Genomic DNA, 144,179 nt, shown 5'->3' with positions numbered 1-144,179 from the left:
GCTCACAGCCCAACACCGTGCAGGACGCTTGGCATTTGCCAGAGAACACCAGCCCTGTGCTCTTCACAGATGAAAGCAGGTTCACACTGAGCACATGTGACAGACGTGACAGAGTCTGGAGACGCCGTGGAGAGCGATCTGCTGCCTGCAACATCCTTCAGCATGCCCGGTTTGGCAGTGGGTCAGTAATGGTGTGGGGTGGCATTTCTTTGGAGGGCCGCACAGCCCTCCATGTGCTCGCCAGAGGTAGCCTGACTGCCATTAGGTACCGAGATGAGATCCTCAGACCCCTTGTGAGACCATATGCTGGTGCGGTTGGCCCTGGGTTCCTCCTAATGCAGGACAATGCTAGACCTCATGTGGCTGGAGTGTGTCAGCAGTTCCTGCAAGATGAAGGCATTGAAGCTATGGATTGGCCTGTCCGTTCCCCAGACCTGAATCCGATTGAGCACATCTGGGACATCATGTCTCGCTCCATCCACCAACGTCACGTTGCACCACAGACTGTCCAGGAGTTGGTGGATGCTTTAGTCCAGGTCTGGGAGGAGATCCCTCAGGAGACCATCCGCCACCTCACCAGGAGCATGCCCAGGTGTTGTAGGGAGGTCATACAGGCACGTGGAGGCCACACACAATACTGAGCCTCATTTTGATTTGTTTTAAGGACATTACATCAAAGTTGGATCAGCCTGTAGTGTGTTTTTCCACTTTAATTTTGTGTGTGACTCCAAATCCAGGCCTCCATTGGTTAATAAATTTGATTTCCATTGATGATTTTTGTGTGATTTTGTTGTCAGCACATTCAACTTTGTATAGAACAAAGTATTCAATGAGAATATTTCATTCATCCAGATCTAGGATGTGTTATTTGAGTGTTCCCTTTATTTTTTTGAGCAGTGTGTATATATATATATATGTATATGTATATATATATATATCACTGCTGTCGGGACAAAACCTCATATCTACATTTTTGTTGTTTGTCAGTTTTGACATAATTTGAAAATGCCTGTTGGCCTTTACATTGTGTGTAAATTTTATGAAGAATGTATGAATATCAAATATCAATATTAAAACTGTATTTTCATGTATGAAAATTGCTATAGAAATGCACTTATTAATAATAATAATAATAATAATAATAATAATAATATGGCCAGTAGTATTTGTAGACCTCCGCACTGTAGGTGGCAGTAATAGAACAACTGTTGTTAGGTCTTTCACAGAAACCCCTAAAGAAGCAGCAGTAGAAGTCGTGGCAGGAAACGCCCCCTGGCAGCGTTTTATCTTTTGCGCACAGACGCTGAGCGCTGTGCTCTGTGCACTCTGCACTCAGACGCAGTGATTGTGTGAACATTTGCAACGTTAACAGCTATAAACACCTCAGTGCATCACCCGCCTGTTCCCTCTCACTGTGTATATTGCATTATAGTGTAAGTATAGGCTGTTTTATTCTGCACGCTCTTATGCTGGGTCGTGTGTTGCGGTTAAGTTGATGGTTTAGTTGCAGTGTTTGGTAACTGGGCCAGTAGACCCCCCCACATTTAGCACATGAAGTCCGTGAGCCCGCAGTTATTTGTATATGTAGCACATTTGAGTATCTTTTCTGTAACTTTTGGTGGGGTCTCCGACTCGCAGGACAGGCATCGCTCAAATGAACATGTGTTTTGAACGTGTTTGTTTGGAGGAATCTATCCCGTGTGTTCTCATGAGGGGGAAAAATCCAACAAACGAGACGATCTCTTTTGCTTGTTTTGGGGTTAAACGGGTGGTCGCTAGTGGCTTTGTATGGGTTGCACAGGAAGGATGCGCTGTAGGCTGACTATCCAGTCTTGTGCAGAGGCTCAGTGTAGCTACCGGTTACTCCAGTCCAGCAGGAAACTCTGTTTGAGGAATTGAGTAAAGGGGCACTATGGTCAAAATGGATAATGTAAACATTGCTACATCTCTCATAAACATGCATACTCACCTTCTACAGTGTAACATTATGATTTCTTTCCAGTTAAAAGACTTAGGAAAGCCCTTTCTGATGATGTATCTTGAAGGTGGGAGGAGCTTTTGAAAAACTACAGTGCATGAAATGTGCACTGGGCTGTATTTTCCCCTGTCTAGCTGGTGAATGCAGTAGAAAGCGAGAAAGTGTTAAGTGTTAAGAAGCCAAACATTCCGTCTTTATTTAGTAGCCCCTGTGCTGTGGGGGATTACCAGAGGCTGTATGCCGTGTTTGTGTAATACATGCTGGACATTGTAGTGAGAGAAAACTGATAGATAAAACACAAAAAGCCTATAGAATCATGAATTCTGTCAGACCATTGAGGCTGAAGGATACCATGCTGCACTACAAAAAACGTTATTTGTCATGTTCATGTTACAGAACATGACAAATAACCCAGTAAATGCTGGTTTTAAGCAGGAACAGGCCTGTTAACTAATTGAATTAAGGTTTCTAATACTTGGTTGGAATGTAACCTCCCAGCTACACTTGCCCTTGATTGGATAACCATTGCCGTAACATGATAGTGGGCATGCTCAGTGAGTGCACGTGAAGGAGCAGTGGTCCATAAAGTCCAAAATGTGGGAAAGTACATCTGTTAGGCGTTAGTGAATGTTTACTGTTTAGGTATGAAATTGGTTCATGATGCTGAGATGGAACAGAAGGGAAAGTAAAAAAAAAAAAACGAATTCAGAGTCTAGAATGAGTAGATCAGTGAAGGATGAGAAGATTCCTGGGAGAAAGACCACTACGAGAGAGAGAGCTTTTTGGTCAGAAAAAGCAAGTCTGATCGTGACGAAGAAAAACACTACCAATGGACAACATGGACCTTTAGATCAGACAAAACATTATGAAGGCAATGTGAGGTGGGCATCAGTGCTACAAGGGAGACCTGTAAAACACTGAAGCATTCTTATTAGTGCATGTTCTGTGTTAGCATTAGTGTTACGTTAGCTTCCACTCTTAACATTAAGGCTCATAGGGGTTCCCTGCAATTATACTTTACAGGTGTATCGCCCGATACGACAACACAAGAAATTTCTCCACGTTATCCGCAAATATGACCATGCTAACTCATAACTAGAGCTTGGGTGGCCTTAGTTATAGAAGTCTTATTAACGCGTGGGAAAGAGATCCTAATGCATGGCCACGAATTAGTAAGGCGTGGGAATGAGATAATTAAGTCGTGGCCACGACTTAGTAAGGCATGGGTATGGGATTATGCCTTACAAAGTCGTGGCCACGCATTAGGGTCTCGTTCCCATGTTTTAGTAAATCATTTCCACACCTTACTAAGTCGTGGCCACTACTTACTTATCTAATTCCCACGCCTTACTAAGTTGTGGCCACGCATTATTTTTATTTATACAGGATGTCACCAGCAGGGCTCTGTAGTTTTGAACAGGTAGTAGCTCAAAATGTTTGGAGGATTTATCTACAATTCCCTGCAAAAAAAAAAATGGGCCAAGCCCAAAATATGTTTTTTTACTGATCTTTTTAGATATGGTCAGAGACACAGAAAATATTTGGTCTCACATTAAACACAAACTGGCTTCGCAATGTTTTGCAACGGTGTGAAACCATCAATGCTAAGTGGAAAAATATTGACTCATCTCTCTCTAAAAGCAAGTTTACCTACAAGACTTAAACATTTAAAGAGATCAAAGGGAAAATAAATGCTATACTAAGTTACTTTATCTAATTGTATCGTGATTTGTTGTTCAGACTATTAAAAGCTTAATGTTTTGAAATTTTGGGCTGGGCTCATTTTTTTGCACAGGAGTGTATTATTAAATTGTATTTTTCTATTAATATTTCTTATATTTAATACCGGTAAACACTTTTTCCAGAGCATATCTTTACTATTAAAACAATATTTTAAACACTAAAAACCATGTTGACAGGGGCTTTTCATCCTTCTACAGTACTCAGTAGTGAGTTTGGATGAGGGAGTGTTGGGGTTGAACAGTTGAGTGATTTTTGTGATGATGCATTTATTGTACACTTGAGGAACAGAACATTTAGGCAATGCTGAGCTACTGTTTTAAAATGTCAGCATTGATCTTTTTATTATTTTACTACGATCTTACTATTTATTATTTTATTATTTTGTAACACTTTAAATTAACATTAGAAGTTACTCTTCTCTGTAATCCAGCAGAAATTCATCCAAATTTCTGCATTTTATAAATGTTTACTAGGGGTGCAACAATACCTAATAATTAATAAAATGTTAATTGTCCATGATGCATTGTCAGATCATCAACAAATCAACTTTTTATGGCTTAATTTTGTCATTTAGTTGTCAGAACTTGATGAGGAGCTTTCTCATTTGTGTTCTTTCCCCTCAGGTCCTTCCGTCATCTCTGCTGTGATGGCGTCAGCATATCATTTGACATCTTTCTAGAAGATACAGTACCGGTCAAAAGTTTCAATACCCCCGATTTTATGATGAACTATGCTTCAACTATAAACCTGCGTAGAATGACTTAATTTTGGTGTTTACATAGGCGGATAAACAAAAGAGAATTGAACTGAAAATGTTAAATGTAAAAATGTAGAACAACAAAAGCAAGAGGATCTCTCTCTGAAGCCCTGATTAGTTATGCTTGAAGTGTACTGTGTGTAACAGTATTGGAAGACTTGCCCAAGTGTCTTTATTATATGTCCTACCAGTGAATGATCATGTTACCCTTTAACCGTTAATCTTTCCTCAGCAGTTACTAAAACTGACGAGGGTTAATTTCTATAAATACATGTAAATAATATAATAGAAACATAAGCAGCAAAACTCCATTGTTGACATTCTGAATGTAAAGGGAATAAAAAATGGCAAAACGCACTCAGTTAAGCAGAGAAAAAAGAGAGTCTGTAATTACTTTAAGAAAAGAAGGCCAAACATTAAGACAAATAGCAAAAGCCCTGCAAGTCTCTGTAAGCGCTGTGGCTAAGACTATTAAACGAGTTGAAGAAACCGGTACTCATGAGGACCGAGCGAGGTCAGGAAGGCCAAAGGTGACCTCTGAATCGGAGAACAAGTTTATTCGAGTCATTAGCCTACGAGATGGGCAATTAAGTGCCCCTAAAATACAAGCTCAGCTCAATGCCACTAGAACATCAGTTGTTTCAATATCAACAATTCAAAGAAGACTACGTGAAGCTGGCTTAGCTAGAGGGCAGAAACCCAGAAAGAGAACTGCTCAGGCCAAAACAGCCGAGAAAGTAGAGAACTGTAACATGGAAGTCGAGTCCACTGTATAGATTAGCTATCAAAAGTTTGGACACACCTGACTGAATGCATGCCTTTGATAATTCAAGACATTTTGATCCAAAGGCTTATGCTAAAATTCTCAATTATCATAAAATTATGATAAAATATGTTTCTAAATGATGATTTTGATCTTGGGTGGCTCTTCATGAAGGTAGAATATGCCAAGAGTGTGCAAAGCTGAAACAAGGCAAAAGGGGCCTGCTCTGAAGAATGTTTCAGATGATAGTTTTGATTTCTTCAACTTTTGGTCTATCCATGTGTGTAATTTATAGTTTTGACAGCGTCACTATAAGTTATATATGGAACATAATCATATTAAGGAAAACTTATCTATAAAGAGGTGTGCCCAAACTTTTGACTAGCATCTACAGACACAGAATGAGTGTGTGTGAGCATGTTCTACAGTTGCTGTTCCCACATGTAGCCCTTTTTCACTGACAAGGTGCCATTGCTGTTTTTTTCTCAATTTAGTTTAGCACTTCTTATATTTCTGTGTACACATTGGCTTTCCTTCGAAAACTTTATTTATTTTGTACTCTTTTTTTTTTGTGATGTTTTTTCCACAAACCGCTGGTGATTATGCTGTTTTCGCTCATTTGGTAAATCATATAGCTTGGTAACATTACTTAAGTGAACTGTTCACAAAGTCAGTAATCAACACAACGTCAACACGCCATGTGGGTGCACTTAGCGATCTAGGCTTGATAACTTTATCCTCACCTGAAATAGTAAAAAATTAGGTAAACTATGTTGCTCTAACTCTCAAAGTTACTTTTAACAGTAAAGGTTTCCAAGAATAGGAGAGAGCTTGCAACTAAAGACATAATTTGACCTCCGATAAAAACAAAAATATTATTTTACTATAAAACAAAATTTTAAAATACTTTTTTTTTTCGTTTGAAAATGGTATATCAACTCTTATGAACAGATTTACTTTGTGACATCATCATCCACCAAGATCCTTTGCGACCTTTCCCTGGTTCCAGGCCAGCAAGTTTTATGGGGCCAGAATTTTGCCAGATTTTTTTTTTTAATTTGCATGAAATGGTTCGAGCTCAGGCCCTGGCACCTTTGTTGGTGAAAATGAGGTAGCAGTGCAATGACTTTGGTGGTTAAAGGCATTTTTCAGTGAACATGGTTATTATATCATACTTCAGACAGGGTCACCTATTTCATCAGGCTCGGTGCTTACTGGGTGGTCCTTTCATCTTTTCATGCTGAAAACACAAAATACACCTCAAAATTAAATAATAGCTTACTAGTATGGCAAAGAAAGAACATGGAGAATAACTTCAAGTAATGACCTGGCCTGCCTAGTTTCCGGACTGCAATATCCAGTATCATTTTTCAACTGAATGCAAAAGGTGCCTTTTCCAAGATTTAGGCACAGTTTTCAATACTGTTTTCACCACTTTGAATACCTCTGATGATTTCTATACTGTACAATGTTTGAAATAAACTTAAAACTTACACTGTACAATATCTAGCAAGTGTACTTTTGACTGGTACTGTACTGTCATGCTTCTTGAAGTAGACAGCCACGTCTTTGAGTTCATGCTTTGGCCAGGCTGATGGAAGCCTTTCTTAGGGGCCCGCTGTAGCTGTCTCTTAGAAAACTGCACATGACATCAAAGGTGAGATTATTCAGTTCATTTACTCTCTTAATGCTTTAATTTGTACTCTCATATACGAGATCTGTCAGCTAGCATTCTTGTTTAACACATTCATTACATGACTTTCTCATCTCCTTCAAAGGATGTTGTGTATGTGCCACTTTGTTTTTTTTTCTTCTTCTTCTTCAGAGAATGCCTTCAGAGCTTTGGACTCATTGGCTCCTGTGACCTTTCCCTTGAGGAAGTCTCTCTGGGGTCCCGTATTCCATCCTGAAAATGCCCTCTCAGTCCGTCTGTGTCCCTTTCCAACTATTCCATGTACTCTCACAAGCCTTTCACAGTCTGCACTGTTGCTAAGCAGCAGTCGACTTCTGCATCCACTACCTTTGCTAACTACCCTGGTAGATCATCTGTGGCTGAACTAGTCTATTGTGTCTTGAGATGGAGATTAAGTCTGAAACATCTTCTCCAGTTCCTTCTCCTTGCTCTGTCTCAAGTTGGAAGAACAACTTTAGGAAGACAGAATCAGACAGCTGCTATGTGACACAGGCGGAAGAAGAAGCAGAGCAGAGTGATCTGTTGTCGGAATGCGTGGAGGTGAAGCAAAGCAACAGGGAGCTAGTGGCGAAAACCTGACCTGCTGGACAAGGTTTATGGAGCAAGAGAACCCAAAGTGGTCTGGCCTGTAGCATGGAGAGTAGGAGCTCAGCCCAAACCCCTCATAGACTTCTCACCCTTTGTGGTTCACCCCGGGGCACACCAAAAAAGGAGATTATTTCCCTTTTGTCTAAAAGTTAACTTTGATATTCCAGCAATGGACAACATGAAGAGGCCAGTTCACTGAATTAAGGACACATCTAAAATAAGTACACCAGGCAAGTAGCATGCAATGACACAGACTGAGTTCACCACAAAGCCACAGAATAATGTCTAAAAAGACATTTTCCCTCACACGTTTAGTACTGGGACGTTCACAAGACAGCTAAAGCATACTGAGACATCAAATATGATTGTATGATATTTGTATGCTTCATGAATGTGTATTTCATCTGATTTGTTGGACTACTTATGACATCGTTTAGCTGTGTCCTGGTTGGTGTCATGCATGGTAGTCATGTAAGAAATTTTCGAAAAGGTTTCATGAATGTAAAACACCACAGTTACATGATCTGGATGTTTCCTTATGTTGCCTACTCTGGTAGGTGTGAACAAGAATTTCAACACAGTACAACTCTCTGGACAGCTGACCAATTTGCAGCCTCTGAATCAGGACACCTCCCATTTCTTAACTGTATAAATCTGAAAAACTCAAATTCGTCTTTGAGTTGTGCATTAGATTTCCAGCCACGGTTCCTTCCAGCTTCAAATGTCTGACTTCAGTTATCTGGACTGTCTCCTTGATCTCCACTGATAGCTTGTGGACAGTTGGGTCATAAGACTTTCTCCACAATCTCTAGACATGCAGACTTGACTGAAGACATGACCTTTTCCACACGCCATCTCAAACGTAACTGTGTAGTTTCTCTGCTTACCTTCTGCCTTCCCCAATGTTAGCATGTCTGGCTATGTAAGTGTCTTGTTAAATGTGTCTACTACAGCTTAGCTGATCTTCTATCTCAGAATCTGCTGCTGTTGTTTGCCCGCTTAAACCTTTAGATCAGGGATGTCCAATCCTGTCCACAAAGGACCGGTGTGGCTGCAGGTTTTCACTCCAACAAAGCAGGAGGTCACCAGTTACTAAGACCACTTGATTTTGCAGACCCTTTGCAGATAAGATTGGACACCCCTGTTTTATCACATAGGCCTATACTGTCTCTTAGTTCATAATCAAGTGTCAGTTTATCTTTTGCCATCCAGTTTCACACTGTTGCTGTTAGTTCACTGTTTCATCTTCTCAGTCTCCCTGTTTTTGTATTTATCCTTATATACTGTATTCAGTTTTACTGCGTACTCTTATTATTAAAGTTCGTGTGTGTTTTCATCACGTGTTTCTCTCCTGAAATGAGTTCTGTCAGACCTACAGAAAAATTCATCACTTTTTTTTAGCTACTATTCCAAGTTTTACTGTTTCTTTTTGAGATTATGTTGTGCTTATTTTAGTCGACGTATTCTTGTTAAAGGGCCCATATCCTACATTTATTATTATTTTTATTCAAAAATTCCTATTGTATTCACTTGCTACTGGCTTGCGCTGTTGTTTGGTTGTTGTATTCAAAACAGTCATCATTATTGATCATTTTAACACAATCATTTTCTCCCCTTGCTTTATCTCTTATACAGGAAACAGGCTGTTCTTGTTATGTTACCTTTAAGAGTGATATGTACATTTTTAATTATAATTTTTCTAATATTCAATTAATACGAATAATTTACCACATCATTCCTTGTGGTGTGCTAATTATGTGTGTGATGACTTTCATACACCTATATTATAAAATCTGTGGACAGGCTCTGGTTAATCAACATTTTTAAAATGTTATGGAGAGAATGTATGAATATAATTCATATATATATATATATATATATATATATATATATATATATATATATGTTTTTAAATGTTAGATCTTTAAAATACCACAGATATACTGTCTCTGAAAGACCAAGATGCACAGCTCTAATAAGAAAAAATAGAAATATTTTTTCCAGTTACCCACTAGAAGGCATGACAGCTGTTGTTTTGAATATGTGTGAGAACCCTTGATTAAATAAATAACTAGTAAACATGTGTCTATAATATATGTAGGCTATGTAGCCTAATACATACATAATTATGAGCGAATAAATATCAATATGGTCAACAAAGCGAAGGTTCTGTCTGGGTCCCCTCTTTGCTGCAGTAACAGCCTCTATTCTTTTGAGAAGACTTTATACTATATGTTGGAACACATCTGTGAGGATTTGATTGCATTCAGCAGTTTAGTGCTTTTATGCCACCACTTTAACTCAATAATGTCAGGGAGCTGACAGCCCTTGGGTCAGGTGTGTTGGAAGCAAGGAAAAAGAGTTTAGCTCCAGTCCAAACACCCAATACCGGTAATGTAGGCTTTCAAAGGCATCTGAATTTTAGAGACTGGTGTGGATCTGAACTCTCCATGACCAGGACCCCTGCCTTACAGGCTCATGAATTGCTTCTCAATTCTATTCTGTTGGCAGTGTGGAATCTTCCTGGTGACATCCTGTACAAATAAAAATAATGCGTGGCCACGGCTTAGTAAGGCATGGGAACAAGATAATTAAGTCATGGCCATGACTTAGTAAGGCATAGGAACGAGATCCTAATGTGTGGCCATGACTTAGTAAGGCATGGGAATGAGAACCTAATGCATGGCCACAACTTAGTAAGGCATGGGAACAAGATCCTAATGCGTGGCCCTGACTTAGTAAGGCATGGGAATGAGATCCTAATGCGTGGCCACGACTTAATAAGGCATGGGAATGAGATCCTAATGTGCGGCCACGACTTAATAAGGCCTGATCTCGTTCCCACGCCTTACTAAGTCCTGGTCATGCATGAGGATCTCGTTCCCACGCGTTAATACAGCGTGATAACGCATTATTTTTATGTATACAGGATGCCGCCAGTAGGGCTCCGTAGTACTATGTGTGTAAACATGCTTTATAATGAGCGAATACGGAAAATAATGTGTGGCCATGACTTAGAATGGTGTGGACATAATTATAATAATTATAAATAAAATAATTAAGCCCTGACCACAGCTTAACAAGGCATGATCTCGTTCCCATCCCGTACTAAGTCGTGGCCACCACTTAATTATCTCATTCTCATACCTTACTAAGTTGTGGCCACGCATTGATTTTGTTTATACGGGATGTCACAAGCAGGGCTCCATATTCACTCTTTAGAAAGGTTTTTTGGACACCTAGTGCATCACATTCGAGGCTATTCTAAACCTCCGCACTGTAGGTGGCAGTAATACGCCGACTGGTGTTCAGTCCGCCTCTGAACCTAAAAGAAGCCGCAGTCGTGGCAGGAATCGTCCTCGCGCAGCGGTGTTATTTATTCACGCGCTTTGTTCTCCGCGCGCAGGAGCGATGCTCCTTTGAACATTTGCAGCATTAACAGCTGCCGGCGGCTCCGTATACGCGCTGGCTCACTATGTACACTGCGTAAAAGTGTAAGTATGTTTTATTATGTGCCTTTTATGCTGTGATTTCAAGAAATAGTTCAGTCAAAAATGTAACGAATGTACAGAGTTTTCTTCTTACCCCATATACAGTCGATAAAACCCGGTGTTTGCTACCTGAGGTGTTGGCATATCTAGCTAGTTTTCCTCTGGAGCTACGAGGCTAATGTGGCTAATAAGTAAAGGGAGCAGCAGGTGTTAAGTAAATAAATAAACCGGGCCGTGCCTCGCCGGACTGCACCTCTGGTTTATGGGAAAGGTCCCACAGTTTTGTGGAAATGTAAGTAATAATACAGTCTTGGTGAAATCAGTTCAGCTATTTGATGTTGTAAACCCTGCTGAGAGACCAATATCTACACAGCTCCACCCCAGCACCGCCTCCTTTATGTTTTTATTAATTCATTGTTTTTATTAATAGACATGTGGCCTGTCCCAAATCGCACCCTAAGCCCTGCTGTCCTCCTCCAAGTCTGCACTTTTATGTTGTCATAATACTTGCAAAGGTTGCAGAGGTATAGGACACCTGATTGAATCACTTGGTCTCAGTCTTCAACAACAGATAATGTGAGCTCCACCTTTATTGGAATGAAACCTGCAGCCATACCAGACATGTGCTGATAAGAATGGACTGTCCTGGTTTACCGCAAGAGACCTTGAGAATTAAAGGCATGCATTTGGGACAAACTTATGCGATGCACAGGTTATGTTTGTACCATACTCAGCGAAAGTTGTGAATTTGAAAGTTGTGTACTTTGTCCACGTGTTCATGTGCTTTCCATTAAGTATTCATGTGTGACCCATTTTTCTAACGTGCAAGGGGTGCAGAGGCACAGTGTGCATCACACTAAACATACCCTTTGCTGAATACTGTGTCAGAGCAGTGTTGGGCTGAAGGCATGTGCATTATGTGAAATAGTTTTGTCAATCGGTTGCTAAATACAATCAGAAGGTGTACTTGTACATGGTTTGTTTAATATAGATAAAAATTACATGGAATTACCATTTCCATGAAATCAGTGCTCAGAACTGTGAATAACTCATAATTTGAGCTATATTATTCCCACACTGTTGGCACCTATGAAAGAAGTAGGGCTGTCTGACCTCCTGTACCCGTGCTTATACCCCACCTATTAGCAAGGTGCAATGTCATGGAGTCTGTTTTGTTTTAAAACACTGCACGTTAAAAAAAATGCATTTAGGCCAAAAACTGCTCTCAAAACTACTGTAAAAATGTCTTGGGCATCAGGCAGAATATTCATAACAGATTTATGTAAAAACGTCCTGTGATGTACATTCTAGAGACATTAAACTGTTCAGAGATCTGGTTCCTGTCACCACTGCTTCAAAATATTTTGACTGAGTTTTATAGAACAGAGCATTTCACATCAAACCACTGTCTTAAACATCTTAAACATTTAATCAAGCAGAAAAATTGAAACATATAGGTGAAGTTCCCCTTTAACAATTCACCACAGTTTGAGGCAAGTGTGTGATGTAGGCATGCAGTTTGGACGGTACTTTGGTCGGTGGTCATACGCTTCCATGACTTGTTAGCTAGTTTAGTCTCGTAGCTCCACTGCAAAATGAATGAAGCAAACTTCAGGCTCCGAACATGTTTTGGCTGATTAATTACATTTGTGTTAAGAGGAATATTTGTGTGAAACACTAGCCCTAACCCAATGATTAGTAACTAGCTGGACCAGGAGAACCACATTTAAGCAGTTATTTTGTGTGTAGTTTTTAAATGAGTACAAAGTGTTACAGATCATTTCACAAATACTTATGAGGTGCACTCAAAGAACAAAAGGGTGCCAGAAGAAATGGAAATTTAAGAGTTAAGAAATGTCACCACTTGTGTTCTTTTCCCCTCAGGTTCTTTGTTGCAACCCTCATTTCTGCTGTGATGACATCAGATTATCATTCCACGGCTTTATTCTGGAAGATACAGTCCCAGTCAAAAGTTTCAGCACCCAATCAAAACAGTTATTATTGCTTGAACTAGAAACCTGTGTATAATCACTTAATTTCATTGTGTGTTTAAATGAGCCGATAATCAATAAGTGAGTTAAAAATTTAACTTAAAAATGGTGAATTTCTCTGAAATGGACACAGAAAGCAAGGGGATTTCCCCTTGAAGCTCCAAAAAGAAACAGCAGCAGTTGCCTTTCTTAAATCTTTTCCAAGTTATCTGGCAGTTACTATACAGGGTGAAGGTTCACTGCTAAAAATATCTGCCGCATAAACACACCATTGACTATCCTGAATGTGAAGGAAGAGAAAATGGCGAAACATGCTCAGTTAAGCCGTGAGAAAAGAGAGTCTATAATTAAGCTAAGAAAGGAAGGTCAGTCTTTAAGGAAAATAGCAAAAACTCTGCAAGTTTCTGTGAATGCTGTATCTAAGACCATCAAACGAGTTGAAGAAACCGGTACTCATGAGGACCGAGCGAGGTCAGGGAGGCCAAAAGTGACCTCAGAATCGGAGAACAAGTTTATTCGAGTCACATATGAGCAAAATGGTGACTTAACTGCCCCTCAAATACAAGCACAGCTAAACGCGACTAGAAAAACAGAAGTTTCAATATCAACAATCCAAAGAAGATTGCGTGAAGCTGGCTTATCTAGAGGGCAGAAGCCGAGAAAGACTTCTTCAGGTCAAAACGGTACAGAAGCTAGAAAGCGCAGGAGTGAAAATTCCAAGTCTTAGGAAATAATTGGGTTTGACATATGTAGTACCTGTCAAATGTTTGGACACACCTGGTGGATTATTTTAAATAATATTACAAAAATAATATTACAGACATTCAAAAATGTATGCTTATATTCTTGAAATGTGTCTGTCAAATATTAGAGGTGCCAATAGTGTAAAGGGATGTTAGAAGAATCTAGCATCTTTTTTGGTTACTGCATAGTTTTGATGCTTTCTACTAAGAATACTAGAAAGTATTTCTAAGAGGAGGTGTGTCCAAACTTTTGACTTCTATATACTGTGTTTAGAAGACCTACAGTGGGTGTGGGTGAGCAGGCGTTTTCCAGGTGCAGTTCCCAGGCAGTGCCGTGGTCTACAGTGTGCTGTTTAGAGTTGTTTCTTAGTCTGTGGAGTTTTAGTCTACAGAAGGGTAATCATATACCTCTCATTTCTGCCATTTCATCAGGACTGTGGTTTGCAGAACTGTGGGTAATCCTTTATTCTTCAGCATAATAACAGCCTGAAACACACCTCAAAACTAAGCAATAACTATCCCGCAAAGAAAGAAGGTTAAGAATAACTCAAAGTAATGACCCGACCTGCCTGGCCTCGTGATCTCAATACCATAGCACTTGTTAATCGAGTGCCTCATGTTTCTGAAACTGTTAAGGCAAAGGAATCTTCAATTTAGTGACAGCTTTCAGTGTTTTGAACACTATTTTTGATAATGTGGATATTGTAACCTGTCTTCACATATTTGTCAAAAATTACAACATTTTTGAAAAACCTACCTAGTTTTCAGCAAGTGTACTTTTGACTGGTACTGTAGTTTGAAGCCCTGTGAGTTCATGCTTTGGCCAGGCTAATGGAAGCCTTTCTTTGGGGTCTGCTGTCTCATAGAAACTGCATTGGTGATTTCAAAGGTAAGATCAAGCAATGTGTCATGCAGTGGTTTAATTTATAGTCTCCTATGTTGGATCTGTCAACTAGCATTATTGTAACAGATTTATTGCATGACAATCTCCTACAAAGAGAGCTATATATGTGCTACAGTATTGTTTTTTCTTTTTCTTCTTCACAGGCTGCTTTCGGAGGTTTGGACCCAATGGAAGAATGAAGTGACCAGAGTGAATATAACTGATTGGCTCCTATGATTCTCCTAGTTTTCTTAAGGAACTCATTGCCTCTCTGGACTCTCATATAAAGCCTCAAACCTGGCACCACCTCAAGCTGTGTACATCTCCAGCCATTCCAGTTTCCTCCTCTTCCTTGAAGAACAAGCTAAGGAAGATCAGAAATCTGCCACACGGTACAGGCAGAAGAAGCAAAGCATGAGACTCCGTTCTCAGAATGCACAAAGGTGAATCCCAGGACTTTGAGGTATATGACCCTGACAGCCTTACAGAATGGACCAGAGATATGTTTCATGGGCTTTGAATGATGAGCATTGTTTGAAGCGTACATTATGGATTGATTTATAATATCCTGTATTTTGTCTGTTGGCCTTTATGAACACTTTTGTGAAATGCCAAATACACGCTTTCCAAAAATGAACAATTTCTGGACAGTTTTGTTATGTCTTTACATTCATATTTTGTCATGCTGGCCATGGAGTGTGTTAACATTTTTCAAAACTACATGGAACAAAAATATAAACAAAATTGTAGCGGGGAACCAGTTCTGGTTTATTGACAGCCAGATTGGCCAGTGGCTAAGATTTTATTTATTTATTTATTTTTATTTTTAGGGGGGGAATTATTACCCTTTTTACCCTTATTAATTTGTGAACTAAGTGAGCACATGAAATACACTTGCATGCTTACTATTTATGCAACATCACAAAATAAATATTATTTGCTCTTCAATGGGCCAAACTGGGATTTTACATTCTTAAACAAACACAAAAAAGTCATCTATTGAAAGAACGTGAATCAAAAAAAGTTAAATTAAAAGTAAGAGGCAACTGACTATTTAACACAGTCATACATATTTAAGCAATATGACATTTTGTTACAGGTGTAGCAGAAGCACTGAAATACAGCACGAGAGCACATCCCTAGCTCACATTAATTAAATCTTAAATTGCAACACTGATCAACCAAAATAAAAATGATATTGCTGCTCCCTGTGAAGCTGCTTGAAAATGCCAAAGGTCTTCAAAGCTGCATTAAAGCAAAGGGGACTGCTTAAAGAATTCAAATGTGAGTTTTAATTTGCCATGTTTTTTGGTCACTGTATTATTCTGTGCTATCATTTCCTAATTTCATAGTATTTTCTTCACTCTTAATAGCCAGCTTGTATTCCATCTCACCCTTTTTCCTGTGGGTTGTATCTTTTACTTGGACAGTGTGGAACAGTATATTTACAGCTTTTTTTAGACATTTCTACAATTGTGTTCCTCTGGACTGAACTTGGTTTCTCCTAGAATCTGTTGGAGCCACTTTTCCAGCTTGGGTTTATGAGTCATATTCTTAGCAGATGTTCCTGTATACAATCCATGCCACTTGGCTGTGCTTTTCAGTGTTAGACTGTTACTGCCTGCATGTTGCAGTCTGTAACTAGGTTCTAGATTGCCTCAGGGGCTTCTTTGCAGAATCTGGATTATTATTATTATTATTATTATTATTATTATTATTATTATTATTATTATTATCATCATCATCATCTGGTGTAGCACACCCCTGTTTTGATCAGTCTAGTGCTGAGTGTTTGTTCCTGTACCGCCATGATTACTGCCTGTGTGCCGCCCTGCAGTCTTTACTTTTCCAACCACTAGTATGATTTTCCCATGTTTACCATCAAGTTATATAGGTCAAGAAAAAAAGCCGTATGATTTTAGAGAATCTCCTGGCAAGTTCTGGTAATTATTTTCAAAAACAGTTTTTTGAGGAAATGTCATCCTAATATAATTGAGGCCTGTGGAGATTTCGTCATGGTACTCAAAGCAGTCGTTTACTGTGTGTGTTTACATTTCAGTAATAGTGCAAACATTTGATCTTTGCCGTACTTCACATTAAATAGAAACTAACACAAAAGCAAATCTAACTCTGAAACAGGGCTGCAAATGCGGAATGTTCAAGTTTATTAAAGCTTCACAGGGGACCCAGATCTCCTCCTATCCATCTCTTCCTAACTGCTTCCTTATTCCATTGGGCAGGGCTACAGAACAAAACACTGTGCAGAGGAAAGTTTTGCATGTTGGCATCTTCTTGCCTTGCTTTAGTAAATTGTTGGGTTTGTGGAACTTTTTCTGGAATCACGTGTAGGAATCGGTTTCAAAGCAGCAGAGGTTGGAGTCAGCTTAGTAATCCAATTCAGTTTTTCCCAGAACACAATTACTCACATAATGGAAGATCTGCAGTGGTGCATTTCCTCTAGATCCCAATGACATACAAGTCTCTCAGCTGTATGGCTTCTATGCATACGTACAGATATTATTACAGATATTATTAGTAAAAATTGCATGATATTAATATGATTAATTTCTGTTTTTTTTAACTTCCTTATTTGTGTGTGTGTATTTATATATTAAGTGGACCTCCCCATATTCAGTAGAATTCTATTGACACGTTACAATGTTCCATTTCTCTGTGGTTTTGTTGTTCATATCATGTACTTTGAATCAAAGGTATTCATTTTACATGGTCAAATTGAGTATGTAGTGATGCGGCATTTTTTCCAGCCAGGAAGAGAGACTACATCAGCGCTAGTAAGTTACAACATGGCCTAAATTTATGCGTTGTCCAAATTTTAGATAGATTTGGACAACGCATGCGCGGCAAAGGTATGTCATTTCCGATATCGTTTTACAACGTTCCTGCACATGTGTAGTCCATATCGGGTTGGAAGACATACATTTTCGCACGTGTGTGGTACAAATCGGGTAATGACAGGCCCAGAGACCGTTTATAAGGAGCCTGGCCGCTTCCTATTTCCCATGTTATTTCAAAAACAGGACTGCAAAACAGCAGAGGGCACCCGCGAGTGAGTCCTCAATGAATGGGGGTGAGTAGAGTTAAACGGCAAAAAACAAAAAGTTAAAATAGTTTCTAATCACTCGCCCAGACCTTTCCTTTAATTTTAGAAAGTGGAAAGATGTATTTCACTAAAAAAGCAAAGAAAACCTACCTGTATGTTTCCTTTTTCTACAGCAAATGGGTTTTGTGCAGTACAGTGCATTTACTGCTGCTGAGTGCTGATTGTTTGGCAACCAGAGCAGCTCATTGAGCTCAGCTCACTGACGTCATGCATGTAGACGAGGCACCATTTTAAACTCCTACAACTCGAGTTCAAAAGCGCTCAAAAAATGTAAATGTTTTATGCTGTTCTGTGTTCAGGATATGAATGCATTCTTTTATCTTAAAAAGGTTTAGGTATTTACAAACTATGATTTTGCTCAAATGCTCCATATTATCCCATTCATTTCAGACTTGCTCAGGAGTGCCCTCTAGTGTTTGAGAAACCCGGAAAACATTACAGAGTGGTAATTCTACTCTCTCTAAGTTCTCTCACTGGTCCATTTCACATTTCTGTGTTTTTTTTCTGTCAGAAGTACTGAAAAACAACAATAACAACGACTGGAAAGAGCATGTACAACTAACCCAAATGTTCGAGCTCAAAGCAAAACATCTTCAACATCTTCAGCTAACATGGCTAGTCTAGTTTTTTGTTATAGTTATTTTCACCTATTCATTGTTTTATCACTCTGTAGACATTCACTGAGGTTATTGTACTCTATTCAGTCTAGCTGTGAAGGATTTTTTCCACAAAACATATCTTTTACTCAGCTTGGTCTCCCACATTGTTGTGTTTTTGGTGTTCTACAATTCTGGACACATCCTCAAATTTCAGTCTTGGCAACTATGACAAAGATAACGTGACACATCCTTCCATAATGAGATGAAGTGATATAAACGCCAGTATGTCTGAGGGTAATAATCGTCAGGCAGTAATTTGTTTCATTCAGTGTTTATGCACTGCTGTTTCTTGTGAAAAGGACCTATCACTTTCTCCTTGTATTCTTTCACTTCTAAATGTAACCTCAAGACAATTTTTGTATGACATTTGTGTAGCTTTATGTACAAAATACAATGAGAATTAATTTTTATTGACTAATATCTCTTTATCCCTTAGACTTGAACAGGCTGTCTGTTTGTCTTTAAGACAAAGTCATATGTACAAGTTGGAACACCGCATTAATGTGCTATAACGTTCTGCACATAACTTTTTCAGTATATTAAATCAATCAAATTAACAGTAATTGTGCTTTAAAATGTGCAGGTTTGTTCTCCGTAGAGGATGAGTTAACTTATTTTCACTTAGAAAATCAACAAAACATGTAATTACACCAGGGTGGCCCACCTTTGGCATTTGACTGCAAATGACCTCTGTTCTGATTGGCTGCCCTGCATTGTGCCTGAAATACAAGCTGAAACACTTTAAAGTGAATCGGTGGGGCTGAACTGCTGAGGGCCTGAATAGGTGGATATACCTAAATGCATTCATTTTTGTGACATCACAAAACTTCATGTGATCTTTAAATGATTTATATGATTACTACCAAAGCGTAAACATGCAGAGCTAAAGTTAACTCACACTTGGCCTTGCTATCATACAGGAGTCAGACCTTCAGACTAAGCATAGCGATTAAGTTAGTTAGACATGCAGACTAAGCTTAAGGAAGTTGAGCTTCATTGTAAGCAAGGTCTTAAACACTATTACACACCAGCCTTTAAAATTCCAACTTTATTCCATTGAAAATATCAGGTGCAAAATATGCAGCAGCCAATATGACACTTTAAGTGCTCTAAATACCTGTGTTTCCTTTTGAGCTGGCTAAGCTGTGTATCTGTAGGACAGTAGCATGTTAGGACCAAAAGTGCTACTCACTGATCATTAAATCTAAATACAGATCAAAAATGTTGAAAACAGCAAAAGTGTTCTGAAGTACATTTAGATGTTGAGCTCAGTTAACACAGTGGGGCAGTCCTTACTGACATGCCCCTTTACATGACTTTAGTGATTACAGTTACATTTCAGACAGAACATACAAAGTGTGCAAAATTGTTATAAAGCCTTCACAAAAAAAGCACTTTCAAACTCTTCTATCAATACTGTACGACACAGTGGCAATGATGTAAGATGTTAATCATAAACTGCCATAACCATGCATCTTAAGAAGATTCTACGTATCTGTATGCAATACAGAAAAATAAAGTATTTTAAATGGATTATAATTAACAGCGTACAAAACACTATTATTACCTTTTTTATAAAGTTCATGTGAGCAGTGCCCAAATTCATTCGTCTCAATTCAAGTGTCTTCATAAACACTTAAAAGTGTGGTTTGGGTAACTTCTCTGCACAGTTTTTAAGTTCTTATTTTTACATTTTCCCTCTTCAGCTTATTTGCAGTAAATGTATGGCTGCAACAGTATTATATAGCCATGCAAAACCATGTTGTTAAATGTAAAATTATTCTACAAATAAAACTGCAGCTCAGTTCATCACCTTCACTGATCATGTATAAATGTGTTCTGAGGAGAAAATTCATTTGTTTGCTCACTGGAGAGTGCATTTCCCACATGTTGCCTCATCCTCCTGTTCTTCATTCACTGTAAAATATAGAAAAAAAGTCAAAGTCCATATTGCATATACAGCTGTGACTACAGGGTATAGTTATGCAGTATAGAGTTCTGTCAGATCTAATAAAATCAGACAATAAAGTGAATTTTGCCATAGTTCTAAAAATGTAAAGGCATAGCTCTTACCTACTTTAAAAATTATTTAAAAATTAACTTTTTCAAAGCTGTTCACTTTTGCAGGTGACACAATTACTTTTTTAATTTTTTTTAAGTCAATTAAATATTAAGTAACTGCATTAACATTTGTAAAGAAAAGTTTAAAGTTTGCTGCAGTGGTTAAGATTACTTGTTTTTACCTAAAAAATCAACAAAATGTGTAATTTGGCCAGGAGTGAACAAATTTTGGCATATAACTATAGTAGTAAAGAAGAAAGGCAAGAATGATACTCACACTTCACAGGTAGAAATGGCCTCCTTTCATTTTGTGCCACCATTTCCTCCACTTTTAGCAGAAGATCAGAGACTTGGTCTTGGCCTCTGGCAGCACTGGTGCTGTCTAGTACATGATAGTAGTTGAAGCAGTATGCCATTAGACTTAGCAGCTGCCCACCATTCCTTTGGATCTGCTCCTCGATTGGTGTTGCACCAAGCCAGTCACCGCAGGAGAACAGCACCAACGTGTGAAAAGACACCTCCTTGCCAAACATCTCCAGATGGTTCTCCAGAGCCCGTCTCTTTCTGGAGGTGAGGGTGGAGATGACAGGAATAACCAATAGGAGGGCATGTGGGCCTGGATGAAGTAGCCCTGCCCCTCTTTTGATTTCCTTTCTAATATGAGCCGGTGTCCGGGCGATGGAAAACCAGTCCCAGCCTGGTGTGTCCACAATCGTGATGCGGCGGCCACTGACATGAGCCTGACGACGCAGGGAGACTTCTGTTCTTCTGCCTGACTCAAACTTGCGTCCACCCAAGATCACATTTCCTGCTGAACTCTTACCAGCACCTTGCCAACCCACTAACAACATCCGCAACTCTGAGAGCAAAAGAGGGAGGGGCCAGATAACAGAGATCAAGAAAGGATCAGAAAGAAAGGATGGAAACAGATAAAGAAGAGAGATGTAAGAGATAGAAGGGAGAGTGAGAGACAGGATGTTTATCATACAGCTAAGAAATAGAAAACAGAGAAATGTAAATGGTCTTTAACAGGTATTTAAGTACAACCCCATTTCCAAATATTTTGGGACACTGTGCAGAATGTGAATAAAAATAGAATGCAATGACGTGCAAATCATGTAAACCATATTTTTTAAAGAAAAATACTACAAAGACAACATATCAAATGTTGAAACTGAGAAATTGTATTGTTTTTTGAAAAATATACGCCCATTATGAATTTGATGCCAACAGCACGTTTCAAAAAAGTTTGGATGGGGGCATGTTTGCCACTGTGTTTCATCACCTCTTCTTTTAACGACACTCTGTAAGTGTTTGGGAACTGAGGAGACCAACTTGCTGAAATAAGCAAGGCCTTTCCTGAAAAAGACATTGTCTGGATGGCAGCATATGTTGCCAAAACATGTACATATCGTTCAGCATTAATGTTGCCTTCACAGATGTGCTGGCCACCCATGCCATGTGTGCTAATGCTATAAAATCATGAATACTGGCTTTTTAACTTTACACTGATAACAAGCTGAGTGGTCTTTAGCCCGGAGGACACGGTGTCAATGATTTCCAAAAAGAATTTAAAAAACGACCATAAGACACTTTTCCACTTCTCCTCAGTCCATTTTATATGAGCTCAGGCCCAGAAAAGGTGGCAGCATTCCTGGATTCTGTTTATGTATGGTTTCCTCTTTGCATTTTAGAGTTTAACTTGTGGATGCAGCGACAAACTGTTTTCACAGACAGTGTTTTTCAGAAGTGTTTCTGAGCCTATGCAGTGATTTCCACTGCAGAATCATGTGTTTTTAATGCAGTGCTGCCTCAGGGCCCAAAGATCATGGCCAGCAAATACTGGTTTATGGCCTTATTTCTTGCATACAGAGATTTCTCCAGATTCTCTGAATCTTTTATTAGATGATGTAGATGATGAAAAGCTGAAGTTCTTTGCTATTTTATGTTAAGAAACATTATTCTTGAATTGTTGCACTATATGCTCATGCAGTCTTTCACAGAATGGTGAACTCCTCCTCATCTTAACTTCTGAAAGACTCAGCCTCTCTGGGATGCTCTTTTTATACCCAAATAGGATGCCTGCAACACATTCCAAGAAAGATGCGTACCTGTTTTGGAACTTTCCACAGGTAAGCACATAAATAGGTAACAGATGATGCTGTCATGATTGGGTATAAAAAGAGCATTTACGCAGTCACCACTTTGCAAAAACTGTTGGAGCAAATAGTCCAACAGTTCAAGAACAATGTTTCTCAACACACAATTGCAAGGAATTTAGAGATTTCACCAACTAAAGTCCATAACATTACTGAAACTAAAATCCCTGTGCATAAAGGACAAGGTCCAAAAAACAATATTGAATGCCCATGATCTTCAGATGGCACTGCATTAAAAACCGACACGCATCGGCCCTTCAAATGCTGCCATCTAGACTACATCTTTTTCAGGGTTGGTCATCCATGGTTGTTTCAGCAAGACAAGCCAAGTCACATTCTGCTCATGTTACACCAGTGTGGCCTCACAGTAAGAAACTGCAGGTGCTAGACGTGCCTGCCTGCAGTCCAGACCTGTCTCCCTTCTGATGAAGCGCAATATATACAGCAATGGAGATCCTGGACTGGTGAGCAGCTTATGTGTTATATCAAGCAAGAATAGGAAAAGTTCCCAAAGGCCCTTTTGTCCTATCTCACTGTCCCATGCCCCTGTTCAATACCTTTTTCTAATTGTTCATCTGTTTTTGAAGTTCTTCAGTTGAACTGAAGTGCAGTCTGCAACAACCTGCAATATGCAACTGTTTGGGTGCCCCTGGTGAAATTACATGTTAATTTTCTAAGTTCTGAGTTTTTAAAAAAATAAGTTAACACATTTAACACACAATTACAGTTTATTTTCTGATTTTAACATACTAGAGAAAAAAAATGTGGCCTATTTTTCCCCCATTATTTTAAACTTGGCAAATAAACAGAAATAGTGTACAAAATTTTGCAGAAAAATGCCATATTTAAATGTGTTCTCCGTATAGGTTCAGTTAGAAAATCAACAAAACATGTAATTTGATCAGGGGTGTTCAAACTTTTGCATAAGATGATATGTAATTTTTTCTTCAATAATAGAATATATATTTTTGGAAATATGATTCAGAAAACCAGAAGCAAGCAGGATTTTTATCTTCATATATGAGCAAGCAGGTCAACATTTATAAAACTGTTTTTTAAAGGTGTTGACATTTTGCAATATCAAGAAAGCTGCAGTTGTATTTTATCTCATTGTTTATCCCAGTGAGAGCAGTGAATTATTCAAAGAAGGAGGTTCTCATCCCTGTGCTTTCACCCCGCATTGCTTGCTAGCAGCTTAAAAGAGTCACAATTCACACACAGACAGTCAATTAGGGGTGGGGGGAAAAAATCTATTCTTAGATGCATCGCGAAGCGGACGTGGATGATTCTGAATCGATTCACAAATGTCAAAAATCGATTTTCTAAATATTTAATTTATGACGTAATGTTGATGGAACGCAAAAGGTGGAACTTGGAAGTGCGAAAGTGCAGCGCCCGGACAGTCTGTGGCGGCACATAACAAAAACACAACTGGATGAGCGAGAAATCCGACCAGCACCCTGTGCACTAAAAGCTAGGTTGGGTCAGGAGTCACAACCCAACTGTTAAGAAGAGCCATTTTGTCCTTTCAACAAAAATCAAACCACCTTGGGTGCCACAACATTTAATGTCCAGTATGTTAACTGTCCTAGTAAAGGCTAAAAATATAAACGAAACGCAGATTTACTTTGCTCTGCTTTAAGCTTTAGCCGCTTTCCTCCCATCTCCGCCAGAAAACTTTTCCTCAAAAGTTGAATAGTTTCTTGTAAAATGTCTCTAAACGTTCGACTGTTTTACGAGGCTGAAGTCAGCTTTTTATTCTCCAGCTTCTCGTTCAAATTTTCCCATTTCACCTTAAATTCTGCCTAAGGCGCCAGAATATAAATTCAGCATCATTTAAGGTGGACCGGGAAAATTCGAAAGAGAAGCTGACTTCATCTTCGCAACTTTTTAGTGTTTGACAGTCTCTCGTTGCAGATTTAACATACTAGGAAACCAACTGCGGTTCTTATAAATGCAAAAAAGTCTCCAAATTTTTGTCTTAAATCTCTCTTTGCCTTTTTGTTAGCTACTAGCTAGGCGAGACTCTCTGCGTTGGTATGTGACCTGCAGTCTGCACGCCAACTTTCAGGGTTATAGGGTGGTGAATTAGCAGCGTTTAAGACCATCTACCATTAAAACAGCGTTAGAACCTGGACAAGGGCCATACTATATGCAAGTTGTGTCACACTAAACTATTTTGGAAACGACAAACATTAGAAACAATATTATGTTTCCGCCCGTTTTTCATCCGGTTGTAGTTGCTGCCAACCAGAGGACCATCGAGCAAGCGATGTCAAAGCTTCCACCCAACTCTTAAAGGACGAAGCGAATTTCAAACTCTATCGCAACTTTTATTGCCCAGGATTTGCGTCCGTACTGAGTCGTTGAGAACCAGGGCTTTAGCGCTATGTTGCACACTTTGGAGCCGAGATACAGCGTCCCGTCTCGAAGATATTTTACTGACACAGCGACGCCCCCCCCACTCTCTACAACGACACCAAACCGAAGTTATGGAATCACTGAATAAAACGGGTAGGATAGCTGTAATGTGATTCGTGGACACCCAATGCCACAGAATTTATGTCACAGTAACAGCGCATTTTATCACAGATGAGTGGCAGCAGCGTCTCATGTGCTCCAAACAAGAGCAGTGAATGGGAGCCTTCCAGTTCACATGCCACATCACTTCCATTTGTTTTATTAATAAAAGATATTGGTAGTAAATTCATTATAGATCATTACAAATACTTTGCTTTAAAAGTACCAAGTCCTCACACAGTGAGAAAATAGAAATCCGGTATAGAAAAAAAAGATGCATCAAGATGCATCTATAATCGTTTTATAATCGCATCGCAGCCCTCTGAATCGGAATCGAATCGTGAGGTGCCTAGAGATTCCCACCCCTACAGTCAACCATGTTCTAGTTAGTCGTATGACAGAATTAATGGGAAAATATTTTGTTTGATTATATTTAGTAAAAATATAAGAGTCAATTTCCATTCCACCAGTGGAATGACCACTAGGAGGCCTGCAGAAAGGGGTTAAATTACAAACAGAATGTATGTGTGGCCACTGGAAGTGGGTAAAGTATATTTACTGACAGTAGCAAACTGCAGATTAATGAAGAGGTGTTGAGGTTCATAACAACACTTACTTAATGTAATTTAGATAGCCAATCAACCAACCTTATTTTTAGAATTAAGCAAGTCTATTGGCTCATAGATGCTAAGAGTCAATGGATGTAAAGACTCCTACTTAAGCACAGAAATTCAGTACTGAATGATAAGAATTGTTTGATAGTCACACATTTTGAAGGCTTTTGTTTGGTGCCATAAAGATATTGAATTTTGATACCCAGCCTGAGGAATAAAAGATGTCTTTAAATCTTTTGTACCCTATCTTCGACAAAGAAATCTACAGCGAGAGCTCCATAGAAAAAGGTTAAATTTCTCATTTGTGATCTCCTAATGAATTGAGACTTATTTAATTAGTGTATGTCTTAGATTATTCCAGTAACTTGTTATACTTGTTTTCAGCTAGCCACTAGTTTTAACAATGCTAAATCCTGATATGCACTCTAAAACCAACACAGCTCTCAGAACCTCACCTCTGAGACCATTTAAACCGGCTCTGACAAGAAGCACGTTCACAAACTGGTTTTATCAGTCTGAAACAATTATCCTGCTAAATGCTAGTAGTACGCTATTACATCTCTATAGACCAACTTTTCAGAGTGAAATAAAGTATAAAGTTCTGTTTGAAACTGCAGGTAGTAAATCGACAGTCAAATGACACTTTCTGTCTCAGACACAGCAGTTCTCAAAATCTACCCAATCTGGCGTGTGAGCCTGTATTTCAGAACAGTTTTACACAACTTTCAAAGGAATTAGTTTCATTTTGTGTTGTATTTCTGTAATAGTAGGATACTTTGGCTTTTGTTTAGCACAAAATTGATTTCTGTTTTCTCCTCCAGCTTGTTCACTACAGTTTTAACCATCAATGTATTTCAGGCACTGTCTCCAACTAGTTGACTGTTGCCCACAGTGCCAACTAGTGGATTTATGCAACCTTAACTCAAACACACCCACTTAAAACAGGGCAACTATCAGGGGTGTCTGAGCAGGGAAGTCACCTAGCAGTGCTGGACATTGGCCAGCTGCACGCCCCTGGCCTGGACAGAACTGTGAGAAGAACTCACCTCGTGGTGGTGATCTAAATATTGGTGACACCTCTGCGTCCCCCAACATCCCATCTAGCTCCTCTCCTCGTCGGATGTGTGCAGGCCAGGGAGCTTGAATACTGTCATTTATCACAAAGAATGAGCCATCGTTCTCCTGTATCAACTCTTCCAGCTTTTGCAGAAGTTCACTAACCTGAGTAGGCAATATGAACTGACATTTAAATCACAATACTTTCCACTATCTGGACAATTACAATATATAATAACATAATGAAAAAAAAAAATTATAATAATACACTTTTTAATACATTACATTTAATTAAACATATATCTATTGTAAGATACAATAAAAATAATGAAAACCTCACAATAAAGTATGTCTGATCGAGACATTTTGGCTGGCGATTAAATGTCATAGAAATAATTGAGTTTAACATTTTTCCATTGTATGCAACGAAAAAAGTACAAGCCTAAAGTAATTAGCTGATAAACTATCTTGCTTCCTAGCTGTTCATACTTATTAACTCCCAACTGACAATAGACACAACTCCAGCTCAAAAAAACAAACATTCATCGTCACTGCCCACTAAATTTGTTATTAACAAACCTCAAATAAACAAACATTATCTCGGTCCTCTAAAGGTATAACTAAGAAACATTAAATAAACAAACATTACCCACCACCATCCTCTAATGTATTATTAACAAACACATATAAAAAAAAGTTACTTGCCGTGGCCCTCTAAAAGTATTATTAACAAACATCAAACAAGCAAACATTATTTGCCGACCTCTAAAGGTGTCAGTAACAATGCTTGCTTGCTTGATTAACAAACATAACATCATTTGTTTATATGATGTTTGTTAAAGCCGCCTTTAGAGGTTGGCAAGTAATGTTACTCACCGCTGGCCTCTAAAGGTATTACTAACAAACATCAAAAAACAAACGTTACTCACCACCGGTGTTTTTAAAGGTGTTAAGGGACCAAGTCAAGTTTTGTTGTTTTTTAAGACTTATGACATGTCTCAATAAATGTATTCTCTGCTCTTTTTTTATTTACATGCATTTGCCTCAACCCAATGGATGAAACACACCAATTCACATTCGTTGTTGGAAGTAAATAATAACAGCTACAATAATTGTAATCATTATTTTATATAGACAATAAAAAATATATATATTTAAAATCTACATCATTAAACATCATCATAACAGCCCTGACTTTTATACAGGTTCACTTCCCACCTCAACTAACCTGCATGTTGTTCTCAGAGCAGGTGTTATCCAGAGCGTGGTACCTGTTTCCACACCTTTCCACCAGCCTCTGAAGCGCTGCTCCTCCTTCTGCAATAAACTCTTCCACGCCATTGCCCCACAGCCGATCTGCCCCGGTAAACAGTACAATGGAATACCTCCATACGTGCATCCCAGCACTTTCGAGTCGCTCCAGCATGCCTCGTCTGTGCTGTTCAGTGAAGGGCTCTCCGATGGGCACCACCAGCAGCAAAGCATGGACACCTGGATAGCACAGGTGTCTGATGTGAGCAGATGTGGGGCTCTGTCCGTCTAGCCTCTCTGCTACTAAGTCCCCACTCTCCAAGCTCCATCCTGGAGTGTCCACCAGCAGAAGCTGCATGCCGTCAAGTGTCTTTGTGCAAAGAGAGGCTTCTTTTGTGGGCTGCCTGGCAGGAACCTCCTCTTGGCCACTGATAGTGATGCATGATGAGGTCTTGCCAGAGTCTCGGTAACCCAGCAGTAGGACATGCCTTTTCAGCAAACAGGGTGACTCTCCTGAGTGTGAGAAAGAAAGGAGAGGGTGACAGGAACAGAGGTTTAATAGCTTGATAGACTTCTAGGGGTCTTGATTAATAGACATGTGAAAGGCAGAGTCCAGAAGAATCCAAGACAGCATGTATTCAAGTCGGGTAATACTGAAAAGACCCTGTTAAACCCATACAAGCAGCTCATTTAAACAAAGGGAGAAAGTCAAAAGTGTGGATTTTAAACTTTCTAACAAAAGCACAAGAGTAGATCTTTTACTATCTTCTGTTTTATATATATATATATATATATATGTATATATATATATGTTTTTTTTTCAGAACTGCTTTACTATTATCAACAGTACATATTAAACTCAGAGGATACAAGTTGGTTCACTGGTTGTTTTGGACAGTAGATAAAATGGCTGTATTTGTGTTGCAGACATAGTGAGCCCTGGTTCCTATCACCACCACTGTAAAGAATTCTGAAATGGTACATTTGTCTGCAATGAACCATTTCACATCAAACCACTCTGGATGATTTTGTTTGCATCTCAATGACTTTGGAAAATAACAGAGTAAGAAGCCTGCAGTTTAAAGAGTTAAACACAAGACCATAATAAACAGAACGGGTCTGGTTAGCCACTCTCAAAGTTCCCGTTACTCTACACAACAACTAGATTATCAGCCGTTATCATCATTAGCTTTAGGTTGAATGCAGAACCAGAGACTTGCAGCCCTGCAGTTGACAGTGAAGGAATATCGGAGTTTTGTGCTGATTTAGGACAATTCAAAACCATTTATATTGATCTTACTCACCATAAGGTAGAAGAGCCCTATGATCCCAACAAAGCATGCCTGCTCCGAGATATGACAAAGCTTAGACAGAGAAAGTGAACGTAGCGGGTGCCTGCTCTGTGTGCGTGTCAGTCAGACATGCACACACTCCCCCAGGATATAGCGAAGCAAAGGTAATATTTATGTAGCCACTTACCAGTATTCGAGCTGGAGGAAACCGTAGCCATCTTGTGTCGGGCTGCAGTTTCTCTCTGTCTCCCCGCTCCTGCTCTTCTCTTTCTGTTGTTTCTGTTTCTCACTCTCCCTCTGACTCTCCCCCTCCTCTCCTTCTTCTTTTCTCTTCTGCTCTTCCTGTCTGCACGACTGGTAGAAGCAGCACCCCCCCCCTCCTGCCCACCCTAGTTCTGTAGAATCCAGAATGCACAGGAAATCACATGGTGCAGCCAAAAAATAAAGGAGTCACAAAATGAATCAACATGAGAGTGTAACTGACCTGAGGGAGCAGGGCAGGGCTCCCATTCATGCCACAAATATGCAGAGTATCCTCCGTTTAACAAATCTAAGCTATGAGTTGGATTTGGAATTTGGATTTCCACTAGAAAGAAATCTATTTGGTACATGTGATGATTATAATTTTAAAATTCTAGATGCTAAAATAAAACTCCTAGGAACATTTGGACATTAGAATGAGATTTTTTCCATGTCAGATTTCACTTTTTTCATGTTATTAGCATGTTTACTTATTCAAATTGAATTTTCGATTTAAATGAAACTAAAACTGCTTACCATAGGCTATGAGTGCAAGCGAAACTACCTAAGTTAATGTACTAGCTTTGCAATAAATGGAGTGAAAAACTGCAAAAAACATTTTTCATTTAGGTTTTTGATGTTTATGCATTTTTCAAGAACAAATCTTTTTTGAGTCGGCTCGATTCACAAGCACTAACAAATCCTTTTAACCTAGCTACAAACAAAAACAATTGCAATCTTTATAAGCGAACCTGTTAGTTGCTAAGCTGACAATAGCAGTATTTCCATCAGCTAGAGTCTGTAAAAGAGGCATCCTGTCAATCAACCGGTGTGGGAGGGGCGTCGGGAGGGTTTTTTTTAGTGCGGGGGCATGCTAAAGAGGAAGTGATGAAAAAGTCTAAATGTTGGCGGTATAGACCACTGTAGTCATGTCGTCATTTTGTGGTGTCGCCATGCTCTTGTGCCCATATTAGGAACTCCGGGTCTAAGCTCCATTTCTCTATGGCCAGAATTAATAGGGTTTTCGAAAAATTGCCTCTATCGCCCCCTGTGTTAAATAAAAATGTTCAGAACCCGATACGTTTTGTCCTGTGAACATTCTTCTCTCGAATATCACTGGATCCTCTGAATTACGAGGTCGTTAAAGAGTTGAAATATGAATATTGCTACGTGAGCTAAAGCTACTGCACACGGAATTGACGTCATTAGACTGGCAGCCTCCTTAAGCAGGTTATATCAGTGTACATTTCCATATACAGACTGAGGGCAGATGAAAAGAAGTCAGAACAAAATCAGCAGGTTTCCCTGCAGTTCTCTGTTCTTCATCTGATGCTCACTGAAACACGATAGGTCTTTCCTTTTAGCTTGATTTGAAAATATCTACAAACGTACCTGCACTCAGGCTAATCCAGTACAGACTCAGCTTAATATCACTGCTGACCCCTGATAAACTGATTTAGGCTCTCAGAATATCCTAATTACTACTGGTAACATGCTGGTAACATTTTTCTGAGGACATTTTCTCAGGACATTAGCTAGGTTTTTGTTTGATTTTTCCCGTTCCACCTTAAATGGTGCAGCAGTCACGTTCTGAACTGCTGCGCCATTTAAGGTGGAATGGGAAAATTTGAACAAGCAGCTGGAGGTTTCTCTATTTCCGCTTAACAGCTGAGTAACATTAACTTATTTTAGTTTCACAGAAGCGACAGGTCAGTATTTTGTCTTGTTTGCTAATGTGTGTGATGGCTAGTCACAGCTGCTGCACCATTTAAAGTGGAACAGTAGCATTCAAACAAGAAGCTGGCGAAAAAAGAAGCTAAATTCAGCATCATAGTTTTAACACGGGTAGTATTTTTGATAAGGAGTTTTAGGTCATCACAATATCCTACCTAGAGGTTTTATTTACGGGTATACCTGTAACTATGCGCTACAGTAGAACATTTTGATAGAGAGCACAACTAGTCAGGGCACCGCCACAGCCCACTTTAATTTCGTGTAGCTTAGTGACATCAAACTGATGCGCAGTAGCTTTAGCTCACATGTAGCAGTATTAGTATTATAGCTCTTTAACAACCTTGTAATTCTGAGGATGCAGTGGTATTTGGGAGAAAAATGTACACAGGATAAAACATACTGAACATTTTTATTTAACACAGGGGGTGATAGAGGCGATTTTTCAAAAACCCTATTCATTCTGACCATAGAGAAATGGAGCTTAGACCCGGAGTTCCTAATATGGGCATAACGAGGACTACAGAATGACGCATGACTACAGTGGTCTATTTGAGCATTAACGGCGGCGTCACTAGAGATTAATGGATGGAGGGAGAAAGTCTTTACTTGGGGAGTGGTCTTTTGTGGCCAAAAAAATCTTGAACTTTTAGAATAGCAATAGGCAAAAAAAAAGTTGTATTAGTCACGGATCTAATATGACTTAAACACCATCCATCCACTTACAACAGGCACAGATCAAGCAACGGTACTAAAGCCAAGCAATACTAGCCTCTCTCTCAAAACAGCAGGTCTTAAACATGTTGTTCAAATACTCTGGCTATGACTAGATTAGTACCTGATCAGACCTCCTCCTACAGCCCCTATCAGTCTCCTTCAGGTTTGTTCTCCCCCCCTGCTTGCCTGTTTAATATCACATTATTTTTATGAAAAACCTTTTTCTAAGTGGTCAAAGCTTAATGAGAGATCAATTCTTTAAAATGTTTTATTTTAACTAGCAAAAATCTTCTCACCTGACGCCTTTGGCAGAGCTTTCGCTAGTCTTAAAGAAATTCAGCATGTCCTCCTGCAGGTTGAGGAACTGAGGCATATAAAATGGTGTTATGGCCTTTTCACTGACATTATCTTACTCTAAATAAATCTTTGGCTACTACTGATGTTTCAAATACTTAAGAGATGTATGAAAAAAAGGAATATGAAGAGCTGCCAATTACGTTTCATCTATTTCGTTCATAGACACTCTCTCTACCTCTTACACTACAATAGTTAACGTTAATGTTAAATAGCCTATCCTGTTTCTTTACCTCACGTAACTTAGAGTTAGCTAACGCTAGTTAGCTAGCTAGCTAGCTATGAAGCAACCGGTAAAACACTAAAGCTATATTAAATGCAAACCATAATTTGTCATAAATGTGTACTGTAGGTGGGTATTTTACTCCGTAAACACTTAACTTACTGTTTCACTCTGAATATGATGTATTTTGAATAAAGCCTGAAGTTTGCTTTAGCTAGTTTTTAGCCATAAATCCTGGCAAAATTTTCAGCGGTTGCCGACCTACGTTAGTTTTCCGAGGATTTAACCACCAGAGTCCCTCCCCCAGCTCTGATATGATTGGCTTACACTTTACAACTTCTGATATGATTGGTCGAGAGGGCGGTTACACTTTTCCCAAAAACACAAAACAACAGCGGACTTCCATCATGTATCCCTCAAAACTGATTAGAGCAGCAGCAACAGAGCCTCCCCCGGTCCACACCCGGCTATCACAGTGCATTGTGAATTCGGACACACAGTGCCGCAGCAGTGGCGGTTCAGGAGAATTTTACCAGGGGTGGCAGAGAGTTTCGGCAGGGTGGCACTCATACACACTCTCTCGCGACGGGGACGCGGGGGTGGTGTTTGGGGTGGTTTCAAAGCGACCGGGGTGGGGCGTGTTTGTAAGTGCCCGCGGTTGGGGGCGGTGTCAGTTCCGGTGTTCGCCGATACTACTGAATTTTAAGCTATTTAACATGGTGACGCGTTCATTTGAGCCAAAGTTATTAAAGAATTGTGACAATATAGTCACAATTGTTTGGCAGCTCTAGAAACTAATAGCATTTGATCTATGTGTACATTAAATTTGATTTTCTTCAGGATTTTACACCCATCTGCATCACAGAAATTGAAGAATCAATGTCAGAAACTTAGAGAAGACATAAAAAATAAAAGTAAGAATAATAGTAATAGTAATAAATAAAAATGTTTTTGAGCTTACCTTCATAAGTCATTTTGTCCTGAAGAAACAGAAGAAAATTGTAGATGTGGACTAAAACTGTTTGTAACGCTTTCCAGAAACAATCCTCTATCTTATTCTCTCATCAAACCACAAATGTAAGCACCTGAACTTTTATAAACATCAGTGGACCTTTGATTGGAGCCAGAGCCTATAGACAGCTGAGAGCAAAATAGATATATTTATTCATTTTTAATTTTGGTCAGAGGTGGGTTTGGCATGTAAAATAGTTGTAGTTTCATAGTTTTACAGAAAAGCGTATTTTCACTATGAAGGAAAGTGAAGGATTATATTGCAGAGCTGTTTTTTTCTAAAGGCCCCAGTAACTTTGTTAATATGCGTAGCATCATAGACTCTCTGTAAGGTTCCAGGACATTTTAAGCAAATGCTGGCTTTGCTTTCAGTGAGCTAAAATTGGACTATCGTTAGACCTTCCAGCAGTGTAATGTCCCAAAACATTTTTCCAGATTACCATGGAAGTGGTGAACTGACTACAGCCTTTCTAGTGCCTTGACCTAAACCTCACTGCACTGAAAATCTGTGAACTGAGGCCGAGAGGTCACCAGCAAGGTAAATTATTGGCACATGCAGACTTCTACTGTCTTCAGTAATCAGACATACCAACTGTTTGTAAATAACATTAAATAAATATATAAATACATTAATACAAAGATACATATTTTTACATGCACATTTATTTATTCATTGTGTATTTATTCTGCTTGTTTACTTGTTTATGTACTGACTATGTTATATACAGTACTGGGCAAAAGTCAGAGACCCCCTTGCATTTGTGCAATCTACTACCAAAATGACCACACAAGCTCAAGCTATTTATTTTTTCAGTGAAATAAACACAGAAAACATGTATTTAACAGAAAATTACAGAGAAGACCCAACAACTGAATATTATTTAAAAATGTTCAGTAATTTGGTTTTTGTGTCATTTGCTATTCTTATAGCTTTCTTACAGCTTTTTTCTTGTAAATACATCTGAAGTTCAGTCTTAGAAGTTGGTTGCATAAGTGCTTCCAGTTAAAAATTTAGACTTCAACCTCGGCCCAAAAATTAGACTTTGCTGTTTCCTTTTCTCAGTAATGGCTTCTTCACATCTTTTCAGATCCATAAGTACTGCTTAAGTTTTTACTGCTTGACCCATAAGTAAGCTTTAAGTACTGTTTATCTGATGGTGACAGGTTGCATGGTTGTTAGGTTTCCCATTTTCTCTTTATCTTTTAAATTTCAGTATTGAAAACTTTTAAACAAGTAGATTATCATAGATCTAAGCTTATCAGTAAAACCTTTTTTAGCCATTTCAGACATACATGAGAAAGAAATTTATAAGGCAGCTAAGGTGTGTTTGGGTAGTTGCCTGTGTGAATAGTAGTGTAACGATGACAATGATGTTACTGCTTTTTAGCAACTATATGAGCTTTAACTCATGGTTTTAGGAATGGAAGGATGGAAGAGTTAAACTGATAGTAATGAGTGAATTTAGCTACTTTGATTTGCAGTTGAGCTGCATTCATCTCCAGCCAAATTTAACAAAATGTTTATTTAAATTGAGATGCTGGTGTGTTGAACACTTGTCTTTTACAACGTTGCAACAATGGCAGGTGAGAAGGCAATTTTTGGTATCCTTTTCGAAGACTTTTTGGAGCCTGATAGTTGTTGCATACACCAAGCTGCAGTGGCCACATTTGTAGAGGACTTTATTACAATGCATTGTGTGCACTGTCTTTTTAATATGTTTGGGTTTATATACACATCACTGCTGACTGGGTAACACCTCTGACACACCCATCAATGAGAGAAAACATACCTCAAAGCTTATTGCACACGCACATTGTCTCACACTGTTTCAATGAAACATGTTGATAAACCCAGAAACTGTAGCAAAACACAATGTCTTGAGAGTAAACGTGCCCCTGATGTTCACACACCCATCTTTGAATTGTTAATAGAAACACATGAGTAGGTCATGATGCCCAATGCCAGCCGTGGACTAGAGATATAAGAGTTTTTCTGAAGTGATGGAGCACCATCAAAAACCTTTGGGATGATTTGTAATGGTGTGCTTGTGATTTCAGAACTAATCCTTCTCCTGTAAAGTTGCTGTTTGTATTTACTATTTAAAGTTACAATATACAAGTATATAGTTTGTAGCATCCCACTATTGGCTGGCATTGGCACTGAGAGACTCCGGAGGTGTGGCAAGGCAGATGGTCACATGCAAAGGCTTATGGTAGCACACACCCTCCAAAAAATGAGCTACATGTGGTTATTTAATGTTGGTTGTTGTTACTTTAAGTTATGTACATGTTATTTGTCTTGTTTAGTATCGGGGCTGTGGGTTTTGTGTGTCGGGGGGTCACCGTCGAGGTGAAGTGTGTGGCTAGAGTTGACCTCTCCTGTGAGTCTAGGATTCTGAACGTGCCCCTTTCTACTAGTATGTTCAATAAAGAGCACTTTTTTGCAGCAGATCATAACTACTCTGTGTTTCTTTTTCTGTCAACGCTACACTGGTGTCAGAGGTGGTACAGTCCCCACAGCAGTCTAGAAGAAAATGGTGCTATTCCAAGAGTGACAGTGACAAGAGCAGAGCCCAGCAGGCCGTAACGATGTAGACGATGCTGTGAGGTTCAATGGGGAAGATGGTCTGATGGAGTGTGCATGAGCGGTGTTCAAGACAACGTTGCTGGCACAGTGGGTGGTGGTGAGAGCGGAAGGGCCAAGATGAGTGCCGCCGTTGCTGCCCCAACCCCCAACTGTGCGGAAATTGATGCACCGCACTGTGAGAAGCTCTACAGTACAGTACAGTACGGAGGTCTCATGGCAGCGAGGGTGCGGCCCTGATGAGGGACTGCCGAGGAGCAAGCGCCCCTCGGAGTTTGTTCTGGCCGGACTGTGCGAGCGCCCAAGGACTTGGCTTAAGCTGGTAGGTCGCTGGGGACCTGCTAATTTTTGAAGAGGGAGCTATGTAGCAGGATGCTACTGGCTGGCACTGGCACAGAGAGACCCTGAAGGTGTGGCTAGGTAGATGACCACACGTAAAGGCTCGTGGGACCAAATGTTGTGTTTAACGTTGGTTGTTCATTTATGTATGCATGTTATTTGTGTTGTTTAGTGTCGGGATGGATTTTGTGTGTGAGGGGGGGTCACTGTCGGTGTGAAGTGTGTGGCTAGTTTTGACCTCCCCTTCGAGTCTTGTAAGTACTTTTTGCAGCAGAACACGGATAACCCCTCTGTTTCTTCTTCTGCGGACATCACAATGGATCAGGCTGTTCGGCTGTAGGTGGCAGTGATGCGTCTTGCCGTCTGCCAAAATACGAAAGAAAAACTGAAGAGGAAGCCGGTGTGAACTCAGAAACGTGTTGTATTCTCGTTTTCTCAGGCTTCTCTTATAGTTAACCTACATCTGTCGAACCACTGCAGGAATGGAGGGGTCCGGGGAAGAGTTTTTGAAATATCGTTCACCGCTGGTATCCCGGTACGCAAGCAAAGAGATGGCTTTTAACTTCAGCGACAAAAAGAAGTTCACGATTTGGCGCACGCTTTGGATCTTCCTCGCCAAGGCAGAGAAGGTTAGAAACATTTCATCTGGTTGAATTGCTGCATACACTTTATAGATTTATAGCTTTATAGATTGTTATGGTTCGGGATTCTCTGGGTTCTAAATACTTTGACGTACTCGACCTTCAGGGAGTCAAGTTACCAGTTACTAGCTATAAATAGTTTTTAAGGGGGTCCAGCACTGTGAGTGATAAGAGACTTTCGAAATATTGAGCTAGGCTATAAGCTATCTTGATCTGATAAATATTTGCCTTAAGTATTTACTTGCACACATCTTACTTGCACTATTTGGGCTGACACTAGTAATATGGGCCAGCCAGAGTTCAGCATGCAGATCCCTCTGATTTACACCCAAACCTAATCGCTACTGACTATACCAGAGCTCAGACTCCTAACCTTAAACCCCACTGATAAGAGATTAGTTTACAGAAATCTGTGTCATCAGTGAACTTTCATTACCACCAAAGAAATCTACTTGGAGGGAAACTACCCCCAAAGGGCCCCTAAATCAACTGCATTAATGGATTGTGGTATCATTTTTATCATTATTTTACTTTCCAGAGATAAAATGATAGCTTACTCTGACTAAGAGCTTGATAACTTTTAGCAGAACACATTTAAAGGGGAAAAGGGGAAATTGAGGTCAAGCTAACAGGGCTTTCAGTTCAAAGTCCATTTGGGACAGAGGTGTGCAGAGTCACGTAAACCCATACTCCATCCATCCATCATCTAAACCGCTTATCCTTCTGGGTCGCGGTGGGGTGCTGGAGCCTATCCCAGCTGTCATTGGGCGGAAGGCAGGATACACCCTGGACAGGTCGCCAGTCCATCGCAGGGCAGACAAACAGACATACACATTCACACACTCACTCACACCTAAAGGCAATTTAGCACGTCCAATCAGCCTGACTGCATGTTTTTGGACTGTGGGAGGAAACCGGAGTACCCGGAGGAAACCCACGCAGACACAGGGAGAACAGGCAAACTCCACACAGAAATGACCCTGGTCACCCAGCCGGGAATCAAACCCACCCTAAACCCATACTCAAGTAAAAGTATTTATTTTTGGTTAAGATAATAACTCAAGTAAAAGTACCTTCCTAAAAAACAACTTGAGTTGAAGTGCAAAAGTATTGGGCCCAAAAAACTACTAAAGTACTGAGTAACCTATAGAACCGCAGAGGAACGTCTTTGTACATTTCAGCATCTATCACAATATAAGAAATTTAGTTGGAGCTGCTCTATATTTTTCTCGTTTTGAGCTTATTTTGGTCTAAAGGTGTTATTTGGGTTGGAGGTAACAAGCGAGAAATTAGATCTTCTGGAAGAGTGCTGGTGACCACTGTTCTAACATAACAGTTTGCCCTCCTACATATGTAACCACAGATCTTTCATGGATTGGTTTGTAAAGTTATTTCAAAGTGAGAAAAGCACACTGTTCAGTATCGTTTTCAATTTTATGGTGGAGCTATTGGCTGAGTTGCTGCTGCTCTGCTGTCTCCTATCTAGGTCATTGCTGGTTTCAGTAAGCTCCAAAATAAAGACCACACTGCACTTCATTAAGACCGCACAATATTAACTTACCTCAGAACCTCTGGTCACATGCCTGACCCCCCTTATCTGTTAGAAAAACTGCTGAACAGAGGCAGGGTTCTGTTAGCCAATCAGTTGTACAAAGGTGTTCAGTGTGAGACTCAACTGTGCATGCTGCTGGTGGTAAAGGCCAAAGTTATTTTTAGTCTAGTTCTCAAGACACACAGAGGAACATAAAATGTATATTGCATAGATAGAAATGTATATGTATATAGATGTTGTGTGTGGGCCTTGGTTTAAAATAACTTGTAGCAGCTATGTGTAAATGTGAGGGTAAGAAGAGTGTCCACAGAGATTCGCTCTTTACTGCCAGCGCCACAAATAATCTAGTACATGCTGTGAAAGTGTATACCACTAGTGTGTGGCAGCTGAGTGTTTCAGTACCAGATGCTCTGTAGTGTAAATGCTAGGCCTTTACTTTAGAACGAGTAGTGTCATCAGTTGGGAGCTACTAACTAGCAAACATCTCACCTCTCACATGCACTATCAAACCTCTCACATGCACACTGAGAGTGTTTGATAGTGCGTGTGAGAGAGTGTGATAACGAGGGTGAGAGGGGTTGATAACGAGTGTGAGAGGGTTCGATAATGAGTGTGAGAGAGTTTGATAGCTAAAGTGAGAGCGTTTGATAGCTAAAGTGAGAGGGTTTGATAGCTAAAGTGAGAGGGTTTGATAGCGAGTGTGAGAGAGTTTGATAGTGCGTGTGAGAGGTTTATAGTGTGAGAGTTTAATAGAGTGTTTGATAATGTGTGTGAGAGGTTTGATTGTGTGAGAGAGTTCAATAGCGAGTGTGAGAGGGTTCGATAGTGAGAGTGAGAGGTTTGATAGTGCGTGTGAGAGGTTTATAGTGTGAGAGTTTAATAGAGTGTTTGATAATGTGTGTGAGAGGTTTGATAATGTGTGTGAGAGGTTTGATAGTGTGAGAGAGTTCAATAGCGAGTGTGAGAGGGTTCGATAGCGAGTGTGAGAGGGTTTGATAGTGAGAGTGAGAGGTTTGATAGTGCATGTGAGAGGGTTCAGTAACGAGCGTGAGAGAGTGATCGTGAGAGTTTTGATAGTGCTCGTGAGAGTTTGATAGTGTGTGTGAGAGGTTTGATAGTGCGTTTGATAGCGAGTGTGAGAGGGTTTAATAGCGAGTGTGAGAGAGTTTGATAGTGAGAGAGTTTGATAGTGCGTGTGAGAGAGTTTGAACATCATAATTTCTAAGTTGCATCATGATTCAGTGCCATATACTGTATACACAACTTAGACATTATGATGTTTCGGACCTTTGCTTGAGGATATTTTCTCTGACTAGACCTTACTGAATTTTAATTAAAGACCACTGGCCTAGAGAGTTATCATTCAAATTAACAGTTTCTGATTCGCTCGTAGTCAAATGTGCCCGTCCCTCACGTGCGGTAGTTCACTCTTAAAAGCAGATAGTTGTTCAAAGGTCCTTTAGTAAAGACAGTGGTTCTATATAGAACTAGGAACACAAAGAACCATATGCATGATTAAAGAGCTCTTTGTATGGTGAAATGGTTCTTCTGATTGATAGACAATGTGCTGTAAATGTTTATACGTATGACTGAAGTCGTTTTGGTGCTATAGCGGTCCATATATTCTCGTCTTTTATTCTGTTGTTGTCAGTGGAAAAATCACGAAATAGCTTTGTTTCACAGCTTCACACACTAAGCATAAAATAAAGAAAAAACAGAAGTAGAATAAAGGGTCATGTTTTATTTATCCAAATGTAAAAAGTTCTGTCACTTTAACCGGAAATAAATGTGCACATATGGTCGCAGAACCTCGAAAATCAGGCGATCGCGGTTAAAAAATGATAAAGACAGAAAAGATCGGACATGAGTGTTGAGAGGATAGGCTGAGTTTGGCATTTGAGGAGGCAACATTATGTTTTATAGGTGTTTGTATATTTGATCCAGCTATTCTATCAGCAAAAAACTGAAGCGATGTGGGGAAGAGACTCTACAGGACTCCCCCCATTTAACAGCGAAATTAAAGAGGAATGAAAGTCACGCTGCCCAATAATGTTGAGAAAAATTCATTGTAATGTCACGTCGTCAGATGAGAACTTCGTTATAGTGATTTGTGTTACAGTCCAGACTTAACAGTTAAAGCTGTGAGCTCCTCGTTGTCCTATGTTCATATTGTTCATATAATACTGTGGTGGCTCTGGTTTGGGGAAGGAGCTTTAGAGGAGCTGCGCTGTGGATCCGCCTCTTAAGGGACGGTGTTATGGTTTAATGATGTTAGGGTTGTTGTTCTGTTAGTCTAAAATGTCTGTGTGGGTTATTTGTGTTATTCTGTAGCCTCTCCCGTGTCTCCTTCTTTACCAAGACACTCATCACTCATCTCAGAGTGAGGCACCAACCAGCGCCTTCGGTACATTAAACTAAACTCACTGCCAGACTCTGTGTTCGGCTTTAGGTCCTGATGTGCTGTTTGTTGTGAAGGAGAAACGAGGATTAACTGTTATTTACACACAGAAACAACCGAAACCACGAGTATAATCTGAAGAGTCCGTATGCCCGCGAGAGGCGTGTGCACGCGAAGGGGAGTCGGGATTCTGCACAACCCTGACAAACAGGCCTGATTTCAGTTATGCGTGCCCTCTGCACACTCTACGAAATGAAACACTGATATTGTTTGCATTACATAATTGTTTTAGGGTGAAATTACTATTACTATTTAATTTTCACAGTAAAAAATAAGCAAGTTTCATTGCATTAAAATAATAGTATGAGATTTCAAGGCTACAAAATACCACAGATTAAAACCAACGTAACTAACTCACTTTAAACGCACTAGCCTTTGAACTGAATAAGACTGTCCCAATGCGCTTTCCGTTATTCACGGCATTGCACATATTTATGAGGCTAACAAGCACGGCCACCATTTTCCCTCCTTCCTCACGCGAAATGGGCCCTCAGGAAGGTCTCGTTTTTTGTCAACCACCATCCATCACCTATTTGGTAAGTATGAAGTTTTTCTCAATAATACATTATAAAATGGTACATTTAAGAAAACAGACGTATTATTTCGTTTTTTTGTGCTCGGCCGTATGTTTTGATGGCGTTTAGGGCTCCAGACAAAAAAGGCCTAATTAGCCATTGGCTCCTAAATGAAAAAAATTTAGACCCCAATATATGTATATTTTTATGCACCAAATGATAACATGCCAACTGTAATGTGTTTTAAAACACAGCCTAACACACCAATGTTCTCAGAACTAGTTTAACTGCCCACATACCAATTTTCAGCCGTATCAATGCAACCGTTTGACAGAAGTCACATACCGAATAAACTGTCTTTTCTAGCTGTTTACACGAGGAGCACGCCTCCCCAAACACTCAGCCTTTAAAATATGCTTAGGATATAAGATCATTTCAGATTTCGTCACAGACAATTCACACATCAAAGCATATGAAATGTCAGTAAAGTTCTTTTTTTGCTTGCTTACGCTTTCTTACAAAACGTGCAGATGGAAACTAAATGATGGAAATAAAAGCCTGGAGGTGAATGAATGTCTTGGCCCAGGTGTCTACTTTAATTTAAGCCCTAATTGATCATGGTGCAAATTTAGATAACTAGTGTTACCGTATAGATTCAAGATTCAAGAGATTTGTCATATGTACAGCAGAAACAGGCAGTTACACTGTACACTGAAATTCTTACTTTGCTGTACAGTATTACAAGTTCTTTGAAAATAAGCTTAAACTTAGATCTGCATAAAAGGGTTAAACAGAAAGTGTCTGGTAAATGTGTGGCTGGAGCTTCACTGCAGGAGGTGTGTGTATAACGACCCAACAGGTGCCTGAATGCAGCTCCATTTAAGGTGGAAAGACACACCTGAATATAATTACCGCAACAGTTAATATGTAACAAACTACTGCCACGTTTAAGGTAGCACAGAGCGCAAAACTGTAACTTATACCATTTAAGGTGGAAAGTGATGTTGAAACTTTACCTCTGGCTAGAATGCACTTTCTTGAATGGGATGCCTAAATATTTAAATTCATATTTTAAAATGCTTAAGTTTTTATGCATACTTAACTTCAATGCATAATAAATCTAAAATCGTTTTAGAATACATTTTAAATAACACTTAAACTCTAAAGTTTTTATTTACTTGTCTTGCATTCCATGAAAGATACTTCATGATCAAAGCTAACAGTAAATTGTCTGGATTTCAGGTTTGATGGATGCAAAGCCAGTGGCTCAAATGCAGTTGTACGTATTCTTTACTTCCTAAGCAAAGTATTTGTAAATGCTACAGATTCATGAGTTACTCTGGAGTGATTGCCTCAGACAAGCACAAATGTGTTGTTATGCCAAGCATAAATGTGTGTGTTATTTAGAAAATTAATACATTTTGAGAGTTTAAATGATTGCTGATCAGTGACACTCCATCTCTCTTTTTTAGGCTCTGAATGTGGAGGTGCAAACAGTGTTCTGAAAGTGTATCTACGAGGTACCAGTTACTAAAACATTAAGCTGAAGCATGGCCATTATGGTCAGAGACACTCAAATCCATGCACATACTATGAATGCCCAAAAACATGGAATGCTCTGAAAACTCATCTAAGTCGATTTCATGTTGACGTTTTCCTGTGAAAAGTGCAGAACTAGTAATATTTACATGCCTATTGTGTCCTGGAAGTGAAATATCATCTAGTAGAGAGTACTTCTCATATAAACAACCATCTGAGGCATTATGAAACAGTAACTTGTACGTTGCAGAATTGTTCTTTTCAAACTAATATTTATGCTACTTTCAAAACCCATAAGAGTAGGAAGCATGCAAATTGCACAGTAAAAGACTTTAAACTTGAAGTGGTGAAAGGTGGTGGTTCTGATTTTCACAATTTGTTTGAAGCTGATGCAGTAAATGAGAACTTGCAAGACCCAATAATTCAAAAATTGGCATCTGTCCTTTTGAAATTAGAGATTTTGTCACTTGTGCCAAGTTCTGCAATTGATGAATTACTGGAGGAGTTACATTTCATTTTTTCCCTGGCTGCAGTGCCTGTATCACACAGTACAGCTTTTGATGTTTTTAAAAAGCATAACCTTCTGGTTAACCAGTTAGTAATTAATGAACTCAGCCTTGCCATTTCTGCTAATAATCCTTTGGTAAAAGCTGTAGGTAAGTGTGGTCCGCTAGCCTCAGCCTTCAAACGTAAACAATACTACAAGGAAAATTTTAAGGTTGTGGAACCTGTTGAGTACGTACTAGAGGCAAGGACCAACAAAACATTTCAGTATGTTCCCTTACTGAAGTCTCTGCAACAATTACTTGGATGTAAAGATATAATTAATAAGCTTATTGATAATTGCACAGCCTGTTCTGCAAGTCTACACCAGTATGTGTCTTTTCAGGACAGCAAGTATCACCAAAAAATCCTTTTTTTTCAAGTGGTGATTTAAGGATTTCCCTGTGTTTGTACATTGACGAATTTGAGGTTTGCAATCCATTGGGAACGTCACGCAAAAAACACAAAATTTGTGCAGTGTACTGGATTTTAGGTAACTTGCCTCCTGGTAGCAGCTCAGCCCTGTCTTCAGTCTACTTAGCATTGTTGTGCAAAAGTGATCATGTTAAGGCTTATGGCCATAAGAAAATATCTGAGCCTCTGTTGCATGATCTAGTGACTTTGGAGCAGCAAGGACTGTTTATTCCACAGCTTGGGTCATTTATCAAGGGCACAGTACAGTGTGTTGTTGCTGATAATGTGGGAGCTCATGGACTAGCTGGATTTGTAGAGAGTTTTTCAGGAAAGTATTGCTGTCGATTTTGTACAGCTCAGCTTTGTGAAATTCAGAGGCAAGAAGTGAAATCAGGAGTATTTGAATGCAGAACCAAGAAAGTTCACCAGCTTCACGTCAAAACAGCGCAGGAAAAAGGGGTAAGCTGCCTTGGTGTAAGATCAGCTTGTGTTTTAACTGAAGGTCTATCTCACTCTTTTTGAGGGCATAGTTCATGTAGAACGGACACGGTGCATTGAACTACTTGTACTTCTTTCTAAGAAGTTGTTCACTCTTGAACATCTTAATAATCTTATACATTCTTTTCCATACAAAGGGGTGGGTAAAACTGAACGCCCTCATTTGTTGCCTAAAACAAACAGTAGGTGGCAATGCCCACGAAAACTGGTGTCTTCTTCAGTTATTTCCTTTCATCATTGGAAAACTTGTTCCCAGTGATGAACCTGCTTGGCAGGTGATTTGGGATTTAAAGGATATTGCTGAATTGGTTGTTGCCTCTCATAGTCTAGAATCAATTGCATATTTGGAGTGCAAAATTTCAGAACATCAAACGTTATCAGAAACTCTTTCCTGATCAAAAGTTGTTGCCTAAACATCACTTTCTGGAACACGATCCATGTCATTATGGACTACGCGATTTGAGGCCAAACACAGCTTTTTCAAGCAGGTTGTCAGGCATACAAATAGCTTCAGGAACATAACTTTGTCATTCGCAACAAAGCACCAGTTAATGGTTGCCTATAATATTTTTTGTTCTGACAATGAAAAGTCTTCCTTGGAGGTTGCACAAGTCTCAAAAGTCCCCGTTGACATCCTTAATGAGGACGTTGTGGACGCAATTGCCCAGAAGTCCCCTGAAATCACTGCTGTAAACCTTGCGCAGAGTGTCACAGTTACACAAGTTACAGTTCATGGATCATGTGGGAGTCTGCCAGAATTCTCAGAAATAATTCAGCTGTGCATTATAAAAGATGATTTGAGTCTCATTTTAAAAAAAACTGAGCTCATGGTATAGAGAGCACTATCGAGCATTTGAGTTGCATCCAACAACAGAGCTTGCAGCAGTTGATTTGAAGGAGCTTGCTGACCAGTATCCTTTGGCTGACTACAAAGTTGGATCACTACGAATGGTGACTTCAAAAAGATTTGTACATGTGACAGGTAAGTTTTAAAACGTATATCTTTAAAGCTCAAATTTTCTACTTTGTCAGTTAATAATACTCTCTAATAGATGTTACAAAGGAACCCAAATCTGGAACGTTTGGCGCATTCAGAAAGACTTGTTTAAAATTTGTTGCTGATCTCCCACAGAATCCCACTGTTGAAGTACGACGGGAATGCATCCTAAAAGCATTGTGTATCTACTTAAATGCAAACCCTGACAGCCGTATGAGGGAGTACTTGGTAAGTTGTGGCATTCTTTTGCAGCTATAGCTAAACTGATACAGAAAATGTGTGACCTTATGTAATAATGTAAGGCTAATGTATAGGCTCAGCAACTTCACTTATAACTGAGTAAGAGCTGGTATTTGCATGTTATGCTGAACTGATTTGGCTAATGCTGTCCTTATTTTTTCCAAAAATAACAGACAAATGGTTAATGGAATTAATCATCAACCAAATGTAATGGGCAGCAGTTTCTATATTAGTGGTACATATCACTTTTCGCAAGTTATTTCCTCCCTGTTCTTTAATTTGTCTCTGGCTTGCTGAACTAGGAAATGCAGTGTGCCCTTTTAAAGGACAAGTATGCTTTTTCTAATTGTGAGCAAATGTCATGAAAAGATCAGACAGTTCATTAATTTTGACAAAATCCTAAAATTAAAGCTGATATACATCTAAAATACATGTAAATTGTTTCTGGTCAAATCCATTGTGGCATACAGAGCCAAAATGATAAATTGTCATTGTCCAAATAAATATGGAGCTAATTGTTTTTCATTACAAAATTGTGAGTACTGCAGTATATTTAGAGAAGAGTCTACAGGCTAATAATGGAGATCACTTTTACAGTCTCTGGAGAGTAGCTCCTTTAAGTTCCTAAAAGTGATCTCCATTATTAGTCTGTGGAACTGTTTCTATGTATGTTTAACCTTTCTTGGTTTTGCTGTTGACATCTATGCATGACTCAGGGTTGTTTTCCTCCAAAAATGGGCATGATAATGAGAGCCTACTGTGAATGACGTATTGCCGATCTGATCCATTGACTTCTATGGCACAAACGGATACATTGCTTTTGATGTGCACACAGTACTACTCAGTAGGATACTTTCATTGTTGGTTTTGGTCTTTTTATGGGATTTACTACAATAAGAAAAATAGACAATCACCTTATTCTTTAAACAAATAGGCAGATATGAATGAAAAATAATATGCATATAATACACTTCTTAGGAATGAAGAATTGCTATTCTATGTTCTTTGATTGTAAAGTGAAAATTTTATGGGTGTTTACAGTTTTATTACTATGTGTCATAGATGCATAATGAATTCTGTTTATTTCTGTTATTGAGGATATGAGTCTTGATGCAATAAGAGAAATGGAGAAAATGGTTTTGGGCATCTACATTCTCTGACATGAGGGAGCAGACTCTACAGATCCACCTGAGGATGTTGGCATTGTCATTGAAGGACGCACAGTGCTGCAAGATCTGGGAGATTTGGCAAATGGGTGTGCAGTCCTGCTTGGCTTGATCTACAGTTTAAACTTGAGCTATCCCAAGGACCTGCAATACACATTTGAATTTCTTCATAAAGTGTTGATGGAACTGGATGGGAACAAGCTCTCCAAAAAAGTGCACAACCTCAAAAACAAACTGCATGAGTAAAATAACCTACAGTGGACAAGACTTCTGTTGACTCTTACTTGGGCAAAGCTATAAACTGAGTGTCTTTGGATATTGGAGTAATGCTGGACAAAACAATAAGTGAGAGTTTAATAGTGTATGTGAGAGAATTTGATAGTGAGTGTGAGAAGGTTTGATGGCGTGTGTGTGAGAGGGTTTGATAGTGAGTGGGAGAAGGTTTGATGGCATGTGTGTGAGAGGGTTTGATAGTGAGTGTGAGAGGGTTTGATAGCGTGTGTGTGTGAGAGTTTGATAGCGTGTGTGAGAGTTTGATAGCATGTGTGAGAGGTTTGATAGTGTGTGTGTGAGAGTTTGATAGCGTGTGTGAGAGTTTGATAGCATGTGTGAGAGGTTTGATAGTGAGTGTGAGAGGTAAGTTAGAATTTTCTCATACATTACAGTGAAATATTTTGTAATCGCATTAGTTACTAACTTAATAAAAAGTTGTTAATTGCGTTACTGACATTTTTCTATAAACAAATATTTTTAATACATACAATATAAAGCATTTCCCAGGCTGTTTTCTGCTAATTAGTGCCTGCACTAATGGCAAGTGACTGCACAGATCTTCATGTCACTGCAAATATGAGGAGCGCAGCACAATCGCAGTTTGGCAACAATGGCAGAGGACGATTTTCAATTTGTTTCACACAGACAAAAACAGTACCGTGAAGTGTAAGCTATGTCCAAGCCAAAAGCACATTTCAACTGCTGCAGACTCAACAGCAATTCAGTGAAGCACTTAATCAGGGTGCAAGCTAAAACAAAACTCGAGAAATGAAGAGACTTGTAGCAAGATATATAATCGAGTAGACAAATACTGAACTAGATAACAGTCACAGGCAAAAGTGAACCGCCATCAGACCAAAAAATATTTGCAAGCTATTTGGACACGTTATGGTAACATGGAGTCTGAGCTATAAAAACATTTGAGGGCATAGAGTATGTCTGTACCACCACAGACATATGGACATGCCACAAAACAAGCTTCATCAGGATTACTGTTCATTGGATAAACCCCAGTAGTTTTTGCCGTGGAAAGGCTGCCTTAACCTATAAAAGAATTCAGGGGAGTCATGCATACAATGTCATTGGCAGTGAAATTGAACAGGTCCATTCAGCATACAAGCTGTCACATAAAGTTACTGCACCTGTACCCGATAACGTTTCTAATTTTATCAAAGCCTTTAGAATTCATGAATTAGTTCCACATGCAGTTTCAGATTCTGATGAGGAACCCAGGGATTAAGAAGTGACATTTACAGATGTTGGCCAGGCTCTCTCCTCTGATTCAGAAGGGCAGTTTACTCTTCTTCCTCACATGAAATGTGCTTCACATGCACTTAACTTGATCTCAAGTAGTGATGAGAAACCAACAGTGACGAAAACCAGCTGCTCATGTTTAGCCTCAGAGCTAGTTGAGGAAGTGACCAGAAGAAAGCTCATCGTCCCCACTGCAACAAGATGGAACTCATTCTATAATGCCCTGTCCCACATTACTGAGATCCCTGGACGGGACTACCCAATGCAATTGTACAGGTAAAGGCAGTCGTATGTGCGACTGCAGTGCTGTGTCTCAGACAAGGCTGTGTGCTGCGTTGGGGCACCTCAAGGGACTGTATTAGCCCCATTCCTGTTCAACTGTACACCTCTGACTTGAGGTACAACACGGAGTCATGCCATCTGCAAAAATTCTCGGATGACACGGCCATTGTGGGGTGCTTGAGGAACGGACAAGCACATTGAAGAACAGAGAAGCACATTCAGTGGCAGACTGTTACAGCTGAGCTGTGTTAAAGAGCGCCGTGTGAGATCAACCTTACCCACTGCTATACGGCTCTACAACCAGTCTCCTTATTAAAGAGATGGTACTGATCTCCTGGTGTCTGAATTGTGCTGAACCACATCATTGTATCTCCTCTCCTGTTAATTCACACTGCTGTGCAATATAATACCTGCTACTGTAATGACACTCACTGCGCACTTTACACTGTAATACTGCTGCAACTTCTAGTTATGTCTATACTCATTGTGCTTTTAGACTACCTCATACTCTTTAATGCCTGCTATCATGTAAATACAACAGATGTGTCTTATATGCTATGTAAATATACTTTTATTTCTCCTCTCATACTTATGTCTGTTTTTTGTTGTTTTTTTATTACTGCCTAACTTATGTCTATTTTTATTTCTATTTTTTATTTTCTGTATTGTATATGTAAATTTATGTGCAATTATATGTCTTGCTACTGAAAATTTCCCTTTGGGATCAATAAAGTTCTATCTATTTCAGTCTATGTATTATTTTTGTATTTTGTTTTTACAGGCTATCAAAGTGCATTTCTCCTCTGTACTCATCTGAAGAGGAACATGGTTCTTACAGTGCAGAGAATGACGTAATGGGGTACTTGAAATTAAATGGATCGAAGATTGATGTTCTTAACCACTTTGTCAGAGTAAAGAAAATCTCATTGAAATACAACACTGCAACACCATCAGGTGCACTTTTGGTAAGACTTTTCAGTATAGACAGTCTTGTGCTGACCCCAAAGACAAAACAGGCATTCCTCCAAACAATCTGAGAAACTTTTGTTATGGAGATATAACCATATTTCAGAGATGAGTGAGTAAGAGTGAGTTTCTCAGGAGTTTTTTTTTCTGAGCATAGATTTAGGCAATTCCATGTAATGAGCCCCTTGAAGATTTTGGATTTTAGAATACAACTTAAAAGTAAAGAGGTTTGAGATTACATTTTCCCGTTACAATTTTAGTTAAGTAATGAGTACTCCCTTTCTTTGAGTAACTTTCCCAACACCCCCACGACCCAGAAGGATAAGCGTTTTAGAGAGCGAGAGAGAGAGTGTGTGTATGTGTGTACCCCAACACTGTGAGCATATGATTTACCTCATAGCGGTTTTACAGTGACACTTTAAGTAGAGAAGCCTGGTATATATGGTTTTAACATTTCTGACAATCCACTGATTAGGCTGCTTCTCATGTTCACAGTCAGTGATGTATATAGAACTTCTAAAACATTTTTTTGCATGGCCTTGGTTTTCCCTTTATGGAAATTAAAATGTGATTTGTTTATTTCTGTCACTCTGTAAGTGTAGTGATGGTTGGTCCAATGTGTTAGAGCTTCTTTGCAGTGCTAGTCAGTCCTGACCACTTGGCACAATGCAGTCAGACAAGTACCGTTCTCCTGGCAACCACCAAACCCAGACTCGTCCATCGGATTGCCAGACGGAGAAGCGTGATTTGTCACTCCAGAAAACACGTCTCCACTGCTCTAGAGTCCAGTTGTGACGTGCTTTATACCACTGCATTCAACACTTTGCATTGCGCTTGGTGATGTAAGGCTTGGATGCAGCTGCTCAGCCATGGAAACCCATTCAATGAAGGTCTCACGCACTGTTCTTGAGCTAATCTGAAGGCCACATGAAGTTTGGAGGTCTGTAGTGATTGACTCTGTAGAAAGTTGGCAACCTCTGTGCACTATGCGCCTCAGCATCCGCTGACCCCGCTCTGTCATTTTACGTGGCCTACCACTACGTGGCTGAGTTGCTGTCGTTCCCAATCGCTTCCACTTTGTTATAATACCACTGACAGTTGACTGTGGAATATTTAGTAGCGAGGAAATTTCACGACTGGACTTGTTGCACAGGTGGCATCCTATCACGGTACCACACTGGAATTCACTGAGCTCCTGAGAGCGACTCATTCTTTCACAAATGTTTGTAGAAGCAGTCTGCATGCCTAGGTGCTCAGTTTTATATACCTTTGGCCATGGAAGTGATTGGAACACCTGAATTCAATGATTTGGATGGGTGAGTGAATACTTTTGGCAGTATAGTGTATGTATATGTAACTGGTCATTTGCTTACAGAGAGCCACTGCTACTTGTTTATAATCTTATCTCAATGTATTCTTTGTTTCAGTAAATCTGATATACCTGTTGTATGTTGACCTTAAGGGGCCTAAGTGATAGTTCAGTGAAAAATCAACTTCATGCTGTTTTTCTCTTTCCACCATGTGACTCATAATTCCATTGAAAAACAAACTAAAATTATTTGGAGGGGGGAAAATAAAAATAGCAAACTATTTATGGTTGCATAAATATGCACACCTTTTAAAGTAATACTTTGTTGAAGTACCCTTTGACTTCATGACAGCATTCAGTCTTTTTGGGCAGGAGGCTATCAGCATGGCACATCTTGACGTGGCAATCTTTGCCCACTCTTCCTTGCAGAAGCGCTCCAAATCTGTCAGATTGCAAGGGCATCTCCTAGGGTACAGTCCTTTTCAGGTCTACCCACAGATTTTTAATGGGATTCAGTTCAGGGCTCTGGCTGTGCCATTCCAAAACTTCGATCTTCTTCTGGCAAAGCCATTTTTTTTTGTTGACTTGGAGGTATGCTTTGGGTCATTGTCGTGCTGAAAGGTGAAATTCTTCTTCATCTTCAGCTTTTTAGCAGAGGCCTGAAGGTTTCGTGCCAAAATTGACTTGTATTTGTAACTGTTTATAATTCCTTCCACCTTGACTAAAGCCACAGTTCCAGCTGCAGAAAGACAGCCCCAAAGCATAATGCACTCTCCACCATGCTACATTGTGGGTACGGTGTTCCTTTGGTGATGCGCAGTGTTGGCTTTGTGCCAAACATACCTTTTGGAATTATGGCAACCTTGGTCTCATCAGACTTGATGTAGGTTTTGGCAAAACATAGCTGGGCTTGGATGTTTTTCTTTGTTAGAAAAAGCTTCTGTCTTGCCACCCTACCCCACAGCCCAGACATTTGAAGAATACAGGAGATTGTTGTCACATTCACTACACAACCAGTACTAGCCAGAAATCCCTGCAGCTCCTTTAATATTGCTGTGGGCCTCTTGGCAGCCTCCCAGACCAATTTTCTTCTTGTGTTTTCATCAATTTTTCAGGGACCTCCAGTTCTTGGTAATGTCACTGTTGTACCAAATTTAATCCACTTCTAGATGACTGTCTTCACTGTGTTCCATGGTATATCTAAAGCCTTGGCATTACAAAACCTGGCATTTTAATAGGGGTGTGTAGACTTTTTATATCTATTGTGTCTATTTGCAGGTCTTGGGGCTGCCCATCACAGATGCTCAGGTGAGTGAGATGGAGGCTCATGTGGAAGATATCGACTTTGCCATGGCGGCTGAAGAGGAGCGAAAGCTTCGGCATGACGTTATGGCCCATGTTCACACCTTTGCCAACTGCTGCCCCACTGCTGCTCCTATTATCCACCTCGGTGCTACTTCCTGTTACGTGGGAGACAATACGGTGAGGGGCAGCTTCAGCGAAATACTAATGTACATGTTGCATATCCATATTCTGACCGCAAGCTTTTTTTGTATGAGAAGTAATGATTTCCATGAGGAAGAATATTCACATTGATGAACAGAGATTAATGAAGCTGATCTCTCATTAGGACCTGATTATGCTACGGGATGGCTTTGACATCCTGTTGCCAAAGGTGAGTTCTGTTTTATTATTCATAATACATATGGATATCACCTTCAGTCATCACTATTCTTATGACATCTTTTTGAACAGCATGGCAGTTTGAGTTTGTATGGTGCAGTCCAGAATTCCTAATAACTGCATAGTTTGACCTTCCCCTAACCGCTTTTGGTCCCATAGTTGCCTGCATCCCTGCACAGAGTGGGCTTGTAGTGGTGCTCAGTGCAAAAAAATTTTTATTATAAAAATATTTTTAAATCTTTCTAGTTTTTTTTTGTTGAAATTGAAAGGAGTAGCATTTCTTAGTCAGGTGAAAAAAACATGCTAAAATAATAAACATTAAAAAAAATGATATTAATAAAATGCTAATAATAATTTTGAAATCACAGGTGTTAAGCCAGATTTTACAGTAGTTTTAAGCACCATGTCATAAGTGTCTAAAGATTGACATCACACGCACAGGCTCAAAAAGAAGGTCCAGCTCAAATACAAAACCATCATTATACTGATGGAGATATGATGGCAATAGTAGTTCATTCACTTATATCCTCAGAAGACACATTCTTTACCAAATTTTGACAAAGTTCTGTTTGAATACTCTTTTAGTGTACTCACACTCATCAGATTCATCCACTCCGCAAAACTGACATTACAAAATGTTATTCCGCATGTTGTGTGCAATTACACTTTTCCACCAGAGAGGTCCCCAAATAAGTGTACTGTTTGGTGGTAGTTTTGTCGATTAAAGTGTACTGCCATCTTTGCTATTCTAAGCAACGGTATCTCTCTCTTTCTCTGTTTCCCTTACTCTTCCTGTAGTTGGCCCGTGTTATTGACCGATTGGCTAACTTTGCGGATAAATATGCTGACCTGCCAACTCTGGGCTTCACCCACTATCAGTGAGTTTTCAGCTCTTCTTAACACTGTTGTGACGCTTCAGTTTCATCTGTCTCTCTCTTTTTCTCTCTCTCTCTCTCTGTCTCTCTCTCTCTCTCTGTCTCTCTCTCTCTCTCATGCTGGGAGTTGGGCAGTGAGAGTGCTGTGTGTGTGGGAGCTGTGGTGTGTTGGAGAGTTTTCACTTTTTTCCTCTTTGAATTGTATCTTCCTTTAACTAAATTTTCTGACTGTTGGTGTTCACTGTAGTAGTGAGTGTTGCCTACGTGTGCAGTGAGTGGGCCATGATGCCCTCTCTGTCCCTTTCTAATGGATTTAGATGTGTTGAAGACGTGCTTTTAGTGGTGGGCGAAAAAGTTGGTCATGAGCAAATATACTCCGCTTTGTGAAAAAAGCTGTTGTCATCTTTTTAAAAAACGAGTGCTTAGTCAATGAGCTGGTTGAAAGCAGTATTTGGGTTTTGGAGATCTTTTGTGCCATGTTGGTATAGTGTAGTGGGTAACACCTCTGCCTTCTACGCTGTAGATCCACGCTGTAGACCAGGGTTCAATCCCCCGCCTGGTCAAGCACCCTACACTATACCAATAAGAGTCCTTGGGCAAGACTCCTAACATTACCTTTGCCTGTCTGTGTGTAGCGACATTGTAAGTCGCTCTGGATAAGAGCGTCTGCCAAATGCCAGAAATGTAAATGTAAAATGTTGTCTCCACTTCAGACTCCGGCTACAAAGGTCACCATCTCCGATGTCCCTAATGACCTAATTGCAAAGGAACCTGAGTTGGCTTGGTAAATTTGCGATTACACTGATCCCACTGAGCAAAGTGAGACTGGAAGAATGCGGTGCTGAAACACGTCCTGTTCTTTTAGAAGGCAGGTGTTTGTTTTGCCCTGACGGTCTTGACAGTTTTCAATGCAGTGATATAGGACACAAGCGGTTTGTGTGCCCACGTAAGTCGGACAGCAGCTCAGGACAACCAGGCCTCCACTGCGGCTGACCAAAGTGAGACTGTGGAGGTGGTCAGTTCAGCAGTGAAATGTTGTACACTGTGGATCAGATTAACTCCTTTTTGGATGAAACTAAAGGTAGGCCTGTAGAAGTTAGATAAGTTTGTGTACTGGTGTGTTGGTTATGATATTCTTTCGGGGCAGAAGTGGTTTCGTTTAAAGAAGCATGTAACTGCAGTCCGAAAAGCCAAAGCTTTGAAGTACAAAACTCTTTTCTGCTGTACTGTTTTTCTCCTTTCTCCTATATGTATGGGAATATTAAGCGTGGGCTCTCTGAATGTGAATGGGTTGAGAGATAATGGAAAACAATTGGTGTTCTCTGATTTTTCTAACCCTGAGAAGCTTGATGTGTGTTTCTTGCAAGAAACACACAGTGGTCAAGATACATTGAGTGATTGGGGTTTATGGTGGAAAGGGGAATCTTTTGTCAGTCATTGCTCTAATGTTAGTGCAGGTGTGGCTATTCTCTTTTCCCAGTCTTGGACAGTTACTGTACTGTCCACAAGTGAAGTATTAACGTGACGCTTACTATTGGTAAGAGTAAGGATTCATGATCATAAATTTGTTTTTATTAATGTTTATACACCAAATAAAGGGACGGATAGAGTGGGGCTCTATATTAAATTGAATCGGTTATTGTGGTCCCTCTCTTCAGGGGAGATTATTGTCATGGGTGAAGACTGAAACTGTACATTGGATTTTGTTAAGGAGAGGAATGGGGAAGAGCCACATCCCAGTTTGCATCTGTTTTAGCTAATACTGTATCTGTTTTTATTTTTGACAGATGCATGGTGGGAAAAGCATCCTTTAGTAAAACAATACACTTAAAAAGTAAAAGTATTTGATGTTTTTTTTATTTTTTTTTTGCTGCATGATTGGACAGGTTTTATGTCTCACAATGTGCGAGAAATATGGTCATTCTGTCTAATATTTCACCAACCTCTTTTTCAGATCACCACTTATGCACAGTGGAATTTTCTTTTAGTTTTTATGTTCAAAGAAGTTGTATGTGGTATTTTAAAAGAAACCTGTTAAAAGACAAATGCTTTTGTGCTTTTGCACAAATAACCTTTTGAGGGTAATGGGGTGCAAGAAAAGGGGAGTTTGAGAGTCTTATGCAGTGGTGGGAGGTGGAGAAGACCAAGATTAGAATGTTTTATCAGGATTTTCCAGCATGTTCCACAGGTGAACTGAGAATATCTATCCAAGTTTTAGAGCATGATTTTGTGAGGATACACAAACAAATGCCTCTGGTTTGCAATTAGTTTTAAGCATGAAGTTGCAGGAACTGAGTTTAATTTTAGATGAAAAAAGCAAAGGGGGCATTAGTCCAGTCCAGATTAATGTCTGTGTAACACATGGATGCTCCCGCAGCTTTTTCTTTTGGTCTAGAAAAGTCCATTAGCATATGCCAGTCTTTGTTTTCTTTACATAAGAACGATGGCACAGTTACTACAGATCCTGTGGAGGTGCGGAGGCAGGCTGTACATTTTTGTTCACAGCTGGGGCTTTGGGCCAGACTTGTTCTGAGGCATTGCTTGCAGACCTTCCTCAATTAGATCAGCAGTACAAAGATGCACTGGATGCAAATTTGACTTGCGAGGAAGTCCTAGGCTTCCTAGGAGCTGTCAACACGCTGTCCTTTCTCTGCTGCCAAAGAAGGGAGACCTCTGCTTGCTCAAGAACTGGAGACCTTTTATGCACTGACTATAAAATCTTGTCACGTTGTATTGCCAACAGACTTAAAATGGTACTGAGCACACTTGTACATGAAGAGCAATCATACTGTGTACCCAAAAGGTCTATTTATGACATTTATTTATGGTCAGGGATATGTTGGCAAAGTTGTCGGGTTCAGAGTTTGGTTTCTTGTCACTTGATCAGGAAAAACCTTTTGATCGAGTAGATGATGAGTACTTGTTTAATAATTAAACAGCCTTTTGATTTGGGGATGTTTTTGTTTTATCTTGGGTCAAACTGTTGTACACATGTGTCTCTTGCTTGATTAAGGTGGGAGGGGGATAAAGTGTTCCAGTTTCGGTTAATCTGGGATCATGCACGTTTGCCTTTTGTCAGGGCAATTGTACTGTATTGCAGTGGACCCTTTTCTTTGTTGAGGAAGAAATTGTTAGGTCTACACATTAGGGGAAACCTTGTCAAGTTCTCTGCATATGCTGATGAATTCACTGTTGTTATAGAACATGAGCAAAATGTTACTTCTTTAGAAGATTTTCTTAGAATCTACGAACAGGCATCCTGCAAGTTAAACTGGGACAAAACAGAGGCTTTATGGTGTGAACCATAGGAACAGTTCTCTGCCAACACTGCCATGTGAAGTAGGGGTAGGACAAGGCTAAAGTTTTTAGGGGTCTATAGAGGTTAAGGCTAGAAATTGGGAGGGGATAGTGGAGAAAGTTCATGCCAGGTTGTCTAAATGGTCATGGTTGCTACCCCAGTTATCATGTAGGGGTCGAGTTCTGGTCACCAATAACCTAACTGCATCGACTTTATGGCATAAGTTAACGGTGTTTAACCCGTCTCAGGGGCTGATTGATGTTGTACAAAGGACACTGGTGGATTTCTTTTGGAATGGACAGCATTGGCTAAGGGCTGCAGTCCTGTGTCTCCCTGTGCAAGAGGGGGGACAGGGGCTAGACATCCGCTCTAGAGTTGCTGTTCTGCGGTTGCGAGTGGTACAGCGGCTTCTGTATCATCAACATCATGGCTGGATGGATGTGGCCTGTGCACTTTTGCCTGTTGCGGGCTGATTCAGATTGGACAGACACCTGTTCTGCCTCTCACTGGGTACTGTAGACTATAGGGCTGTAGCAAACGGCTAATTTCATAGTCGAATAATGTATTGATTACTGAAACAAATAATTGATTATTCGGATTATTAATTACTTTTCCAAATAACACTTCTGTAGCTATTAGCTTTTAAATTTCGCTTTTGTTTTATGTGTAACCCACCTAAAGCGAGGGTTTATCTTCATTTCATGTTTTGTACTACAGTCAAAATACAGTAGAGTAGTTGCTGTCCTCCCTTAAGATAGTCTGAGTCAGCTTGGAAAGCCGGTCCAAACCAGTTTAGGGAAAAAAAAGGAAAAAAAACGAACAAAACCAGAAACCGCTTGCAGTTTATCTTTGGGTTCACTACACTTAAGAGCACTGAATTTATTGACCTAGAGAGCGAATTTGGAGATATTTAGAAGAAGTGAGCCATATTTTACTTCTTTCACTCTGTAAAGGTGAAATTATCCATCAAGGTCTTTTGCTGTCGACATTTCAGCTTTGTGACAACGTAGAGAGCACCAAGCAGACAACGCTGTGGGCACCAAAACAGTACGTTGTCACAACATAACTGTGTTTGCAGGGCTGTATGAAATAAAACCTGATGGTTTTGCTTCCTAACGGGAATTGGCTTGATATATTGCCGTTGGAGACCTTTAGGAAACGATCAAATGTATGTGGAATCAGTCCCAGAACACCTGATTAAACAATCAGAATCCTTTACACTGTGATATCAACCCATCAGGAAAACACAGAATACCATTAGTGACTACTGAAAACCACCAGGAACCAACAGACACTTTTAATGGGTTCTATGATTTTTTTCAACAGGGAGGTACATTAAATGTAACTCTCTAGTTGTGTTATGGATGAAAAATTGGTTAATTAATGATATCGCTAAGCAGCAGCAGCCACAAGTTACCGTGCCATTGGGCTGCTTCTGGCATTGTGGCAGAGAGTGCATGTGCATGTGACGTCACTGGGGCTGAGCGTGCATGTCTGCAGCCAGACTCTATTGGGGAGTCATTCTCACTTGGCTCGCAGTCGCGGTCAGTAAGCGGCACTGGCCCAGAGCAGGGCCGGTGTTGGCGTTTATAATGTTCTGTTTCATGCTGTCTAACCACTGCGATCTCAGAGTCGTTGTGCCAGATCACAGTCGGCAAACAACCACGTTATGGAGGTACAGAGGTCTTTAAAAGTCTTTTATTCACCGTGAATACAGACATAATAGAACAGACTGAGCTATAATATCCAGAAAGGTATCTATTTTGCTAGCTTGGCCAGTAAAATTTGTTCTACCAGGACTCCTCTTTAAGCGTGGAATGTCCAGCTCCTCTACGAACTGGTTCACTGACTAAAGTCTGCTTTACAGGTTCACTTTTCACGCTCTTTCATTGCTTTCAGTTTTGATAAATCTTTGGTAATAAGCTTACGTGAGTGTGAACTTAGCAGCGCACAGAAAAAAAAACTGCATTTGTAGCATCAAAGAAAACTTGAATGCGTCATAAACTTTGATTTATCCTTAATCATCTTTGATTTATTGTCAGTGGAAATGTCATATCCATAAATGTGAATAGCTAAAAACTAAACCAAATGTTATACACTTTAAAATTGAAAAAGAGCATAATATACATGCGTTTCCAGGACTGAAATACGCTAAATCTAATAAACAAATACATAAACTTGGCGTACTGAAACACTTGAGTTTACTTCTCTGATTTTTTGGGCACTTTTTTCTTTGTGTACCTTGATGGCTTTATACAAATTATTGGAGAAAACAACGAAATCAAAACCATAAATACATCATCAAATAGAAAAACTTTGAAGTGTATATAAGACGTATGTATAAAAGACTCTTTATGAGAAGTAATGTCTGAATAGAATACATCCCTGTTTTGTACAGGTTAATATACAGTTTTGTGTTGAGATTCAAAAAGCAAGAAAGAAAATTCAAATGACTGGCAGAGTTTTTGACCAATTAAAACACGGCAGAGGAGGAGCTGAGCAGTCTGACTCCGCCCCCTGGAGGCTCAGTGCAGCAGCGCGCGCTTTCTCCAAGCGTTCGATTTGACTGTTTAAACAAGCGCGACTGTTAGGAGCTGTTTAACACTCAGTACTCACCACCTTATCTGACGGTCACGGATTAAACGTTTATTGATCGCGTTTATACGAAAATCTCTTCAAAAAGTCTGGCTTACTTTATTTTAGTTTAGAGTTTATGGTGTTACGTGCATCCAGACTTCGGAGATTTCAGCTCTGAAGACCGAAGACTCCGCAAGTGCATTGAGGACCGCTACCCGTTACACCGGTACCCTAAAGCCCTGCATTTAAAGGTGAGGAGTAATGAGTATCTTAACCAGTTAGTTTGAGCTGAGCTCTGTACACATATTCAGCTAATTCATCTCCAGGTCAGTCTGACAGTAAAATCACTAGCGTTAGTTAGCTAGGCTAAAGTTAGCTGGTTTGTCCTCTGAGGCCCTGCAGTTGTCGCTTAGCGAAAGGGAATGTTAGTAAAAACGAAAGAGTGGTTAGCCTGAATGTAAGATTGGGCTACATCCCTGTAAAGTTCGAACTAGGGTGTATCAGTATCACAGGGTAATGGTCACAGTCAATCTGAGAGTGTTTAAATACATCCACTATCCATTATTTTCCAAAACTTTGAAGAAGACATTACTTTGGAAATAGAGCCAGTCATTCTGTTTGATGCACCTTTTGTGCTCATTGTCACTGTGTATTTGAACAGCGACAAAATTGTTGCTTCCTGTTCAATGTTGATTTTTTACATCAGCAGATCACAGTATCTTTAGCTCTGTATGTCAAAAACAGCCCCCAGAAAGAACTGCATATAAAGTGTTCTCCTTGTCCTTGTTTCAGTTTTTTGTAGAATGTCCTGTGTTATTGCTATAATTAATATAGTCATTTTTTTTGTCTTGTACAGATGATCATTTCTGAAGAGGTGAACATTTCACAGGAGTAGTGCCACCACAAAAACCCAGGCTAAGACCCTCTTTACATCAGAAACATTTACAGCTTTGTATCTGTAGTAGGCAACACTTAACATATGTTATTCTGATGTTCTTTAATCTGTTTTTTTCTGTTGTTTTTCAAGTCAGTTTAAGGATTAACTTCAAAAGACTAAGTAGGAATGGCTGGACATGGAAATGTTCCAATTTCCAGGTAAAAACCTGCTGAATTGTCAACTGCTGTGCACAACTTTAAATTAATCTATATGGTGGGATAGAGAGAAAAAATAAAATAATTTAAAAGGAAGATAGGAGACCAGTTAACAGTATTACGGTTGTTTTAGGCATTATCTGCAACTAGCAGTGGTTTCAAATTAATACATCCGCATGCTCAGTGGATCATTTCCTAAAACAATTTCAGAACAGTGACCAAAGCAGTGACCGAGCATTTCCCAAAGTGCTTTGTAATTCAAAACTTAAAGTTGCACTATAGAATTTTTGTTATTGTTAAAAATGAAAAAAGTAGCTTTACTGAGTGAGGAGACAAAAAACATGCTAAAGTCTGTAAATCACCCTGTAAAGCTAGTCATTTAAAAGTTAGAGGCATTGGGTCAGATTACACGGGAGGTTGTCAGACCACGTTATACATCTTTACGTATTAGTACAGAATTTCCAGTCAGCATGACTAACTAGTAAATTTAATTGATTCAATTTATTGTTAGCCATGTTAGACTAGTTTGGCTGTGCGGTCCATTTAGACTCGCGCAAACTCTCCTTAAGTTTCCAAGCACTTTGTATGCAGCAGCGGTCTTTGCAGGTAGGCAGCCACCTAGGTCCCCCATGAGCCAAAAGCCCCGTGAAGATACACATTAGATATGCTTTGTGTGTTGATGTTAAATAACCTATTCTGAAATATATATTCATTCTGAAAACAGCAGTTATTTTGCGATTATTTTTAGTAATTTCAATTTGCTGGCAAAGTATCATTTAACATAATTCAAAATCAGCAGGTACATTTGGCTGTATTTTGTCTTTCTAATTGTATGGGTACCCTGTGCTTCATGTAAGCCGGAGTTTGGATGGACTTTTATAACGCATGTTTAATGTGTGTTTTTTCAGTAATCGATGAGGACCGAGGAGCAAGAGAGAGACAGAAAAGCAGAGAGAGAGAGAGAGATGAATGGTAAAATTAACTAAAATCGTTTTGAAACTATAACCTGATTCAGTATAGATGTCAGCATGTATTCAAAGCTGAAAATCTCGATGTAAACAAATAGTTAAATGATTAATTAAATAAATGTAAATAGGGTAACTGGAGGGTAAATTAGTATATGGAACAGTAATAGCAGTTTATGGAAGAATGGAGGTATGGGAAAGGAACAAATGAAAGGATAAAGTGCATAATAATTAAGGATGGGTAAACAAGGAGCAGTGATTTGACTTAAAAAATCCCTAAAGCAGAATTCAACAGTTGGTGTAGTTGGTATTATTCACTGTATGATGGTTACTTTTCAGCAAAACAGGCCTCATTAAATCTTTTATCCTAGTTATGGCTCTGCTGCACAGGCTCAGCAGCCTGTACATAATGCTGGTGTTAATTTTAGTATAGATAGCTGCAGTATTGGGGTAATTACTAAAAAAGGAATTTGTTAACAATTACTTTACTCAAATTGCAGTGCTTTCTTTAGTCAGTACTTTACTTTTGTATTATGCTACACCAAATTGTCTTACTATATTAGCAGACCATTTTGATTGTTTCTGGCATTATTTCTTAGAACAAGCAAATTTTCTGCCAATACAATGGAAAAAACCCTTAACAAAAATTAAGCAAAATGTCTAGAAATATGTTAAATAATCTTATAATATTCTTACAACAATCTAAAAATGAGAAATATTGGAAGTATTGACTTATGTTTTTGAAGTGTAGATGGTTTCATCTAATTTAAAAATGTCTATCCAGGGGCCCCATTCCTGTCTTTTGCCTGTGGCCCCAGAATTGCTAAACCTGCCCCTGACTGCATGGAACATGTTTCTGAAGCTCGGCTTAAGTGACAGTAGATCTGCCTCTGTCTTTCAGGCAGACAGTGTGTGCTGCTCTGGAACTAAAGGGAAATGATATCCTCTGCACTGCCCTGAACCCTGGCTGGGTATGCACGGATACAGAAGGACAACAGGTGAGCAAGGGGCTGTATTTATGAGAGAGAAAGCCAGAAAGAGGGCAAGTCTAAAGCAAATTCTAAGTGGAAACAGAACTGGGACTCTCTTTTTTTTGTGCCATCCTAAGTTTAATCGTACTGTATATCGCCAGCATATTACTAATTGCAGGGACAAAAAGGAAGATACAGATGGAAAGTATACGATAGATTTGTACATTTTTTTCCAGAAGTCATGTATTCAGGAGAGAATACACGCTGGGATCAGACTACACAATATTTTTGTCAGACTACACAATATTTTTTGTCACAATGGTCACTATGTCAGATTAGGCAAACATAGTGTCATAAATTTGTGCCGTGTCTTGGTCAGGAGACTGGCAACACTACAAGTTTGACACCAACTAATCATCATTCACGTTCTTGCGTGAGTTCATAGGTTGTTGGGGAGGCGGGTCAAGAAGCTGTCCATCAGATGCGCTATGTGTGATGCTGCCGATTTTGTGTTCTCAAAAGAAAAAAGAAAAGAAAAAAAACTCACTGTGGACTCATTCCTAGGTCTCATGAAGAGGACTCTGTTTCGTTGTTCTGCCTGACAACTGCAACAGCAGCTCCCATCTTTCTCTTCGCCGTGTTTACATCTGCGCGACAGACAGCACTCTGTCATCCTATTGGTTAACGTGAAGGAATGTGTTGTAGGCGATGTCAAATTAAGCAGAAAAGTACAAAACATTTCGATGTGCTTGACTTCATCATCAGGGTGTTGTGAGTCCCAGACGCCACATCGCTGTTCTTTGATTATGTCACACTGCAAGAGCTGTTCATCATTCCTGACGCTCATGTTCAGGCCCAACGCTGGAAATTTCTTGACTGCAACAAAATCATGCCATAATTGAGCTGAATTTTTGTAGTCTGATCCCGGCATAAGGTAATCTGTCCGTGAATTGATCTCCCAGAACATACAGCACATTCTGAGTATGCAGTTGATACAAAGCCTGCAGATACTTACTTTAATCATTTTGTATGCGTCATGCTTCTGTATCAACATACCTAGTTATTGAAACTCACTCTTCTGTTCATGGAATTGCTGGAAACTTGAACTATAGTGCTATGCAAAATACATTTTTAGGTTATCTAATTTTATTTACTTCAAATTTTTTATTATTCATTTAAATTTTATTTTATTAATTTATTGTTCTATATAATAATGAAAATAATAACAATAGTAATTATTTTGTCCTTCATGATTATTATAGATGTAAATAATGTTTCATGTAAGTAATGGACCATTCAAGCCTTTAAATAATAGACTTGGCAGTTTTTATCTATTCATAAAATAAAAATTTTGTTTTGTAGAAAAGCAGTGATCTTACCCTGTTAGGAAAATATTACAGTATTGCTGTCAGTGCTCTTACATCTCTTAAAGGGAATGAGAGGAGGTGATCTGTTTGGCTGTTCCTGCACCACGCCTAACCACACCTTTTGATCATTTATTCGCTCTTATTCTGCCCTGCTTATAGTTGTGCTGCTCTGCTTCAGGTTGGAGCTGCCATGCAAGTCAGGAAAATACAAAAAAATTGTCACATGCATCAGCACAGTGATGTTATGCTTTATTTTTCTGCTTGTACTATCTATTACCACGAAAATAGAGCCCCTGCAGTTTGGCACAGTTTAACCAGACACCTGGTATGGAGCTCTCTGCTCTACCCAAGTTGTGAGAGAGCTCTGATTAGACACCACCCCTAAATTTAACATATATTTCTACAGTAACAGAACTGTAAATATTTAGGATATATGTGGAAAAACTAGGGATGGGCAGAACGCTATGCATTCTGGTTTTCTGAAATTTAAGTTGACTTATATTTTGCCCCTGGTGATCTTTTAGCCTATGGTCATGTCCACAACCTAAAATAAACATAAACATTAAATAAAGCGTAGGATATTTCAGTAGGATTTTTTCGCCATGTGATCATGAACTTATGCAAGCTGTTTCATTATATAGGAGTGTTTAGCATATATACTTTGTTGGCCAGCTTCTTGGACAAGTATTATGCATAGATCTGGACAACACAGGATTTTAAATGAAAATTTTATATTAAAAGGAAAAAAAAAAACAGTACATGACTAGGCATAATTCATGTCCAGGTAACCGGCCTTACACGTAGGCTTTGTTTAACTGATTATCGCTACAATAAAGCTAATTTCCACTTGCATCTGTATGGGATTGTTAAAGAGTGTATATAATGGTATCCTTAACAGTATATTCACTTTCACTTACAAAGTTTGATACTACTTGGGACAGCTGTAGTTTATAAACTGACATTTAAAGCATGTAAGATATGCATGTGATATACTTTATTTTGTATTTTGCAGTTTTCAGTGAATCCTTTGGTATTTAAACTTAAAGGCTGTCTTGTAATATTGTAGAAACCTGTTAGCTGTCTGGGAAACTGGTTGTTTAACAAAGTTTTGCTTTTAAGCAGTGTATTAAAGGAGAATTCCGCTGTTAAATGGTTATAGTGTAAATAAAGTCATTCAGAGTGGTTTGGTGTGAAATGCTCTGTTCTGGAGAAGCTTAACGAGTCAGAATTGTTTACAGTGGCGATGATAGGAACCAGACGTCCACCTCTAAAAGCTCCCACACAGAAAGTCACTGCATGAAATGGTTATGAATACACTGCTGTCTGAGGCATTGTTTTACAATAGTTTTGAGAAGATTTGCATATTTTTAATGGTGGCAGGGCGTTGTGAAGCAGAATAGTCCCCAAAGAAAACTTTTTTTCCCAGATTTTTTTAGTTTACCATCATCAGCATTCCATATAAAACTCAGATGACATGTAGGTTCACTGGTGGCTTTGGGTAATAAATAAAATAGCCATATAATTGTAGTCATGTTAATACCGTCTTCCTATCACCATCTCTGTAAAGAAAATCCGAGTCTCTACAATCAACCATTTCACACCAAACCACTCTGAATGACTTTCTTTACATCTCAACAAATTATGTAAAAATTTAGATATCATTATGTTTGAATATATGTTTGAGGTGTTTCTCCTATTAATAATAAATACACAGTATTGCTAGTGTATTAAAATAGTAGTGCAGTATACAGCATTAATGCTGCTGTAATAGTGCAGTTTCAGTACGAATGCAGTAAAATGGACATGGTGCAAATACAGCACTGTAGTTTGTAATGCTGCAGGTCAAATGCAGTAAATAGAGACAGGATAGTATCACTACAGTATTAAAACCTTGTTACTATGCCAGTTGTACTGCTTCTATCTTCACAGCAGTATTTTATGGTGAGAAATTAGTTGTTTTGAATTTTATTTATTGCACTAGATTTTGTTTATTTATTTTGAACTGTGTTTATGTATAAGTAGCCCTTTTAACAAACCTTCTTCCATTCTGTGGTTTTTGTATTGCTTTGTGTAGAATTGCCACAGAACTTTAGTCAGTAGGACCACCAGCATGACAGTTCCACATACTGCGGACGTCTGCCTCTTACCACAGTAGGTTTTTTAAACAAAGCCTGCAAAAATTCACAATGGTTAATATTGATCACTAAACACATACATACACATATTTCTCCCATTATTTGTTTACTTTCGCTAAGTTGAAAGTTTATTAGGACCACCTTCCATGGTGCACTTTGCAGGTTTATAATTACAGGCTGTGGTGTTACTGCACAATTTGCCTCTAACCCTCCCTTTAGTGGAAAGAGACCATCATAGGATATCTACGTTGTGACCAACCCTGGTCTGATACAGATATACCACGTGCCCAAAAGTATGTGGAACCAAAACCATCAATATATATATATACATCTGCTGCGTTTTATATGTAGTGTTGATGATGGTAAAATAGTGATAAATCTTACAAAAAGGTATTTTTGGTACTTTTAGAATAACTGTTTTGAATGATATAAAACCAGTCTTAAACTTCTGTGGGTTTACAAAAAAATGTAGGAAGCTGTAAAAATGAACAGAGCTGCAGATGAACAGAGCTGCAGACGATTATATTAAAATAGAAAAAGCTGTATAGCATAGAGAATAAACTCTCAGGATGTTCAGAATGCCTCACGTTTGAAAGACAATGTTATTCATAGTAATTTATATTAAGAATTTAATATAAATAATTGTGTTTATTATTTAATAACATGAAGTATTTTTGCCATGTCATAATGTCTTCTTGTTCCCAAAGTACTTTCGCTTCTGAATAAACCTTTGTTTTATGTTTTGGTGTCTAGTTTATAATATTTCAGTCAACACTGTTATTATATGACAAGTGATTCCAACGTTTTAAACGGTAGTTCAACAGCAATCTTTTTATAACTGTTTTTTGTAATACCTTTCTGTAAAGGGCTTTTAGAGGCATTATGCTCTTCAGAGGTCTGGTTCTTGTCACCACTGCTCTGAACAATTTTGACTGATTATGTTTCTCTTGAACCACTCTGAATTACTGTTTACATATTTACATTTAATTATATAAAAATGTGAAAAAAAAGAATCCCCCTAAAAGATCCAAATACTATTCTTTGGCCTTCAAAGCAGCCCTGTCAAGTACAGTCACATATGCAGTTCTGTGCAAATGTCTTACACATCAAAGAAAATTGTTAGCAACTATTTATCTCAGCAGTGAGTTTATTTACTGTTAAAATTTAGTAATTCTAATAATATACTATTAGAGTACATGAAAATAAGTAACAAGACTGTCTTGTTTTTTTTTTTTAAATGTGAGATGTAGTGAGATAATGACACAGCCATTGTATGGATATGTCCTCCATGACAGTACACCTGATTTAGCTTTTAAATATGGATTAATCAAAACTCAATTTTACATAAATTCTTAATCTGTAGATCTGAAATCTGTGTTTTGTGTACAAAGTAAAAATCTCTCCAAAATAATGAATCTTATTTAATATGAAAAAATTATGAAACTTTCTGTATAGTATGTTTCCAGTTTTATCAGCTTATTACAAAACTGAACTGAATTTAATCTGTTCTTATATTAGACCATTTTATTATTTACAGGTGCTGTAAAGAAGATTTGCCAACATGCAAACATGCTACCAGTGTGGAAACAGAATGCAGAAACAGTTGGTTTGTAGCTTGTGTTGGGCATTTCATAAGTATTATATATTCTTAATTATCTGCAACTGTACTTAATTGCATTATGATTCAGATTCATTTTAAGAATTCATGTGGGTTTTATAAAATGAGGTTTAATTAACAGCGTCTTCTGTCTCCTTTGTTTTTGGGTCCAAAACCAGAGCTGAAGTCTTGCTTGTAATAACAGTGAAATGTATTTTGTAAACATAATAATGCAAAAAAAATTGACCACTAATAATTATTTTGTCCTCTGTGTGTGTGTGTGTGTGTGTGTGTGTGTGTGTTCGCGCGCGCCTGTGTAATTTATATAGTTTTATCTCTGTACGTGTGTGGTTTAGATAATAATACAATAATCATTTTCATTTATATACTTATATTACTTATAACAGTGAACATCTATTCATACCATAAAATTGGAATATTCAAGTTATGTTAATTAAGCACTAAAACTGACCATTAGTAAAGGCAGAAACACACTCGGTAACAAGTCATTACCCAAAGGCAGGAACAGTATGGATTGCCATTATTCGTGGTATGTGGTGTGGGATTAACTTTTTCTGGCATTACATATATTGCTTCAATCAATATAACCAATATTTGGTATGAGAAAAACCTAATGCATTAATCTCATCCCAAATGCATGAAGGTTGGCAACCGTATAACATTAAGCCTTTCAAAAGTGTTTTAAGTCATGCTGGAGTGAATGTCAATTTCGTATGCAAAATTGATATGGGTTTAGTAACTTTTTATACTTAGTTAAGCTAAGGATGTGGCGATCACTGATTTTTATTTGGAAATGACTTAAAATATCTTCATATTTCTATACTTGCCAAGTATTTTTGCCAGTGCTAACAGTCATGTTTGGTATCAGGTTGAAAATGCAGTGTCTAAAGGACTCACAGGAGTTGCCTGCACTGATGAACAGCACCTTTTGGAATATTGGGACCCAAAGGAACCTTGCTCCAAAGCTGTTGGCTGACATTGCTTTTTTCCCCACCACAAAGCCACTGATGCCTTCCAGACAACCGAGGTAAGGCCCAACCATTTACCTCTGCCTCCCACCCCTATTTTTCAAACCCAGGATGAACTGAGAGGTCTGAAACATCTGAACCTGCCTGTGTCAAGCCTTCTGTACAAATGTGTGAATGCTGCAAAAGAACCCTCACAAGAGCCCGCTGCTGTACCCCATACTGACCATGATGGCACCGACATCTGCAGGAGATGCACGTCATTTTATGAGACCTTTGTGGCCATTGCTCCAGACAAATGCCAGACTTTGGAGCAGGTAACACTGGAGCAGAGTGCTTCCCACCTGTGGCATGACTCTCGCAATGGGAGAATTAAAGCCAGCTCTGCAAAAAAGGTTCCTATCAGAGGCAACCCTCAACACGCACATCTACCCTAGGTTCCATGGGAATGCAGCAACTCAGCATGGTGGAGAGAGTGAAGAATTAGCTTTGCAGTGGCTAGAAGGCTGTGGATACAAGGTCACCTGCAGAGGCATGGTTTTATGCACACATGAGCTCTGGTTGTCTGCCAGCCCTGATGGTGTGTTACATACAGGAGAGCTTTTAGAAATTAAGTGCCCTCTGCTAAAGAGCAACAAGTCTCTGGAAGACCTGATAGGAAGCCAGAGGTATGATGTGAAGACAGTAGATGGGACGCCACAGCTCCAGCAAAATGGTCCACGTGGCTTCTATGTGCAGGTTCAGCTTTGCATGTTCTGCACAGGGCTGAGGGCATGTAAGCTGCTCATATGGAGTCCATTGCAACAGGTTTTGCTCCATGTCCCATACAACGGGGCATTCTGTGCCAAGACTGTGGCTAGACCTAACCTTTTATTTTAAGTCTATGCTCCCTCACGTGTCAGATGAGTATCACACAGGCTGCCTGTTGCTTTGTAATAGATACACTCAGCTGTGTAAGTGAATATTTGTGATCACCTGTTCTTTCTCTCGACAGTAGGTAGTAGCATCTGTTTATTGGTAAGTAATTAGAATTTATAAAATGTTCGTAGAATGTTACTGTTTCTTTGAATTTTTTCTGTATAGAAACAAGCATGTCCTCAGTCATTAGCCTAATGACACGTTACTTGTAATAAGACAGAACAAAACTTACAACAGACAGATAAATGAATTATATGTTTTAATGGATTTGCATGTTTTGATGTATGGCAGTTACAATTAACAATTATTTAGCAATCATTTGTTATTGTTATATCAAATAAACCAAAGAATACTTTATCTGTGAACAGGTCTAAATGATGTATTTTTTTAAGGCTTGTGAACTTTACACCTTGTGATCAGGTTGCTGTGTTAGTAAAAAATCTTTGAGACGGGACGTGTGCAACATAGCGTGAAAGCCCAGGTTCTCAACGACTGATGTGCAGACTGCAGGTCACCTAGCAACGAGGTTCCACCTGGCTAGAAGCAAACGAAAAAGGAAAAGAGAAAGACAGACGAACGTTTGGAGACGGACTTATTCGTATTTATAAGCAGCGCAGTTGGTTTCCTGATACGTTAAATCTGCAACGACAGACTGTCAAACACTAAAAAGTTGCGAAGATGAAGTCAGCTTCTCTTTCTAATTTTCCCGTTCCACCTTAAATGGTGCTGCATTTACATTCGGCGCCTCAGTCAGAAGTTAAGGTGGAACGGGGAAGTTCAGCAAGAAGCTGGCGAATGAGAAGCGACTTCAGCCTCGTAAAACAGCCGAAAGCTGAGAGCTGTTACAAGAAACTATTCAACTTTTGAGGAAGAGTTTCCTGTCGGAAATGTAGCTCAGGAAAGCGGCTATAGCTAAAGCTTAAAGCAGAGCAAAGTAAATCTGTGTCGTCATTTTTATTTTTTAGTCTATACTGGGACATTATCACATACTGGACGTAAAATGTTGCAGCTCCCAAGGTGGTTTGATTTTTGTTGAAAGTACAAAATGTCTCTTATCATTTGGGTTGTGACTCCTGACCTAACCAGGCTTTTAATGCAGACGGTCAGATTTCTCGCTCATCCACTTGTGTTTTTGTTATGTGCCGCCACAGACTGTCCAGGCGCTGCACTTCCGCACTTCCAAGTTCTGCCCTTTGCGTTCCGTCAACATACCGTTATAAATTAAATATTTAGAAAATCAATTTTTGACATTTGTGAATCGATTCAGAATCGTCCACGTCTGCATCGCGATGCATCTAAGAGTCAATTTTTTCCCCCACCCCTAATTGGGACTGTTTGAGAAATTATTCTGAAGTTTTTCAATCTACGTATGACTCGTTCAACATGGACACGTATGTTGGCAATGCGCCTAGTGTTGGTGGTGTCTTCTTCTGAAAGTTGCATGTCTCTCTTGGTAAACGCTGTCAGGATGAGCTTAACTTTCCTTTCATAGAGATCTTGGATGACAAACCCTCTGTCAGCCATGAGCTCATCACCTGGACGTAGGTATTCCAGAAACCCAGAATTTGCTGCAATGAACTCATCACTGCATCTTCCTCCGTACGCCGGTGAAGTGAACATTATTAGCCCACAGGGTGCAATTGCCACAGTACTTGATGGTATTTTGGTCGTAGTAGTCACTGTAAGACTCGCCTCTTGAGTCAAGGCTGTGTGACTTCTGAAGCGGTGTCTCTGAACAGTCTATTACACATGTAGTGTTTGGGTAATGTTCTCTAAAGCACTGAGGCATTGTTGCTTGGATTGTCTCCCTGGGCAGCCATGGGATGTAACTCCTTATCTTTTCCTCCATGAGGTCCAACCAACATGAAGTGACCTTACTGACTATAGGTTGTGATACACGAAACCTCTCAGCAATGTCATCCTGCAATAAATTTAGCCAAAGCTTCATTAGGGTCATTAAGAGCTGATCTTTGGGGTGTAGCTGGAAGCAATTAAATGCATCCAAAGCAATTAAATGCATCTAAAGGCAATCCTGTGTAAAGTACACACAGGTAGTCACTTCTTAGTAGATCAGCATGCATTTGTGCTGGTTCAGTAAACTGTGTTGCCTGCTCACACAGAAGGGGCAGGTGAGGTGGTGCACAGGCAGCATAGCTGTGGTCTGACACAGTTGGATCTTCCCATTGTGTTGCTGCATCACAGTGTGTCACAGGCATCTGATCATTAGCATCAGTGTCCCCCTCTACATTGCTGGTTGATTTATCTGTGAAAAATAATGCCCACAAGTAAGTTTTACTGTTTTGGCAAGTGTGAAAATAATACACGTAAATAAATGTTGGACTTATGGACAATTGATATTTATTGCCTATTACTGCACTATTGGTATTTGCACAGACAGTTACTGTACTTATTTTACTCTGCATACTTATCCTTCACATATGCTGCTCTCAGAGCACATACAACCAACATTTTCATTTTCTTTGTATATATGTATATTATATTTATACTTGCACATCTTTCTTTGCCTCTCTACCATGCTCAACTGTACATATTGTGACTACAGCTTCACTTACCATAGTTACCTCCTGCACTTTGTATGTAAATAATACTGTTTTTGCACTTCTGCTTAGTTGCTAACTGCATTTCATTGGCTCTGTACTTGTACTCTGCACAATGACAAAGTTTAATCTATTCTAATCCAATATTACAATGTATGTCTGCATCTGTAGAACTATACACATAACTGAACTTTAATGTCTATTTATTAATTTTCACTCTTTGAAAATCTAAAGTGAATAACGTGAATAAAGTCTGAAGTAGCTTGGTTACCGCAGTGGACACTGATCATTATGTAGCTGTGCTAACGCAACAAGCTATTTGACATTAGCTAGCATAGTTAATTAGCTAACGTTTGCTCTTAGGTTAATGTCTTACCTGACAATCTCACAAGTACTCGACGTGTCCGCTTCACTGGAGCTTCATAACCGAGGCATTTCTCTGGGAAAGGATGTTCTGGTGTTGGTTTCCCCTCCACAAAATGGTAAGAGCAGACGTTTGGGTGTATGTTTTAAATTTAACCCCTTCAACCACAGACGCGGGTAGGAGGTGGATGTAAGTTATATGGTGCCCCACAACACTGACCGTTTTTTGTTGTGTTCGCAACACTGCTGTTCAAGCGAAATACGCCTCTTCTTCCAGTTGTTGTGACACCCTCTAACTGAGCATATACTACTCATAATTATGTCTTATCTCTGTGGTCTGTGGTCTAATCAACGGATCAGCGGTCGCACCGGAATTCTTACACAACTTTGGGGGGGCATTTTCTTTTATTTCATTTTTTTCTGTGTGTAACTATTGGTTTCCTTGTTTTGTATATGACTGAGCTAACAATATATTAATTTTTGTAATTTTCTTCCAAGCCTTTGTCGTGTCTCATTCTTTCCATCCTCCTTGTTTCAAACCTAGCAAACATGACCAAAGTGGATTTCTTCATACCAGTGAGTGTTAGTTACATATGCATTTGCTAACAATGAAGACAATAAAGATGAATACCTTTATTTAATGAACTTTCCTGCTAATAAAAAGATAAATAAAACTCCAATATCTTAATCAAAATTTAAAACCAAGGATGTGTAAAGTAGCAGCAATAAAATATAGCAAAACTAAATGTTTTCCTTTAATCAAGTAATTAAAAATCACTCTAAATTTAAATGTTAAATTTAAATTGTGTTTTGTGTCTGCGTTCTGTTGCATCTGAATTTTACAATCACAGGTCTTTATTGAAACAAAGGAAAGTCAGCACCTCTACGCAACGTGTTTCCTCTTCAGATATGCTCCGGCTTTACAAACAGCACAACTACAACCTTTTTTTCTGAATTTAGCATGAAATGCTCCCACACTTTTGAGGATTTTGTTCTTGAGGCTGCCATTGCACTTTTGTCAACTCTCAGTTAAGCGGTAATGTCAAAATATTCTTAATGAGCACGAGGAAGATGTGTAATGATGTCACCAACTCATCAACTATTAAATTAGTTGCCAACTAAGTCAAATAATCGTTACACCCCTACTGTCGACTTGCGTCGCGTAACTCCTTTTTACATGGCGGCTATGCAGGCATGGCAGCTTTTCTCCTTCTCAAGGGCGAGCTGCTCCACTACATCGAAATGGATTTTTGAAGAGCCATCGTTTTATTAATCCTACCGTTCCCAGTGTGCTAAGGACAAGCCTGGTGTAACTGGGATCAGCAAGATACGGCACTGTGGTGTGGTGTGGCTTGGTTAACAGCAGATCAGTTGGCAGGCTCGGCGAGATCTAGGTCCATGCGCTTAGTATTACAAGTGCTGGACCGGTTGAGGGCTGATTTTGTCTGCTGCTGTTTTGGAGTATTTGAGTGTAACATTTGTTGGAAACTGCCAGAGTGGAGTGGAAGACTTTTCAGAGCTGGCGGTCACTGTGGAAAGGGAAGACTGGCAGGAGAGTCAGGGTAAGCTCCTTTCACTGGAGACCCCAACTCAAGGGAGTTTCAGTGGTCACTGTATCTTGCCTGTATAAAACTTTTCAATTTCAGCTATTTGAAGGATGTGTGGGAAACAAAATGGACTGAGGTTTTGAGCAGGCTCATCCCTGAAAGGTAGCTGGCAGTCCCTGTACAAAAGGCCCATTGAGAAAAACATAGGGGACCTCCAGTGGAGGGTTGTACATGGGATTTTAGCAAAAAAAACATGGCATAGCCTGATCCTTAAGTTGGGGAAGGGTGTGCATTTTGTGGAAATATTGAGACGCTGTTTCATGTTTTCATTCAGTGTCCATGTCTGTGCAAGATATTACATTTGGTTGAAGAAAGGGGAAGAGGATTTTAGGCATTTTTGATCAGAGTATGTTCGTTTACAGACCAAAGTACTCCGTTTCTAAGAAAGATAAAATAGTTCTTTTAAATTTGTTGTATGGAGCATCGAAGTTAGCAATGTGGTGTACCAGGAAGAACACAATTAATGGATGTGGGGGTACTCACCCTGCTTTGATGGTAAGGGGTCTGGTTTTGAAGTGGCTTTATGCTAGGAGTATGCTTATTATTGCCTTATTGATGATGTGGATTAATTTTTTGCTTAATGGAGTTTGGGGCTATATCTGTGAACCTGATGAGCAGGGGTGGGGTTGGTGACTCTGTGAAGCAGTGAGGATTCTGTTATTGTGTTGATTGTTTATGTTGGCTGATTACCTTTTGTTTTATGAGTTTGATTTTACATTAAAGGTGTTTGAAAGTCAAATCTCTCTCTCTCTCAGGCCGGCTCAGTTGACTACGGTAGGGAAGCGTGCCTGTTTGTGGCTTCAGGATTTGCTGATGGATATGAGGAACCTGCAGAGAGCTAGAGATGATCTGCGTTTCCGAGGGGTCAAAGGCACCACAGGCACCCAGGCCAGCTTCCTGCAGCTCTTCCAGGGCGACCATGATAAGGTGAATACAAAATACGATGCTTAGCGTTTATGCCTGTCATACTGTTACTAAATTGGATTCTTTGTCTCACAGGTGGAGCAGCTGGACAGGATGGTCACTGAGATGGCTGGTTTTAAAAAGTAAGTGTGAGGACGTGTGTGTGTGTGTGTGTGTGTGTGTGTGTATGTGTGTGTGTGTGTGTGTGAGTCCATCTAGACATCCAGCTGAAGTCTAACATTTCTTGTTCAAGTGACTTACTGGTAGGCATGTAAATCTTTCAGTACTTTTTTTTCTTTGAAGCTCATCCAATGTGTGTCATGTCTTCATTGTTCTCTCTCAGGTCTTACTTGGTCACAGGACAAACATATAGCCGTAAAGTGGACATTGACTCTCTGTCTGTGCTGGCCAGCTTAGGAGCCACTGTACACAAGGTTAGTCTTACACACACATTAACATCATTCAAAATACACTTTATAATTTTAATACAACAAAGCAGTGACCTTTCTTTTACTATGTAAAGATAAAACAAATGGGTCTGTTGAATCCTCAAAAAGGTCCTAGATATTTATATTTCATATGGAATAATTGACTTATGAGAAAAAATGAAAAATAAAGTCAACTATCTGTGAAATAGTTGCGTTGCAACACACAACTGGTTGTACACAATGTAATATTAATGTGTTGTAGGTCAGTCTGCAATGATTGGTTGTTGATAACGTTAGTCATAAAAAAAAAGTTTGTGCTTTGTATTTGTATTATTTTTACAACACAGGCACACAGATTGCATATAACAGCAGCACTACAAGATGCTGTTATTTCATTGCACCCTAAAAAGAAGAATTTGTTTGTTGCACAGACAGATGTTTAAATGATACTGCACAAAGACACGACCAAAGAGGCAACCATAGAAGGCATAGTTGGAATGAAGGAATGGTTCAATTTGATTGATACAATAAAAGTCAATGGATTAATCAATTACAGAAATAATTGTTAGTCACATTCCTACTTTTAGGTACTTCTAAAGGTACTGCCCTCTAGTGGAACTGTGTTGTCATAGCAGTCTGTATTAATGCAGTACTCTCACTGGTCTCGTACTAAATCTCTGGCTGTTGTCAGAGAGGCCAAGCACACCCCATTGTTTTTGCAAGGCAATCAAAACAATGCAATAGTAAAATCACACCATGTGACAAGAAATGGTATGCTTGTCAGTACACAAGGGAGAGATCCTCTTTACCTGCTACAACCTGTTCCAAACAAATTTTGCGAAACTTTTAAAGACAGAATGCAGTGAATATTTTCAATCCAGCAAAAAAAGTCTTCTGGCAAAAGGCTCACTATTGTTATGGTGTGTTGATTGGACTGATAACCCATGCATCTAAATGCATACAAACCGCAATGTAGACAGCCAATGAATGCCTAACTGACAAAACTGTGAAACATGTGGCCAACTTGGCATAGTATAAATATCGGGTGGCCTACATGCCTCTGCAGTGTTTATGCAGGCTGCTCTGTCTGTTAATCTTGTTGTAGACTTGTAACCTTGCTGTCTTTTGTTGTAGATCTGTACTGATATTCGTCTGCTGGCTAACCTGAAAGAGATTGAAGAACCATTTGAGAAAGAGCAAATAGGCAAGTAATGTCATGTGTGCTCCTGAGAGTGAATGTATCTGTCCTGATTTTTGTGCGAGTAAATTGGTTAACAATCAGTGCATGGGTATTCGAGTACTCTGTTAACTATTTGAGGTGCCAGTATTCGAATACTGAAAGCACTATTTGGTTGCTCGTTCTGTTTCAGGACTGGAAGACAGGGAAAATTATGCAGTGAACAGCTTTTATGTTTTAACAAGATGGTGCGTTTTATGCTAGTGCCCAAACTTGAGCCAAGAATGTGTTGTTAAGGACATGATTGAGATGCCAGATGTAGTGAGGCTTTATTAATAGCTAGGGTAACTACTCTGTTTGATGTTGGTTAGATCCAGAAACAATGGAAATATCTTTCTCTGACAAACTAACATGTTGGCGCATCGTCCACTGATCAGAAAAGACTTAAGTATAAGTTAATGAATCCTCATCAGCATCCAGCGTTGTACCCATAAATTTGACCATTTAGTTGTAATCGTGGCTCACATCTAAAGAGCCCTCCGCTCTCTGGCTCATCCAAAAAAACCTACTGATTTCCCTCAACCTTTTTGATTACTAATTTTGAATACTGGTTTTTTCACATTTATTCCTCTGTTTGCTGCAAAATCTTTGTGCGGCCACCTAGACGAATTTTGACCGAGAAACCTTTTTTTTGGTGACCATTTTACTGTTTATTAAGACTTGCGGATACCCGAATATCAAAATCAGTCAGCATCCCTGGTCCTCTGTCTCCCTCTCTTTCTTTCTTCAAATATGCTGGTAGGTCATGCTTTGCTGGCCTAAAGTTTACAGTGCTGTTTAAGGCTGCCAGTGTTTTTCTCACCCTGAAACACTGTCAGAAAATAGCTGTACCTTTCAGGATGCAGCAACTGTCAAGGGTACGTCTTCTTGATATATTTAGTACATGAAAGTTTTCTGAACATGTGCTTCAATGGATGGGATAAGACTGCAAAAATTACTGTGTATTGTTTTTTTAAGAGAGTTAACATAATCACTGTGCAGTTTGCTTAAATTTGAATAGTGACCTAGAAATATTGCAGAATCTTGAAGATTTCTCCTTCTTGTCATAACTTTCAATGTGGTCTCAGATTTTTGGACCACACCGGTAGGTTTTAGACTTGCTGTGATGTCAGTATTCTCTGGCTCACCTGTAATATTATAAAATGGACGTTGTGCCCTCAACAAATTAGACAAACTTGTTAGGAAGGCTGGCTCTGTTGTTGGAGTCAAGCTGGACTCTTTGGAGGTTGTGGCAGAGCGAAGGACTCTCAACAAGCTGTTAGCCATCTTGGACAATACCTCACATCCCTTGCATGCTACGCTGGATAAACAGAGAACCATCTGTAGTGGCAGACTGTTACAGCTGCACAGCTGCATCTATCTTAAAGTTGCTTACAACCTTCTTCCCTTTACAGCCCTGCTTTGTGCTGCACCTCATTTTTTTTCTTTACTGCAGAGACACGGAAAAATGTAGAACATGCTTGATGTGTTTCTGATTTACTGTTGTGTGTTGCAGCACATTTATGTTGTCAGGGAAGCTGCCAAAATCCATCAGTGCATGGACTAGTATGATCTCTTAATTTGAGAGACATAGTAAAATACCCAGCGTGATTGTTTAGTTTCAAACAAACAACAAAAAAAAAAACTTGTTTCTAAAATTTAACGATGTTTTGTGACCATTTTAAGCTGTAATATGTGTCCAGGTTCCAGCGCTATGCCCTATAAGAGGAACCCAATGCGTGCTGAGCGCTGCTGCAGTCTGGCTCGCCACCTGATGGCACTGGTGTCTGATCCTCTACAGACTGCTTCAGTGCAGTGGCTGGAAAGAACTCTTGACGACAGTGCAAACAGGTGTACACACACTTTTACAGTGGCATGTACACTCCTCATTCTGTGTATTTTTAACATTCATATTTTAACGTTAACTATCACGATTACGATTCTAAAATTTGGAAAATAATTTTTAAAAATGCATTCATGAGTAGTCCAAACATATACAGGGTGTCCCAAAAAAATTGACATTTGAGTTGTGAATATCTGAGTAACTACATGTCCTAGGCAAATGAAATTAAATAGGCTTCATGTTGAACAATACAAGATTTATTTATCAAAATTCGAACAAGAAATTCAGAGGGATGTAGATTTTATAACCAACTTCACAAAGCTTCACAAATGTAACATCTTCTGATACTGGTGGTCGTCCAGATCCCTTTGCCCGGCACAGACAGCCATCCTCTTTGAATTTTTTGTGCCATGTCCAAATCTCCTTTCCAGTTGGTGCATTTTTATTGAATTTTCTCGAAAATGCACGATGCACGCTCTTGTTTGACTGTGTTCATGCATATTCTAACACACAAAATGCCTTCATTTCAAGTGAACGTCGTTCTTCAACCTGAAAAAAAAACATTAAAAATTAAACTTGGTTAGTTTTTACACATTTTGTTCAAATTTGAGATCATTTGAGGGAGAATTGGCTATATTATTAGACTACAAAATGATGTCAATTTTTTTGGGACACCCTGTATATTGTGGCTTGGCCGGGGGAGGGGCCAACGCACACTGACTGGGGAAGCCTAACAAGGGCTGAAAGACACACACACAAACACCAGTGCGAGTGAACCAGAGTGCTTTATTTACACATAACCAAGTGAACAGATACCAAAACTTAAACATGGCTTGCTCAGCCTTACTTTATCCAGTCCTTTTTCTCTCTTTAGTCTTTAGCTCTCTCTTTAATCCTTGGCTCTCTCTCCTGGTGTGTGGCGTGCAGGTCAGCGGCCTCCTCTCTTTCACGCCAGGAAGTGAGCCAGTTAAAGAGTCTTTGCTCCTCTCCTCATTAGCCACAGCTGTGTTAAATCAAAGTAACGAAAGCCAGTCAATTTCAGGCAGATCCAACACGCTGTGGTTGCCTAAATCACATTTACAACTAAAAAAAGTTGTATCTAAATGCAGATGTAATCGTGTTTCCTTACTGATGGATAAATGTAGCCTGTGGAGCACTTTAATGTCTGGTGCCTGCTGATGATGAATGTACCAGTCTCACTGCTGCTTGCCAAGACGTTTCAGGGACTTCCCATCCCAGTTCATCCTCCCACTCACACCTAATGTGAGCCTGGATAAGGGAGGCAGGTGTTTGAGTAGTTTTGTACAAAATGGGCACTATGCTCCAGAAGATTTTTGCTTATCCTTCATCTATCCAGTTGCTCTCAGGGAATACCAAGGATGGTGAATACAAATCTGTGTACTTGGAGATTACTAAAGAAACTGAACAGGAATGTCAAACTATGACTTTCGCTATTCAAGTGAAATGAAACTGCCATTTTTAAAAAGGTCTCATACATAATTCCACATCTTGAAGCCTAAAACTGAAAGGCAAGATCAATAAAGGAAGGAGGAAATGGGGTGTTTTCTAGAATAGGGGTTGTGTCCAAACTTTTTACTGTGCATTTAGGAACTTGGATTCATTTAAATTCATATGCATGATTGCTTTCATGAATGTGTGTTTGTGTGTAGGAGAATCTCTCTGCCTGAGTCCTTCCTCACAGCTGACATCATCCTCAGTACTCTGCAGAACATTACTGAGGGTCTAGTGGTCTACCCTAAGGTAGGGCTGTATGCGTGTTGGAAGTGGGAACAAGTCACTAAGTTGCAACTAACAAATAAGTCTTTATACTCAGGTCCCGAGTCGAGATAGTTGAGTCTTGATTCAAGTCCTGAGTCAGTACAGGTGAGTCTCAAGTCGAGTCCCAGGTCAGTAGTCCTAATCTTCATGAGGAAAATGGTAAGTTTCTGCAGTAAGACTGGAATTTAAGTGCTGAGCTGGGCATATTGATGCTGTTGACGCTTTGCTTGTTGCCAGCTTATGGAGGCGAACTTCAGCTCTAATGCTTCACTTGTCTTCCGAAATAGACTGAGCATAAGCACAGTAACAGACATTTGACGATGTTGCTGTTTTTTCAATTTACCACAGGCAACAAATTCATTCACATGAAAAATAATTGACTGTTTACCCTCCCATCTGCAGTCAGACTCTACATGTTTCTTCCACTTTGAGTCTCGAGTCTTTCCAAGAGTCCGTGTCATTGGTGTTCAAGTCAAAGTGATTTTTTTTATTAAATTCGTGACTCAAGTCCGACTTGAGTCCTGTTGTTTGTTGCTCCAGTGAGGGAAGATTGTTCCTTATTACTATCAAGTTTGGTCTGTGCTTGTTTCCTTATCTGCGCCTCCTCTTTTTCAGTTGATGTTTGTTGTCCTTGATGCCTTCTGCAGGTGATTGAGAGGCATATTCGTTATGAACTGCCCTTTATGGCAACAGAGAACATCATCATGGCCATGGTGAAGGCAGGAGGAAACCGACAGGTAGGAATTTAATTGAAATGAATAAACTTTATTTGTCCCTCAGGGGCAATTCATAACTGGGCATATAAACATATGACACAAACATAACATGGACATCAACAGAAATCTTCATAAATAACATTAATAAATAAAATACTTGGTAAGCACATAGCTCACCATGAATAATCATTGATTAACCTGATGGCCTCAGGCACAAATGACACTCTGTTGGAGGGAAACACAGCCCTCTCTCGACTCTCTCACTAATCAGTTATGCCATTTAAATGCTGGTGCCTGAGGTGGAGTAATGACTTTTAAATAATTTTTTTATTAATGTGTTTGTTAGTTCAATGACATTGATTTTTGCAAATTGCTGATTGGTTACTATGGTCAGTATAAGTGGTGCATGACTCTCAGCGTAGTCTTTAAGCCCAATTCACACTCATCCAGTTAGCTGAGAAAACAGATTTTTGCAATTTTGTAGACAGACATTTTTAGAAATGCTATCACTAAAAATATGTGTCTGCACTGAAATGAAAAAAGGTTTCACATGACATTTTTTAAAACGTTAAAAGTCTACACTTTCTCTATCTTCTAAAACTCACCATTTTCAGATTTTCAGTTATTTTGGTTTGGTTTCCATCCTTTCGATTAATGCCTCTCATCAGAGTGTTTGGTTATAAATGAAAATGATTTAATTCTCTCACTGCTGGTCTTATTAACTTAAAACAAGGGCATACAGGAGTTTGGAATGGGCGTTGTTTTTTTTATGTAACAGACACACAGTCGTTGTGCCTGTTTTAACCTTTATTAGAAGCCGAAGAAGAAAGCCACATCTTCCTTTTTTACTCCCTCTGACTTTCATCAGTTGGTTGTGCTGCTGACACCATACAAACAAGGCAAAAATAAGAATTTCTGTCACAGTTTTTCTCCAGAGGAGAGGTCACTGTTGCTTTCTGCATGTTGCAAGGAAGTGATGTAAGTAATGTTTTAAACCTAAAGTCTGAAATTAGACATGTTAAGCCTTTTTAAAGGGAGACTGGTTAAAATGAAAAATGTAACAGTTGAAATATCTGTTGTAAACATGCCTTCTCACTTCCTACAGAGGTGCCACTGTAGTCTGTAGAGTGATTCAGTTTTTTCTGGTTTAAAAACTAGGAAAACCCCTTTTCTAATGTTATATCTTGAAGGTAGAAGAAATGTTTTGAAAAACTACATGCACTTTGGGGCAGATACCGATTTTTTGAGGGCAAGCTGATTTTTTGCTGATTTTTGCGGCTGATGCAGAAGGAAGCCAGATAGCTAGTAGTACTGCTAGAAAGTTGCATGTCACATCCATATTTATTAGCTTCAACATCTGTGGTTATGCTAGCTGTCATGCTTTCTGTATCAGCTCGGAGGGATTCCAAGTGGTTATATGACATTTACATGCTGGGTATTGTAGTGAGAGAACATTGTTGAAGGAAAACATGGAAACAATATAAAATTGTGATTTCTGTCAAACCACTGAGGCTGAGGAATATAATGCTGCCCTACATAATATTACATAACGTTACCAATAGGCTGAAAACTGCAAGCATAAAATTTCATTGTCATATTGGAGCGTCAACAGGGCTCTTTGAACACTTGTCTGCCACTCTCTCTCCACAATAGGACTGCCATGAGAAGATCCGGGTGTTGTCCCAGCAGGCAGCAGCGGTGGTTAAGCAGGAGGGAGGGGATAATGATCTTCTGGCTCGAGTGCAGGCTGACCCCTACTTCACCCCTATACTCAACCAGCTAGATACTCTTCTGGACCCCAAAACTTTCATAGGCCGAGCCCCACAACAGGTACCCGCGCACAAAGTGGTTCTTTCTGCCACTCTCTCTTTCAAGGACTCCATCTTATTTTTTTTTTCTACTGTGGGTCAATAACCACCCCATACCTAAGTTCTTGTTATGAGTTTATCCTACTCATTCTGAAAGTAAAGACATTTAACGCTTAAGCCTACTGGGCCTACCTGTGTCACAGCCAGTACAATAAAAAATAAACATTACTTGCCCTCTGCCTCTCTATGATTAATTGGTTTAATACTGGTGCAATTTGAATTTAACCAGTCCGTCTGCTTATTGCAAGCAGTGACAGAATATCATAGGGTTCTGGAAGCATTAAAAACACTGTTATCCAAACCAGCACACTCTAGTGATCTGCAGGCCTGTACTCAGGGGGGAGGCAGTGGTTCATAGTGGGCCGGTAACAGCACTTTGTCAGAAAAACAAGTGAAAAAATTATTACCTTATTACCTTTATTCTTACCTTTATTCAGTTCATTTTAACTGTTTGTGTGAACACTCCACCCATACTGGGGTCTCCACCAGAACTGAACCTCATGGGTCTCGATCCGCTTTCAAGTGAACCTTGTACCAGTTTATTTGTCTTTGCCATACAAGGGACTTTACCATCAGATTGCGCTTTTCTCTTCTGCTAGTAGCTCGTCAGCACTGTACTGTCTGCATAATCTGCCTGTTTGAACTCTTCAGATGTTCGTATCATTCTTGCAGCACAAGCTGCTGCTAATAACAGCAGACAAGCAACAAATTAATTGCAATGATATGATATGCATTTGATTTTGGCTTACAGATCGGCAAATGTATTTTTGCCAAGCAATAGTGACCTGATTGGGTACAGTCAGATTGATAAACCAGTTGAAAAGAAGCAGATATCAAAGAGGGTGGGGGGGCGACACTGCTAATACGATGGACTGCAAGTTCTAAAGCTGACCGTTGTTTCCCTAACCACAGTAGCAGTTATTAATAGCACAAGTGATTGCAAACTTTTTGAACATTTGAACAAACATCACAACACTCACACTCTCTCTTTGTCTGTCTGCCTGTCTGTCTGTCTGCCAGGTGGCCAGGTTTCTTGCAGAAGAAGTCAAGCCTGTCCTCGAGCCTTATAAGAGCAAAATGGATGTTAAGATTGAGCTGGAGCTTTAAGGCAACCAAATTTTTTTGTAACATCAATACTGAATGTCAGTATCTGAATTGTAATGAGGGTTGTTGTCATGTTTATACAAAATAATGTGTATACAATAAACCTTGTAGTTTTGTTGAGCATCTCTTATGTCATGTCAGTGTTCTATTCTCATAAACCAAGAACAGAAATAAGTGTGTGTATATAGGGGTGTGTACAAGTCAACTCTGAATATGTGGAGAATGTTGAGATCAGTACTCAGTGGTAGCTTAGTTAATCAGTGCTAAGAACCCCACCTCTCTTACATGGTAGCATGTCAACAAATAGTTTCCAACAAGAGAATGTTAAGGTTTTGTGTTAAGATAAATTGGGATTGAGAAGATAAGTAGGTTGAAATCCCCAAGACTCCTGTTTTTTTCTGTTAATGATTTCCTTTGGTTTCAGCAGTGACGAGTTTAAATTAATTACAATACCAGATGGTACCTTTAGAAATGTACTACTGGAGTATTGTAGTGTTTCTTTATCTTTTACAGTATATTACATTACATGTGTCTTATTGGCTATGTGAATGAAGGCTGTAACAATCCTGCAAACAGCTTGACTAATTGAATCCTAAAGTCTGATTGACTACTGGAATTCTTCTATCTGATTGGTTTCTTGACTACTACACTGTGATTGGCTAGTTCAATGCTGTGTTTTGTCCTGCTACCGGATCCCTGAACTCTGGTTGGCTAGTTCTGCAGTCTGGCTGTCTGAGTCAAAATTAGAGCAGGACTCCAGTAGCCAACCAGTTGGTTAGTGGAATCCTGTTGTCTGCTTGACTAGTCCTTTACTGTGCTCTGGAGTCCTGCTATTTAATTAGCTACTGGGGTCCTGCACCCTCATTGGCTAGTTGAATCCTGCAATTTGGTTAGCTACTGGAATCCTGTGCATTGACAGGCAAGCCGAATCCTGTAACCTGATTTGGCTAGTTCATTCCTGTAATCTGAATGGCTATTTTAGTGCTATGTTCTGATTGTCTGCTTAAATCCTGTAATTTGATTGGCTACTAAAATGCTACACTATGATTGTCTAGTTCATTTGAATCCTTTGCTTTGCTTGGTTACTTCAGTTGAATTCAGAATGTGACTTCTGAATCTTGTCTTAATGTTTCCTAACTGCAATTACAACTAAATTTGCGACCATATTAACCATGTTTTCTGACCATTTGAGGTAACTGCAATCTGATTGGCTAATACAGTGCTGCATTCTGACTTACTGTGCTGTGCTTGGTTACTTCAATTGGCTTTTGTCTATTTAAATTTTGAATCCTGTCCTAATATATACTAATTACAATTAAATTAAATGTATGTACATAATTCCCTATATATAACTGAGTGTAAAAGAATCTGCTGCTTTGATTAAGAGGGTGTGTGTCTGTACAATTGGACATTTGTCCACATAGGCTACTCCAAAGGAAACTCGTGCAATAAAGTTGTAAATTAATGATGGTGGTGCAAGGTCCACAGTAGCAGCAAGGCAAATAATTACTGCAATAACACAGAATAACCCTGAATCTTCTCTATGGACACTTCTACATTAATAACGCTCCTATTAAATTTCTGTAGACCTAAGCATGGGCATGGTCACATTCAGTCTTCTCATTGCTGTCTTAATCAGTGAAATCAGACATTTCAGAATCATCGTCTTGTCTATGTAACGTTACATCTTCATTTCATATAAAGTGGTTCGTCAAAACACCCTCTCTGCTCCCTTTGGCTAAAGCATTTCACCACTTCTTTAATTTACGCACATGGACCTGTTTCAGTGTCCACTGAAGCTGCTCTCTATCGCTAGAGACACACCCCAAATCATGACATTGTCTCTAGTTTGAATCAGTGTATTCATCATCACCACAGTAGTCATCATCATCTTTTAGACTTCAGGCACATGCAAACAGTCTGTATTTGTTCACTGCAGTAATATGATGATCTTGCAGTTATTATTCATATCTCTTGTGTAATAAAGCTGCAAGGCAGGGCAAAGTGCAGTCCTCCCTGATAACACTACAGTGGTATAATACAGGCCCTGCATTCTCAGCTCAGAGTGGGGAAGTGGGATTTTAAACCCAAGTGGACACACAGACGAATACACACGACCCAAGAACACGTGAGTTTTAAGCGAGTTTGTTGTCTTTCCTCTGTCTTGATTTGCTGTGCTTTTTTCTGCTCCAGCTTTATTTTAATTGCTATACGTTTGCTTTTGACTTCTAAATGTGTTCTTGGACCTTTCTCTATCTGTCTTTCTTGAAACAAAGAGTTCTACTTACATCTCTGTGCCAAGAAGGCTCTAAGAAGTGTCTGTAAGCCCAAGATCTATAACACTAGGCAACTTGTTGGTCTACCAGTCTCTGGGAGTCCCTTTCTCTCTGTAGTTTATCAAAAATATGCTGGGTTTGAATGTAAATGTGTAATAAGTGAGAATTTGGTTGAAAATATCTTCAACAGCCATAGAGTAAATGCCATTTGCTAAAATATGATTATGCATATGCTTAATATTATTACTCTTCATATTATTTAATATGATTCTAGATTGCTGAACAGTGTGAAAAAATGTTTTTGTATTTTTAAGTAACCAGGCTGCCTTAAAATTCAAAATTAAAAACATTAAATTATTGTTCTATTAAATGGCTTAAATTGCACGTTTTTTTTTGTTGTTTTTTTTTAAACATTTTTGGGAAATTCAGAGTGGTTTGTTTTTTTGGGAAACTTCCTAACTCAGATTTCTATACAGTGGTAGTAATAGTGTACTTGTATTTACTGTACTGATGCTTGTGTTTAGTGACAATTTATGAAAACATTTTGAAAACACCATTGACTCTTTGGCTGCCATGGGCATAAAAGTAGGAAAAATCATGGTCTGGCCACCATCATCCCCTGATCTCAATCCTATTAGAAACCTGTGGAGCATCCTTTAAAGGAAGATCTATGAGGGTGGGTGTCAGTATAGCTCAAAACAGCAGCTCTAGGAGGGAATACTGGCATCCTCAAATGAAATACAGGCATAAACTACACATGGACTTTTAATTTTACTTTTATTTTTTGAAAAATTATCTGTCCATGCAGCAAATATGACAGATTTCTGTTTGAAATTAAATAAATATTATTAAATGTTTTCAAAAACTGCATTCTGCATAATAATTTGGAGCAACGTATTTTGTGTTCTTTTCAAAATATCAATTAAGCAACTGCCAGTATCCGCACTGTGACATAATAATGGCACACTGGCACGTGCATAATAATTTGGAACATGGTGTATATGTGCTTCCTTTTCTGACTGATGATTCATAACTGACAATAACAGATGATGTATAACTGCTTTAAATGATGTAGTCTCTATATGACAGTCATCAGCATTTGGCATATTCATGATAAAGTATAAACAGTAGGATAACTATGATGTGAGCTAAGAGACTGCTGTTATGCATTAGCGCAGAGGTCATCAACCCTCTACCTTCCTGCAGAGTCTAGTTCCAACCACCACTGCCACACCTGCTCCAGCTAACAAGCTTCTTCAGAGGATCTTAATTGGTTGGGTTAGATGCATTAGTGTTAGGTTAGAGGGGTGCAAACCTGTTACAACATAACTCTTCATGATAGTAGATCTCCAGGAGGAAGGCTTGTGACCACTGGATTAGTGTGTTATGTGATGTGTTGACAGGAGATTTGATTGGTCCATCATGTGGGCATGGGCGCTGCTTCCGGTTATCCTGGCAGTGTTTGGCACTGTGGGCATGTGGGCTGTGTAAGCTGCAGTTTTCTGTTCTTCTCCTTTTTCTGTCCAGTATTTGGCCGTCCTCTGCCACTCACTGACTGTGTTTCCATGGCAGGTTTGGTATAGCTGTATCTAATGAAACAGTTAATCTGACTGCTGGGTTCCCGTACATCAGGTATGCACAATAATACTTTATTACTCATCAAAAAATTCAAACAGTAATACACAAATGCATGGTTCACATGAATGATGTGCTCCATTTGTTTATGTCTAGTCTGATTATAAAAAATAGGCTGTGCTGCAACATGTGTAAGTAAATTTAGTAAACTTTTTATACAGAACAATGTTTTTTTTTTTTCTTCTAAAACCATATGTCAAAACCATATTATTATGAATACTGATCTTTTTTTAAAATACATAATCAGTTTTTATAAACATAAAAAAAAAAATTAAATAATGTTGTCCCAAAATTGTTGTCACTGGTGTTACTGGAACATTTATAATACATTTTTAAGTATTTGCTCATATTCAGTTTAATTATGTTTGGGGTCACAAGGTCAGTGATAAAGTTGTATTTCTAGGCTTTGAATGGAAGTTGATAGCTTCTTCCAGTTATTCACAAATGCATCTATTTTGTGCACTTCAGTCTTTAGCAATAACTTCAGTCTCAGGTGTTACACTTTGTAAAACTCCACTAAGTGATATTTATTCAAAATAATTTCAACACTGCTGTGCAAAAACAGGGACCAAGCCCATAATGCCTTTTTTCTGTAATTATTTTTATTTATTTATTTTTTTTTTTTAACTAATGGTTTTGACCTGGTCATTGTCAATATTTAAACTATATGAGAATATTTGGACTCACATTCAACACAAACTAGCTTGGTAATATTTTTGAAACCATCAGTGCTGAGTGAAACAATACTGACTCTTCATTCTGTAAAAGACTGCAAGTTTACCCACAAGACTTCAACATTTAAAGAAATCAAATGGAAGAGCTCTCTTATACCAGTTGCTTTATCTATTGTCTTAATGCTTGCTAATTTACTCACTAATGATTAGTGGTAAAGACCATTACAAGCTTAAGGTTTTGGGCTTGGCCCATTTTTTTGCACAGGCGTAATCTTTTTTTTTTATTTCTCTCATTACAATGATGTCATTTTGGTGATAGAATGAGACACAAGGATCATAGCAGTACCCCATAAAAGTACTTAAATGCAGCATTTTGCGGTGACCTTTTAGTAACATCAGTGACATTAATGCTACTTACATTTTTATTTTATCAATAAATGTCAAATATTTTGAATGCAAAATTTTGTTTTTATTCAAAGTGTTAACAGATAATCCTGAACAATATTGTAAGATTTCATTTTAAGAATCTAGAAATTGTTATTTTTCTTCCAAATGCCTCACTCAGAGAATGATCCATAAAATGACCGTCATTGTTTTCCTTAGCACTTGTGGCTCGTATAACCCTCAGAGCTGTCTGTTCTCCCAGATTTGCAACATCTGTTCAGTACTGGGTAAGTTTTTCTCAGAGCTTTCTATGGGTGCCCAATATAACAATATCAGTGTCATTCAGTAGGAAAGTGCTCTAATATTATTATTATTATTATTATTATTATTATTATTATTATTATTATTCCTAGTAGTAGAAGTAGTAGTAGTAGTAGTAATTAAAATGAATAAAATTAAAAATGTTATTCATTTATTATAAAAACAGATTTAGACCACTGCACTGCTATTCTGCTGGTGCAGTTTCTTTATTCCAATTTCTTCACAAACCTCAATAAAACACAACATATATTGTTCTATTTTTGCCACATTGCACGTAATTCTGCCTCAGCATGCGACCACATACAGTATTATAAAACAGTTCATTTCTGAGAGGCCTACCAGTGAATAAATAGTAATAAATACATAGTAGTTCCTCATTCTCTCTCTCTTACTTCCTCACTCTCTCTCTCTTTCGCTCACTGTCTTTCTCGTTCTAGCTCTGTGGATTGTGATTATAAGGTTCCAGCAGGTGAGGGATCTGGGCTGTGCGTCCCGTGTGAACACATGCAGTATTGTTCTTGGATTTATCTCCTCAATAGGCATCTCAGTGCTGGGAAACTTCCAGGTGCGTCTCTGTATGTGTCGGCTATGTATGCTACAGGCCTGAAGTTTGGAAGCAACATTGACTTTGTACAAACCTCAGTTCTAAAAAAACAGCATGTGAAAAATATGCAAATAAAAACAGAAAGCAGTGATTTGTGAATCCTCTTTGACCTTTATTTAAATGATAACAGTACAAAGACAAGATATTTGATGTTTTACCTTGTCAGCATTATTTTATATAAATATATATAAATATACACCCATTCTGAAGTTTTTGAAGCCTGCAATATGTTCCAAAAAAAGTAGAGACAGGTGCAATTTAAAGACTAGGAACTTTGTAAATGCTGTGGTCAGCTGAGGCTGTACTGTGCACAGCAGAATCTGTGTGTGTCTGAGCTCAAGCTCATCTGAAATGGACTGATCCAGAGTGGAAATGTGTATTGTGGCCTGAAAAGTCACACTTTCAGATTGTTTATAGTAATTATATCATGTCGTCTGGGCCAAAGAAGAAAAGAATCATCCAGATTGTTACCAGCATAAAGTTTGAAAGCCAGCATCTGTCATGGTATGAGAGTGTATTAGTGCCTATAGAGGATAACTCATACATCTTTGAAGACATCATGTACACTGAAAGATAAATGCACATTTTGGAGGAACAAATGCTGAATTCTAGAATCTTTTTCAGAGACATCTATACTTATTTCATCATGAAAATGGCAGGAAAACTTCTGCACGTTACAACAGCCTTCATATTCAGTGATTGCAGCTGCTAAACTGACCTGCCTGCAGTCCAGAACTTTCTACCAATGAAAATTTGAGCCGCAAATTACAACAAAGGCTCTCTGCAGTTGCACAGTTGAAGACTGGTGTAAAAAAAAAAAAAGAATGACAAAAGAATTCTTTCAAAACTGGATCATTTGGTGTCTTTAGTCCCCAAACAATAATTTAGTGTAGTTAAACTCATAAACATGCTCCTGTTCTAACTTCTTTGGAACATGTTGCAGGCATCGTATTTGGAACAATAAAGTTCATCTCATATCATGAGAAAAAAAGTTGTGTTAGTTACTGTGAACTTGGCTCCATTTTAATACTTTGAAAAAATCCCGGCCTGCTTCCTTACTTTTGGCCTCCCATATTTTTTGGTCTTGTCATATTAGTCAGTGTACTTGTCAGTCATTCATGAATGAGTGTGACTGATTTTTTGTTTCTCTCATCCTCAGCAATCAGTGGATATGAAAGTTCACTTGCTTGGGGCTTTCCTGGCGTTTTATGTGGGTTTGGCTTATTTCTGGATTCAGGCATGGCTCACCTACCATGCTGAGCCATCATGTCACAGGAAGTGGGCAGGACCGTCAAGGATTGTCTTCTGCAGTCTTTGTACCTGCCTGATTCTTGCCAGTATCCTTTACACAACAGTTAAACATAAGAGCTGAATCAACTGAACTGGTTTATCTATATTTTGTTGATTGGAGAAGAATTGAGTTTCTTAGAGAGGACTGACTTACTCTTGCTATTATTGAAGTTGTATCCAATTTAAATATGGCTTTTTTCTCATAACAGTGAGCAATTAAATTCAAAATGCTTTCTGATACAGGCTAAAGCATAATCTGTGCATGATTAGACTGATTCATAATTATATAATTAACAAATCATGAACAAATCTAGTCGTTTTCTATGCATCAGTCTTCACACTGCCACTATACCCAGAATGGAAGGCACTCGATTAGCAACTCTGTGTTAAATGAGTCACCCCATGCTGATACATACATAAACACACATCCTTCCTTCAACCTTAACCTCAGTGTCTCAGTGACTGTCCTACATAACGTAGGCTACCGTTCAGCAGGGGCCATTTGTGAGTGGGCTGCTGTCATGTGCTTCTTCGTTCTGTTCGGAGTTTTCACAGCTGAGTTTCGGCACATCGACTTCCACAAACTCCATGTGCAACGTGAGGGATTCAGCAAAAGTGGCAGTGATTTTACAATGGAACCGTCCCAATAAAGAACTACAGGATGCCTGAAAGGACCCTTAACTATCACATACAAATGCTCATGGTCAAGTGGGAGCATCACTTACAGCACATCAGTAAATGCCTAAGAACCATAAATCCTTTTCCTCTTCATGCTAAAGAATGAGAACATTTTCTAAAGGATATATTAAACGTCTTTACGAAAGAAGCCTAATGTATGCCTAAGTACTAATTTATGCTCTATGTATGCAAAAAACATCCTATACAGAGAACAAACTTTAATATAGACATTTTCTGTTAATTTTAGTCACAATTTCTATTTATTTGGAAAAAAATAGAATGTAAAATATAAGATGTGCTATTATGTTTGTACAGGCCACATTTTATATTTCATATTTATTTTCTAGAGGTCATTTACATATGAGTCTCAAAGGAACAACAGCAGTCTGTTTAATTGTAATGCAGTGGTCACCAACCCTCCACCTGGAGATCTACTTTTCTGCAGAGCTTAGCTCCAACCTCTGAATGTAAATGCATAGACTGCTGAAATATGAATGATTGTAAAACATACTAATGTATTTGTGTGTGCATTTGAATAAATATTATGTTCTGACTTATTTAAACTTCCTCACCATGATCGGGACTTTATTTTGACGCACATGGATTTTGAACAGGTACTGAATAAACATAACTACACGCAACAATAAAACAATATTTTTAGATACAAGGAGAAAACTGTACAATAAAACATTTCGTAGAACAAATGCAATATATAGATAAAATGATCAGCCAAATGAGTCCAATTAAATGTAAAATACATCATTCCTTAGTACACTATCACAGTACAAGTACAGGCTCTGTGTGTGAGAGAATGAGTCAGCACTATTAAAATGAGCCCTGAATATTTTAGAGTTTTCCTTCTCTAACAAACTCATTGTAACTCAGGTAGGGCTTGTTGCTGATCAGGTGTGTTCCCACACTGTAAAACCAATTTGCTGCATTAAAGTTAACTGAACTTCTACTATAAGCAAAGAAAACAAAATCTGTGTTTTAGGTAGATTTATCTTAGTCTTTTTAAGGCAGCCTGTTAACTTTTTTTTTTATTAAAATACCAATCTATAGTCCAGAGTGCAACATTTTATTGCTTATATACTCAGAAGACTTAAAAGTGATTCTCCTAAAATTCCTTAGGATAAAATAGCATCAGTGAAAAAGCAGACATACTAGAGATATAAAGGAGAAATAAGAGATTAGTAGCAGATAAACAGGAGTCTTATTACCTTGGTAAATCTGTGTGACTGAGGACGCACATGTGAGACTTGTTATTCTTTCCATCTGATCTCATGGTTGTCTAAACTACAAACATTTAAAGGAGATCTCCTTTTTCATTAATCTTTTCTCTGGGTTGGAATCAGGGAAAGCGCTGAAATATGAAGGGCAGGGGGTACTTCAGGCCCAGGATTGGGAAACACTGTCGTAAATAAATGACATCATGATTGTCATGAGTTTAAAAAACATCTGTGTGTAATAGCATGTCAGTGTAAGAGTGCAGTGTGGAAGATTTCACTGGATGGTTTTAAAGAGTCAATAGCTGGCCATGCACCCAGGAAGGATATATGCAGGTGTACTCTAGATGACCACCGTTACTCTTAACTCTCCTAAATGTTTTAACAGATAAAATGAAGAATCAGGACATTCCATTATTTTCTTTTTACACTCAAGTAAATATATTGCTGGGCATGAGCTGATCACACAATGACTAACTCAGAACTCTGGTGTTGATCAATCACTGTTGTTGTTCATTCAGAGTTCTAGGAATTACTTTAGCACTGGCCATGCTATGTGTAACTAATTCACTTAAAGGATGGGAACTGGATCAGGACACTCTTCTTTTAAAGACGTGAGTGAAAAAGTGAAAGGTAAACCAGACACTTTACGAATACACTAATTCGAATAGTATTGTGTTCAAATATGATCAAGTTTATTCAGAAAAGAGTGAGACAATCGCAAAAGTCCTTTTTGGACCCTTGTACAACATATTTTTTTAAAAAAATAACAATTCTAAAATATTCAAATGCACTTTCAAACTGTAGCAGACCAATCATAGTGGACCTTTCAGTAAACCCCGCCCCTAAGCTCTGCAACCATAACTAGGCCCGGGCACTTCTGATATGCAATCAGAACTCAACAACATGTTGCTGTGTTGTGTGGAGTATTTTTGAACCTGATACTCAAAATGTCAAGGGATTAGGGAAGTGAAATTTGACCCATTTCCTAAATCAAAAACAGAATTGTACACTGTGGAAGACTGCATTGCCGATAACATTAAAAAACACACACACACACACACACACACACACACACACACACACACACGTCCAAAGTGTCCTTTGCAAATACTAGAGCAACTATGAATACAATAGTAAGTTTTTTGCTAATGCAAAGCATGACTTACAAACACGTACAAACTGTCTTCACATAGATCACACTTAATAAACAAATACATTTTATAATTACTCACAAATGCATCCAGTTCTACGAATCCCCCAAAAAATTCAAACAAATACATTACACACAGGTTGGTCTCTGAGTCATGTGACTTTTGGCATAATTTTTCCCTTTCCAAAGATTTTCTCACAAAAAGACTGAGCCAAAATGCAGGCTGAGAATCGTTGCCCTTTTCAACAGTAGGTGGCACTATGGACACACTTAAAAGATCACTCACAGGGCCTGTGAAAGAGGAGTGTCAGTGAAGCTGTGCAGGACATCACTTAAGCAACCAGAAGAGCTTGGGGTCTGTGGAGGCTGGCACAGCATGTTATGTTAGCCCAGCCATTGGCTACATCATTGTTTTACTCAGCACACATATGTTCAATACATAAGACATGAATGTTGCTAAAGGGCACGGTGGAAATGTGTTGTAGCACTGGTAAACTGACAGGTCGAAATAAACCTATTTATAACGGAGCTGTTTATAGCTTGACTTGAGGCTGGGAGTCGATCCCAGAAAGAATGAATTCTCACATTCTTCTAATTTTCTTTGGTTAAAAATAAAATGAAAAGCTGCTTTGTTTTTCTGCTCAACACATAGAACCAGAAACTTAATGGGTGTTCAGCCTGTCTCCTGTGTTTAGTCATTCAGCTTGATACTACTATCACATGGCTGCCCAGTAGAGTTAATAGTCTAAGTTTTTTTCACTCCTAGTATGTTTGATAAATTCTACACCAGAGTTGTTTTACAAATTTGTATCTTTTCCATTTGGTTCGGTTTGTTTTAGACTGCAGTGCCTGAAGTGCATCCAGTGAAATACCCCTTTCATTCACTCTTAATAAAATTATCATACCCCTGTGTTGCATGCACATAAACATGCTTAATGTTTACACACTGCACAGAACTAATTTATGAACTAATTTACAAAATTTACAATGGAAGCTATTCTCTTCTACTGTATTCCTTCAATATAACAGATTGCTGTAATGAATGGTGCATTCTGAGAGAAACAGGTCCGGCTTCTTCTCAAAGAAGGTTAGATGTCAGATTTAACAGTAACTTGCTGTTATATGAAAAGCATTTCGGGAAAATGACCAGAACTTTGTGCAGTCTTGAGCAGCCTGTTGTGATAGGGGTGGTGCTTCCCAGCATTCATTGCTGCTTTCCTTGCTGTTACTTTTTGTTAATTTGCTTTTATATTTTGTTCTACAGCGTATTACTTTCTTATTCGTTCCATAAATATACAAATTGGAATGTATTTTACATGTTTTTAACAATGATAGTGTAACGTTATAATTAATGGATTTTAAGTTTCAGCTATTTTTGTAGTCCTACTGAGTGATATAAATGTATGTAACTACTATAGATAAACTTTACTGCACTGTTGTATCATGATCATTTTTTTTATCATGTTGTATCATGATCATTTTTTTATCCATGCATGAAAGCTTGCTAGATACAGTTGCTCTGTTTGCATATATTTTTGCATGTACTACATAATGAAGTACATAATGAGGATCCTCAAACAGTTGTACATTATAAATACAGGGGCAATGAAAAAAAAAAAAACTATCAACTGCCAATAGAAATTCGGTAAAGTACTAGAATTGTAAAATACAGTATGAATACTGTAAATAAACAGTAAACTGCTGCTTGTAAAGTACTGTAATTTTACACTGAAATTTTACAGTGTATGTATCACAATCAGAGTAATAAAATCTCTGCTTCTACTGCTACTCTAGTACTTTCTGCATTCTATGTAACAAAATCAAATATTTTGCCATAGCTCATTTGCCATTATTTACAGCAGCTTGTGCTACAAAATGAGCTCTGACAAGAGTCAAAACACTGAAAAGATTATACAGTGCTGATGCATAGTGTAGCTGCAATGAATTATCTTGTTTGGTGGTAAAAATGCATTTCTATCAGCAGCGAACTGAACCAGTTTGCATGGAAACAGACTGATCACAAACCACAGTTCAGTTGGTTGGTGTGAACACAAGTATGAGTGGAATGTTCCCACATAAAACAGACCAAACTAAAGGAAAAGTCTGATTGGTCTGCACCAGACAAGGTGAGTGTGGAAGTGCCTTAGCACACCTGCTGTAGCTCATCAAGGTTTTCAGTGGCATCTGTATATTAGACCCAGGTGTGTTAGAACTAATCCCTGCAGGGGTGAATTGTAAAGCACAGGTACTGGCAGTGTGACTGAAAAAAACGTTAACATTTTATAGGCTTTCTTCTAATAAACTTAAGATGTCTTAAATCCAAGGGTGCATTTCTTGACTGTTAATTCAGTGAAGGATGTTCCATTTCGTAGGATCTTTTAAATGTGACCAAGAAACATACCCTTTGTTTCTGAGAATTTGGAGGATGTAGCTAGTGTTCCCTCTGAGACCTTCACTCTGCTGGAGCGCAAACCATTTGAAAAATGGCAGTCACAACTGCCAGTAGGCACTGGCACCATAGCAGATACTGACATACAGTTTAATATAATGTTCTTAAATGTAAGATTTAAATTTTTCACGTTGCTTATGCCAGTAAGCCGTAATGTTTCAGTAAGGCTGTCTATGCACATTTAAATACTGAAGGGAGTACTTCAGATAACAGTGCTAGCAAGTTCTCTGCAGCCTTTACTTTAAGACATGATTCAAGTGTCTCATTTATAATTACTGCTCCAGGGATGGTTTGTACCAAAGCACTCTCACAAAATGCAGCCTAAATTGTTAAGAAAGCAGAAAAAACTCCCTTGAGCTGGCTCCTTGCACCACTTAGCTGGTTAGCACAATGAGACTAAGAGAGACGGGGAGATGAGGGGTAATGACAGAACCGATCTAAACAGGTCTGATGAAGATGGCTATAAGTTACGTACAAAGTAACTCCCTATTCTAGCCTTTGAGTGTTGCCCTCCATTAATTTGCTGCAAATGTCCAAGAAACATCGTAAATGTGACAAGCACACGTGAGCTCACCCTGTGAAGGTTTCAGTGAGTTAGTACTTTTGTTTTGTTATACAAGGTGTTCCTAATCTTGTGCAACTTTGTGGCCCACACAAATGACCACAAAAGCTTTCATGGCCCACACAAAGATTTCATTGCCATGATCGATTCAAATGAGAGCAAATATTACACAATAATCAATGTAACCTTTCAAATTTCACTTGAATGTATAATCACACCACATAATAAAGATCATCTCTAGTCATTCATCAGTGGTGGATGAAACATTTTACACTGACTTGCACAGAAACTATAAACACATTAGGTCAATATTTAGTTATTTTTGATGCTTTATTTTTGCAAATAATTATCACATCAATATGTGTCATATGTAAAATTATTGGTTTGATTAAATATCTAAACACTGATCAGCTATAACATTACAACCACCTCCTTGTATCTACACTCACTGTCCATTTTATCAGCTTCACTTATCATGTAGTAGCACCTTGTAGTTCTACAGTTACAGACTGTAGTCCATCTGTTTCTCTGAATACTTTGTTAGACCCCTTTTACCCTGTTCAATGATCAGGACCCCCAGAGGACCACACCATTTAGGTATTATTGGGGTGGTGGATCATTCTTAGCACTGCAGTGACACTGATGTGGTGGTGGTGTCTTAGTGTATGTTGTGCTGGCAAGAGTGGATCAGACACAGCAGTGCTGCTGGTTTTTAATCACTTCAGTGTCACAGTATCCTGTGGGCAGCGTCCTGTGACCACTGATGAAGGATTACATGATGACCAACACAAACTGTGCAGCAACAGATGAGCTACTGTCTCTGACTTTACATACACAAGGTGGACCAACAAGGTAGGAGTGTCTAATAGAGTGTACAGTGAGTGGACACAGTGCTTAAAAACTCTAGCCGCACTGCTGTCTGATCCACTTATGGTGGTCTTGTGGGGGTCCTCCTGACCACTGAAGAACAGGGTAAAAGGGGGCTAACAAGGCATGCAGAGAAACAAATGGACTACAGTCTGTAATGGAAGGACTACAAAGTGGTCCTATATGGTAAATGGAGCTGATAAAATGAACAATGAGTGTAGATACAAGAAGGTGTTTTTAATGTTATGACTGTGTGTGTATCAGTGTGTATTCTAATGAAGTTTTGCTCTTAAAAATGATCAAAAATGATTGCCAATGGTCCCTCAGCAGTCCCACCATGGCCCACTGGCGGGCTGCTGCCTATAAGTTGAAAACCTCTGTGCTATAATATTCAAATGTCGCTGTAACCTTACAGTAGAAGGCAAAAATGTTCTTAACTTTTAAAGTAAGTCAATGTAAAGAGGTACTTAATTTAAGAGCATCTACCTTGGTCCATTCACCAAGAAATTTAAGACTGGACATACAGTAACAATCACAATAACAATAAAATATATCATCTCCTACAAACACAAATGTGTCAATTTCTTCCAACAGAACTTCTTAGCAAGTATGCAGTTAATCTCTGATACAGAGTTTCATTTGGATCTATGCTTTGAAAGAACTTTGTGATTGGTAACAGCTTTGGTCATGTAAACAACTAAATAAGCAAACAAGACACTAAATAAACACTGTAAACACTGCAAGTCATTTTCTTTCATGACTTTTATGGGTGCTGGTGTGGAGATGAAAGAGCCATACTGCCTTTTCTGATGGGAAAGTGTATGAGGGTCCTCTAGGCATTCTTTCAAATATATCGTGGCTCTCAGTAGGGGGTAATGAGGGGAGAAAGGGGGCAGCTAAAAGAGAGAAGCAGAGTGAAACAGAACAGGTTAGATAATGAATGCTCCTTTAGGCCGAACCGGATTGAATTTACAGAAGAGTATAACTAGAGAGATACCTGTTCAATGAATATTCCTTTCCAATGACCAAAGAGACATAAGAGAGAAACCGTCAAGAGGAAGAAAGAGAAAGGAAGGGGTAAGGAAGAGGGAGACAGAGAGAGCTGAGAGACAGAGAGAGAGAGACAGACGTGCTGGAATGCCATGGGAATCATCTACTGCTATTTAAATGCCCTTTTATGATCTCTGTTATTCTGCCTGCTGGACACTCGCCTTTGAGTTTCAGTAAGCTCTGTTTATTTATTTTTAGACAGTAGGAAAAGCTGAGTGGACGTTTCAATAAAGGCCAAATTCAGACTGTGCCAGAACCAATGCAACGGCATGGATTGAGTCAAAACACATAACCAAGGCTGTCACTGGGAAAGCTATGGTGGAGCCAGTGTTAAATGAAGGGGGAAATCTGCTGGCACCTCTGCACGTTTCTGATTGAGAGATGGAACCGGGCCCTCTAGGGTGTTACCATTTAGGTCAGAGTGCTCTCCTTACGCACATCCCTCAAACAGGGAAAAATACACTGCCCGTCAAAAGTTCGGGACCAGGCAATATAAAACACTTTTAATAAATGAGTGTGTTTTATTTGTCAGTTTGTAACAGTGGCATAGGCAGAAATACATTTTTGCTTAGGCCTGTGAAAAACTGGGTAGGCCAACATGGTAACTTCCAAGTAGGCTATCATAACATCAGCTTATGCTGCTTATATTTACTTGTACATATGCTTGTGGTACCTGCAGATGTTTGGAAATTTCTCCTAAGGAGGAACCAGACTTGTGTAATTCCACAACTTTTTTCTGAGGTCTTGGCTGAGTTGCTTGGCTTTTCCCATGTTATTAAGAGTGTTATTAAGAGCAAAAATGCACTGGCTGTAAGGGTAGGCCCTTACATACAGCCACAGGTGCACTCCTAATTTACTTCTAACAATGACAATTGTCCTATCAGAAGCTTCTAAAAATCATTATCTTAAATTCTGGAATCTTTCAGACTGTCAACTTGAGACAATCAACTTGGTGTATGTAAACAGTTGACCCACCAATTGACCTCCAATTGATTGTTTTAAAATGACCTCTTATGTGCATAAAGTAGATGCCCTAATTGACTTGAAATATATAGTGACATGAAGTTGTGTGTTATGAAAAATTCAGTTTGAATGTCTTTAGCCTTGGTTTATGTACATTTTTGGTCTCAACTGTATCTTTACCAAAAACCTAAAAACTGAGGGAACAACTGACAGAAGTACTAACTTATGAATAATGCATACCCTGTGCTTTTTTATCATCTTGTTGTGACATCAGCAATCATTTCAGCTGTTTAAACCACCTTCGGATCAAAGTATTTTAATATGTGCTTCTATACAATAGTTAAGAAAAACGTTTGCAAAACCTGCTCTTCATACCAAATACATAACACTTCGATAACCATGAGGGCTGCAAGCTATACCCAAAGCTTTGGCAAATAGCTCTTTCAAGTTAACAAAATTTTTGCAGGTTTAGTTTTACTTAACTAAAAAAAGAGCAGTGAAAAATAAACATTACTTGGAACATTTCTGAAGAATGCAAATTTTTCCCAAACTTTTGACGGGTTGAGTATATGGCAGACTGTGGCAGCAGAAGTGACCAAAGGGCGACTCTTTTGATACTGGCTTCTGCAGCCCTTAAGTGCTATGTCTGGCAGTTAGCCAGAGGGGTCAACCGTGTCTTACGTAAGAACCGTGGCTTCAATTATTTGTCTTCTCTTTGTTTTAAAAGGACAGCAGGTCTCACGCCTTTTGTAGCTTTAACCCAAACTTTAATCTCAGCTTTGCGGCCTGCTCTAGCCCAGATTATTCTTATCCACTCGCATGGCTCCTGCAGGTCAACAATAGGCCGGTCATACTATCTCCAAACCAAACGCCTTCAACGCTTATCTGCACACGGCCAAAATCCTGAGTTTGCGCTGCACTTAAAAGAGAGGGAGTGAGAGAGAGAGAGTCCACTAGGCAAGGTATAGTCCAGCTGGTGGGTACAAATGTAGACAAGAATGACAGACTGAAAAAGTGAAAGTAGGAGATTTGAGTACTATTTGGATATTTTATGACTAACTTGTGTTTATGACTGATTTATGACTGATGAAATTAGCAAAACAGGACAGGCTTAATTAAAACTCCTAACAAGTGTAATTAAAATATTTTTCAGTATTATCCGTAAACTTATGTTCATCTTGATTAAACGAGAATCACAATTTTGTGGTTAAGAATTCTCACAATCTGTTGATACACCAGGTTTGTAAAGGATGATTTCTAACACTGATATTTTTAATAAGCTAAAAAGTGAGCAAATGTACTTTTTTTAATGTCCATGCTGTGCATTTTATCTATGCATACTTCCTAAGCATTGCTAAAAATAGTATACATAATATGCGTACAAAAACGTGCATAATTAAAAGAGTAGTAAACATACTGAATATACTTACTTTGTATACTATTTTTAAGTATGCAGACTGCTATGCATACTGCATTTTAAGTATGCATACTACTTTTTAAAAGTAGACATAGTACTTTTAAAAAAATATTAAAATATTACTTTCTTAAGTATATATACTGCTTTTTAAGTAAAACAAGTATACATACAGTATACATACTACTTGCATAAGTATGCATACTATTATATGCATGCACACTACTTTTGAGAATGCATACACCTATACAGGCAACTTTTTAAAAACATTCACACACTTTTTTGGGTTATGTCAACAGTATGAATACTACGTTCATGAGTATGTATACTACTTTTGGAGTGTGCATATTGTATGCATAGTACTTTTTGAGTACACACACTGTGTGCAATTATTGACTGTGGTTTCCTTGAAACATGGTAAGTGATTGTATTACAATGAAAAACAAACATTATCTGCAATGACATTCCATAAAAAAATCAGTGATAATGTACACTCTTACTGAAGAGAGAAATAGAGAGAGAGAGAGAGAAAGAGAGAGGGGGACAGAGAGAGACAGTGAGGGTGTGAAAGTCATGGCAGCGGCTGCAGTGAGTAGGCATCTCCAGCCGTGATCTCACCCTCCAGCGCTGGCACACATCTGCAGAAAGCTGCCCTTTAGCTCAGAAATGCCAAGTTCACCACATTCCTTTACACACACACACACACACACACACACAGTCTTGCACACATGCACGCTTACAAACGAGTGCTCAAAAGGCCACACGTGGAACAATCAGACAAGGCCTAATTATATAGTTATGGCGGCCAGCGCCCAAACACACACACAGAGGCACGCTGTTGATTATGTTAGTGACAGCAGACAGCGGGTGATATTGGGGGGGTCTTTGAGATGGAGAGGTGGGGACTTTTTTGGGTCAAATGCCCAGACAGTAGCAGCACACTGGGCAAAAAGGGCACATGAAGAATGAAAGAGAGTGTAGGTAGAAGAGAGAGATGGAGAGAGAGAGAGAGAGAGAGAGAGGGAGAGAGAGAGAGAGAGAGAGAGAGAGAGCGAGAGAGAGAGAGAGACTGAGTAAAACTGGGCACAGACAGAGGATCCATTGACATGTACAGATTCAGATTCTTATCTACATTGTACTTCTAGAGATGCTTATCGACATTTACAATTACACACAAACAGTGACACATTACTACACCCACACACACATCACACGCATCTTTCACATGCATGTGCACTCACAAAGGCCCACTCAAAACACACACACACACACACACACATACACACAAACATACACACACACTTATTGTGCAATGGAAATGGAGATGGAGACATTAAAAGATGTACGCAGATCATACATGCACACGTGCACACACACATGCCATAATGAAGATGCCGATGGAGACACTGACATAATACATGAAGATCACACACATACACACACACACACACACACACACACAGAGCAGTGCCCAGCTCACCCAGTATATCTGGTGTGTCACGTTTTGCCTGTGATTTGGAATAGCGGAGAATAGACTATTGTTAATGACTGAAGACTGCATAGACAAAATGGGGACAGGGGGCAGACTAGTTTCAAACAATGACCTAACGCATACACATCATGTCTGAAGTATCATCTATAAGCAAAACACACCACTGATGTCATCGGTATAAATAATTCAGCAGACTATTTTGGACAGTGCTCACAGGACAACTATGGATAAATCAACAAGCAGCACGCTAATAAAAGCAACAGCAAACTACAGTTACCCTTCGAAACATAATGTAACTTAGCAGTATGAGAGCAAGAGAGCCATGGATTCGGAAAACTGCTGCTCTCAGTGGATGTCAGTGATAAAAACTGGAAACTGCATTCACTGCAATTTCATGTTCACCCTGCATTCATGTTATTTTTCATCTTTAGTTCACACAAACCCTGCATTCAAACAATAAAAATGGTATTACTGAATTACTAAAATTAATATATTCTAATGAAGCGTGTTTGTCCACTCATATAGCTTTAATAAAGAAAGAAATTTGAGCAAATAAGACCAATGCAACTGATAGCTACAGAAAATAATGTGATCAACTATTTATTTTTTTGACAGCCCCTGTAATAACATAGTTAATAATATAGTTATCTGTGTAACCCCTTCAAATCTCAGGCTTATTACATAGTAAGTCTTATTATTCAGTAAATACAGGGACTTCAGTGCAAACTGGCTGAGCTATTCTTAGGTTATAGAAGTGTGTAATAACCCTGACCATGTACGTAGTTAATGAATTACATTTACATTCGATTTACATTCTGAGTCTGTAGTTCTGTCATTTTTACATTTCTTTTACTGTCAAGTATTAACGAAACGTAAAATGTAATGTATAAACACAAATGAATTATGGATTAGGAGTTTAGAATCTGCTTTTTCAGTGTTTCTTTGCTTTATTCAAAAAGCCACGAGTGAGAAATAATTAACATATAATTACACCATGCTTTTATCAGTAGTAATAATCATAATAATAAACTTCTGATGCTGTGTACTCATTATGATGGTATATGGTTGACGGAAAACTGGTTATTCCATTGTTTTCAATGGAGCAGTGACAGAAAATTCTACCATTGCCACTGTGTAAAATGTTATGTCAAGAATTCAAATTTCCCAACATTTGATGTCAACTGTGGTGGAATGAACCGGATGTTGATTTGTTTGGGAGCCATGGATGTCAAACTTCCCATTATTGAAGTCCAGGTATACCCAGTACTATACAACAATAAATGAAACGGTATGAATCTATCTGCCTTTTCCTACCTTAAAATCCACCTGAAGCTCTCCTCTCATAATCACCCATTTGCCAGTGTTAGCATGACTGCAAGGTGCTGTTGGTGCCACTACAAGTCGCAGAATTAAGGTTTTTGCAGTGTAGAGGTGAAATACACTTAGAAAACAGGCCGTGGGAAATCTTGGGAGGTCTTAACCCATCCTGTGGATTACGTGTTCCTCTGACCTCTGACAGAGCGTCTTGTATCGTATGAGAACCCCTATCAGCACTGCATTAAAACAGATCATGTTCTCTAGAACTCCACTTATGATGTATCTATGCATGATGTCTTTTGATCTAAACTGATATACATTTAGTGATAATAAGCAGAGCTTTAAAATAGAAGGAATGTTTGTTTTTTCATTCTCTCTCTCTCACTCTCTCTCTCTCTCTGGCATTGCTGCTGTTGTCTAGATACAGGGTAAACAGTAATTATGCGCTGCAGATCTATGGGTGTATCTTGCAGATTTTTTTCTCTCTTTTGAACATCTGAGCTTGATGGTTTTCTCAGGCTCAGGCTGGAGTAGTACTGTGGCTGATCAAAGCCTTCTTTCTTAAACCCAATCTTGTTTAGTGATAAATACAGGGTATATTTGTGCTTTATGAAGTCTCAAATTGTGGAATGTTTACAACTGACAGTCTGATACATTCAGATGTTTCACATGTAATGTGGTGGTTTCCAAGAGAACATTACCCTCTTTTATTTCTTCTCTATGTTAATATGGTGGTATGACCATATATGGATGTTGAGTCCTTTTAATGAATTCATGATTTGGACTGTTGAGTCCATATTGGCCTAAATGTGGGCCTTTCAAATGGGCCTATGACTTGCAGTGTATAACTGGCAAGTTGTGCATTTAACTAAACAGGATTCCTTCACTGGTTGCCACAAATTAATATAAACTTCTAAGAAAAAAGCATGATTTTATCATTGTCTACACAGGTTTGGGCTGCACACACTTATCATTTCTGACCTTATCTTTTTCTTGCTTAAGATTTTGGAATTTCATATAATTTTTTTTCCATCCTGTGAAGTAAATATTCACTCAGTCGTAGAAGACTGTAGCATTTGGAGCAAATGTCTTTAGAAATGGTGGTCTATTTTGTGTGCTAACCTTTGCATGACGCCGGGGTTGGTGTGGAGACCTTTTTCTTTGAATGCTCTGACCTTTCCTCTGTCCAGAGCCCTTTAGGAACACTGGCCCAGGACAGACAGTGGGGCAGAATGTCCTATTCTATTATGTAACCATGGTGACATTTTAGAACTCCGCTCATTTCTAGAAGCCCACGTCCAGATGTGCCAAAAGTAGAACATATGTGCCATACTTGTGTGGTCAGTCTCAAAGGGGGTGCTAAGGTGAAGTTAGTCAGTTGTATGTCCTCATCCCATTGCACACCTGCATTTAGATAGCACAAGTTTCTCCAGTTTTGTTCTAATTATGACACATTATAATGATTACTATATTATACTTATATTTAACAGTTAGTTTAACACTTATATTGTGTAACACATATTTGACAATTAGTTCTGACCACATAATTTGGTTAAAAATTTTTCACCCATGTTGTAACTGAAAACAACATGTTTTTTCACCATACTTGTATCATCTAGTGGTCTGCTACCCTGCTTTTTCATGTATAATATTGGGCTCAGGTCAGGCTCTGGTTTGTTTTCTAATCAGTTTTTTTCATGTTATAAATTTGTTTTTATTTAAAGGACAATATTGTGCAAAAGTCAGAGACCACCCATTGTTTATTTTATTTCCAGCTATCAAGTACAAGTGATTCTTTTTATAGTGTCAGGAAAAAAGCAGAAAACATATATTTAACAGAAAATTACACAGAAGCCTCAACAGTTGAATTTGATATAAACATTGCAGTATATAGTGAGTCCATATTTTGCCTTTATTATGGCTTCCACTCTTTGTGGGACACATGCATTCAGCTTCTCAAAGATGTCTGCAGTCTTAGAAGTTGCCTTTTCTGCTTCTTGCGATCCAATTAACCGCAAACACATTCAGTGATGTTGACGTCTGGACTCTGGCGTGTTCAGCCCATTGTTCTGAGAACACCAGCAGCTTCTTTGTTTGATTTGCAAATTCTCTACTTTTGGAATATTTCATTTTGTCAGTAATGGCTTCTTGAACAGCTACACATCCTTTCAGAGTCATATAGTTGTCTTCTCACAGTGGAAGGATGGACAGAAACACCTGTAGATTGTATATATTGCATTAATTGTTGTGTAAAAGCAATAGAGCACACAATGTTGTTTGTTATCACATATAACATCATGGCTTGGATTTGGTCATAGGCTTGAGCCAAAGCTGTGTTGCTTAACTAAAACAACTGGAGAAATTCTGTTAAAAGTGCACAGTCCAAACTTTCAATTGATACTACATTTGTGTTTGTAAGAAGAAGAGATGTTTTATGATTTGAATTAGATACATTATTTATTATGATAAATATATATTAAAAGCCCTGTAATGTAAATTGAATGGACAGTAAAATGACAATAACTAAAGGTTAACATATAGTAAAGGACCAGTATTGACTGTTTTTCACAGTACATTCACTAAACAAGAATGTGCAGAATGCGCAACTATGCTGCATCTCTGGTAGCGTTCCCCAAAATGAACGCCTGTTTCATATCATCATCAGTTATGTTCATGTGACAAACCAAAGCCCTGAGGATCTGGACCTTTCCCAGCAGTCTCTGTCTCACATGGCCCAACCCGACATCTTCTGGACCGAGGCAGGGCTGACATCACTCACCCTCTCCTCTCCTCCATCCAAGAAAAGAGAGAGACCTCTCCACTCCTCAGATTCATTCTCATACATTACTGGTATTTCCGCTGGGTTGTGCGTTAGTAATGTGTGTGTCTGTGCGTGACCTCTCAGAGCTAAACTGGGCCGTTCAGTATGAGTGTTTCATTGGGGGCCATTGTATTCAGAACTGTTATCATTGTATTGCAGTTTCCTCTGTTAGTGTGTGTGTGTCTGCATGCACATGTGTGTAAGCTCATACTGTATCCGTGGAAGAGACCGACAGGGAACATGTACGGTATATACATATATATGGGAGAATAAAAAAGCGCTGTCTGAAGCATCGAAGGTCATGGGCATTCAGTTTTTTGGCCCTGCCCTCTACACACAGAGATTTCTCTGGATACCTTGAATCTTTTGATGATATTTTGCAATGTAGAGGGTGAAATACCTGAAATCCTTGCAAACGCTCGTTTAGGAACATTGCTGATTAATTGCTATTACATTTTGTGGCAAAGTGGTGAGTCTCAAACCATTCTTGCTTATTTAGGCATTTCCTGGATGCTCCTTTTATACCTAAGCATGACTGCACCACCTGTTTAAGAACATTTCACAACATTTCTAGTCTTAAACCGCCCCTGTGCCAACTTTTCTGAAACATGTTACAGACATTGATTCCAGAATTAGTATATACAAAAAAAAAACAATGACACTGACAAAATAAAACATTAAATATCTTTTCTTGGTACTGTTTTTATTTAAATTCAAGTCAATGTGAATTTTCAAATCACTGCTTTCTGTTTTTATTAGCATTTCTCATACTCCACTTTTATGGAACTGAGGTTTGTAAAATTAAACCCAGAGGCATTTCCTTAATTTCCTAATATTATGTAGATTAGTTAGTGAACTGTGTGTACCGGCGATTGTGTTGCTCAGTCTGATTAATCTTAACGGCTTTTAGTAGTAAACATTAATGTTAGTAATATTATTCCTCCAACAATCAAACACTGTCATGTTGGTTAGCTTACAGTAAAAGTGTTGCTGTTTTCTAATGGCTGCTCTCACATTAAACTGTATGGTACACAGAATATATTTTGATCCCCTGGTCAAACAAATGGCATCGAGTGATGAGACATGAGACAGAATAACATGCATGTTTAAGCACCACTGTATAAATCAGCATGAATTAAATAAGCTATTATAATACTAAAGTCCTACCGTATCACAGCATTTATTATAAAGCGGATTAACTGTGTGCTGTTTAAAAGTATAGATGCAGAACACAATGCCTGAAACGCATTCCATTTCAGATTTTTCACAGCTATAATATATTTTACCCAGCTATAGTCACACACAGCAGAGGCTCTTTAACCCCTTAGATGGCCAGGGCCCAAAGTTTTATTACACAGTTCTATTACCTAAAAATAGCTCAACCAAGAATATCTCAACTGCATTTTGCATTGAAGTCCCTGTAGTTACTGAATAATAAGCCTCAGTATGTAATAAGCCTGCGATTTTAAGGGGCTCACTTCCAGAGTATTAAGCATTTAGGACCTGTGGGAGCAAACATTTCATTACACAGATCACAGTGAATTTCTATAGTAATATGAGCATACAAAGTTGGTGGAAATGACAGCACTTACTGTTTATAAGGCAGAATGGAACTGTTAAAAGTGTACATATCTGAGTGTTTAACTGAAACACCCAGATAGAAAAAAATTGCATAAAGCTCTAAATTCTTTCTAGTAAAGTACTTTAAGCTGTGACACCTTGAAGAGCTCATCTTGGAGAAAGATCAGCTAAAGTGGAGGGCAGCACATTGGAGGAGGCCAATTTACCTGAGGACACCATTCTACTGGAAAGGGGCCCCTAGAACCTATGAACAAGCTAAAAGCCTGTCACATCAGCAGCTACATCTACTTTTATTCTTACTTTCGTAAGTTCCCTTGACTTGGTCTGAAGTGTGAGCAACTTCATCTGAGTATAAACCAGAGTATGTAAAGGAAGTAAGTAAAAGAACTCTGCAGTCTCAAAAATGTTACGTTAATTAACACACTTTTTTTGTGTTACAACAACAAAGCATGACTTGATGTTTAACATTTGTAGTTAGAACTTCTAAAATGATTTAGAACTAATTTAATATTAAATTAGTTATGAATTGAACTACATGAGAATTTACTGATTTAGTCTATTTTTGAGCTTGTTATGGTGCATGTAGGCCAAAAATCAATATCTTACATGCCATGTACTTGATTCTGTTGTTACAATACAGATTTGTGTATTTGTGTACTCTTCTGGAAAGTGCTTTGAAGAGAAACTCACTTGAAGGGGAACTTCACTGATTTTGCAAAATTACTCAAATATTCAATGGTTTAGATGTGAACAAAATCATTCAGAGTGGCTCGGTTTGTTCCTTTGTAGAGAAATTTACTGAATCAGAATTGTTCACCATTATAGTACTAGAAACCAGACCTCAGAAGCATTCAATGGCTCTAAAAGCTACATCATAAAAAAGTGTCTCACATAAGCTATGAGATTTGCTGACACCGTGCGACGCAACGCCACCAACCCAAATAACACAAAAGACGTGCAGGGCGGAGAGGTACATGCAAAAAATAGTACCCAAAGAAAACGTATTTTTTCGAATTAAGCAGTATTTTACCATTATCAGTGTGACATAAAAACTTATAAGGCACATGTAAGTTCACTGGTCATTTTGGACAGTAGATAAAATGGTGATATTTGTAGTGTAGACATAACGACGTCTGGTTCCTAGTACTACAATAGAGAATGATTTTGACTCTGTAAATTTTTCTAGAAAGGCACATTTCACCAAACCACTCTGAATGATTTTGTTTACATCAAACCATTGAATAATTGAGTAATTTTGCAAAATCAGTGGAGTTCCCTGTAAGGACAAATTATACAGATCTACAGCTTAATTTACAAACACCTTTAACTTAAGAATTAATGAACCAGTGTTCTGCAGAAATGTATTGTGTATTATACAAATGTTTACTCACAGAACTCAACAGCAACAGCAGTTCTACTATAGCTGTTTCAGTTTTTCACTAAGTATAGAGGATTGTAATGCCTGTGGTAATCAGTGATACAGTACAGGTGCATTAGAGTGGAAACCTGTGGAGTATTCCTTTACATGCTTGACTAGGGTAGATCTTATGGAGAGACAGACAGGCTATGGAGTAAAGAGAAAAAAAGACAGAAGAAAAGACAAGTGAATTAGACACAGAGGGACTCTGTCCCCACCTGAGAATTCCCCTTAGCCCAGACTGAGCTCATGTCTCTGTCTCACATACAATACACCCACCAGCTGCACTCTTCGCCCCACCAATAGGGGGCACACTTGTGCTCAGTGGCATTTGCGTGACTAATCTCCTCCTTTCTTTCCCCCACCCACGCGCTCTATTGCTTTTCCTCAATCTCTCATCTCTCTCTCTTTTCTCTCTTGGACGGATGTATGGACAAAAGAGACAGAGAGGGTGTGTGGGTAGGGCGATGGGGCTGTTGCCATTGGCAACCTGGATACCAACACAGTGATGACCTGGAGAGGCCTTTCTGTCTATTAGAATAAATGGAAGCATTGAGAGAGAGAAAAAGAGGGACAGAGAGACAGACACAAAGAGAGAGAGAGAGAGAGAAAGAGAGAAAGTCATGTTTATGACCAAGACATCAGAGGAACTGGAGGCCACTGTACGTTAGAAGCGCTATTTGCCTTCTTTGACTGAATACAGAGTACAGTCATAATAACTGTACACTCAGCTTCAGATTTTATTCTCCAGAACCAGAGTTTCACTTATATAGCTGCCAAACCAATGAAGAATTAAAAATTATAGAAATACATTGAAATGTTTAATATATATATATATATATATATATATATATATATATATATATATATATATATATATATATATATACACACACATTGTATTTCCATTTAATAAGCATGCTTTGGTATCAAAACTAGGCATGTGTTGCTTTTCTGCTTTACATTTTTCATTACAGCAGTCAAACCAGGGAATGAGGTGAAGGGACCTATTTCATGATATAGTAAATCAGATTAAAGGTTTCTATGATTTGGTCCCACTGACTGACCTGTGAAATTGAGCATGGCATGAACTGTAACACATCCGCCCTAAAATAAATGAAAACGAAAATGATTTAAGCACTTGTAATCTCTTGCTTATTTAACTGTTGAGTGCAGGCCTCTGTGCTCTTTTTAAATTTTGCGTTTTGCATCATTAAGCGTGTCAAAAGCGCAAGGTGGAAGTTACTCTTTTTTTCCCACTGACCCACCTTCATCTTTAACAGGCTTTGATCAATCGGCCCAGCAGGTTTGCTACTGAGATCACTTAAGATCATTGTGCTATATCCTACCAAACAATGAACTTGTGGTGTCTGCCTGTCGTGGAAAAAACGGCATGCTCGACAGAACATTACATCTTTCTCAAAATAATAACAACCACACAAATTCCTTCTTTTGCTGTCCCTGAGCGTTCTTATTCATTTTCTTCGCAGTCATCATTGTTAGCTGATTCGTTTTTACTGTCAGCACTGCCAGTGTTATTAAAGTTGTATTTTATTAACCCAGTGATTACAACAGGCTACAAAGAAATGCTCCGAGTTCTAAAAAGACATTGTTGTCATATTAGCTACTGTGGTGATAACAGTAACATTACATTTGATAAATTCTCATAAAATCTGATTTAGTACAATTAGTTCAGTGTCTGATCATACAGGTTTTGGATGTTATTAATGATGGTTACTTGTAAATGTGTGAAAACTCAAATGGTCTGGTGGTTTTTGAAAAGAGAAAAAGACAGAAGTCAAATGACCACATTGGCCTCCGGCTTCACTGTCTGACTTTAACCTCTAACCTAAGAGAAAGCAATAATAAGGCCCATGAACTGTCTAACCACACTCAAAACTTGGGACATTAAATACAACTTCACTGGTACTGTTTTGTCATTCACACTTGCAGTCATCGAATGGCATTTTACCATAATGCATCAATTCATATTTGTCAAATTACATTATATAGATTTTAATGTCCTTAGCATTAATAACCAACAGTGCCTTCATTTCTGTATCAGTCCAGTTTCCACACATCTCTCCTTTGTTTTGTTTCTTCATTGATTTTAGACTCTATTTCTTGAAGCATCTTTGAGTAAACATTTTAAATTACCCACCTCAAAAGGTGTCAGCACATTGTATTATAATTACATAAATAAGACGTCATTCTTCTTCCTGTTAATGTGCTGGCTTCACATGTGAGCACTTCTGATAAAGTCTCGTCCTTGATTGTACAGCCAGAAAAAAAGGCACTGTATTTTTTACCTTTTCATAACCAAGCTTTTTAAAACAGAAACTGAAATAAAATGCCTGGAGTCAACACACAGTGTATGTAGTTGCAACCTAAATATATATATAATTGCAAAGGAAAATGGTGCAATTCCCTAAGTAAAAGTACTGAAGGTGTGCCCTTGCCTTTGGGTACCACCCCAGTGACAATTTGGTACCTTTTTTTCTAACAATATGCCACGTCAATCCTTCCAGATTCCATCCCTTCCTGATTACCTTTGAAATTCCAAGTAAAAGTGCCTATGTGAAAGGGCGTATGTCTGTATAAGCTGCTCACTCTATGTGATGCAGTATTTTATGTATCCCAAAGACATACTATAAGCTACCTCAAATGTGACTCTGTAGCCTGATTCCATGGATGTTTAGAGCTGTACAGTGGGATAACAAGGAGAAATATTAGCATGTACCTATGACAAACTCACACAGGCCATCAAAGCTATCCTCCTATTGTTCCCTAGCATGGAGGAAATCAGCGTGATCTGTTATTGTTGGATGATGAGGAGAGAGATTGAGGGGGGAGAGAAAAAGAAAGACAGACAGAAAGCACAGTAATAGAAATAAAGGAGAAACAGGAAGAAAGGGAGAGGAATGTGAGTTCTGTATGGTGTTGTAGGTATTTATGATTTGTGATTGTGTGCATAGAGATACAGTGTTGTCTGGTTGTGAGAAACTGACTGTTGTTGTCCTGCAAAATGCGATGCCCCTGGTGAAAGTCATAGGTAGTATTTGTTGGCATTAGAGGAGTGGAGCGCAGTGCAGCATGGCACAGGAAGGCACCTGGAGGCCAGAGGCGCAGAAGCATGGAGAGCAGGAAGCAGCAGAGGAGGAGGGAGGAAGAGATGGGAAAAGCAGGAGTTTGTGTGTAGGTGGGTAAGAAATAGAGTGGGGTGTGTTCACCTAGTTAGAGCTTCAGAATTACAGAATTCTCTAAATCAACTCCAGCCTGGGTGCTCTACACTCTTAAAAGTGTCAAAAAGTGTTTTTGGAGTGAAGTTATAGAAGAATGACTTTTGGTTCTCTAAAGAACCTTTCAGTCCAGTGGTTCTAAAAAAAAATTAATTGAAACAACTAAATTCTTTTGTGAACTAAAACTAGTTCTTCTATAATACTTTCTACACATTAAAGTGTAGAATATACACATAGTGAACTTGATGCTGTATTTAAAATTCTGAATTTAAAAAGATTTTTACTCAGCACAGTGTAGTTATAAGTACTGGAGAGTTCTTTTGTAAAATGCTATAAATCACAGGCACATATAGCATGTTGCATATTGTTACAAAATCTTGGATCTCTACAGTAGTAACTTTACAACACGTGTCATGCTCCAGTTCTCGTGGGCCAAAACACTGCAGACTTTCGCACATTGCCTCATTAAACACACCTGATTCAGCTCATCAGCTAATTAGCAAGGCCTTCATCAACTGAATTCAGGGTGTTACATGACTATAAATGCTAATCCCCACAGCGTTTTTGCCCAGAAGTTCCCCAGTTTGACATGCCTGCTCTACGAGATAAGGAAAAACATTCCTAACTACTACATAAGTATATTCAGTACAATACTATTATATAGTCATTTTGGACCATTACTATTGGTATATTAGTCATGAAATGTTCATACAATTTACACAACTGACATTTTATAATGGTGTAAAAAAAATAATAAAAAAACAGAACAGAAGAAACAGATTTTTTGATATAACAGCAACTCACACACTATATATTTGCACACACACACACACACACACACACACACACAGTAGAGATTTGATATTTGAAAGTAATTTACTTCTACCTACATACAAACAACTTTATACAACACTTAGTTAAAAAGTGCTCTACTAGTGTTGCGGGCAGAGTGTTGCCAGATTGGGAAGTTTCCTGCCAAAGTGGGTGGATTTTGGTCAGACTGGGCAGGGCAAAAAAGTGCAAAATTTGGGTTGGTTTGTTATGATTTTGGCAGGTTCTTAAAAAGTACAGAAAACTGATAAATAATGCAGCTGAAATCTGAACAAGCCTAGTTTCTCCTCACATCTAATCAGATATCGAAACACTAACCTGACATGCATTCTACTGTTTCGAAGCGGTTGCCATGCCTATCAGCATTATTTGCAATTTCAGAGGCAAGACTTGGGAAAGTTTATCCAGTTCATTTGACATTATTGTCAATTAATACAATACAAATAATACTATTGCTGTAGTATTATAATTGAACTGCTGACCTTGGATAGTTTTTCAGATTTGTTCTTTTTAGGTTTCATGCATTTTTGTGGGTTTTGAACATTTTTGAGCTGAGACAATCTGGTAGCTCTATTCACAATACGTGTATCATTCTGCTGATCACTGGTTGCTAACTAAAAATAATGTAGTTTTGCAATACACGCAAAGTCGTGTGTTTTGGTGGATAACATCATGGTAATCACATAATCACATCATGGGGTAATAACATACCCCATTGTGTGTTCTATTGCTGAAGCACATTAAACTATTTATACTGTTTATAATGCTGTTTAGCACAGTAACGTTGTTCACTTCTTTCAGAGGAAGCTATAAAATGCATGGCACCACTGCAGCATAGAGAGGGGTCCTACTGCATTGCTGAACTAGAGTGGTCTCTAAAGCACAGGTCTTTTGTCCTCTCTTCCACTGCTGTCAGTGGGCTAATCTAGGCCAGTCAAGGCCTTTCTGCCTACCCTGAGAATAACAGACAGCTCACATTGTTCCCACATACAATCTGCTTTGTGTTTGCGACTCAAGAAAACAGCAGAGCAGTGGCTGGAGACAAAACAGGGGAAAAACTCAAAAAGAACTCAAGACCATTTACTAGAGGACCAGGGGGTCCATTATGGCACAACACCTCACACACGGAAATATAGATTTCCTCTGGCTTTCTATGCATTTCACGAGAAATGTTCTCTTTTAACTTTTACATCCCTTATCTTCCTTTTACAGACTCTAGACTTCCATTTAGTTACAGTTGCAGTGTCAGCATGCATGTTTATGTGAATGTATGTTGGTGCACGTATTTGTATTGATGAAATAGTAACACAGACCACAGCATATCCATCTGACTGATACTGTAATGGAATTTTGTAATAGATACTATGTACCAGGCCCATGATCACAAATACAGTAATGTAAATGCACGGAATATGTGAAGAACACGTTTGCTGCATAATTTCAAAAATCTTTTATATAAAAGACTGAGACTTTATGCCAATATAACATTTATTTTTGAACCTCATATGTCAAACATGAATTGTCAAACTGAATTATCTTGATTTGAATGTGTACATGATTTCCACATTAATAAAATATATTACACCAATATAATTGAGTTTACTTACATTTGACAACAGTTGTATTGAAGTGTTTATATATAGTGACATTGAAACTTGTTCATGTATTTCATTCATGTGGAAGTTACGTATACATTTGAATCGAGTGCATCTCCTTTTCACATGTCGTAGTGGAAGTGTCTGAACATGACTAGCCAATGGCAGAGTGGGACAGGTCATAGGAAGTTACTGTGTAAACAGGAAGAACAATGCGAGGGGTAGGACATGACGTGTCAGGAAGAGGAAAGAGGAATCCATGATGAACACACCTGTACCTTTCATAGTGCACTGGAGCTCCCTCTCTCTCTAAATCTTTCAGCAATATTCAAATTCACACAATTTTCTACTTAACCCAAATGTAGTTTGTCAGTCTAGACATATCAGGTGTCTAAAGTTTGCTTCTTTAATTTAGCACTGGAGCTACAAAGCTAATGTAGCTAATATGGATGCGTATGGGTACTTGAGTACTCTGTGAACTGTTCAAGGTGGCAGTATTCCAAGACTGATATCACTACTTGGCTGTTCGTTATGTTTCATCACTGAAAGACAGAAAAAATATACGGGACTGTAAAACACTGGAAAATGTGATAAGTTTGCTTGTATTTGCGAGGAAGTATGTATGTTATAATACCTAAACTTTGCTGCTCTGAAACAGAAGGGCCTTAACATGAGTGCACAGCCACAGACATGTTGTTAAGGAGGTGACTGAAAAGGCAGAGCAAACGCTAACATGGGTAAACATGTCACTCTAGCTGATGTTAGTTTCGTCCAGAAACAGTCAAAATATATTTCTCTTACAAACTAATATGTTGACACATTGTCCTCTGAGAAGAAAATACCACCTGTAAGATGAAGACGAGTCCTAATCAGCATCCAGTGTTCATCAGGTCATCTGAGGAAGCCTCCATTACTCATCCAACACAAACACCTATAGATTTCCCATCTGCTGGCATTTTAGGGCCACTGTTAAAAAAAATGTAAATAGTAGACTTCAAGAATAAAGTCATAATATTTTGAGATAAAAAGTAAGGTATGATATTTTGAGAATAGTCATAATATTTTGAAATAAAATCATAATATTTTAAGAATAAAGGCACTATATATTTTGATCAAAAGTCGTAGAATTATGACATTAAAGTGGGAGATTACCAGGAAAAGCTTCAATATTCTGGCCAAAGGGTTTGCAAAAGGAAGGTAGCAACATGCTGGTGTTAAAACGAGGGACGTTAAAGAGTTGGCAAAGTTATACTCACATGGCATATCAGCACCAGATTGTTATTATTATAAGAAACAGCTGAAACAGTTGAAAAGAATAAAGAATAAAGAACCAGACGGACTTGGAGGCAATTGTCTCTTTTATTGAAGGAGAATTTGCAGGCAGTGGTGTCTACAAGGCTATCAGTGGTTACATCTCCGTACCATTCGAAGAGGGCATGTAGTTTTACAGGAGACCATGGCCTCTATCCCACTGCAGGGTCGAACAGTTCTGAGCACAGAGGGTAACCATTCCTGTGGCATTTCCACGCAAACATGGGCTCAGCCCGTTTTTTTTGGCATGGTTAGCTAACCTTACTCGGGGTCATAGAACCGTTCAGTGGGATGATGCAATGATGTATCTGTTTGCTGATTTGTTCTTTATATCGGTATCATGCCACAGCATTCTGCTGCGTTATTTCAAACCCAACAGCATTCAAATAAATTCAGTTTGCTCAAATAAATGAAAGCAGTGCTTAATGTTAAGCGGCGCTGCCTAACCAGCTAGAAGAGAGTAGCTGCCAGTGCTGCTCACCACAGAACAGATTCAATTCTGACTAACAAAACGAATTTAGATGATAATGAATCATACCCGAGGAAGCAAAGTCGAGTGGCTGACGTTAGAGGAACAGAAAGCCGAAATTAACCTCTTCTCTGGTGTCTGAAGTTGGAGCCTCCTAGCTAAGCTAAAGCTAGCTGGCTCTGGCTCTCTCCTAGCTAACTTAGTTTAGCTAAAGAGGTCCAAACACCACAGTGAAGGTTCGATTTGACTAACTGATCTGCTATCACAAGTATAGATGATAAAAAACTTATAACAGTGAGAGCGAAGTCGACTGATCGGTGTTGGAGTGACAGAAAGGCAAAATCGGACCTGTTCTGTTAGACCTGTCCTGCTAGGCTAAGCTAACACGAGTGTACGGTGCCTCCCTCTGGAGTATGGGCTCGGTTCTAGCAAAACGATTATTAAAAACACCTGTTTAGACGATAAAGACTTGTATCTGAGAGCACAAATTCGAATGACTGTTGTTGAAGTGACAAAAAGATAAAAAACAGAACTGTTCTGTGGTGCTTTAAGTTGTACCCTGTCAGGCGATGCTAATGCTAATGCAGTTATCTGGCTACAGGTAAAACCCACTGCAGTACAGGCTGTTTCAGTAACTTATGCTCAAATACCACCTGTTAAGAGAATAAACAAGACAACAAGATGAGAGCACGCTTAGTATGACGCTGGTTTAGGGACACTGTTAATAAAAATAAAAAATAGTAGACTTCAAGAATAAAGTCATAATATTTCAAGAAAAAAGTCTCAATATTTTTTTTCTTTGAATAGTATGACTTTCTTCTCGAAATAGTGCAACTTTTTCTTGAAATATTACTACTTTTTTTCTCGAAATATTACGACTTTTTTCTTGAAATTTTATGACTTTTTTCTCTAAATATTATGACTTTATTCTTGAAGTCTACTATTTTTTTTTTTTTATTAACAGTGGCCCTAAAATGCCATCGTACGCTGAGAGACTGGAGTTGAAGTGACAGACGGAATCAAACGTGTTTGTGGTGGGTGCCGTGTATGTTGCTATTAGCCTGTCAGCAGTTTGTTTGTGTAGTTTTCTTGGGTATTTTCTGGTTTTGATTTAGCAGTACAACAGATGGAAACACAAACCGTAACTGGTCTCACGAGTCCGGATCAGCGCAGAAAGGCCCAGTACAGTCCTGAGAACCATTTGGCTCGATAGTGGAAAAGCGGCCAACGAGGATGATCAATGCCGAAGGAGTGAGTGGAACTCTGGAGCGCTCTGTGTCTTCGTCTTCACAAGTACAGCAGCTGAGGCCCCAACGCATTATGGCAGCCCCCCTACAATTAGCCCACTTTATCCTCAAAATATCGCAAGTTTATTCTTGTAACTTTGACTTTATTATTAAAATATTACGTCTTTATTATCAAAATATTACGACTTTATTCTCAAAATCTATTTTTTTAACAGTTGCCCTAAAATGGTGTCATAATTTTTGAATAATGAAACATTTTCAAATGTAATCCTTTGTGAGCTGCAACACCGGTGCTGTCACCTAAAAAGGTAAGCTTACAGTCCTACATTAATTTCAGCCAAAGTCTATTTTTCCCCTTCCTTGCAGTTAACCCATTATTTGTTGGTTGGTTGTCGATTATCTGGGTCTATAGTGTGTATGACATACTGTTTTGTACAAAAATAGACAAAGTACAAATAAAATTCAAGCATCAAGATGACTGATACTACTGTTTCAAGCTGCTATGCAACATACTTTTGTCCATTTTTACAGATAACAGTAAGTAATACAATACCAGAAACCACATAAGCAAGTCTATTTGAGATTATTTAATAACTTGATGTAGTTTAAGAGAAACTGTGATGATTTAGGTTTGCACAATACTGCCTTTATTGCCATTACTTGTTAGCCACATAAGCCTCGTAGCTGAAGAAGTACTTTTCTTCTTCTTCTTTTTCTTCTACTTTACACTTCTGATAACTTTGCACAGCAAACATGTCTTGGTTGATCAACTACATTTGGGACAAAGGCTGAATTGTGTAAAACTTTTTTTTCACTTGTTTCACTGAACCATGATTTTCAGGATGTGTGCAGATGATTAAGGTACTGTCATATCTTAGTGTTGAACACAGAGTACTGGTTAAGTGTGCATTGTGCATGTGCCTATGTATGCCTTTTACATTTGCATTACATGTAATATAATGTTTATTTACATTACATGTATGTGTGTGTGCTGTGCATTTCTTGGTTAAAGGTGGGGAACACTTAAGGAGGTGTGCTGAGGTCATGTGTTTCCTGGCAGAGGAGTAAGTGCGCAGGCATCGACTCGTGAAGATATTAATATCACACGGTGTGGAAGTCCCCCTCCCTCACACACAATCACACAAAACACAACACAATACACAGAGGATGTAGATCACCGAGAAGCTTACAGCAACAGTAGCAGTTAGCGGCAGACTGAAATAAAGCCACAATGATTTATCAGACAAATTTGTTCTTGAAGAATTCAAAGGGCATATCTCCAAGGGTTTCCTTCACCTTCATAGGAAAGGAAGCAACAGAGTCGCAGCTTTTTTTAAAAGTATAAATGAATGTACTTTTAACCCATTTGTGGCGTTCTCTGTGATTTTGTGATTTTATGTACATGATTAAATCAGTGATCCATTAAAACTGTTTGTATTTTTCATGTGTAGATCTTTAAGAACTTGTTTAATATTTATCTCAATTTGTATGAAGGTAACGAGTGTTATAAACTATGGCAACTTTAGATGCCAATGGGCTTAAAAGTGTGCATTTGTGTGCACAAAAAAGACTAATTTCAGCCAGAGAGATATAGAGAGAGCGAATAGCACATTCAGAGCAATGAACAAAAAATACTTCTGCTCTCGTTCTGATAAAGTCCTTAACAGTCGAACAACGCAATCATGATATAGTCCAGATTATAGTCTAGTGAAAATACAATGGGTTGAAGAAATAGCTAGAAATGGCTTCAATTGTGGCTGCTGATTATCAAGATTTTACCCACTTCACAATTGTGGGAAATGTACAACAATATACAAGAATTAGGTCAAAATCCTTGCTAGATGTGACTGGAGGCATTTAAGGCAAAAAACCTTTGCCAAAAGTTTGATCAAATGTGGTTGGGAAAAATGGGGATACTAAAATGTCTAGTCAACCATATCCTTATTCAAGTTGTACTACCTGGAGAGATACTGTACTATCAGTGATTACGAACAAAATCCATTGTTTTAAGAGTATGATTCTGGCAGATCCAAAGCTTGACACGTACCTTTTTGGAAAAAACTGCATAATGAGAGCTGAACAAACACCTGCTAACAGGCACAACTGTGCTCCATGTTGTTATTGAGCATGATGCCTCTTTTGTAATGCTGATATTATGTTTCAATCCAGGCCTTACAAATTACATTACAGAACATCCTCTAACAAGACTTGTCAACTGTAAGGGTGCTTATGATTGAGAAGAGGCTAAGTCAACATCTTTGTACTTGAATCAAGTAAGTGGTCAGTTATATGAATTCCTTGTTAATGTACCAGCTATTGCTATGTGCTTCAAACTCCTGATCAAACATATTCCAGAGCACACCTCCCACAAAGGGAGTATGAGCATTTGCTGCAAACAGGACAGATTTTCACTTTTAAGCTTTAAAAGCTTAAGCTGATGTCTGCAGTGAAAGGAGTGTTATAGAATGTATGTATGAATGTGGAAATTATGTACATGTTGGAAACAAGAAAATGTAATGCCTCACTTTTTTCAGTGCAGTTGTTTGACATGTAAGGTTAAACATTTAATTTGGCATAAAGTTTCACAGACTTTGAGTTCTTTTTAAAGTCTTTTGAAATAATATGCAGTAAACTTTTACTTTTAAAATTTTGCTGTTGCTTTGATTAAGTCTGATAAAAGTCTCTTATTAAGCATGATGGATTTAAAGTCTTCAAGACAGTGTTTTCTGTTCTTCTCTCTACTGAACACAGCACATTCCAGCAATCTCTTTCTCTGTTTTTTCTCTCTTCTCTCACAGTTTTTCTATGGGAATTTTGTTGACAAGGCCCCTGCTGAAACCTGACCTCAGAGATGGTCAAGTACTCTTAGGGCCCAATTAACCCTCTACACACACACACACACACACGCTTTTTCAGACACTCTAACATCTCCATCTATTTAGTATTTGGCTTCAACTCTACATCTTTAACCCTCAATGAAAGCGTGTGACAGATGCTGTGAGCATTCTGCCAACAATAATTCTGTACTTTTTTCTCCCCTGAGCCCACAAGCACGTAGCTGCACTTTAGATCTGTTCTGATCACTGGCAAATAGTTTGGCACTCAGCCTCAACAATAACATACCTCTCGGTATCAAGCCTGTCAGAAATGACATGCTGATATAATGTATTGCACTGTTTTTTTCAGTCAGCTGCAAAATGCACTTGTGATCATCTTCATAATACTGTGTAAAATAAAATAAAAAAACTTATAATTAATAAAAAGGAGAAGAGGACTGAAAAAGTAAGAGGCCTTTGGAGGGTGGCATTTGGAGTGTTCAGAAATATGAGTCAGAGAGGCTCTGAAATCATTTTTCATTTCACATCGAGATAAAGCCACATTCTTTCAAGTAAAGCAACCTGAGCTGCTTCAGCATTAGCAGTGGTGATGGGTGAGACAGGCGAGCGAGACATGTCTCTGTGTACTCACTCACTTCACTTAATGCCACGAGCACGTGCTGCTGAAAACCTATACCCACAACTAATGCAAGGCAGACAGATACATATGAGTGGACCTGCATTTAGGGTAAGGTTTGAATTTTGTGGTGGGAACCAGCTATGACAATTTTCTCAAACAGAATAGATTATGATGAGTTTATCTGTATAAATCACCCAAAATATTCAAAAAAGAAGACAGACAGGCACACCTGGAACCTACTAGCGATGCAGTGATGCACCTTTTTTTCAGGTTCGATATGATTTTGGCTAGATTTGATATGGTTTTTGATTCACAGATCAGTTTAGTTTGAGTTTTTTTTTTTTGGCAAACATAAGCCTGAAATGTAATTAATAAGTGACTTCAGAACAAAAGTCTAGTCATTGGAGTGTGGGTGAGTGCATGCAAACCCACCTTCACACTGATAGGCTGCACCTAGATGCCTAGTTTTGATTATTGAAAGTGGTTTCCACAAAAGACAGCAAATGAGAGACCCTCAAAAGAGGCAGAGGAGCACATCGGTGATACAGTTTTAAATTTCCTTGAACTGTTTCATATTTAAACTTGGTCTACTGTGAATATCTCACAGAATAAATTATGGTGAATCCATCTATATAAATAGCTCACAACATACATACTGTACACTTCTGTGACAACATGCATTTCACGTTGCTGTGATAATTCAGCACACTGAAAGTTAAAACAAACTGAAAAGCAACGGAGATCAAATATTTATTGCATTTTGTGGCTTTTAAATAAAGAGAAAAATGTACCCAGTCATTTAAAAATCACTGAACTTCTTTCAACATGTGTTTGAGTGTGTGTGTATACACACATAAGTGTATTTGGCCAGCAGGGTGGGAGGAACTATGAGGGAGGCGTTTTGTTGTGAGGGGACTTTCCCAGCGAAACACACACACAGTTGGGAGATCAAACGGCAGATTCCACTCTTACTGCTGATCTACTGAGACACCTGCAACTGTTGCAAATACATCAAATCCTGCTGTCATTAATCATAACACCATGTATCTGACAGCTAAACAGTTTAATAAGCACACACTTACACAAAGACTGCAGGACTGCTTATACACTACAAACAGATACAGATCAAAACACTTTCTCTGTGTTTCGCATTTGATCTACACATCTTCTGTGTAGAAGTCTAAGTTCACACACTGTGGAAACTTTTGCTGTGCAATCAAAAAAAGTGCATAATGCCTTAATGTCTTTGTTTAATGTCACTGTTTTTATACAATTTCAGGACATGGGGTCATCTACGCAGTATGGAACTGTCAGGCCTTCTAGGCCTTCAAAATTTTTTTCTCCTTGTATCTAGGTAGCTTCAGAAGCTGAACTGAAATCCAAACAGATTATCGGATTAACCACCAACATAATAAGAAATTAACAGTGGAATCAAGCAATCCTGTTTTGATTTAATGGTGGGACCAATTTGGTGAAAAAAAAAAAATCACTCTTGGCCAGGGGTCGGCAACATGTGGCTCTTTAACTGCCCTGTTGCGGCTTCCCAGCAGAATTAGATTTCTGGGTAAACACTAAATAATCCACCTTTGCGGTAAAATGAAGCTCTGCTGATCATTCTAACACAATTTTAACAATAAATGGTCCTAAACTCTGGAGTTGATGTACAATTGCTGATTCACCAACCTTTAACCCTGAAGACTGGCACACAGACTGCTGGTCACCAGAGCAACAATCTCACCTAGCTAGTAGCTAAGGAAACGGCAAAGAGAAAGATTTATGATGGACATCGATAATTTGGAGACGAATGGATTTCTTTGCATTTATAAGCACTCCTATTGATTAAAAAACTGCAAAACACTAAAAAGTCTCAAAGCTGAAGTCAGCTTGTCATTCACCAGCTTCTTGTTCAAACTTTCCCATTCCACCTTAAATGGTGCAGCAGTTACATTCTGGCACCTTTGGCACCATGTTGAGAGAAAGTTGAGAGACATTTTAGAAGGAACTACTCCACTTTTGTGGAAAAGCCCCCTGCCAGAGATGCGTGAAAACCATCTATAGCTGAGCTAAAGCTAAAATCAGAGCAAAGTAAAGCTGCATTTTCATTTAAATTAAATCTTTTAGTCTAGACTAGTATATTAGCACATATTGAGACATACTGACTGGCAAGATGGTAAAATGGACATAAAATGTTGCGGCTCCCCAGGTGATTTGATTTTTGTTGGAAGGGCAAAATGGCTCTTCTTAACATTTGGGTTGCTGACCCCTGGTCTAGGCCTTCTTGAAGTGCTAGATATGTCAGTGACTGTGAGTACAAGTGGTATGGCATTTCAGTCAGATGTCAGAAAAGGAAAACAGTGGCAGCTCTATGCCTGGAACTGGTACAAGATAAAATATATGTTCATTTGTCGGTTACAATCCTCAAGTATAATATGGACAGCCCTAAAAAGTGTACATCTATATTGCCATTAGCTTACCGCTAACATATTTTTAGATTCTCAAACAGGCACTAGCAGAAATCAGTAGTCATAGAGGTGTTGTTTTCCTTACTTTTGAAAGAGTTTTGACAGTTATGGCCTGAACTGAAGGCCTAGCTCTAATAGTCACTGTTCACTGCTGTTTCATGGGTTTTATACATAAAGGTACTTACATGTAATATATATATACATGTAAGTCAGTGGAACCGGACCTTCTTCTAAGTCATTTTGGGTCATTTCTTTTATTCTATTCATCATGAAATTTACATACAACATAAAGGGTAACAGGTATTTCAAATGATGTCAAAAACTGAAAAACATTAAAAATGGAGATACGAGGTGTGTAAACGGTGTAAAGTACTCTAGCAGAAGAAAAAAAGCCAATTTAACAGGCACCTCTTGAGAACAATTTTGCATGGCTGATGGCATTTTACACATGCATGGCAATTCACATGTACACTTTTTATGGGCTAAGCTCCTCTTGCAGTGCGGAGGCCATGGTGGAGGCCACACATCCCCTCCACTCCCCCAAGGGTCAGCAGTCCTGGTGACACACACAGCCTGAACATAGTCTCTGAGACATGTGGGTGCATGTCACTTGTGTCGCGCCCTCTCTGAAGCCGCAGTCCCAGACTGTTCACCATCCCAGCCAGCACAAGTGCTGCAGGGGGCCCACTCCTCAGTAGTGGGCACCCACAGTCCTCTTTTGGGGCTGTGTCCTTGCGCACAACATGTAGACGGTGGTGGTGCTCCTTGGCATCTCCCCTTCCGAGTGCGCTGTCCTCTTTGTTGCCGTGGTGGAACTCACAGCTCACAGCGTCAAGTCCTGTGCTACTGAGGGTGATGACAGCAGAAAGCAGAAGACAGCCAAGAACAGCGGCACTCCTCTTGGCTGTCCTCTACTTTCTCAATCTTCCACTGCATTCTCAATGCTGACAAGGGTGCTGCTCAACCAGATTCACGTGTCCTATCTCCATACCCAGCGAAGTCGAGCATGGCCCCGGCCACCGCAAGGAAGTCCAAACCGAAAATGCAAGCATCCTGTATAGGCGTAAGCCAAAACTCTTGAACTCAACTCAGGCCCCCCACCATAATCGGGAGCCTCCTCTTCACTCTCATGTCAATTTGGCCGCTCAACGTCTTCCAGCTCAGTGGCCATCTTCTGCTCTTGACACTAGCATAGTGTTGAGTGTGATGAAGACACGGAATACACTGTGCAAATGCTCTTTTATTTTGAATAAGCACTTCAACACGCAAGAAATGCCCAGCCCGGCATTACCCCAACACGAAACACAGGGAGGACACAACATTCAAGAAGGCAGACTCTTCTAACCACTAGTTAACTGCAAAGCCGGCCGTTCTCGGACACCAGTACTCCAATAAACACAACTACCACTAAACAACACAACAACAACGACAGTCTGTCATCAACAGGGAGAGTTGGATCCCTTGATAGCCATTTTGCATGGCCACACCCCCTAAGCTCCTAACACAGTGTGGAGCTTGTGGCAGACACCACAGTACTTATATTTTCCGGTTTAAAAATTTTCTAAGCCCAACCCTGACCTTAACCTCAGTAACCACAAAGGTGTTTTTTAGCTTTCCTAAGTCAGGGCATTTTTGTCCTGGCAATACATAAAAACACACACACACACACACACCCCTCATATGACAGTCTTAACCATTCACTTTAGAGAGAGCTTTACACACTGTTGAATAGGAGCAGAGCTAAAATATTTGCGATCTTTTAAAAAACCCCAGTAAAGGTCAAAAGGTTCTTGGCTCTAACTTTCCGTGGCACAAGTGAGTCAGATTTCATATGCTTTTCCCAGCTAAATCCAAATACAGCTTTAAGGCAAGCAGCCATGAACAAAATACCGACATATAATTAAGATATAAAAAATGATAACAGAAGCAAATTTATGAAATGATTATTCCTTTGTGGTGGTGTTATTAAACAGGAAAATCAGAAGTCTAAGCCATGTTTGGTTTGTTTATGGTTTATTCCCACCAGTGTCAGCTTGGAAAAGAGGTCAGCTGGACACCAGACTGGGGAGTAAATAGCCTGGAGGGGAGAAAGAGAGAGAGAGAAAGAAAGAGAGAGAGAGAGAGATATGAAATCAATATTCCCTTTCAGTAGCTTAGCTTCTCTCACTGCTATCTAAATGAATTGTTCAGATGATTCACAGTCAGCATCAGCTTTCCGAAACAGACAAAACAGATATGACTGGGCTTCAACCTAATATTTACGCGCTGAGTTGTTAGCATGCGGTCAGTTACATCATGCAATAACTTCTTAGGAAAATAACAGAAGGTTATAATAGAAGCCACTGGGAAGTTATTATTGTCACGAATTCTGTCCTCAAAGGTGCCCAAATTAAACCAGAAAACTGAGTTCATTCTTTCAGAGATAAACCTCCAAAAGGACATATTTGCAGTAATATGTTACCAGCATAGTGGTGTAAGCTCCTGCCTGACTGTGCATGAATACCATAAAACTTTAGTGGAAGTAAAAGTAAAGTAAACTGCTATTTTTACTGATCTGCTCTATTCGAGCAAAACCTTACAAGAACATTCTTGATGATTCTCTGAGGTCTGTTTCCTTCTAAGATATGTACTGTTAAAGTGTTAATGGTTGTAGTTTCACATCTGTGTGAAACAGTCACAATTCAGCAACTGCCCAAAAGCTTCTATTAAAAGTTAGTTTCAAGTCAGTGGGTTTTTTGTCCTTTTCTGAGATAGCAAAATGCAATAAACTCATTATCCATGGTTATCGACAGTATAATCCACACACAACAGGTAGAGATCAGGCTGGAAACCACTGGAGTTTTCCTTTAAACTACAAACTAATACAATCTTTCTCTACAGTGAATTGTTTCTTCTCTTTTGGACATTCTTGTGATAGGGGTATTTTTCAGGGAGGCTACCAGTGTTTGAATGTGGGAAGACTTACACACATGAATACCTTAATGACACCACTTCATTGTGTGTGATGAGGAGGTCCGCTGTTCAGCTCATGCTGTGGAAAACTCCTAAGTCGCTGAATCCAAATGGATGCAAAAACAATGCAATAGTCAAGACGACCTCAAAATGATGAATACAAAGGAGCCTCTTAATCACATTATGGAAGTGATGACTGAACATTTTACGCTAGTGAAATCTTGCAGAGCCAGAAAGTCCAAAAGACCTTTGACAACAAAGATATGGTGGCCAGATGAATGACCAGCGGTCATAATTCAGGAATTTATCAGGCTCTTTTTCAGCCTCTTGACTTGGCATGAACACTCTGAATCTATCAATGCTGCACTCTGTGTTCTGTGAGTCTATACTTCTCTCATTCTTTTTCTCACACAGAGAGAGACAGAAAGAGAGAGAAAGAGAGAGAGAGAGAGCAGCTGTTTATCATTCAGATAAGAATTATAGTATAGCTCATTTCAATAATCAATTTCTGAATGAAAATGTATGAACAGAGCAGGGAATGTAAATGCTTTACTAATGTTCCAGTATCACACACAAATCTATATTTCCACATGCTGATCCATTTTACTATGGCCAATAAGGACACGCACGCAGCCCAAATACTCTGGGGACAGACAAGTTAAAGATGATGCTAGGTTTGAAAGGGTTAATATTTTGTTGACTTTGCCACAAAAAGAGACCAAAAAAAAAGAGGATAAAGAGGTTCCATTAAATTAATTCCGTGACTAAACCTTTAGTCTCTAGAGACAAGGAGCAAAAGCCAACTAATTTAGAAATAGCCTAGAATGTGAGAACTTTTACCAGTTGTTTGAAATGAACTGATCGAAAAAATATTTTTTTGCAGCCTCTGATATCTGAATTCAGGCAATGATTGTTGGTCAAAGGGTTATGATGATTACGACAAAAAAGGTTGTGTTACTGGCCTGGGTTTAATTAATTTTTTCAGATTCTGTTGCTTCTGATGAATGAGAAGAGAAAGAGGTTCCAGTGAATCATATCAGACACTAACACATTAGTGTCTTGAGGCATGCAGTATAAATAACTTAATACAGGAAGAGTCAGAAGAACCATCAACTAGGGCTTCTGTTTCATATGAACTTTCCAGTCATTGATTTCTCCATTGAGGCAATAATTGTTGGTGAAATGTTTTCGGGTCAAATGATAACATGCTTTTATGTTGGTGTTTCGGGATGTCAGCAGCAGTTCTGCAGCAAAATATAGCGGTATGACTAATTACGCTACTTAAACTCATAGCTGAAATGGCATCGTCTCACTGGCCTTGGTGTAAATTATTTATGTATAAGCAGGCCTCTGGCTCAGTTTCCTGAACTGGTGACTCCACAGCATCAAACAATAGTGGTCGTCTCTATTCATCATCCTGTTAGCTCACCCGCCCGTTACCACTGTACAACTTCCTCGGTGGTAGTTGGGCTGGTAATATCATTAGGGCTGGGGACATTTGTACAGATGTGTTCAGCTGAAAAAAACTTTTACCATAATCTTATCTCTACTTCTAACCTGTTGGCTTCCAAAAATGTGCAGCTTAAAATGTGCAATTCAACACAACGTACAATGCTTATCACCATCAAGGGTATTCGGTCGGAGATTTACATCTGAACAGTTTGAAAATGCAGCTATCTACTAGTTAAACTCTACAAAAAGAGTGAACATAAATTGCATTTTTCATTTAATTTTAGCTCTCATAAAACAAAACGGTTACTTTCTCACTCTTTACAGCGAGATTTAATTCAGCATGTTGTGCAAATGTCTATAACAGGAGAATTACTATTATTTATTTATTCTATTTATTTATTTTCTTACTTCTCTTGTTTTTGGCAAAAAGTAAAAATCCTTAGAGCCTCTGTATTGCCCCATGTCCCCACCCTGCCCCCATTTACATGAAATGGTCCAGTCCTGCCCCCAAACAGGCATGAATGTTGCTTGCTAGCAGTGAACTACAAGTGAGAAGTGCCAGTGGTGCCTCAGCTTCATAAAGAAAAGTCCGGCAAACAGTATGTCAGCCAGTTTTTTACAAAGAAAGGTGAATGTAGTCTGTGACTGGTGAATATTAACCTATTAGCTTAGTCCATAGTGACAGCTATGAGGTTACTTCTGCTTCATTAATATTAGATACTTAATATTCTGACAGAAAATTCTGCATGTTTACACTTTGCTCCTTTTTTAGTTAACATTTAATCAGCGCAGGCAAACTTTCAGCAAGCTGTTCATACTAAGTCGGTTGTCACTGCCCCCGCCTGGTGCCACGGCCAACAGATGCAGCTTCAGGCTCAGCAGCCCTGTCTCCCCATCCCCATACCAAGGAATCAGCCCTGTCTCCCCATCAATCCTCATACCCCTACTAATGAACCAGCTCTGCCTCTCATCAATCCCCATACCCCTACTAATGAACCAGCTCTGTCTCCTCATCAATCCCCATACCCCTACTAATGAGCCAGCCCTGTCTCCCCATCAACCCCATACCCCTACTAATGAACCAGCTCTGCCTCCCATCAAGCCCCATACCCCTACTAATGAGCCAGCCCTGTCTCCCCATCAACCCCATACCCCTACTAATGAACCAGCTCTGCCTCCCATCAAGCCCCATACCCCTACTAATGAGCCAGCCCTGTCTCCCCATCAACCCCATACACCTATCAATGAACCAGCCCTGTCTCCCCATCCATCCCCATAACCCTACCAATGAACCAGCCCTGTTTTCCCATCCATCCCCATACACCTACCAATGAACCAGCCCTGTCTCTCTATCCCCATACCCCACTAATGAACCAGCCCTGTCTCCCAATCCTCATACCCCACTAATGAACCAGCTCTCCCCCCTCCCATCCTCACCATGTTCTACAGGGGGACTGTGGAGAGCATTCTGAGCAGCTGCATCATTGCCTGGTTTGGGATTTACAACTATTTTACCTTCATCAACTTTACATATAAAAACTCGTGCATATAGTTGCACTACACACACCTAGAAAAGACGTTTTCAGTACAGGCAATAGTTCTATTTAGAAGCAAGAGTTCTATATAGAACCATTCTGTGCTTAAATGGTTCTTTGCATATTGAAATAGCTCTTCAGATTGGGAAAATGTTGTATATAGTTTAAAATTGGTTCTAAATACTACCAAAATGAGTACTTATATTGTTACAAGCTTGACACTGTAACAAAAGTAGGACCCTTTTGGTGCTATAAAGAACTTTTTTCAAAAACACACTCTCCATCAATCTGAAGAACCACTTAAGCATGAAATGGTTCTATGTGGATCTAAATGGAACCACTGCCTTTACTATCTTTAAATCTTTTTAAGCATGTAGCTGAATAATTGCTTAGCTATTTCGTTCAGAACTTCTTTTTTTTATAGTTCTACTATAGCTGGAATTTGACCTTAGCTTGTGAAGAGAAAGAGAGAGAGGGAGAGAGAGAGAGAAAGAGTACTATACTGTACAGATGAATGGAACAGAGAAATGAGAAATGACAGTAGGATAAAAGGATGAAGAAAGAGCAGTTAAGAAGAAAGCAGCAAGGAGGAGAGAGACTAAATTAGGGCCAGAAAAGTAAAAAGAGAAGGAATGAGAGGGCAAGCGAATTAGGGAGAAAGATGGAAAGTTTGAAAAGATGAGAGAATTCTACATCTTTGTGTTTTGTCAAAAGAACTGAGAGATAGAGAGATAGAGGAAGAGCGAGAGAGAGACAGTGTGTAAGTAAGAAAGAAGGATGAGGAATTACATGACTTGTGAGAGATCTCGATGCCCTTGTTCACACTTGACCTCTGTCCTTTTCCTCAATTGCTCGGATCATCTTTACACACACACACAGACGCAGTGACACAGACAGTGGTTGTCGTGCTATCTGATCACAGTGCTCTTTTGTCCATGGCTGTTTGCAGCTACCCACACATTTTCCTAATGGACTGACGGCATTATGATTGGATGAGGTAGCCTGCAGTCTCTGAAGCTATGAGCTGCTTTATGAATGTGTTGGTTTATAAATCATGAACAGTGATTCAACTGTGTCTTTACATTTCCTGTGTTTTTCTTTCATTCATTTAACATCCTATTGTAAACCAGAGAGTTCTGGATCTAAAATCTAATTGGCTGAGACACTCAAAGCTGTTGTACACATAAGTAATAGAATATGAGAGGGAGTGATGTTATTCTCGATAACTTGAGATGACCTTGAGTGTTGATTTTATATAACAATTCTGCAAAAAAAAGAGAAAAGTAAAGCAGAGAAGCCTTGAACATTGTATCAAGCGTACTTTCATATGGGTAATTCCCGCTGCTAAAAATGAGTAGCCATTATGTATAGAGCCACTAACTGTAGCAATATCAGGTTTCAGTATTTGCCAGATTAACCTGAATATCATTTTGTTCCATCCAGTCTGTAAAGCACTTCCCAGTCTATCTTGTTTGCTGACTTGTATTATCCATCATAGCTGCCAATGAGAAAAGCTTGATTAGTTTCAATGACAGGTTCAGAATTTGATGTAGACCTGCTGTAACACTCTTCATAATAACATAACATAATAAATAAGCGGAACACTTCTAAACCAATCAGACTGTTTGGTCAGAACTAACTGTAATATGCACACATATAACCACACACTTCAACTGAGGTATATTAAAGTGCCCACATCATTAAAAAACAAAAAACAAGTTTTCATCACTTTTTTTAATAAAAGAATTTGCTGTAGTAATACATTTACATACAATTATATACAAAATTTTGGTCATTTTTTTATATTCTAAGTAAAAATAATTTTGTGCATCCTCTACAGGGAACTTAATTATGTTATTTTTCTGCACATTTTAAAAATGTGCCATGACTTTTTGTCACATTTGTTTTATTTATTCAAAAACATTTTATTTTTCCTAATATGTTATATTCAACAAATAAACAATAATTGTGTATTAAAATGTATAGCAGTGTGTTCTCTGTATAGGATGTGTATTTTTTTCACTTAGAAAGTCAACAAAACATGTCATTTGACCAGGGACATCCAAAAATGCATAAGACTGTATATCCACTTCTTCAGCATATAGTCGCTTGCCCCTACCCATTCAAATTGAAATTATAAAGAGTCTATCAGCCTGGACTGCTTTTTAAATGAAGCACAATACAAAGCATCCAACCAGGACAGGTCTCATTTATATACATCAATTTTAAAGGCACGGTACCAAAAGACAGCCCATTTTAGTTTATAGGATAAGGACACATAATTATGAGTGTTTCTGGCATACTTACACAAATACACAATATGGATAAAAGTATTGGGACACACCTCCTAATTATTGAGTTCAGGTGTTTAAGCCACATCCATTGCTAACAGGTGGATCAAATTAAGCACATAGCTTTGCAGTTACGATAGACAAACACTGGCAGTAGAATGGGTCGTACTGATGAGCTCAGTGACTTTAAACATGACACTGTCATAGGATGCCAGCTCTGCCACAAGTCAGTTTTTCTGTCCTGCTAGATCTGCTCCTGTCAACTGTAAGTGCTATTATTGTGAAATGGAAGCACCTAGGAGCAACAACAGCTCAGCCACGAAGCAGTAGACCATGCAAACTCACAGAGTGGGGCCACCGAGTACTGAAGTGCACAGTGCCTTTCCTCTGTCGAATCACTCACTAACGAGTTCCAAATTGTCTCTGGGAGAAACATCAGCAAAAGAACTGCCTGTTAGGAGCTTCACAAAATGGGTTTCCATGGCTGAGCAGCTATACACAAGCCTAAGATCAAAATGCACAATGCCAGGAATTGGGGGGAATGGTGTAAAGCATGTCGCTACTGGGCTCTGGATCAGTGGAAACGCATTCTGTGGAGTGACGAATCACGCTTCTCTACCTGGCAGTCTGATGGATGAGTCTGTGTTTGGCGAACGCCAGGAGAACATTTCTTGCCTGACTGCATTGTGCCAACTGTAAAGTTTGGTGGAAGAGGGATAATGCTATGGGGGTGTTTTTCAGGGGTTGGTCTGCGCTCCTTAGTTCCAGTAAAGGGAAATCTTAATGCTTCAGCATACCAAAACATTTTGGACAATTGTGTGCTTCTAATTTTGTGGGAACAGTTTGGGGAAGGCCCTTTTTGTTCCAGTGTTCATGAGTTTGTGTGGAAGAGCTTAACTGGCCTACACAGAGCCCTGACCTCAACCCCACTGAACACCTTCGGGATGAACTAGAATGGAGATTGCGAGCCAGGCCCTCTCGTCCAACATCAGTGTCTGATCTCACAAATGCTCTTCTGAATGAATTGGCACAGACGCACTCCAAGATCTTGTAGAAAACCTTCATAGAACAGTGGAAGCAGTTATAGCTGCAAAAGGGAGACTAACTTCATATTAATGCCTATGGATTTAGGATGGGAGGTCATAAAAGCTCCTGTAGGTGTAATGTATAGGTGGTGTCCCAATACTTTTGTCCATATGGTGTCTCCTAAGTGGACCTCAAGGAAAATACACAAAACAGAAGAAAAATACTTTTTAATGCAGCAAGTCATAAAGCTGTACTTTGCTCAGCAACCATGGTGTCCTGTAAACTAACTCTGCTTGGTAAAATAACTGTTTATTGCAATTATTATGAATAGTACATTGAACATGTTTTGTATCATGTTGTACACTGTCACTGTTTTATAAAAGCAATAAGTCACTCGACAAAATCCATTAACCTGTAAAACTTGGCCTATCATGACACTGCTTTTATAATCAGAGCACAGTAGCAGAAATTACAGTAGTAGTAGAAGTGACAGTATCTTGTAGCAAAAGTCATGCAAGACCAAAGTTTATTACTGGCCTTGACTGACCATATCACTTTATGATACAACATTTATTATGCAGTTTTTGTGACATCATAAACCATTTCATACCCAAACACAGCACATGCAGATTCTAACACAATCCAATCAAACTCTACAGTACGTGTCTCTAACACACCCTAAATGCCAGGGAACTTTCTTATCTTGTGACAGGGCACTGTTAAGCAGAATTTTGCTGGAATAACTGCTGTGCTGAAAACGGTCCACCACCCAGTCAACATCTGGTCAGTGGCGGTTCTACTGTGGTCCCATTGGGGTAGAGGGGGATTAATAACTGTGCTAAAACATATGGGCTACAGTTAGTCATGGTACACCTACAAAGCACATGTGTGTAACTGATAAAACGCCCAGTGAATGTAGATCCAAGGTAAGCAGCCTCATTGCATTTCTTTGAGCTCACTTTATGCATATTCATAAACAAGCCCAATGCCTCTGAACAATTTTGCATCTATGTATATGCAGATCATAACGAGTGCATAAATTTTGAGTATGAAACAGCACTATTCTTGGGGGTTTTGTTTCAGGCAACTGATGCAAGTTGTTTGCATAGTTCAGAAACTTATTGTGTAAGTATAAAAGGTTATAATGTTTAAAAATAGTACTTTGCTATTCAAATACACATTTTACTTCCCTTGCCTGAGGCAATGCTGCTTTAACCTTTCTCAGTTCAGTGACTTCAGATCATTAATTATGCAGGCTGCCTTTTCATTCATATTTATGCAAATTGTTCACAAAGTTTTATTCATCTTTTATCCACTGTTTATTCATCTTCTAGAACTAAGAGCAAGGGCAGTCACTAAAAAAGAAATGGTTTACTGTGGACGTTTGCTACATCATGGTATTAGGTGACATTTCTTTAAAGTTGTCCTTCTTCTTGATAACTGCTTGCGCAATAATACAGCCTAACCATAATTTATAACTCTTTTACAACTTTTTACATCTACAAAAGTATTAATAGCTCTTTTTCATGTACTTGTTTCAAAATGTACATGTTTCAAACTTTCAGTTTTGTTGTGGATAAATATATAAAATAATTCTAATTTGCTAGAATGAAATTATTAGGGTTATATTGATATAGGGACTGTGATCCAATGCTGATAAGCAATATTTTTAAGGTACATATCAGCAGAAGCTTATGTCAACACATAAACATTTATAAAAGGTATACAGTAGTACATCTACCTGGATTAGCATTACAGAGAAATCTAAAATTTATTTTCAAAATGCAGTAAAATGAATGCAGGCATTTTAACACAGTAGCCCAGCATCACATCAACATTCTGATCTATTGGAATACAATAAATATGTCATCAAATATCTGTTTAAATATTGTTCAAGTCTAAACATCTGTCTGATGTCGATCTTATTTTTCTAAGCAATCATGAACCAATACTGTTATGATCACGATATCATCATACATCCCTAATAACTGAATATCCAGAATGCCTTGTATTTCAAGTCGTGATCAAACCGTGAGGCCAATAACATGAAAAGACATACTGTGAAAAAATTACATTAAATTATCAATATTTATCATTTAACAGCTTCTTTTTGTTTTTAGCAGGAGCAAAATATCTGTATCTAGTTTATGATATTTAAACTTATCATTGTATATAAATAACAACGATTTTAAATACAAGCGATTCTAAACTATTTAAGGCCAGTGTAAACAAACAAACAAACAAACAAACAAATAAATTAGTATTTCACCTATACCGTTTAAATATGGTTTCCATCAAGTTGGGGACATCTGGGGACATTCTGACCTCACAAAGAGCTAAATACATGGCTGCACACACACAGAAGCCAAACACACAGAAGCCACACACACACACACACACACACACTCCCCAAATATGGACGAGGCGGCCCTGCCCTGAAGCCTGAAGGGGCGGGAAAGATAAGAGCCCTCAAACTCCTGCCCTTCAACAAGGCGCTCGAGCTGAGCGTAATCAGGCCGTTCGGTCCGCGCGCACACCGACAAGCCTCCACAGATAGGAAACGAAAACGTCAAAACTCACCAGCTCATGTCGCTCCACACAAGACCAACGACGAAGGAAAAACAGAGCACTGGATGATACTGATTCATCACGCCTGGGCCAGCCGGACATCTGAGGAGAGAAGCGCTTGGAAGCCGCTGGTTAATGAGCTGGGCTGTGGGGCTGAAGCTGAGGAGTTAGTTCACCTCCACATCGTCAAACCTGCTCACCGAAATCTCCAGCTACACGTGGCGCTTATTTGCCGTTTTTAAATGATGCTAACACAAAGTTTGTAACAGGCGACCATCTTTCACACCGTTTAACCCACGGCTACAAGACTTTGTGTCATCAACTCTGTTTGAGCTTTAATATCGTGCTGTATGGCGGGAAGCGCGCGACGTAAATTCCATCTCTGAGGAAATTTACAAACTGGCTTTTAGCCTTTAGCACAGCCACCGGTTCCAGCTGCGAACAGCGTTCAGACTCGAGCTCAGATGGACCGCTTTCTCCACAGAAAACAGACTCACTCGGCTGTGGAAGGCAATCTGAACGTTTACTCACTGAACGGGATCTCGAGCCTGCGCCGCTGAGTTCCACCGAGGAGCCGTTAAAAGTGACTTTTGGTGTTTGTCTTTTGCCTCGCGCGTTCAGGAGAGAGCGGCTCGCCTCGCGCGCCCCTTTAAATGCGCGCTGTCTCGCGGAGGCTCGCGGCGGAGCGGCACCATGAGCGCGAGGGTCTGGCTGCTCGCGGCGCTGGCGGCGTGCGCGCTCTGCGGTACAACGGAGGTAAGATGAGGTTCACGAGCGAATAAAACTTAACAATCTGTGTTTGACAGTCTCGCGGGCGGAGCGCACGTGCCTGCGTTTTCAACGGTCTGAGCGTCAGTTTACGTTACCTTTATTGCGTATACATCACCGCATGTACTGTATGTCGTGTTCATTTGTCAGTCTCTTCCTTCAAACTGAGGCAAGTAGAATACAAGTGTGCAGAAAACTTCAATGCAAGTGCTGCAGAGCTATGTTCCATTTCAGAAATAGTGTAGAGCAGAGGTGGACGATATTGCAAAAATATCGCGATACTTTAAGACGTTTCACGATAATACTTATCGCGATATGGACATAAAATTGGAAAGTTCTGTTTGAGCAGGACTAATTGTGCTCTCTTTGTAATGAAATATGCGATTTGTCAATGTTCTTTAAGTACGGATTATATCCACCACATGTTGTGCATATTGTGAATTTATTACAATAACAGTAACATATATTGTATAGGCCAAGTACAGACAGTGGAACCTCTAGCACAAGGCAAAAAGGTACAGTAAGTGCAATTCAACATTATACAGTGAGCTTCAGTGAGATGTTATAAAGACATCAGAAAACTTTAAATATAAAAAAAACTAACTTCATTCACTAAAGTCTTACTCTCCTCAAATTAGCAGCAGCTGGGAATCATTGCGACTGCTGTGTGGTCAGAACTCCACATTCATCTGTATGGTGCCACATAAAAGGCTGCAACACTCTAGCGTGTGTGTGTGTGCATGTGCGTGTGTGCATGTGTGTGTGTGTGTGTGTGTGTGTGTGCATGTGTGTGCGTGTGTGTGTGTATGTGTGTGTCTAATTCCTTGTGGAGACCAAAGGTCCCAGAGGAAAACATAAGCATTTTGACGTTGTGGGGAAATTTGATTGGTCCTCATAAGAAGCTTTTTTTTCTTTTTAACTGAAAGATATCAAAGTTAAAGGATAGATCAACTAATCCACTAATCTTTCTAAATCTCTGCATAAGTATGTCATTAACAGACTGGCAAAGTCATTCAAAGGAGTTGTATTTGAAATGCTCTGTTCTAGAGAAATGTACCGGTTCAGAATTGTTCAGAGTGGTCATGATAGGAACCAAACTCCTAAAGAGTTTAATGATCCTGAAAGCTACCTCACAGAAAGTTATTATATGAAATGGTTGCCAATATACAGCTTGATGCCTGAGACATTGTTTTACAATAGTTCTTAAGTAGGTTTTCGGCAGAACAAATCATAAAACAGTGTGCTTCATCACGCACATGAGTGAGTTTACATGCACTTAATAATCTGATAACTGCTGAAAATCTGATTTTGTCAGTAATCCGATCTACACGTTTACATGCACTTGAGTAATCAGATAAAGGCAGTAATTGGATTTCTGCTTTGCAACCAGCCAATAAACTTACAGAAGAAGATGTGACGTGAAGGTAACGTGAACTCAAACTTCATACCACGGCTTTTTTAAAAAAAAAAAACATTATACCTGAAAATATGAGTATACATTATCTACAAAATAAACACTATTTACATCTCTTGTTTCGTCAAGCATGTATTTGGTTTCATCGTTGCTCCAAAAGTGTTTTGCTGCCATCTCACAGCAACACTGCTTGCTTATTTCCAGTCTGTTTTAGCACATGTGCACTGAGCAGTCCGGGTAAGAGTATACATGCGCTGAGAAATCCGATTATCAAGCTAAAATCCAGCACTCTTTATCGGATTTCTTAATCGCATTACCAGATCGGAGTATGGCGTTTACATGAACATTTGAAAAATCAGATAACTGCAGAAATCTGATTATGAATCGGTGGAATACCTGCGTTAAGGTTAGTGCTGGGTTAGATGTAGCATAGCAGGATTTTGCTACAGTCATATATAATACAATAGAAATAGCCCACAAAGACAGGAATGCAAACCTCTGTGTGTGTGTGTGTGTGTGTTTGCGAGTGTGGGTGTGTGGGGGTTGGGAGCAATTTCATACATTGATGTTACTCTGACAGCAGTTCCCTTCTACAGTGACAATATAAGGATGGCCATTGTTTCAGCCTGATTGTCCAGAAGGAAAAGTCAGTTTATTTAGAGTATCCTCTTAATTGTTTGGTTGTTTTACAGCAGTTTTTAAAATGAGTCATCATCCAACTCTGCATGAACAGCCCATATCTGCCCAACAGGTGAACGTTGGAATGAAAGTGGTTACATTAGCAGGGGAAATGCTAATGCTGCCAGGAAACACCAATCATCCTGCTTAAACCTTTGACTCTTCTTTTGACTAATTAGTTTTATTGCTTCTGGATTTGGTGCTGTATAAAATTTAGCATCCACTGTGGACTCCTTCCTGTGGGTGTATGTGGTTATAGGTTTTTTAGTAGGTTGCTTTTTTGCACTGTGAATGGCAGGTAGCTTCAGGGGATGAGTATTTTTACGTCTTACTTCTACAAATGCACGTGCATCTTTAGGAAGTCCCCCTAGTAAGCGCATCATTTTTCATCTTTTTATGGTGTGTGATTTGGATGGAAAAAAATTCAGAGGATAGCAAAATGAGGCATTTCAGTGGATGAAATTAAATGCATACTACAGTAAGTAGGCAAGTAGCCTCATGTGTATGGCTCATGTTTAATTCATTCTTAATCTAAGTGTGGAGTAGAGGCATGCTTAAACCTTAAAGGGGGAATTCCACCGTAAAAAATTCAATCTTTTTTATTGTCTGTTAGCTGATGAGAAAATAGCATAACTGCTAGAAGACACCCAGTTTGTGTCATGATTCATTATAAGCGAAAATTTTCTAGTTCTCTGAGAAGGTCTTTTTTCAAAAAGCTGTTAGCATTTTTTGTACTGTATTTTGTACTGTATTTTGGTTTGGGTAGGCTTTGAGTTGGGTTAAGAGAGTTTTTCAGAACAAATCATATGTCTTTATTTGTCAACGTCACATGCACAGGTTCATAAAGAAGGTCCGGCTCAGTGTTTAACCCATTAAAATCCCAGGCTTATTACATTACTAAGACTTATTATTTAGTAGCTACAGGGACTTCAATGCAAACTGACTGAGCTATTCTTAGGTATAGAAGTGTGTAATAAAACTTTGGGCCCGTCTGTGGGCCCAGTCCATTTAAGAGGTTCAGTCTCAAATACAAAATTAACATTGTACTGATGAAGATAGGTAGATGAGTCACTTATATTCTCAGAAGACTTGTCTTTCACCAAATATTTTGACTATGTTCTCTTTGAATACTCTTTGAACATGCTCACAATCTTCTGATTTATCCGCTCGGGGAAAGGGGCCAAAACGTAACCAACATTACAAAAACTCCTTTCCACCAGAGAGGTCTTCAAATCCCACACACACACACACACACACACACACACACATCATCTAAACTGCTTATCCTTCTGGGTTGGGGGGGGGGCGTGGGGGTGTGGTGGTGGTGCTGGAGCCTATCCCAGCTGTCATTAGGCAGAAGGCTTGTTTATTCATTTAACAATGTAAATTATCTTCTCACTGGAATTTTTTTTAAATCAGATGAAATGGAAATCGGATATTTTAAAATTAGAAGCAATATACTTGGGCATGGAAGTATAGCACATATGTGGTAAACATGTATTTTATCCATATCGTGCAGCCTTAACTAGAATTTTTGAATTTACCTTAACCCCTTAACAATACAGGTTTATTTCATACAAAGGCTTATTATTCAGTAGCTACAGGGATTTCAATGCATAATAATGGAGCTATTCGTAGATTATAGAAGTGCGTAATAAAACTTTGGGCCTGGCTTGTTAAGGGGTTAATTCCCCCCTAAACATTTAGAAACACATGTTTAGAATAATAATTAGCTCCTTTTAGGGACAGTTCATCGGGGTGCACTCTAATATTTAACGAAAAACTTTAAAACATCGCAATGGGACTTTTTTTTACTCCGTATTGTTCAGCACTAATGTACGCGTGCCTGTGCATGCTTGTGTCAGCAGATCTACGTATCATTATCATCTGTCATTTTTCTCCAGCCCTCTTCTCTCAACATTGCATTCCATTCCTTCTCTCCAATCCCATAGAGTGCTGCATCTGCTCATTACATTTATTTCAGCTGAAATGTAATCAGAATCAACTGCACATTGACTCTTATTCTATATAGTTTTGACCGCAGCTATACACATTTTAATTTCTGCATTCACCACATGTGTATGTATGTGCCAGATAAAGTATTCTGCTTTGTTGTCTTTTCTTTTTTGTAGTATTTGTATGTGTATTTATGCAGTGCGTTCTCTTGAGTATGTGCAGAGTCTCATAAATGTTTATGCCCTGAATGTGTGTGTTGTTCTGCAACAGCAAAGTGTTTATGTCATATTTTCCTGCTCAGACACTGGCAACCTCCCAGTGCACAAAGGTCTACACCATAATGAGTGCCAAGCATCGCATTCAGTCAGGAAATCTCTTTGGCAATATTTAAATGAACTTGTTATCTGAGAATTATTAGTCTTGTTTTACTTTACTGTTAGAATGTAATTAGGTCATTACATATTTAATTACATAATTAGTCAGACAGTGAATTCAGTTTCTTTCTATGTCAACAGGTTTACGCCTGCTTTGTGTCAAGAAATGACAAAAACGTGGCAAAAAATGTAAAGGGTGTTTTTTCCTGTTTGTACAGTAACTTTTTTCAGATTAAAATCATAATGAAATGTCTCTTATTCTACTGACAACCACAAATGTGGTATCGATTGAAAGTTTAGATTCCACACATCTGATAGAATTTCAGAATTTCAGACAGTTAATATCGTATTACATCATGCTTTTGTTATTGCTGTAGATAAGTGTGACCTCTTGAGGTTAATATTCCAAACCAGATTGCATCACTGAGTGTATGTCTGGTCAGTTTTGGCCTTTTTTGTTTGCAGAATTTGAAAAGGCCAGCTACTGTTTACATTGTGCCAACATTTAATGGACCAACAGAAATGGTCTAAAATTACTTAGAGTAAAATCTTGTTGCATTAACTTACATTGAAAGTTATTAATTTTTTTCCTTCTCCTGCAAAATTACTGTTTTGGAAATCAAATGTTTTATCCAACAGCAAGGATATATACCACCTACTGAGCACAAAAGCTGGGGGAGTGTGTACATTCTCATTTTGGGCAGGATCATAAGCTGAGCATTGGCAGCAACATCACAATATGATAAATATCACAAGTGTCATGATACAATCTGACACAGCACAAGCATGATGTAGAAGTTTGCAAATCGTCACAATGGTGCCTAGACATATGACTCGTCAAAAAAAAGGGTCGCGTTTTCTTCTATCTACTATCCAAAAGTCTGATCTCCATTTTTTTTATTTCATTTGAACACAGCAGCTGCTCTTACACTGTGTGTTTAACTTCATGATGAATGGACCAACAGAAATGCTCCAAATTTACTTAAAATGAAATCTTCCTACATTAAGCTGCATTAAAAGTTAAGAATGGTTTTACCTTTTCCTGAAAGGTCCTTGTATCTATAACCAAAAGCTGAGTGTGAACAGGCCTAGAAGGCTCATATGTTTTAGTGACAACAACAATTACATGAGCATTCAGATCATTATAAAGACCTAAAATGAGTTGGAATAATCACAAATTACTATTTTTACTCTGCTTTCTACCATGTTTATACTTTTCTGAAATAATAGTTTAAGCACAGGACAACATCTCAGTGATTTAGAAACATCCTTCCAGCTGCCTTGTTCATCTCTCTTTCTCTCTCTCTCTCTCTCTCCCACTTCCTCCCTGCCCCCTTTCCTGTCCTGTGTCCCCGGTAAATGCTGCCATATGAGAGATAGAGAGCAGTGGTCAGCCAGTGGCCTCTGTCTGGACACGGCCTATGAACAGAGCCCTTGTACTACTACAAGCATAACTGCTATTGTGAGACAAACCAGCTTCCTCCCTTGATCTGCACACACTCACATGCTTATGTGGACAACAAAAAGACACACACACACAAACATACACACACACACACACACACATGAGAACTACAAACATATGCTTTGAACCTTTAATTACATGATTGAATATATAATGGGATAGAGATGTACATAACAAATTATATTTACATTTGACTGACATTTGTATGCCAAATGTCTTCACCTGGGACCTTTTTTCAGTTTGTATTGATGTGACACAACGAAAGAAAATGTGGCAAAATGTAAAGACGTGTTTAAAGATATTGTCTTTATTATTGTGTAAAAACACGTTGATAACTTAAATCAGATTTAAATTTGGGAACAGTATCTTTTTTGTATTTACAAACAGATATGATGACAATAGTAGATTGTCCACTTCTTCAGGAGAGGCGTCCTGAGTCCTTGTCGAATTCTCTTTAAAACGCTTGCAGTTGATTCATCTGCTTGGGAAAGGGGTCTAAAGCACAACAATGTTACAAAAAGTTATTCTGCAAGTTATGTGCATTTAGACATTTCCACCAGAGAGGTCGCCGTATCCCCAAATTCTACATAGTGTAGCTCTAATTAAAATAAGTGCTCACTCTCTCTCTTCTTCTATCTCTCTGTCTTAGAGGGATCCTCTCCCTGCGCCTCTGGCTGAACTGGTGAAGAGTGGCTCTATCTCCTCCTCAGAAGAACTGCAGCTACTGCTGCTTTCTGACTCCGTAGGTAAATCTGCCTCCATCCAGACTCACCATGTCACTAAGTCATATCCCACATCACACCATAGCATTCACATCCACAATTACCCCCTGCTACTGCTCTTCAATAAATGTAACAC

General features: G+C 38.9%; 4 protein-coding genes and 3 long non-coding RNA genes across 8 annotated transcripts in view; 6 read left to right on the top strand and 1 right to left on the bottom strand.

The window, feature by feature from the left end:
• The first annotated feature begins 1,286 nt into the window (after positions 1-1,286).
• On the top strand, positions 1,287-8,861 carry LOC118821307. Its single transcript, XR_005008327.1, has 3 exons — positions 1,287-1,433; positions 4,345-6,898; positions 7,067-8,861. It is a non-coding gene; the product is annotated as an uncharacterized LOC118821307 (long non-coding RNA).
• A 1,996-nt stretch (positions 8,862-10,857) lies between these two features.
• Positions 10,858-15,227, top strand: LOC118821689. Its single transcript, XR_005008355.1, has 3 exons — positions 10,858-11,016; positions 12,898-14,636; positions 14,795-15,227. It is a non-coding gene; the product is annotated as an uncharacterized LOC118821689 (long non-coding RNA).
• A 4,212-nt stretch (positions 15,228-19,439) lies between these two features.
• Positions 19,440-29,758, bottom strand: si:dkey-110g7.8 (GTPase IMAP family member 8). Its single transcript, XM_036590476.1, has 5 exons — positions 29,551-29,758; positions 28,049-28,584; positions 26,811-26,985; positions 20,749-21,330; positions 19,440-20,327 (listed from the first exon to the last, which is right to left on the bottom strand). The coding sequence occupies exons 1-5, from the start codon at positions 29,579-29,581 to the stop codon at positions 20,275-20,277; spliced, it is 1,377 nt and encodes a 458-aa protein (XP_036446369.1). The 5' UTR covers positions 29,582-29,758; the 3' UTR covers positions 19,440-20,274.
• Positions 29,759-37,044: 7,286 nt separating this feature from the next.
• adsl (adenylosuccinate lyase) lies at positions 37,045-84,183 on the top strand. The gene is made up of 13 exons (XM_036590475.1): positions 37,045-37,191; positions 52,488-52,691; positions 52,840-52,884; positions 53,691-53,770; positions 74,957-75,128; positions 75,201-75,247; positions 75,448-75,538; positions 76,667-76,736; positions 78,452-78,599; positions 80,262-80,352; positions 81,018-81,107; positions 82,740-82,916; positions 83,975-84,183. Exons 1-13 carry the CDS (start codon positions 37,045-37,047, stop codon positions 84,059-84,061), a joined length of 1,449 nt encoding a protein of 482 aa, XP_036446368.1. The 3' UTR covers positions 84,062-84,183.
• LOC118821750 lies at positions 58,651-64,795 on the top strand. The gene is made up of 4 exons (XR_005008357.1): positions 58,651-60,737; positions 61,643-61,706; positions 62,601-62,697; positions 63,235-64,795. It is a non-coding gene; the product is annotated as an uncharacterized LOC118821750 (long non-coding RNA).
• A 1,934-nt stretch (positions 84,184-86,117) lies between the features above and the next one.
• tmem150b (transmembrane protein 150B) lies at positions 86,118-92,483 on the top strand. 2 transcript variants are annotated; one of them, XM_036590479.1, is made up of 7 exons: positions 86,118-86,185; positions 87,733-87,821; positions 87,907-87,966; positions 89,247-89,314; positions 89,786-89,913; positions 91,112-91,289; positions 91,702-92,483. In XM_036590479.1, the coding sequence occupies exons 2-7, from the start codon at positions 87,757-87,759 to the stop codon at positions 91,890-91,892; spliced, it is 690 nt and encodes a 229-aa protein (XP_036446372.1). In that variant the 5' UTR covers positions 86,118-86,185; positions 87,733-87,756; the 3' UTR covers positions 91,893-92,483. The 2 variants fall into 2 exon arrangements, with proteins under 2 accessions (XP_036446372.1, XP_036446370.1); XM_036590477.1 differs by having other exon boundaries at positions 86,119-86,186; positions 87,738-87,821.
• Positions 92,484-136,731: 44,248 nt separating this feature from the next.
• pdgfbb (platelet-derived growth factor beta polypeptide b) overlaps positions 136,732-144,179 on the top strand; it is a 16,098-nt gene continuing 8,650 nt past the window's right edge. The window contains exons 1-3 of the mRNA XM_036590483.1: positions 136,732-136,884; positions 137,288-137,422; positions 143,971-144,067. Coding sequence (XP_036446376.1) covers positions 136,732-136,884; positions 137,288-137,422; positions 143,971-144,067 — 385 coding nt within the window. The remainder of the gene's footprint in view (positions 136,885-137,287; positions 137,423-143,970; positions 144,068-144,179) is intronic.

The sequence above is a fragment of the Colossoma macropomum genome, unplaced genomic scaffold, assembly GCF_904425465.1.
Source record: "Colossoma macropomum unplaced genomic scaffold, Colossoma_macropomum, whole genome shotgun sequence".
NCBI classification, from domain to species: domain Eukaryota; kingdom Metazoa; phylum Chordata; class Actinopteri; order Characiformes; family Serrasalmidae; genus Colossoma; species Colossoma macropomum.
Note: the sequence above shows the minus strand (reverse complement) of the source record. Positions and strands in the feature narration are given on the sequence as shown.

Coding starts and splice junctions, on each gene's coding strand:
- si:dkey-110g7.8 (XM_036590476.1), bottom strand. CDS start 29,581: ATGGCTACGGTTTCCTCCAGCTCGAATACTG. Junction 28,585..29,550: donor TTCCTCCAGCTCGAATACTG/GTAAGTGGCTAC, acceptor TCTCACACTCAG/GAGAGTCACCCTGTTTGCTG. Junction 20,328..20,748: donor GCCATTTCTACCTGTGAAGT/GTGAGTATCATT, acceptor TATATTTTACAG/TGAATGAAGAACAGGAGGAT.
- adsl (XM_036590475.1), top strand. CDS start 37,045: ATGGAGGGGTCCGGGGAAGAGTTTTTGAAATATCGTTCACCGCTGGTA. Junction 37,192..52,487: donor TCCTCGCCAAGGCAGAGAAG/GTTAGAAACATT, acceptor GTCTATTTGCAG/GTCTTGGGGCTGCCCATCAC. Junction 76,737..78,451: donor ATTTGAGAAAGAGCAAATAG/GCAAGTAATGTC, acceptor ATATGTGTCCAG/GTTCCAGCGCTATGCCCTAT.
- tmem150b (XM_036590479.1), top strand. CDS start 87,757: ATGTGGGCATGGGCGCTGCTTCCGGTTATCCTGGCAGTGTTTGGCACT. Junction 89,315..89,785: donor CAACATCTGTTCAGTACTGG/GTAAGTTTTTCT, acceptor TTCTCGTTCTAG/CTCTGTGGATTGTGATTATA. Junction 91,290..91,701: donor TACCTGCCTGATTCTTGCCA/GTATCCTTTACA, acceptor TCAGTGTCTCAG/TGACTGTCCTACATAACGTA.